This window comes from Diachasmimorpha longicaudata, chromosome 8 (genome assembly GCF_034640455.1).
Source record: "Diachasmimorpha longicaudata isolate KC_UGA_2023 chromosome 8, iyDiaLong2, whole genome shotgun sequence".
Taxonomy (NCBI): Eukaryota; Metazoa; Arthropoda; class Insecta; order Hymenoptera; family Braconidae; genus Diachasmimorpha; species Diachasmimorpha longicaudata.
In genome coordinates, this window is record NC_087232.1 from 8173010 (window position 1) to 8317188 (window position 144179).

The 144179-nt window shown below is 37.9% G+C and overlaps 7 protein-coding genes and 1 long non-coding RNA gene across 22 annotated transcripts in view; 4 read left to right on the forward strand and 4 right to left on the reverse strand.

The window, feature by feature from the left end:
• The first annotated feature begins 8208 nt into the window (after positions 1 to 8208).
• LOC135165511 (uncharacterized) lies at positions 8209 to 8870 on the forward strand. Its single transcript, XR_010299521.1, has 2 exons — positions 8209 to 8380; positions 8664 to 8870. It is a non-coding gene; the product is annotated as an uncharacterized LOC135165511 (long non-coding RNA).
• Positions 8871 to 9043: 173 nt separating this feature from the next.
• Polrmt (RNA polymerase mitochondrial) lies at positions 9044 to 14591 on the reverse strand. 3 transcript variants are annotated; one of them, XR_010299520.1, is made up of 7 exons: positions 14299 to 14591; positions 13878 to 13988; positions 12636 to 13702; positions 10382 to 12507; positions 9820 to 10086; positions 9337 to 9530; positions 9044 to 9171 (listed from the first exon to the last, which is right to left on the reverse strand). XR_010299520.1 is itself a non-coding variant. In XM_064126865.1 (7 exons), exons 1-6 carry the CDS (start codon positions 14426 to 14428, stop codon positions 9398 to 9400), a joined length of 3834 nt encoding a protein of 1277 aa, XP_063982935.1. In that variant the 5' UTR covers positions 14429 to 14591; the 3' UTR covers positions 9044 to 9171; positions 9357 to 9397. The 3 variants fall into 3 exon arrangements, 2 of the variants coding, with proteins under 2 accessions (XP_063982935.1, XP_063982936.1); XM_064126865.1 differs by having other exon boundaries at positions 9357 to 9530; XM_064126866.1 differs by lacking the exon at positions 14299 to 14591 and adding an exon at positions 14150 to 14285 and having other exon boundaries at positions 9357 to 9530.
• Positions 14592 to 14774: 183 nt separating this feature from the next.
• Positions 14775 to 20408, forward strand: LOC135165508 (hypoxia up-regulated protein 1). 2 transcript variants are annotated; one of them, XM_064126868.1, is made up of 5 exons: positions 14775 to 15228; positions 15649 to 16872; positions 17068 to 17201; positions 17291 to 17484; positions 17641 to 20408. In XM_064126868.1, the coding sequence occupies exons 1-5, from the start codon at positions 15100 to 15102 to the stop codon at positions 18726 to 18728; spliced, it is 2769 nt and encodes a 922-aa protein (XP_063982938.1). In that variant the 5' UTR covers positions 14775 to 15099; the 3' UTR covers positions 18729 to 20408. The 2 variants fall into 2 exon arrangements, with proteins under 2 accessions (XP_063982938.1, XP_063982937.1); XM_064126867.1 differs by having other exon boundaries at positions 14777 to 15228; positions 17291 to 17529.
• A 137-nt stretch (positions 20409 to 20545) lies between these two features.
• Ckiialpha (casein kinase IIalpha) lies at positions 20546 to 24823 on the reverse strand. 4 transcript variants are annotated; one of them, XM_064126872.1, is made up of 8 exons: positions 24683 to 24823; positions 22673 to 22910; positions 22314 to 22425; positions 22025 to 22237; positions 21750 to 21944; positions 21280 to 21631; positions 20776 to 20875; positions 20546 to 20684 (listed from the first exon to the last, which is right to left on the reverse strand). In XM_064126872.1, exons 2-7 carry the CDS (start codon positions 22843 to 22845, stop codon positions 20784 to 20786), a joined length of 1137 nt encoding a protein of 378 aa, XP_063982942.1. In that variant the 5' UTR covers positions 22846 to 22910; positions 24683 to 24823; the 3' UTR covers positions 20546 to 20684; positions 20776 to 20783. The 4 variants fall into 4 exon arrangements, with proteins under 4 accessions (XP_063982942.1, XP_063982941.1, XP_063982943.1 ...); XM_064126871.1 differs by lacking the exon at positions 24683 to 24823 and adding an exon at positions 23660 to 23821; XM_064126873.1 differs by lacking the exon at positions 24683 to 24823 and adding an exon at positions 23413 to 23557.
• Positions 24819 to 28784, forward strand: LOC135165509 (protein ENL). Its single transcript, XM_064126869.1, has 4 exons — positions 24819 to 24959; positions 25195 to 25339; positions 25567 to 25832; positions 25941 to 28784. The coding sequence occupies exons 2-4, from the start codon at positions 25201 to 25203 to the stop codon at positions 27645 to 27647; spliced, it is 2112 nt and encodes a 703-aa protein (XP_063982939.1). The 5' UTR covers positions 24819 to 24959; positions 25195 to 25200; the 3' UTR covers positions 27648 to 28784.
• Positions 28785 to 35975: 7191 nt separating this feature from the next.
• LOC135165463 (inactive dipeptidyl peptidase 10) lies at positions 35976 to 47791 on the forward strand. The gene is made up of 13 exons (XM_064126770.1): positions 35976 to 36273; positions 36492 to 36595; positions 37072 to 37270; positions 37441 to 37515; positions 37970 to 38022; positions 38102 to 38399; positions 38647 to 38900; positions 39119 to 39437; positions 40104 to 40282; positions 40504 to 40723; positions 41053 to 41497; positions 41641 to 41846; positions 41911 to 47791. Exons 1-13 carry the CDS (start codon positions 36175 to 36177, stop codon positions 42010 to 42012), a joined length of 2553 nt encoding a protein of 850 aa, XP_063982840.1. The 5' UTR covers positions 35976 to 36174; the 3' UTR covers positions 42013 to 47791.
• A 40-nt stretch (positions 47792 to 47831) lies between these two features.
• LOC135165465 (nucleolar protein 4-like) lies at positions 47832 to 86152 on the reverse strand. 5 transcript variants are annotated; one of them, XM_064126778.1, is made up of 9 exons: positions 85313 to 86150; positions 62296 to 62350; positions 60045 to 60254; positions 57132 to 57466; positions 56323 to 56526; positions 55782 to 55928; positions 52753 to 52970; positions 51734 to 51915; positions 47832 to 51486 (listed from the first exon to the last, which is right to left on the reverse strand). In XM_064126778.1, the coding sequence occupies exons 1-9, from the start codon at positions 85355 to 85357 to the stop codon at positions 51320 to 51322; spliced, it is 1563 nt and encodes a 520-aa protein (XP_063982848.1). In that variant the 5' UTR covers positions 85358 to 86150; the 3' UTR covers positions 47832 to 51319. The 5 variants fall into 5 exon arrangements, with proteins under 5 accessions (XP_063982848.1, XP_063982847.1, XP_063982851.1 ...); XM_064126777.1 differs by having other exon boundaries at positions 51725 to 51915; XM_064126781.1 differs by lacking the exon at positions 52753 to 52970 and having other exon boundaries at positions 85313 to 86152.
• A 35825-nt stretch (positions 86153 to 121977) lies between these two features.
• LOC135165464 (mucin-5AC-like) overlaps positions 121978 to 144179 on the reverse strand; it is a 30925-nt gene continuing 8723 nt past the window's right edge. For 3 of the 5 annotated variants that reach the window (XM_064126773.1, XM_064126774.1, XM_064126771.1), the window contains exons 2-4: positions 139803 to 141300; positions 125412 to 125564; positions 121978 to 124116 (exon numbers count right to left, since the gene is read on the reverse strand). In XM_064126773.1, coding sequence (XP_063982843.1) covers positions 123061 to 124116; positions 125412 to 125564; positions 139803 to 141017 — 2424 coding nt within the window. In that variant the 5' untranslated portion in view covers positions 141018 to 141300 and the 3' untranslated portion in view covers positions 121978 to 123060. Of the gene's footprint in view, positions 124117 to 125411; positions 125565 to 139802; positions 141301 to 143667 lie in introns of all 5 variants that reach the window. The other 2 variants (XM_064126775.1, XM_064126772.1) reach the window with 2 other exon arrangements.

Below are 144179 nucleotides of genomic sequence, written 5' to 3' on the forward strand. Positions count from 1 at the left end.
CGAAGGCGAGGGGCAATTTGTCCCGGTCATTTGGCCAGTCCGTCGGGACTCCCTGACTGTAATCCAATCACTAGCCACACTCCCACCTCACCCCCAGCTCTTTCTTTTGCCAATGACCGTGGAGAAAATTCCGGGGAACGTCTACTCGTACGAAGATCTCTACTACTTGTCAATATCCTCGACGAGAGCCTCATCGCTTCTTTACAATAATAGTCATTTACAATTGTTGTGTACAAGGATTCATTACCGATTAAAAAAATTCATACTCGAATGATGGTTTAACAATGAATTGGAAAAAAAAAAAATATTGGTAAACAAATTTGAGATTATTTTTTTTTCTACTTCAATTTGAATGTCATATTTGAACCAATGATAAATTTACACAAGCTTTCACTTCAATGTTAGAATAAATCTTCATAAATTAAATGAAAACCAGAATTTTTGCCAATTATAGGAGAAATTAAAAATTCAACGTTAAAAAGTATCCAAATGCAATTTTTATTGAATTGTTTTTATTATTCCCTAGTGTCATTTTTTATTTTTATTAGAATGATCATGTACTTACATCTGCTTCATCCCTCTGACTCCATCCGTTCTTTATCCATACGTGTAAAGGTATCGTAACCCCCAGTCCATATCCACACCATCTCTTTCTCATCGTCGCAATTTGTATTCGGTTCAGTCTTTCCTTTTGGGTGGTTCCCCCCCGTCGGTTACCAGCACCCACCGACTGTTTCTCTTCGCTCCGAAACCCCATCACACACTAGCGCATCAAACTCTCGTACACTCTCGTCATCGAGAGACTCGCATGTACCTCGTTCCGAGTAATCCCGGCCCAAGTGACAATCTGACAATTCCTGTTGACCGGGGTGATTGTCCCGCCCCGACGAATTATTTTTATTGAATGTCGTCCTTCGGTCTCTTCTACTTTGATTGGAGAAGAAGTAATTGGGGTAATTGAAAGTATGGCTTAGAATATTAATGAAATAATGGAGACAATATCTAATCGATATACCCAATTCTGGTATTTTATTGTTTTATGATACTTTTTCGTAGTAATCAATAAACTTGAAAATTTACCAATAAATAATTTTACTTTTCATTTAATCCTGTCTACAATGGCCTTAGTGACGAAATAGAAGGATAATAAAAAGTGTTATTCCATCCAATTTTTCAAAATACCATTTGAATTTTCATATAATACTTAAAAAATTGGGAGATGGATGATGGTGAAGGGTGCGAGGGATACGTGATCGTGAGACTCTGGGGCGTTTAAACTGGCTTTGTTTCTTCAAAAATCCCTTGTTACAACCACGTTTCTGCCTTTTTATTTTATCGTTTTTGCTCCTTAAAATGACCCAACTCAAATATTTCGCTATTTAAATTTAAGCAAGTGAATAATCGCAGTTTTTATACACGCATATAGCTGATGTAGCTAATAAATTATCAATTTATTTTAAAACAATATTTTTTTTCAATGTTTATGGATTTCCAAATTTAATATTTTCTTAATGAATTTTTCTGTGAGTATGTTCAGTAAATTTGTTTGTCTTGCTTAAACGCACAGAATGAGAGAGAGAGAGAGAGAGAGAGAGAGAGAACCCACTCATTGACACGTTATACAGATATTATAGTCCCTAATAATCCCCCCCTGAATTCATGCAGTTCCGGTACGTATAACACGTATCGTCGTTCTCGCACGGCCGAGAGAACGATGCCGCAATTAACGTTGGTGTGATTTAGAGCTCAGCCGTTATAGGGCAACGTTTTGGTTTGATTTACTGGGTACGTACGCGAAATTAATTTGAATTCGGTGATTTACGAGAAATTTGTTAACTCCGCTCGGCCAACTATGTATCACCATTTTAATATTATCATTTTTCCCGAGGAGAACAATACAATATTGAAATGATTTCCGAATTTCCAGAAATGAAAAAACAACAACTCTTTTTAAAAAGAGCATTAATCGGAAAATTATAAAAGTATTTCATTCTAATAAATTATTCCAAAATTTTCTCAAGTCGACGAGCAAAAAAATATAGACATTCGATTTAAAGTTTCAATTGAGAAGCTTTTCCTAAGTCAAATTGCTTATATCGAGTAGAAGTAAGATATCCCATTGAGATACACACCCAAAGCAGATTGCTGAAATTAATTTCAATTTCAAAATGCGGCAGCGGCTGTGCACGCCTGGTTGATTACGAATGGACCGATAAGACTCGAGTTTGACCGGTAGCTCCTTAAAAGCACAACTCACCTCCTTACTCCCCTTTCGCATGATAGGGAGTCCTTCGCAGTAAGTCTAAGGCTATAGGATACTGGAGAACAAGATTAAGAGAATGAAAAATTTTTGCAATCTCTTAGAAGCAATTTGAAATTTCAAATTCGAAAAAAACTCTCTCCTTGGAATTTAAATGCACATTCATCTCGCAAAGCACTCACCAGAAATATCAGATATCATTAATGAATTTGCTGGACCTGGTGGAGTAGCTGAAAAAAATATTCACGCGCTTTGAGGAGGGTGCGAATAAAGTGCAAATTTACCCATTATTATTATTATTATTATTATTATTATTGCATAAGGATAATCCGATGAAATGATGTTGGGAAAAATACTGAAAAACATTTTCCAAAGATATTGAAAAATCTTCACATTCATCACTTTTTCTGTATGAAAAAAATAAAAATAAAATAGTATAAATTAACTTAGTGACAGGCGTAAATTGCTTGCAAACTAGTACAATATGAGCCAGTACCTACTCCTGTTGTCTGTTTATTCAGAGTGACTTTTCTCTCGGCTTTTTCTCGTTCCTTTATCGGCGGTAGATTGAACGGAAAAGAAGATTGACGTCTTGGTGAGTTAGAAACATACGTCTGCCGGGGATGTAGTTGCACGTCTCTGTTATGGAGATTGGTTTTGCCGGACGAATACAGAAGTATGTGCGTTATAAAAGTGTAAATGTTATTATCGCAAAGATACTACGTACCGAAGAAAATGTAAAAATTAGTGTCGATGTGTAAGAAAATATTAAAAAAAAAACATTTTATTCACTGTAACTTGTCACTCTAAAAAGTGGGTAATTATCACTTTCAACATTTTTATGTGCGAAAGTAATGACTCAAAAATGCAAGAGATACGGTCACTGACCAAGGAATAATATAACTCCATTGAAAAACGGCTGACTCGACGCTAAATCCTTCGGTGTTGAACTCGTGTCTCTTGTAACGACTAAATAAAAGGCACATCTGCAGTAATATTATCAGAATTATGAATAATCAAGCATTCAAAGTACTGTCAAAAAATCACTCTTGAAATTTTTAATGAATAGAAATTTTTTTTTGTATTTTAAGTTGCTGTAAAAAAAAAATTGAAAATTGTTATTATTTTACCTAGTAAATTAGCAGGATACATTTGACCTCTCTCTCTCTCTCTCTCTCTCCATTCATTGATTATTTTAGAATTTAGCAACCTTTATTATACAATTATGTTACGCCAATATTCAATAATTTTCAAATAATTTTTTATTTTTATCTATCGCAAAACAACTTGTTTGTTAAAGATATGAAAACAAGAATGAGTGAAACTTTTACTTATATTCCCGTTATTTATTCGATAATTCAGGAATTTAATTGCGAGTTTGTGATATGAGAGAATTATTTTCCCTATGTGAAACGATATTTATTCATGATTCATAATTCGAGGGATTGAAAAAGCGCATGAGAATCAGTTGATACGACCGATTCATTGAGATGTGCTACACGAGAAGTGGAATAGACATAGGGGTTGGGTTCACGGGGGAGAAGTTTATGGGGGCATCGAATATATTTCCTGATTGAGCGGACTAATCCTCGCTAAGGAGTATTACAGTCAAGTATATTCGTATGTATGAAGCCAGCGAAGGACTCTCTTATTCCAAATACGATATTCCGTTTTATCGAATATTTTCATTACTATTTTTCCCTCTTCTGAAATGATTTCTCAATCCCGGCAATCATTCATGCGATATTTCATACTGTAAATATTCATTAAAAGTGTGTGTATGTATAATTTTTGATGGAGTGCAGATATTTTTCCGCATACCGAATACTTGTACTAGATTTTTTCAGAAAATTTTTTTCCGTGGATTAATTAATTAATTATTATTTTTCATTTAGGGGGGTACCCACGCTCTTCTTTTACAACAAAAATATTGTGACCCACGCAAGGACCTAAGGATTTTTCGTACACGGCATGGGCGGATCGACTCTCGATCTTTTAATCGTAACTTGCGGCAGGCAATCCGGCAATGCACGCCAAATCTATTTTTATTGTCCCCGAGATAGCATGGCTCCTTTCACCGTATTTATTGCTAGAGGGAAACGAACAAAAAAAAAAAGAAAAAGAGAGGGAATGGGGAGACGGTGATATCGACTCCCTTTGACTACATGTTTTATACACAGTTTTTTCATTTCACGGATTCGATTGTTTATAAGAATGAAAAATGATAAATTTACAAAATCACACCATTAATGTTTTATGATTATCAAATCACGAACTTGATGGCTAATCTTTTTTTCCCCACAGATTTTACACTAACTAGACGATTTTAGCTGAAGTCGATGAATAATATTTGCTTGCTTCATTTATCAGCGTACAATAGGAAAATAATTGATCACAGATTAACAACAAGCGTTAATACTCCATGATTTTCATCGCTACAATATAGAATATTCGATAAAGCATGTGCAGTGGAGTCTGGAGCATACACCGAAGAATGAATATTCAAGAGTAAACACTGGTTAATGCTTCTGTGAGTTACTGGGATCGTTTGGTAAAACTGAGAGAATGCACACAGATGAGGGGGATACGTAAAAGGGTTGCACACGAATTTTCATGGAGTGCCTCCAGTACGTTTCTAACGTTGTCGTCTACCCCAAGCACACGTACGCACACATATAAATATTAAGTACACAGCCGGTGAGCCAGCCCCCCCTCTACATATACCGCTAGCCCTTGCCTGGCCTGAATTTTCATAGTTCAGTTGTTTACGATATTACATCTGTAGTATCCGGTCAAAGTGACCAGCGTCCAGCCCGAGGGGCTCTTTTAACCCTACGTACTCTAATCTCATGTGCGCCGGCACGGTGACACCCTCGTTACCCAGATACAGCACGTTGAATGTCCCCTGTGATCATTATAATACGCTACTTGTTTGTCTTTCTGGGGGACGAGGTGTTGCACTTGGATTTTTTTCGGGGAAATGAGAATTAAAAATTCATTCTGAGAGTCGAGAGGAATTTTTTGTTTAAAAATCAACAATATTGACCTGGACAAGTGAAAAAGAAATTCCTCAATTCATTTCAATTTACAATGCCAACTATGAGTTATATTACGAATGTACTTACGAAAATTATCCCTTTTTATCTTCACTTCCCGGATCAAATGGAGAAGAAATTGTATAATTCCTTACTTTTCAATGGCGGTGGTCTAAAATTAAAGACAAATTTTTTAAACAGTTTACTATCAAGTTGAATTTTCAAATAGTGTTTGGGGTGAGACTGACACTTCATGTCCTCAGCTATTTATTTGATTTTTTTTCCAAAGATGTGAATATTCGAGGCACGCCGTGGATTTCACGGTTAATTTCGCGCCCATTCACCATTGAATATTCTTCGATTCTTCAGAGGAATATGCGGGTGGTGAATTGGTCGCGCTTGCAAGGAGGACGTGTGATAAAATTGGAAAAATTTTTCTTCCAACCTTACGAACGTTTGAAAACGTACGCTCGGATAGAGGATTGAGACCAATGGAATTAATAACTTCATTATCAAGTGAATTTCAAGAAATCCTAGGCCATATGTTTTCTCAGAGGACTCAACATTTCAATAATTATATGGTTTATCAGGGGAAGCTATAAATCCACAGTGTCCATCCATGTTCCATCCCCCTTGCAGCCACCCCTGAAAGTTCTGGCCAGCGTTGTACGCAATGGGGTGGACCTGGTGATATATGTCTTTCCTATAACAGCTAGAATCAAAACAGTATGTAAGTTGGAATCGAGGGGGACAAGAACGTTTTTGTTTCCCAAATCGTCTTATTCAAGGCATCGAGCGATAGTGGATAATATTGAGATTGAGCAAGTATATCTCTTCAGATTTTTCTCAGTTGCACTGATAATTAGCTCACATGCTAGATAACTTGACTTGAAAAATCCAGAAAATATTTCACAAATTACAAAATAAACCCATTATCCACTTGTTTTCATGATGAATATCAAAAAATATCACTCACACTTATCGTTCAAAGCGTGACGTTATTGTAAGACGAATCTCCTGCCGGGATCGGTGGCAATTTGCTCACCCCTATTCACCTCCACCCCCTAACCCAAATGGAAGACCAGCCATGAGGGTATTTTTGAGCGCTGAATTGTTCAAAAGCATAACCGTTCTTTTTTTTTTTTTTTTTCTCCGTTACCCAAGTTATATCGTCAGAAAAGACGGAGGTTATAGATATGAAGAGTTTCTTAGGGATTTGTATGAGCCCTATACGGCATCTGTATCATAGGGGTTAGAACAGCTTTTTTTTCCCAAGACTTTCGGGAATACACACCCGGATCTCTTCACTGGGCTCATTGGATTCCGAGAGGATGAGGAGGGGGGGGGGAAGGGGATGAGCAGTCTAACAGGACCTGATGCCGTCTGCTTGCCACATTTCGCGGCACATTGAACCCCCATGGACTTTAAAATACTTTACCCCAAAGTCAATCTGACCCTATCAATCGCACTTACAGATACTTTGACGTTGGTGGGTTATGGTCCCAGCGCTTTTCATTCATTGAGTTATGATTCAAGGAGGAAAGGGGCAAGTTTCTATTTTGATTCATGGGAAAATTTATGTGAAATAAATTAATTCGAGGGAGGATTTTCCATTGAACAGGCAGAAGGGAAGTCAATTGGTTTTATTTGGGATATTTAGAATCATGTCAATGATATTACCTTAAGGAAATCATCTTTTTTTACACCCTGGCAAAAATATTTATCTGTTTTCTCTCATTATATTGAGTTTATTTGACTCTTGACATTTAAAGTAAATTAAATAATACACAACACCGACTAAAGTCAATTTAATAGCAGTTAACAAATCGTTGGGGATGAACGGATGGATGTGGAAGGGTTAAAGGGATTTAGCGGTTTGCAGTAGGGGTTGTCAGATCGGCATATAATACATTGTTACGCCCTTCTACTGATTCGGTAACCGCGTGCGTGCCCCCCCATGCGACTCCTTCACCGACTCATGCTGATGAGAATCAGTGCACCAGTGAATTACCATGTAATTAAAATTAACCCAATAGAGATCGTTCAAATGCGCACAAACTAGCGTTCAAAATCCCGAAATAAATTTTCATCAAATTCATTTCAGAGTTGACAACTCGTCCGGAAAGATTTGTATTTTGAAAAATGTATAAAATATGTCCCATATACATTTAAAATTTTCATTATAAATTTTGGAGAAAATCTGAATTTTACTCCAAATCATAGATTATATATAATTATTGTAATTATTATGGATTATAGATATATTTTTTTGCATAAATTTTTGAAGAGAGATATCTTTCAATCTGAATGAAAGTGTCAAATGAAATTTCTGAGGAGAACATGACTCTCGACTTTTTTTCGGTGGTGAAGGGAGCGATTGAATATTAGGGCGATAGTGTACGATGTATATAATATACTTGAGTTGGGTGAATTGAGTGACGCGGTTATTCGGATATTAAACTTTGAAGATGCCGGCACTATGCGCGCTACTGACTCAGCAAGTGTCATTGAATAGCCTTTCAAGGATATTGATAGAGTCTTGAACGCAAATTAACCGACTTGTCTCGACATTCGACTATCATTTTTCCACATCTTTTTTACGTTTAATTGGTTTCGAACATTTCCTATTTGCCGCAACACTTGATTTTAAAAACGACGAATCAATTTAGTAGGAAATTTTTCATGAAAAACAATTGATAAGGTCACCGTCGGTCTGTTATAGGATTGGAAAATCCACTGACGATGTATTTTCACAAACATCCAACTACACCGCTCGGAAATTGCTATCTTAATTAGTTTCTTGAATTTAGGAATACAAAAAATGTGACAAGGTCTGACTTTTTAACGTATTATGAAGTTACTGTAGATATACATACATATAAGGGGTAACTACGTTGTTGCATATTCGAAATTTTGATAAGTAGTGCATAGATAATAGTGCTATGTATGTATTTAAGACCTAGTTGTAACGGTTTTTTTTACTTAGTACGTCTTCACAAATTGAGGAGAAAAAAACAATTGTTCCATAAAATGACTACATTTTATAGTTTTTTCTTACTTCTGGTAATGGTGGCTGCCACTTCAGGTATCTCAGGATATTTTTATGTGCCAATTGATGAATAGCTTCACATAAATAAAAATGTTCTAATCGTATTATTTAATTAAATAATTATTGGGAAACAAAGATGGAACTCGAAATGTCAAATAATTTAAAGTGCCGCCGACCATTTCCAATTCAATTCATCATGAATTATTCAAAATTTGGATTTTTCACACATCTCTAAGAGAACATTCAAATAATGATACTATCAATTTATTGGTCATTTAATGATCATATTTATTGGTGATAATCAATTTTTACATTCCAGCTACGAATTGTTTTCTCGGTAACTTCGGTTGTGCCGTTCACTGCATCTTTCGAGGATATTGGTATGGTGGGCAATGCTCCGGAGAGCTTTGTTATTGCAATTAATTATACCGGCTTGACAGATGATTATACAACTATTCGATGATTTTGTAAATTTATTAACATTATCATTTCATAATAATTAGCACAAAAAACATATTGTCTCCCATACGTGATTTTTATCATTTATTGAATACATATAACATACCTTTGTACCTATAAACGAGAATTGAAATGAGATATACAATAAGAACAAGAATTAATAAAATAATATAATATATGCCTACTAGAATCATGTCAAACAGCATAATCGTCAAATAAAGGTAAAAATAAATTGACAAGTTTTTAAAACATTACTTTAATAATAACAATGAATCGTGTTACATTATTAAATGATATAGTTCAGAATATGTACATTATTGATATAATACAGTTTTTCTGGATATCCAAGTAACCTTGTTCATTTTCACCTAAAATAGAAGACATTGAAATTAATTATCAATGAAAATATTTCATTAGTAATTATAACAAGGTGTCGTAAATCTTCAGGGAGACGTAATGAGAGGAATAAAGTAAGAAATTTAAACATGAGGTATATGAGACTAAAAATTATCACAAGGTTTAGGAAAAATTACCTAAAAATTATTACATTTACCATTATCACAAAATTCATTGATTGACACTATGCATTATTGATTAACTGAAGAAGAAAGTAGATTTGAGAACACTATTAAGGTCGAAGCAGCCCTTCGTCGGTAGAGAAGTCAGGGTATGCTTCAATTTTCTCATTGAAAGGTCGAATTCAAGGTCTTTCTTGTGTTCCAGATCACTGCAAATAAATAAAGTAATTTAAAAAATAGTAGATTATGTATTGAGGTGATAAAGGTATCATTCCACGAACGTGGCTTTATAATTCGAGCTGACGGTGAGAATTATAATTACACGAGTTGCATCATTTTTTACTTTTATTCCCATACACTATATATTATTTTATATTATTGGGCCCGAAAACCGCGATTTATCCGAGGGAGGCGAAATTAGAATCGCGGTTCATCAGGCCTAGTGATATAACATTACATTACTCATGCGTAGAAATAATGTGTAGTAATATGACGTACTCATGATGTGTCCCGATGTAATGTTTGACGAAGAAGTCGGACAGATTTTCGAGGATCGGCTGTGAATGGAGAGAGACAAATTGCTCTCGGCAGATTTTATTCATTATTTCCACAGTACATGGATGAGTCCAGTAACAATCGTGCACTGAGACGAATGTTATCCCTTCGTATTCGCAATGTAAACTCGTCAACATCATATGACAGGAATCCAAGGAGTGGACAAAGTTCGGTGCAAAGGCATTTTTTTGTTTTGTCGTGTTTGGTTTTCTAAAGAAAAACATAAATATTATCAATTATGTCGTTATTTCCAGTAAATTGTAAAGTAGAAAATTTCAAATTGCTTGAAATTCCTTAAAATTGACAAAAAACTTGTCGACTTTCTTCAAACCATGAAAAATTTTCTATGCTTTTAATAAATCATGCTGAATATCAAGACCGCTTCGAAAAATGCTTCCTTCCCTCGTATTGGATATTACGCAGAACCATATCAACATAAAAAACAATTCGCTAATGTTAAAGAGATAATAAATCTAAAACAAATAATCCAATAGGAGTGACTTACTCATAAACGTCCACAGCAATTTCCTTGAGACCATCCTTACTCGGATTGATCTTACTGTACGGCTGCACCACTGGAAGTCCCAGTGGGGTTACCCACTCAATATTCTTGCCCTTCATGGTCGATATGACTTTAGCGCAGTCAGTAAACCAGTCCTGAATCTGTCTAGCACTATCAAACATAGATCTCAAGCTCTCAAAAGTTTTTTGCGCAAGATACAAACTAGCGCTCCAGACGAATTCTTGAGGAAATCCTTCGAGATCCTTCAACTGTCTGGCAATTTGCAACCTCGCCCCAAACTTTGTCACCCCATAGACAGTAGTCATTACGGTCTGTTTAATGACCTTCCTCGTGACAAAGCCATCGAGCACTTGTGCCACTTCAACCCCATTACTGGCATCTGTCTTCCTGATGTCGTCCACCATCGCAGCAACACTGGAGTAAACATCTTGAGGAGCCCGACTTGGATGTAGATTAACACTCTCAGCTCCAGGCTTATCCCTTCCAAGAGCTGCATAATGCTGCAGACCATTACAGCTGCCGTCCTGATGAATTGGGAACCTGCAAATGTACTCCTCAGGGTTGGGAGACTTTAAAGCATTGGATATCTCTATGCAGGCAGCTAGGGTCTGCCAGGGCTCATCGGATGTCGTCCACCACATCTCCCCGTCCATGGGCCTCTCAGCGCTGTCCAAAATCTTATCGAGGATTTCATTGGCGTACTTTATCCTCTCGCTGATGGGCTCCCTCTTTTTGAACCCTGTGAGGTTAATGCAGTGAATCTTGAGCCAGTCAAGACCATTTGGACCCAGTGGCTTACCCAAAGCAAATACTAGCATAGATCTAGCAAGGTCAGAGCCCAGATGGTTTAAATGTGGAGGCACTGGGTAGACTCTCCCCCTGAAGTCCATATTATGTGGTAGCCAAAACGTTCTCTTCCTGAAATGATTGGCTAACGATAACCTGTACAGAGCATCGCACCAGAGGGAGTACATTTCCCCCTTTCTCCTCCTGATGTCCATCCTGGCCTTATAAATATTCTTTCTCTCGCTTTCACTACAGTCAGGCGTAAGTAAAGGTGCAGGAGCTAGAACTGACGGTGGCTGTGGTACATTAAGCCTCTCCGATCCTCCATTCCTGAAGATCTTGATGGCTAGATCTAGGATAGTAGTGTTTACTGTCCAGGGAATGGAACCTAGCTGATTGAGACAGTCTAATGACGGCCACAGTTGACGTTTCGGGATTGCTTCCAAACGCTTCCACTGTTCCATGGCATACATGGGAATTCTAACGACATCACTTCGCAGTAAGAGATATCCACCATTGTTCACTGATGACCAGGGTTTTGGAGGGCACTCCGAGGGTACGAGGGCTGTGTCAAATTTCAGTGTTTCTGGTTGGGACTCCCTGTAGATTTTCGAGAGGATTGGATGAGGTTTTATTTCCTCGACAAGATATTTCTGATTGTTGTTTCTGAATAATGTGTAGAAAGCCGGGAGGAAGTGCTTGGTTTTGCTGCATGGTCTCACCGTACTTACGTCCAGCTTGATATCCTTGAGAATTATTTGATACAGGAATTTTCCCACTGCGATTTGGAGGTTTACAGGCCATCCAATGCACGCCAGTTCCAGTTTTAAGTCTCTTGACACTTCTGATGTTATTCTTTGCCAAGCTGTTCTGCTGTTAACACCATCTACTCTTTCTACGTACCACTGACTATACTTGGAATAGACCTTGTTCATGCCCTCCAGGTAGCCGTTGTCCTTGCTCTCCCGGATTTCGTATTTATCGTTTATGTACTTTCCGAGATTCTTGCACAGATATGAGAAAGAGGGACTAAAGGTTTCGGAACCATCTGCTAGGCGCCAGATTTCTCGGAGGATGGCTTTCACGTATTCTTCCTTATCGAGAACACAGAGGCAGGGGTAGAGGACCATTGCGTTCGGTATTGGCTGATGCTCGCGACTTTTCAGTGCCTTTAGGTCGCGATCAAAGGCTGCTGATGCTGTTCTCTTCCATTCTTCTTCTAATTCCATTATCAAGGATTTGTAATAGGGAACTATTGATTTTGAATTGTCAAATTTTTCGATACTTTTTACCTCTACGGAACCGTCCATCTCGTTTTTTATCTATAATGATTGAGGTAATCAATGTCAATGGAATCTGAGTTAGATGGAAATTTTTTTTATTTAAAAAAAATATCGCAAATCTATCAATCAAAATTCAGAAATGTAATATTTGATAGAATATCACTAACCTGCTGTGCATATCTCTTTGTGAGATCATTCCTGGAGAGAACATTCTCAGCCGGACTTTCCCCTTTTCCCCCATCTGGCCTGATCCTGTTCAATAGCTGACAATCGTAAGACTCATCTTCCACCTCAGCTTTAGGTTGAAACACCGGGTTCAATATTTGAATTCCCTTTAGCACATTAAAGTACTGATCCTTCCTTAGCTGTGAGTGTTGCATGACGTCATCAAAGCTGATATTATCCTCTTTCATTTGCTCATGGGTGTCTATCAAAATTCTCAATGCCTCTTTTGTCTGATCAAGCCTCCCCACGCTCTCGAAGATAGCAGCATATGTCTTGGCGGTTGGCTTCAGCTGGTCCACTTTAATTATTTTGAGGAACTCCTGGATCTTTTTAAGATTCCCCGAGGATGCATAGGCTTGCAGTAGGATGTTACAGAGGCTAATGTCAGCCACCTTCGGACATTTAAATTTGTTGGTACGTTTGCGGTAATGCATTATAGTGTGATAGGCCCTCCCTATCATTCCAGTGCTCACGCAAACCCTCAGGTAAGCGTTAAGAGTCCTCACGAGACTCTCCCTCTTCGCCTGGTCATGAACTTCCTTTAGCCTAACAATTTCAGCAACATCTGGCTTTTTTTTCTTCATGGATTTTTTAGAGGATTGGATGAGCTTCGGGGGGTCTGGCTCCTCTTCCAACGCTTGCTGAGCCTGATCCTCTGGAATTGAATTCAGCAAGGATCGACTTTTTATTATCGAAGCTGTGTCTGACGTCCCGGAGATTTCGGAAGTTTCCAGATCGTCCAGCACTGTCATTCCTAGCTTGTGAGTGTCGGCGTGCATCCGCAGAGAATCCTCGATTAGAGAGGATCCCTGTAGGTCCAGCAGCTTCTGAGTAGCCTCGTTATTGCTGTCCGTTGTTATTTTTGCGTTTGAAATGTTCAGTAAATTTGTGCGTTTCATTCTGTGGAGTTTGTCTAGCGTTATGTCCGGCTGTCTTATCAATTGAGACAAATGGGACGCGTTTAATGTTCGGACGGCTGCTCGACGATTGCTTGTAAGGCTGTCGGTGACTAGAGGCACAATGATGAGGTAATTTTATAATGTTAATTAAAATAAAAATAAATAATTCCCAAAAACAAGATATTTAAAGCTGAGCTGTAGTGCAGAATATATAGCTAATTAAATTCCATTTAATTTAAATGTTAATTTTAATGGATGGGAGCGAATTGTGAAAATGATAATTACCTTCTAATAGCTCGGCATATCTCTTCGGCTTGCGCTTTAGTTTTTTTACCATTGGTAATATTGCTGTATTGATTGTTGTTGTCTGGTGTCGAACTTGGGAAAACTTCGGATCTATTTAGGTTTATAAAAATAAAGCTTGAATTTGTCATGAATTGCTTATGTTAAAATAAAAAAGTAGAAGTGTATAAGATGTAATGGCAGTATTTTGTTCCATATGAAAAATGGAATTGATAAACAAAACTGCCAATATAAAATATATCAACAATACTGACCATGATAAAAATAAACATTGATAACTGTATTGACACTGTCCGCCTATTTATTCCTTACATAACCACCCCACTGACATTTTTAAATCCGTAGTTATTCAGATTTACGTCAATATTAAATAATAGTCATGCAACAAAAAACAATAACTCACTCCTTGGGACTTTGCAGTGATGCACATGACAAAATGAGCACAGTTTCTCACCCGGCTCCGTGTAAATATGCAGAGGACCAGTGTAAGCATTTTTGATAGATACTCTCTGGGCTTTTATGAGACGATACATAATTATTCGATTTAATGACAAGTACTTGGAGAATTAAAAAACTTGGAGATTATTTAGAGACAATGGTTGAAGAGAGCCGCATGAAGTGGCCATTGCTCTATCATGATCATTCATTCGCATTGCACACATTTTTTTATTGGTTATCCGGATACTTTTGGAAGCTTCTCAACGGACGACGAGAAGTTGAGAGTTTCCGGTTCATAATCTTTGATATTATGGAAAGAATTTCTGATCCCTCATTGGACAACGCGGACCAATCAAGCATGAGCTAAAGCACTTCTTCAAGCCAACCAAAAGCTGCCACACGAGAGAACCAAATGCAATCAAAAGAGACAATCCATGTTGCCGGCACGTCGTTCGACAAGTTTATACTGTTTTTTTTTCCAATTTGTAATCCACGTTTAATATACGAATATGTCTAGTGGAAAAGTGCTCTGAGTGTGTGCATGCTATCCACGTGTTAATGATTAAAATCCGCGCTCGTTGTCAGGACAGTAACACGAAAATCAGACGTTTTCTACTGCGAATTCACCGGATTAACCAACAAATACAGGTTCCTCGCGTCCTGTTGAAGTTTGACAACTGATCATCTCTAGACACTTGCTCCATAATAAATTGTTCATTTTTTAAATTGAATTGTTGTACATACGAAGCTACTTATCGGCGGTAAAATGAATCGGAATTTATTGGTGCTGGGGATCAGCATATTGGTGGGATTTTTATGCCTCGGACGTATTAATGGGCTTGCCGTTATGAGTGTTGATATCGGCAGCGAATGGATGAAAGTTGCCATTGTTTCGGTAAATATGTTTAATTATAACAGTTTGTATCTTTAGGTTATCTATTCTGGGAGGAGAAATTGCTGTATGAACAGTAATCTATCATTTTTCTGGAGTGCTGTTCAATTGGAAAGCTTGGAATTTGACTTGGTTCAGTAGTATAATGACGCAATGATGGACTTTTGGGACATAGCAGAGTGGAATTTAAAATATTTGAACTTATGCCGTAGTTCTTTTATGAACGTTTACAAGGAATTAAAATTTCTTCAAATCGCTGCATTTGATGAAAAGATATTGAATAAACAAACTTTGCTTTCCTTTGGGTTCAATTCTTTATTTTGGAACAATATAAGGCTTTTTTCTCCTGATAAATGGAAGTAAGATGTAGGTGAGGCTGAGTACATTCTATTCCTCGATGTTACATTTACATTTAAATTTTAGCCTGGAGTGCCAATGGAAATAGCTCTAAACAAAGAATCAAAAAGAAAAACCCCAGCAGTGATAGCATTCCGAGAAGACGAGCGCCTCTTCGGTGAAGATGCCCAAGTAGTGGGTGTTCGCTTCCCAAAGAATAGTTTCTCCTATATTCTGGACCTCCTGGGGAAGTCCATAGACAATCCAATAGTTTCCCTCTATCAAAAGCGTTTCCCCTACCATGATATAATCGCCGACGAGGAGCGTAACACAATAGCCTTCAGGATTGATGACGGAACGATCTTCACTCCAGAAGAGCTTCTAGCTCAGCTGCTTCACAAAGCCAAAGAGATGGCTGAGAATTCCGCAGGGCAGAAGATCAAGGAGGCAGTGATAACAATTCCTGGTTTCTTCAACCAAGCAGAGAGGAGAGCCATGATTCAAGCAGCAGAGTTGGCAGACATAAAAGCTCTTCAGCTCATCAATGATTACACCGCAGTTGCTCTCAACTACGGAATCTTCCACAGGAATGAGTTCAATGATACGGCACAGTACATCATGTTCTACGATATGGGGGCGAGCTCAACAACGGCGACTGTTGTCAGCTATCAAAACGTCAAAACTAAGGACCGAGGATACGTCGAAACTCACCCACAAGTGAGCATCCTTGGGGTGGGGTATGACAGAACTCTTGGGGGTCTTGAGGTCCAAACGAGATTGCAACACTACCTGGCTGAGGAGTTCAATAAACTCAAAAAGACAAGGTCATCTGTTTTCGATAGCCCGAGGGCTATGGCGAAACTCTTCAAGGAAGCTGGAAGAGTTAAAAATGTTCTGAGTGCCAATGCTGATCATTACGCACAGATTGAGGGACTCCTCGATGAACAGGACTTCAAACTTCAGGTGACAAGAGATAAACTCGAGGAATTGGCTGCGGATGTTATGGAACGAGTCACTGTGCCAATTAAAATAGCTCTGGACACCTCACAGCTGGCGATGGATGTGATTAGCCAAGTTATTCTTGTTGGGGCTGCCACTAGGATGCCCAAGGTTCAAGAGATATTACACAAATATTTGAATATAGAACTTTCGAAGAATATTAATACTGATGAGGCTTCTGTACTTGGGGCTGTCTACAAAGCTGCTGATCTCAGTTCTGGCTTCAAAGTCAAGAAGTTTATTACTAAAGATGCAGTTCTCTTTCCGATTCATATTGTTTTTGATAAATCGGGGGAGGAGAAGTCTAAACAGGTGATTATTACCGAATTTTTGTTCATAATTTTCTTATTGTTGTTCTAGTGGTATTTAGTTTTTTTCTTGATTCAATAATGAAATTCCCCTAGCCATTATTACAGAAGGAATATTACTGGAGTTATATAAATTTATTGAAAGTAATGCCCCTGCGAGTATTGGTAGTATTAGTAGCTAAAATAATTTATTTTCCAGGTTCGAAGAACACTTTTCAGTAAAATGAATGCATATCCTCAGAAGAAAATCATCACATTCAACAAACATCTGGGTGATTTCAATTTCTCAGTGGGTTATGCTGACCTGGATCACATTCCCCCTCATGAAATTCCGTAAGTTAATTGGCATAAATAATTAACAAATTTCTTCAGTTTATCCCGTTGATTGGAGCTAATGAAAATGGTCAAATATGAATTTTCAGAGCTATTGGAATACTCAATCAATCGACAGTATCCTTGACCGGTGTGTCTGAGGCCTTTAAGAAACATCAGAAAGAGGGAGTAACCGAGAGTAAAGGGATAAAAGCTCATTTCGCCATGGATGACAGTGGGCTTCTACAACTCGTTAACGTTGAACTAGTCTCTGAAAAATCCATAGCGGTTGAAAAAGACGAGGGTACTTTCTCTAAACTTGGTTCTACAATAAGCAAATTATTCTCAGGTTTGATACTAACCATCGTAACAATAAAAAAAAAATCAAAAACCGAATTTTTCACTGTCTTTTTACTCCAATGGATCCCAATTATATCTGAATTAAAACATTTTTCTTCAGGGTCGGATGAACCAGAGGCTGAAAAGGTGGAGGAACCATCGAAAGAGGATATCAAGCCGGGGCATGAGGAGCCAGAGGCTCCACCAGTAGCAGAAACAGTTGCAAAACCGAACTCAACGAATGGAACAACACCGGAGGAGCCAAAACCCTCGAACCAAACTGAAAAATCCGAGAAGAAGGTGACACGGACGACCCTGAAGGAACCAATATCCTATTCAGAAACTAAATATGGTTCTCAACCGTTGATAGATATCAAGCTGACAGAGTCCATTGAAAAAATTAAGATGCTGGAGTTGAAGGATCTGGAGAAGGTACGAAGAGAGACAGCTCTGAATATGTTAGAGTCTTTCGTTATCGAAACACAACAGCATCTTCAGTCTGAGGAGCACAAATCCGCTGCTGCAATTGGAGAAATCGAGAAAATCAATGAGGCATGTAGCTCGACATTAGACTGGCTCTACGAGGATGGCTTTGGCCAGTCTGCTGACGTTTATGAGCTAAAATTGGATGAGCTCAAGAAGCTGACTTCAGAACTTTCCGAGAGAGTCTACGAACACCGGGAGAGGCCTGAAGTCCTCCTAGGGATGGAATCAATGTTAAATGGAAGCAAAATCTTCTTGAATAATATGAAAAACCTCAGTGGCGGGGAAACCAAAATTTTTACAGCCATCGAAATCGAGACATTGGAAAGAACTATCAACGACACTCAGGAGTTCCATCAGATAGTCATTAAGACTGTCACTGAGACAAAGCTTCACCAGCCAATTAAATATAAAGTGAGAGATATTGCTAATAAAATGGCCCTTCTCGACAGGGAGGTCAAGTATCTTGTGAACAAGGCAAAAATTTGGAAGCCAACAACGGTGGAAGAAAAAGTCCCTGAAGGGCCAATCAGTGATAACCAAACAGCCAGTACCTCCGAAAGCAATTCGACAAGCCATGTGGAGTCTGAGGAAGGTATCACGACTGATAACAAAGAGGATGCTATTACTGAGGAAGAGTCGCTCGGCTCTACGGCAAGTAAAAAGCTTGAACCAGCTAAAGAAGAGCAGGGAGGAGAAAAAAATGACGAACATCTCGAGCTATGAGAGCAGTGAAATTTAGGAAATGTGTTATAATATTTAATGGAGATATTTCTAGATAATTAAGCATGGGGACTTAATGAGTGGAATGAATATCTGGGTTTTAATAGCGATTTTCATTGTTTAATAAGGCTGTAATGTTTCTTACCAATTGAATTATTAATTTGTGACATTTTCGACAGGTATGGCATGTCAATTCAATGATCGACATCCATTTATTTATAAATAAAATGTAGATTCGATTCCCAAAATTCCACTATTGTCAACCTTGATAATTCCATTTGTAATTTAGTGATCTTTTTTAAGAACTTTTATTGCATTTTCAGAATGAGTGAAATTCATTGCGAAATAAATTATGCACAAATTCAGTGGTTTGATTGAATGATGTACAGTATTTAATTAATTTAGATAATTAATGAACCAAAGGTTCTGGTTTCGTTAGGTGGAAAAAACTATTATAAAAATAAACTAATCATTTCCCTCTGCAAAATTCAATCCCGGGAGCTGCAAATGAAAATCTCAAGTTTTCATGGTAGCTTGTAAATTTTTCAATTTTTTTTTTTTTTATCATTTACTCATTTGGATTTCCATTGTAGTGAGGGCATTTTTCTTCTTTATAAATAGAAAAGGTGATTACTGGCAATTTAATTGTTGGGCTCTGCCAAATATTTTTTCATTTTCTTTTTATTCAGTGAAATTTGTCGTTTTTTTTTTTGTTCCAGATAATAAGACCTTTTAGTTCGTATTTTAAATATGCTTAACAAAAAAATGAAGTCTCTCCTCTAATATTTTCTTATATTGTTTTTGTTATCTGTGCATACATGATGTAGATGACCAATCAATACGATTATTTCGTTTCATTCTTCGCACTTTTAGCGCAAATTTTATCTTACGGATTTTTGTTCATTTTTAATTCATTTTTTGCTTCATTATGTTTATCCCCCTTGGTCAGTTTTAATAGTGAAAACTGTATTATCGTTTATGATCGTACACAAAATAAAAACGGCGTTATTATCGATTGTACAATAACAAATACAGGAACATCGGTATCAAATTAATAATCTAGAATGATTTATAGTTACTTTTAATTCATTAAATAAAATGAGGAGATGAATGCTTTCATAATAAACTATTGTTTCGTGAAAAAAAAGTTACCTTTTCTAAGTAAATGAAAGATGCAAATGTGAGAAGGTATTATGTCTGATATGATCCTCATCAGTTATTCTCCAAAAAACATCTGAATATGTGAAAAAAATGTGTTCAACAGTAATTATCTCCTTATTACATTTAATAACCGATTTAATGTTTCAGTACTGATTTAATTTTTTTTTCATATACAAAGACGCACGACGATTATTTGAGAAAATGAACGAAACACATTATTCCTCCTAAATGAAAGAAAAAAAATGAACATAATTATTTTCAGATACGAATATTACGGATACGCCTAAGTACACTGTAATTAAATTATTCTCGATGCCCAAAAAAGTTGAAGTTAAATCATGAAAAAAAAAACCATGACCAAATATTATTTCAGTCTTCATTAAAAGAATTATTGCGGTCGGTAATTCATAACGCCGGAATGCTGTTTAGAGCAAATAAAATGTATGAAATTTACTTTTTAACGATTTTTTTTCCTCTCAGATGGTACAATGTATCTGCATTATAATAATGTACTGAAAATCATATTGGATGTTTTTGCTTTCTTTTTTTTCATTATGTTATTTATACGTTTTTTTTCCCTCTTGTTACTTTAAACCTTAAATTCATTATTTTCGACGTCAACATTTTTTTGCTTTTTTTTCTTCTCATCTTTGACTAATGTTGAACTTTTGAGAGTTGCGGTATCGGCTGAATCGAATAAAACTCATCTAAGAGGCCCATGCCGCAGGCTACTCCACTTGTATTTTCCTGCTCAGCCGATACAGGAGCTGGCAACGAGTTCAGTGTCTCGCTATACACCTGCAAAGTCGGCAATTTATATGTCATTGGAAATGCTTTTACAGCCAATGAGCGTAAATTTACGGGTTGGGGTAATTGATGGCGACATTACCTGAGACATTATTCACCTACAGGCATTGAGACTGCCAGGGGAGTAGGTGAAGACGAACCATGAGCCATATTTAATCGACCCTGTTCTTTCACTATGGGGTCTGAAAGAGAATTGTACCGTTTTCAATGGCGAAATTATTTCAGACAATTTATCTGAATTATCAATTTATTGAAAATTCAATTATTTGTGATGCTCCATTGCCTCGATTTCCGGTCATCCTTTTAACGCGAATGACTGTTTCTTTTTTTAGTTTATCATGATTTGTGTTTTTAATGACAAAAATATGTTGTAGCTCAAAAATGATAGATGTGCTCTGCATCATATTCTGATAAAATTAAAAAGATATCAACATAATTGAAGTTTAATCTGTGACCCTGAATAAAGCCTATTAACGACGATATCCATGGATAAATTCATAAAATCAAGTTCAGTTATAGTCATTTTAGAAAATGACAAAGCATCTACAGTAAAGCAATAAAAATATATGATGAAGATAATACTTACAAAAGTAAGGGTGATCCATTGCTTCTCGTGCTGTTAGTCTTTCATGGTGGTCGTAGCGCAGTAGCTTGTCAAGAAAATCAAGGCTCTCTGGTGATACGAGGTGCTGATTCTCTGAGTGAACAAAACGCTCCCAGCGTTTGCGTGAATGACGTCCAAGTATGTCATTGAATCTTGGATCAAGCTCAATGTGATACCTGTCGAGATATTCAAAGAGCTCCTCTGTCCCCAATACTTTAGCAATTCTCACCAATTGATCGTAATTATCGTGGCCATGAAAGAATGGTTCTTTCCTAAATATCATGCTGGCCAGCATGCAGCCGAGTGACCACATGTCTAGTGAGTAATCGTACATCTGGAGAAAGAAAGGTATCATTCCAAAGAGGTCATACGAATATAAATAATTCTTTTAGTGATATAAATCTAAAGTCTAATGAAAATGGCAAAATAGTATTTCAATTTGAATACATTACCTGATAATCAACAAGTAGCTCAGGCCCCTTGAAATACCGTGATGCAACACGAACATTGTATTCCTGTCCTGGATGATAAAATTCAGCTAATCCCCAGTCGATTAAACGAAGCTTACGATTCTCATGATCAATCATGACATTGTGCGGCTTAACATCTCTGTGCATAATTCCCATGCTGTGGCAGTAGTCCAATGCCTTCAGTAAACCATCAGAATCATAATAAATTTAACAATCCCATAATACACCCGCCCCAAAGATGAATAACCTTCACTTACTTTTAATAACTCATAGAGATAATATCTAATATCGTAATCTGTTAATGTCTGATAGAGTTGTTTAAAGTCTGTATTGTTGACGTGTTCGAATATTAGGGCTGGTGTTCGTGAGACTGGATCTTTGACAACAGCCTGAAGGGTAATGATATTGGTGCCACCCCTGAGGTTCTCCAGAATCTTAATCTCCCTTTTGATTTTCTTCTTCTTTACTGGCTGAAATATCATCCGAAAATACGTCAAAATAAAATCACATCAGACGCGAATTTGATAAATAAGAATGATTATTTACCTTCAGTATTTTAACAACACACTTTTCATTATTTGTCACATTAATAGCTTCAAATACTTCACTGTACTTTCCTCTTCCCAATTTTCTCACTAATTGATAATCGTCTTGTTGTCTGTATCATACACGAAGAATTAATTGATGGCCAGTAATGGTAAAAGACTTATCGTCTTTGCGTCAACAACCGGCATAATAATTTTTTTTCAACAATTTTACACAAGTACGTTTTTTTAAATTTTTTCACTAATAGTGTATTGATATGTTTTTTTACACATTAATTATATATTGTATAAATGTTAATGAAAATGATTTTTCTACCGATTGCTGACTTTGTTTAAATTAATTAAAAAATAGTTACTCACCCCCAGTCAACTACGTAAGCCTCGTAATCCCAATACTCTCTCGGTTTAAGTGAATTAACTTCTGAATAAACCCTTGCTCTACTTGGTATTGCCATTATTGCTGTACCGTGTTTCTTAATATCGTTAACACTATTGATTATTGGTCTATTATTTCGACAATTATCTTGGAACATGTGATTACCATCTAAACGAGCATATCCGTTTATCCAGTGTCTAACGTATGACTGGTAGATCAATCCTGAGAACATAAAAACAACATGGAGAAAACATTGTTATTAAGAATCACGATATTATTTTTTAATCTCAGGACTTGACTCTCAATACCAATATCTTTTCATAAGAAATGGCTATTCTCTCTGAGTATTCGAGCGAATTCATTGGCATGGGTTTTTCTCTTTCTCGTCGTCGAGGGAGGCAAATCAATTAATTAAATCTACATGACTGCCTTGACGTTTTTGTTTTTGATGACAAAATTATTTCATGGTTATGAGACAGAGTCGATGACTGCCCACTACAATCCATCCGCGTTATATTCGAAAAGAGCAAATGATTAAAATTAATGAAGCGTGCCTAGGCGACCTCGCCACGAAAAAAACCTGAGCGTTTGCAAAATTACATTCTCTCCGAGACCATCCTAACCTGATCAAAATCGAGATGAGAGGACTAAGCTAATGGACGGGTCTTGACGTGTATGGAGCAAAGGCGATAAAACCCTCAACAGTAAATCCAAGATTACGCACCAGGGTCTCACAATTCTGTCCTCCAAACTAACCAACAAATCATCCATAGTTAAAATTCTTTTAATCAGCGGTTAATCAGACATTTCAACGATATAGAAAACTGCTGGGCGCTAAATTAATAAATATGCTGAACTACGATCTAGTGGTATTAACATGATTTTCTTCGATCGAGGGTTTGGCTTCAGTAATCAAAAGAAAAAAATGTGAATCAAAAAAAAAAAAATTAAATACGAAATGGATCCCTTACCTGGAGCATAGCGTAATATTGGTGTATTAATTTTTACGATTAAATTAAAAATGCAATTTTTACAATTATTATTTTAAATTTGTGTTGAGGCTAGAGAGGATTATTGTAACGCACTGGAGAATAAACCACGTAACTCTTAATATTTAGCGAGCACCCGGCTTCCTCAAAACGAACATAATCCAAGATGGAAGCCGGCGAACCGCCACATGTTCGTGAAAACTAACCCTAGGTTTTCATGTGGATGACGATATTTGTGGATTACCTTCAGGGTAGCGGTGGTGGGGATGAGGGCCAATGGATTTTCAGTTCTATAAGAAAGACTACTCGAATTGGTTTCTCCAATAATATATCAATGTTCTCGGACATAGTAAATATTGCTGCAAAATAACTAAAACTTTGGAAAATCATCAAGCATTTTGTTCAAATAATTCCAATAATTCCAGGTATATGTGTGTATAAACGATAACAATTATTCTGTTCAGAGTAAACAAATTTTACTGTAACAAAAATGTGAGAAAAATATTCGTCAACAAATTCTAAAAATCAGTCATTGATAATGAAAAAGCGATAACAATTATAGAAAGTGTCTAGCCATCTATAGAACCGAATAAGTTCTCATGCAGTCACGAATGGGGTTTTGATTTCCTTATTTGACGAACAAATATGGCGAAGGGTAGGCTCAATCACCAAAGAGATGAATTTAGTCACAGATGGGAATGTAAAACCTCCTATTGGCCGGATTATTCTATCAAAAGACTCAGATTCATGAAGTTTTCCTCTTCCTTTTTTTTGGATATCATAAATATGTAGTCATATACATACATATGTACGTTGGACATTTCGTGTAAGGTAGCCATATCAACATACGTAGACAAATTAATAGGATTAAATGGAGGAAAACTGGTTACTTATTTACATGGAAATACCATGTTTTGTGACTTTATTTTTATGTGGTCGTTGACATTCATGTTGATAGAAATATAATGGAGTTTTGATGTTGAGTTATTTATTCGAAAGAGATACCTGGATCACTGGAATCAGTTGGAAGAGAAGAGTTCGAAGATGAAGATCTGTTAATGGTTTTTATTAAATTGGAGACAATTGATATTCGTTGAACTGTTCAATAGTCCAATCGACGGTGCACTTTTTCCTTTACTAAACCAACTAATTCTCAAAGATTGTTGAGATGACACGTGAAAACAGGGGACTATTTACATTAATTTTTGTCACACGGATAATCTATTATCGCTCTACAATCAATTGTTCGTGAACTCTGGCAGTCGTTATTGATAATCACTGTGTAAGTGTTTGTTTTTTTTATGCCCATTGGAAATAACACTTTTGTGGTTTTTATTGTATCAACTGTTTCTCTTGTCGTGGATTTATTCTAACATTGATTATATTATTTTGGTATATTTTCATTCATTAACTGAATTCTTTTTTGCTAGACAATGTATTTATCGATGATTTATAGATTCCGGAAATAAATTTTAGTATGAAATTCATCTTCACGCTTGTGTTGTTATTCGTTACAGGAAAGAATGGCCATTCGAATAACTCTAGAATGTGGCCATGTATCGATGTTGAGACCGAGAACAACTCTTGAAGGCTACACACACGATTGGGAAGTGTTTATTCGTGGCGTTGACAATGCTGACATAAGTCAATACGTTGAAAAAGGTATTTAACTAGATGTTGAAAAAGCTGTTTCAATGAGTAAAATCCATCAGTTGAATACTATAATAGTTCAGAAATATGTGCAGGCAAAAAGAAAATTCATTACTAAATATCTCCCCCCCCCCCTTCCTGGTAAGGGGAAAATTATCGCATACGTTGATTTTATACTTCGTATTTTATTATTTTTGACTTCGACAAAATGTCTAACAGTAGGGATTATGTCATTCCAGTGGTTTTTCAACTTCATGAGACCTTTCCCAAACCTAAGAGAACACTGAAAGACGCACCATATGTTCTGAAGGAATCTGGCTACGCTGGTTTTGTTCTGCCAATTTATATTTACCTTAAGAACAAGGATGAACCCAAGAAAATAGAGATATCGTATGATCTTACCTTGGCACCCAGTGGACCAGCTATTACTAATGTTATGAGACACTCAGAAATTATTACAAATCCACCTGATGAGTTCAGAAGAAAATTACTCAAAGGTGGTGGTGTAAGTATTTTCATTTTTCTTTGCAAATACTCCTTTTTGTTTTCAATTTCACTTTTTCAATACATTTCATTTATTTCATCTAATTTTCCTTTACAATTGTCCTTTCAGGTGTTAGTATCGACATCCAATGAACCCCACGACAAGAGTGAATCAAAGGTATCGCCCCAAATGTCAGGGAAACCAAAATTGAGTGGAGCGGAGGCAAGGAGGCACCGTCCAATGGAGCCTCGATCAACGAATCAATTCGCTGATCTATTCGGAGTTCCCATAAAAACTGGCAATAAAGTCTCTCCGGAGACAAAAAAAATCCAAGACAAAAGCAATCACCACAAACTTCCTCCAGAGAAATTGGAGAAAATCGAAAAATCAAGTAAATCAAAGTCCAGTCCTCACAAGGACCTTAAAAAAGACAAACCCGAGGATATAAAAAAAGACAAGAAAGACAAAGAACTGTCAAAAGATAAAGACAGATCAAAAGACAAAGTGAAGCGACCCCAGAGTCCCCCCAAATCTGATTATCAGAGTCCAGCCCCCAAGAGGCCGCAGTCACCAGTATCGAAGAAGCAACTGAGTCCCCACGACTCGAATATTCAAAAGTCCCTGTCTCCGAAAATTCGAGAAAAGGACCATAAAAAATTAGTTCTTGATCGTGAAAAGCATACGGAAAAGCCAAAGGAGCCAATGAAGCCCACAGAGGACGTGAAAGTTGACAAAAAGAAGAAGAAACATAAGGATGACAAGGAGTCAGACCGAAAGGAAAAAAATCGAGAGAAGAATAAGGAGAAATCAAAAGATGCAAAACCCTTGGAGAAAAAATCGGAGAAGCACGAGAAGCCAGAGAAACAGGAGAAAGAGAAGATTCAGGAGAATCGTACCCAGAAGGACATCAAAAAGTCTCCGAAGCCGTTGAAGGAGGGGGAACGTAGTTCCTCGAAGAGTCGTCCCGAAGTGGACAAGACTAAAGACCAAAAAGTGGATAAAGAACGCCAGAAGCACAAACACAGGAAGAAGGATAAGAAGGAGAGGAGCGACGACAGCAGGGAGAGAGAAAAACGAGAGAAGAAGGATAAACAAAAGTCCTACGACAAGGACGGGATTCCAACAGCACCAACGACCAATCCCCTTTCGGCTCTCCTTGCTGAAGTCCAGGACAGGGATAGTAGTGATTCAAATTCAGGTGACGAGGACGAAGATAAACAAGTTATAAGTATCAAGAATGATCCTGAGAGCAGCAGACTGGTTTCAGAGGTCAGGTTAACCAGGCCAGTCTCACCAAGTGCATCTTCTGGGAAGGTTAAAACAGAAAAGGTTAAGAAGGAGAAGTCCAAGCCGCGCTCCGATGACAAAGATAACCGGAAGCGAAAGAGGAGGAGTGACAGCAAGGGAGACGACGATGTTCCCACAAAGAGGGAAAAGGATCCAGCTTTCTCACCACCTTTGGAACCAGTCTCATCCAGTCAGTCGCCAGTTGCTGCTGAGATGGCTACTAATTATACCACCAATGTTAAGGAGCAAGAGAATTTACACAAGGAGGCCTTTGAGACTGAACAAATAGCACCGGACTCTACTAACAATATGCTGGTGGAGTCTGAGGGTGATGAACCCCTCGTCTTCTCCGAGGATTATGTTTCGCAGCTAAAGGACCTCCAGCAGAAGATCATGACGTTGCAGGATAATCAGGAGCTCCAAAGGGTTGTCCAGGTTATCGCTGCTACTGGACAGTATGAAATAACCAGGAAAACCTTTGACTTCGATCTTTGTGCACTCGATCGCAGGACTGTTCAACGACTACAAGAGTTCTTCTCAGCGTCCTGACGAGCCGATGAGTAATGGCTTGATTTGAGGTTTTTTTCAGGGAAACATTATTGTTTCGGTTTTTTTTTTTTATTGTTCCAATGGATCGTCTCTATTTATTGATGATGAGTAGTGATTCAGAGGGGAGTAAGAGGCCTGAATATTAGGGGGATGAGTGGGCAGAAGAAATTTCCGGTTCGAGGGAGAAATATTTTTCTTGGTTTATTGATTTTTAAGACCTTCAAAATTCTTTCGAGGGGCATCGTGATGAGGACAAATGCTCTACCAGAGATTTCGTGTCAATATTTTCATGGAATTTTCAACTCTAATATTTATGAGCGAGTAAAATGAGTTGAGTAAACCTCTTACTGCACTCAATCACTGGAATTCATAGAAAATAAGTAGATTCAAATGTTATGTAAATGTTAAAACAAAACTTGTACATTACGTTGCGCCAAACTGTGTAGTTTAGGAATGAATTTTCATTGATTCAACGCTGTCCAAGACATTGCCAAATAGTTTCTTTTCTTTTTTTTTTGTTTTATTATTACGAATATAATCATTTCTAGACATCATTGTAATGAAGAAAAAGTAGTGAATGAATATGTGGAAATTTTTTTCTCGAAGATATTTATTGGGACGAAATTCATTAAAAAAAAACAATTTTAAAATGTTTAGTGTATTTGTGAATTACAACTAAATACATACTCAGCCTCGTGACTTCAATAAATTATATATTTTCAATATAAATCGAATACATTTGTGTCGTTAAGGGCGTTAACGTTATCGTGAGAGAATGCATGAAATTTGAGGGAACAGATTGTTCATCATTAGTGCAGCATAATAGGGCATAATAAAATAATATAATTTATTAAACAGAATATTGAGAGAATTGTCTCTATAAGTAAGTATGATAATTAATTGTAATATTACGTTTGAAAAAATTGAGCTTAATGTTCTACAAGTTTAATTAAACAGGAATCTATCATGCAAACTCTTGATTAAACAGAGTTTTTTTTAAAGTTGTACGAGAGAAATTGTATTGATATAGGCGGAAAAAATTGACATTTTTAATATTTAATTTGTTTTCATTTTGAAACCTGTAACAGTATCCAAACGTTTTGTTATATAAAAATAAAAATAATATAAAAATTGAAATTGATTTGCTTTTCTTGGAAGACCAAAATAGAGTAAATATTGACAGAGGATGGGTTTGTGAGACTGTATTCATGAAGCACTGTATTCTACATGGTTACAGTCAAGATAAATTCAAAGATATATTGGAGAATCTCGAGGTTATAAATATTATGAAGACAGAATTATTTAATCTAGTGTTTGCGCAGAGAAAATGGAAGGAAAAATGTCTAATATGTAAATTCACCCAATGTGATTTGAAAACTAGAATTAAAAATCATGTAGACGTAACATTTCTATTAAAATTTTTATGATAATTAATCAATTTCAATAATTAATTCATTTTGTAATAGATTTCAATAATTGAAAAATATATTTAGATATTCGAAATATGGGAAATTTTGTACATTAAATTTGGATTAATTCATATTGATGAATTAATGAATGTTAATATTTTTAATGACATGCTGATTAAATAATTGTATGAAGCGAATTGTTTATAATTCTCCACTTGTTTCAACATATATCTAGAATTCAAGCCACTAATCAAGAAGCGTCTGAGAATTCCGAAGGATTTATTAGACACGAGATAGAAATAGACGTACGCAAAATGCAAGCAGTCTATTATCTTCATCAACTCATCGTAGCTACTGTAATTTCCATGCATAGAGAAAAGAAAGAAAAATACGCAAATAAAAGAGACAAATGGGGAAGAATCAGCCGTAAAAATCTTGATGATTTTTCATTTGCATACACAAACCGCTTATCTTCAATGTGAAAATACGAATATCATTTTTTTTCTCTCAGTCTCATTTGTTTTTTTTTCATAGTGAATGGAACAGCCAGAATGTGGAACAACCAGAGGCAGTACAAACTCTTCATCAATCGAGCTAGTAATGCAGTAGGAGTTTGTCTCTGTGTATTTCTGCAGTTCACGTTCTGTCGTCACGCAATTCGCTATTATCCCTTGTACAACTGATATTTCAAACTGCATTCGGACTCTGAATATTCAACTTTTCATTGTTAATCACTCCAACAGCTAATCACAGCCTAAACTTTCCGACTATTTATAAAATTTTTCAATACATTAAACATGGAATCTTCGATTTGATTGGTCAACCTTAGGTGAAACTATTTTTTATTAAGAAAGGGATGATGATAAAATACCGAATGGTCTTCTTTAGTTTCAATTTTTACCCCTAGAGAATTTTTTCACCTAAAAATAGTAATGTGGCATTATAAAATAAGCATCTAATGAAATTTAATAGAAAAAATCTAATGCTTTGGAAAGAACGAAAAATTTACTTTTACACTTGACTTGTAAATTGGAATAAAGCAAAGCTATTAATCTCAGTGGAAGGTGAAACCCACCTGCGACGACCCTGACCCCAGAAATCAAGAAGGAAGTGAAAAAATAAATAAAGAGAGAAAAATACCTGGGCTAAGGAAAATTCAAGGGTAACTGAGGGTACATGCGAATGCCACCCTTCTCCACATGCACACAAACACTGCAAATACTTTAATTCAAAATGTATTCGTGGCCAAAATGAGCGAAGGTTGAATAGCAATTTAGTCGGCTGCTAGAGCTTGAAAGTGATAAAGATCGAAATCATAAGGGAGAATGAGTCAGGCGAGAGCGTGACGTTGGATCTACTTTGCATAGATCACGACCATGAACTTTTCCCCCAGGTTCCCCCGGTGTTAAAGATCCGCAGAGTGATGGGTTTTGGGGGAGGTGAATTGTGCTGGTTAAATTTGCCCATTTCCAGTGCGCTCGATATCAGAAGGACTTGCACATTTAGAGATATAACGGGATAAGTTCACGATGAAGTTGACTGAGGAGTTTTGATTATTTGGGGAGGGTAGTAACTTTGCAAGGACATTTAGGGTGAGGGGAGATGCACAATATATCACTCTAAACTGATAGAATTTGGGGGCTATTGTGCAATTGCTCTGACCTCCAGTTGTTGTTTATACTTTTAGAACAGTAGAACAGTAAAATTCTCTTAAAGGTACTCTGTCAGTTTTAGTTTTCTTGAAATATAGGAATAATATTGGTTTTAATGTTTGTTTTTTTTTTTTTTTAATTCATTTTTGAATAAATGAATAATATCACACTAAAAGGAGTATTATTTATGAAAAATCCAAGTCAATAACCACAAAATTATTAAAAAATATTCAACATTTCATCTTCTATTTTAATTTGTTATCATTCTCACAATTCAACAATCGCTTTTGTGGAATATTTGCTTTTTTTTAATTTTATAAAAAAATTAAAAATTTCCCAACATCTAGAAACACTTTTTTAAACTTAATCCATTCTTTTCTCCACGACTATCTGTATCCATCCATTAATCAGTATATTCAAGGAGAATGGAATGGTGCTTTCAAAATTCTGATATTATCGATGATTTCCAGTCTGTATTCCGCACGGTGAAAGCGAAAGCTGATGAAAAACCAATAACGGTGACTTATTCTAACATCTCATGCACCTCATCTGAGTGTTTTTGTCCTCTTCTCGTCTTGTAGAAAATAAAAATATTGGAGAATATTGGTATTGATAAGGCGTTGTAGAAAAATGAAAAATAAAAAGTATTCATCACAAGAAGAGAGCGAAAAAGTGAGAGAGATATTCAACATATTATTTATCCTATTGGACATATAATATATCACTTTTCGAATATATATTTTTTCGAACTGTTCTTCTTCTTATTTTACTTAGAATCCCATACCGTCACTTTAATTCTCCACATCGCTTGCATAATCGGTAAGAATGACCTGTGATTTCTGCAATTTTTCCTGAATATTTGATAACTCTGGAATTTGTTATTTTATAAATTGCCAAGAAAAATAAAAATTTCACTTTCCCCCAAACTTTCTCCACTCGGTGCGAACGTTCCGATGTCTTTGACCCGACACAACTCCATCCTCCCGGCAAAGCACATGCACAAGTATCCCTCCCCCCTGGAAAACTTGAGATCTATGAAAAGCCAAACCCGTGCGAGATTTGCAAAAATTCCAAAATTTGAAATAACGGCTCTGAAAAAAAAACAAATCCAGGGCATAGCGAAAAAGATAGGCCTGTGCCTCTTTCCGTTCGTTCGACCCCTTTTTTCACTTCTCTGTATCCTAAATAAAAGAAGTGAGACACAAGAACGAGGAAATGCTGTCATCTCCGTCATCCCGAGTGCGTATGTACCCGGGAGCGAATGAAATTGGCACGAGTGAGAGAGAAAAAAAATAACTGGCATCCCTGTTGGGTCCCTCTCTTCCCCACGTTTCAACCCCTCCCACTGCGCTCGATTTTTTTTCCAACGGATGGCTGTACGTTTGGCAAAATGAGGAAGTGGGAGAGAGAAAATTCGACGTTTCTAGGGCTTCGACAAGGACAGTGGACCTCTTTCAAGAGGGTGGAAATTCACGAGTGGGGGTAGAAAGCAGCGCTGGGTGAGGGAGGGTGGAGGGGATGGGCACAGCAGCACCAGGAGGCCGAGGCTGCGGCGTACCCTCTCAGTGTCGGCGCAGTGGCCGGGCATTCGTGTCGTATGTCCGAGGATCCCGAATCATCGGGACTCTGAATTACATTTTTTTCCTCCACTCGTACACGATAATAATATAAAAAATTGTTTTTTATTTTATCCAAGGAGAGGGGATCAGGATGAGGGAAAAAATCGGAGGGACGCTCGGGGATAGGGGGTGATTTTTTTTAGATGTTTTTCTTTCGATTGCTTGAGGGAAAAGAAAATTGTCGCATTCTGACGGTTTTTTTCTGGGGGTGAGGACACTCGAGACTCTTTAGGGTTCAAGGAAAGTGATTAGTGTTGAGCGCGATGTATCAGAGGTAATTTTCGAGGAATTTAACGCTGTTAGACATGGTGCTGCTTATATTTTTAGTTTCGTTTGGATTTTTTTTCGGGAATTTTCAAGGCGTGAAAAACGTGAAATTTTATTTGAGTGAAATTACCGTGACATCACATCAGTGTGATTGATGATTATTTGATTGAGAGACCCTTGGTGTTTAAAATTCAGTGACAAATATTCAATAATGCTGAATAATCAGTGCTTCGCCGGGCCATAATGAGTATTTTATTTTCTGCTTGATTTAACGTGCAAATAACGAAAACCAAGAGGAATAAGTAAATAAAGTCAGTGTGTGGTCGGACATACACGAGGGCGGGTGGATATTGAAGAAGGAGGAAGTCATGCCGCCCGGGCGAGCTTGCCTCCATTCCCCCAGGACCACTGCGCTCCTTTCGAGCACTCGTTACAGAATAATTCAAAAGCGTTGTTTCGACTGAACGCAATTGAAAAAGAAAAAAAAAAGGTACAAATAATAGAGCAACAGCCCTCACCAACTCTTTCTTTGTTTCAGTATTTATTTTTATTACGCGGCATATCGCACATTATGTACACAATATTTTACCCTCGACACTTGAAATGTCCTTATGTTCATCTCCAACTGTACTGACACGCATATACATGCGGGATCATCCTCTCGTTAGCTGTGTACTTGTCTCATTCGTGGTTGTGTGCAGTGGAAGCGCGCGCATTTTTTTTTTCCTCACTCGTGGCTACCAAAGGTTTTTAGACCAGTAACTTTTTTTTCCTCTTGTTATCTACCTCCAAAAACTTGCCCTCATCATGAAATGTTCATATAATCATGTCATTTTTGTCTTATTTGAAGAGAGAAAAAAAATAATTGAATTGAATCGAAGTGAAATTTCAGTCCGAAAAATTTAATGTGTTTGGTATTTTTCTTTATTTGTTGGTTTACTAGTATTTTCTTTTTCTAAATATTGAAGAATGAAAAGCATGAAAAGACCTATTTAGACCTATTTTTCTTCCCTCAATCATCAATAATAATAATATTTTAATTATAATGTTTATGAATATTATTTTATCTCAGGGGGTCGAATAAATTGAAATGTCATTACGAGTAATTTACATATGTACTCATCAAAATGCATGGAATTATTCGCAAATATTTTATTTAATGTTCAATAAATTAAACTTATTTTAATAAATTTAGTATCAGATAATGAATTGCCGTAAAACTCTTTTTCACCTTTATATTATTATTTCTAAAAAATAAAGAATAACCGCGATTCCAATAAAAAAAAAGCCACCTCCAGTCTCTTTATTTCCACTTTAATGACTCGGCCTATATAACAAACTGAAATGTGAAAAGGGAGAATAGAGTGAGAGAAAGAGTAATGAAGCTGAGTTACCTCCTTTAAATAATAAATGATTATGACGGGATTGTAACAATGCAATCGGCGAATTTCTCAGTTTTGAAGAGTACAATGTGCGGAGGAACAAGGTACCTCGGTAAATGGTCGTTGAGGGGACGATAACACGTTTCGAGTTCGTTATCATCTGACAGTAGATGGAGAAACTGTGTTAAATCGAAGAAAGGTTACTCTAAAACAGAACTCGGAGACGAGTTTGCAGTGAATATCCACCCACTGGGTATTTTATCTATTGCCGTTTAGAGTCATCATAAAATGTTGGCAAACACTTTTTACCTTCCGTTTTTTTTCTCACTCGCGTTAACATTGACCGTTCCATTCTCGTCAATTACGATTAATCGAGAGAAATTTAAACATCCTATTTACTCTGAAATCATATTTTACAAATTGATTGTTGTTTGTCTGCGTTTATAGGTAGAAGATTATTTCTTTTAATTTTCATTTCGCAGAATTGTCCCGTATTTTTTTTTCCGAGTAGAGTGCAGTAAGAAATAATGTTGAAAAAATAACACGTGATGAAGCATCATAATGACTCCCAATTATCAAATAATTGATAGAATTTAAAATAGGTAATTGGACAAATCGTTGGAGGGATAGAGGCTCATGTTAATGTTTGTGTAAGCGGCGCTCCAAAATCCATTGGTAATTTCGAGTTATCCCCCACAGTAACAACTGCATCTCGCACCTGTTGTGGTCCATAGCGTCGACGATTTACGATCTGTCGTTTGTGTGCAATATATAGCAACAACAAAACGCACATACGTGAGATGATGGAAGTGGATATGAGACCCTATGTTATTCGGGTATACGAGGCACAATGCTATTTTCGTGTTAACGTCGCCAGTCATAGGATGATTCAGGGGGCTAATTATATTTCACTATTTGTTTTTCATTCGTTTTGGTGACGTTGGACAATTTTGAGGTGAGTGGATGGCTTTCAAGTGACTTTTCCTGGGTTATTGCCACCTTTTCATTCAGTTATGTAAGAACTTTATTATATGAGTAAATTAGCTCGTCTGTGCCTCTCTAAATCATCAAGTTGATAATAAATACTCTTTTATCTTCGTCTCGCCATAGAAGCACTAATTTCCAAAAAATCTTGATGGAAATCCCCTATTAATCCTCTTTATCAATTACGGAAAATTATTTTCACTCCTTCAAGATGGCTATTTTCTCTATTTAGCTCAATATGTCCATCACCATAGAAAAATCAAATTTCTCACTCACTTTGTTTACTTTTTCGACATATGTCGAGGTGCACTCGACCAAAACCGATTCATTGCCTGTGGTTCCCCCCGGATATTTCCTTGACTATCCAATGAACCCATTTTCATCGCCCCATACATTTACGGTACGCCGATAATCAATTCTCTTGAATTGGAAAAACGATTCTCTTTTTTTTTATTCTCCATTAAATAAAAATAATCATTATTCTCCCACAATAGGTCTAAACTATTAAAAAATTTATGGCGTTGGCTTAACAGATAAATTAAAATTTTTAGTATGAAGATATTAAATTCAATCTTCGTCTCGTTCCTTTTTATAATTACACGAATCCAAAAATTGTTTACAAGTTTAAAAAAGTGTAACGACTCATAAAAAAAAACTTTTCATTGAAAAAGTTTGTCGATTTTGTATTGATAGAAACGTTGGTGAGGGCAACTCTTGGCACAATGTAGTCAAAACTTTTCATGAAATTCTCGTTCTTTTGACGGTTTTCCTCTGTCTCAATTCCCAAGCAATTCATCTCTTTGTGCTCCACCGCTCATTGGTTTCTCCATCCCCAATTCCATCCCGCGACATTTACCTCCCCAGCATTCCTCCTCTCCTCTTTGCTCACCATTAAATGCTGCTCGTTTAATTGATTTACAGATAAAAAAAAGGGCCGCAAAAGGAAGTCTGGGGTGGGAGGGTGGTCGGCTTTTGGGGGGAGGGGTGGGTGGGTGGGTGGGTGGTTGTGTGGAGGGGTGCTTTCCAAGTTAGAGGAGAACAGAGGGAGATAGATAGGAACAGTACTTTGTGGTAATCGGAATTGCTCGGGTGTGACAGAAGAGGAAGTCAAGATAAAACCTGGAGGCAGTTAAGGGTGAGCAAATCAGCTGAAGTGGAGTCCTGGGTGGACTCGGTGGTGGTGGTGGGGGGTGTGAAACTGGCAGTGACTCGCTATGAACGCCAGCGTTAACGTCGAGAGGAATTCCTGGCGGTTACCTCCTGATGAGACCGTCCAGGTGGCTGATCCTCGATCAAAAGACGAAGTTAAAGATGTGAGTTTCATGTGAGAATCAATTATGAATGTAATTTATAAAATGATAAGATGAGGATGAAGAAGGAGCCAATTTAAATGAGACTTCTGATGATTTTTTTTAGAGATAATTGTTTTAATAAAGTACTGATGCACTAGAGCCCGCGAATGTTAATGCCACATTGTTTTTATCATCTTTATTTAGTAATTTAAATGAGATTCCTCTTTCACCGGTTTTAGGATCTCTATGGTGACGGTGGTCACAACTGGAGAAGTATTATATTTTCACTTCTCGTAATTGGATTTGTCATTGCTGGCATAGTTACCGCAATATATCTTCTCGGGTGAGTGCTATTATTATTCTCATTTCATCTGGTTTAAATCCATGAGGAAATGGAAATTTAATGAAATTACCAATTTTATGAGTTGAAAGCCTGAAAAATTGTTGTGGAGGGGGGAAATTATTATCTTTGTCAATGCCTAAACCTGATCCGCCATGTCTAAAATTACGTAATTTTTTTTCCATATAAAATGGACCATTCTAGAAATTTGCCTATAGTTTGGGGAGTTTTTAAAGAGTAAGAGACTATTCAATAAGTTTCTAGAAATGTCAACGGAATTGTGTTTTATTATTTCATTTAATACTGTTCTCCGTGCCGTTAATCTTTTGTTATAATTTTTCGGAAATGAAAAGATATTTCACGACAAAATAATCACGTAATTAAAGCCCATCAAGAATTATAAATAATTCAACAGAGCCAAATAGCCCACTCCACTTGTAACTAATGCAAAACGAGTTCAATGGACGAAATTAATTCAGGTATGTCGACGAACTTTTGTACTGGAGCGGTAGACGCCTCACACTTGAAGAGTGCCTTCGAGATGACCTTTCACCACAGCGGTTGCCACCCGCCTGGGTATCTCATGACAAATTCGTTTATCAAGCGGACGATGGTTCATTAGCCCTCCTTGATACACTCAACAACTCCGTAGCATTATTAGTATCAAATCATACCCTTGTAAGTACTAACAAATAACATGAATAATTTCCCGGTCTATTTGCGTGTGTCAGTTCGATGAAAAGGTGATAAAAACTAGCAATAGCTCGATCAATTCGCCTTTATTATTCATCCAGACGTGTCTGGAGTTGCTCATCAATAGTTGAATAATTAAATATGATTATTTTCAGAGACAGTTGAACGTTCAAGGTTATCAGTGCAGCACTAATCTTCGTTACGTACTCTTCAAACACGATGTCAAGCCGGTGAGTATTTATCATACTATTGGGAATACTGATATTATGGTCTATTGCACCTGTAAATTGATCTTACCAATTGCAATACACCTGCGCAAGCGCTATCATGTATTACATTGTAAGGAATTGAGGATTTAGGGCATCTTTAAAGCTCGAGACCATTCACATTGAGAAAAATTTTCTCTCATGGTGAAATTTTACTTTATTTGGTCTAATTAATATTTTCATATAAACGGTTGATGAAAAAATTCTTTGAATTTTATAAATTGTGCTTTTGAAAATCTACAAATGGTTTTTAAAAAAATTAATAAAAAAAAACAATTTAAAATTATTCATTAAAATGAGAAGGAATTTTAAATTGAAATATTATAAAAAATAGATATAGAATTTTTTCTAAACAGTTAATTATTATGATCCCTCCAAGGATAAATCTCATGAAAATTTTATTTAACAATTTTTCTAGGTATTTCGAAACACTTTCACCGCTCTTTATACAGTCTACGATGTTACCAATGAGTAAGTACTTGCTTTGGGTATAATTTTATAGCACAGAAGATACGTCATCGATGAATTTATGATAATTTTGATTCCTCAGTCATCACACACCCCTTCGTCTTCACGCACCTCCGCGAGTACAACAGACACGATTGCAGTATGTCGCATGGTTGGGCAATACAACAGCATTATTGATGATATCTGATAACAATATATTCTTAAGAATGTCGCCAACAGCGCCAGTAGACAAGAGACTGACTGACACTGGAGTGCCTGGAATTATTTACAACGGTGTACCAGACTGGTTATATCAGGAGGAAGTACTACCAAAAGCTGAGGCATTGTGGCCGAGTCCCGATGGACAGCGTCTTTTATATGCGACATTTAACGATACCAAAGTGAGTACTTATTGTTATTCATATTTCTCTGTTAAGATAAGCTTTATAATCTATATCTATATGTTTATTGTATATTTCCTTGATTCACAAGCAGCGATATTGAACCAACATGGATTCAATATTGTAATGAAAATATTTCAATCCTAATTACAAAAAGAAACATCAAATTTTCTCCCCGATGGGGCAATGATAAAAAAAAACTCCCTCAATCGCTGAGGATATCGTTAATGGGAAATTCATTCTATAGGTAACGACTTTACAATTTCCTTGGTTTGGTAATCCAACGGGGTCGGACGCCGTCAGTTCGAATCCATCTGGCATACCACATAGAATCACCTTTCCACCATCCAAGTCAGTGCGTTATCCCACTCCAGGCTCATCGAATCCCGAGGTCACTTTGTGGCTAGTGGATCTCAATAATTCTACCGACAACACTAATGAATCCTTGACATCGGAATTTTTTCATTCCCCTGTTAAACCACCGCCTGTATTTGACGGCCAGTAAGTTGCTTTGCCAATTTTTTTACCCTCTTATTATTTAAAACCAATAAATTAATTTTTTACATGGAAAACTATTTTTTTTTTCTTATAGTAAAAAAAATTTGGTCCGTTGGTACACAATAATCCATCTAATTAAATTATCTCATCAGCTGTTACGATAATTATTGACACGTTAACAAATTGATTGAGGTAATTAAAATTTATGAATTTATCTCCAGGGATTTTTATTTAATTTCCGCTGGCTGGATGGACGATGATGGGACGCAAATTGGGGTTGTGTGGATGACAAGATCGCAGAATCTCACTGTTGTATCTGCCTGTCGTATGCCAAAATGGCAGTGTGAGGAGATTCACTCAGAGCGTGCACCTGAGGGCCAATGGCTCGATGCTCAGCCGCATCCCCTATTCTCACCTGACGGTGACAGTTTTCTCCTGCTAGCTGGTGTGCAGGAGGGCGGACAGGAGCACTTTACTCATATCAAACACGTTACACTCACTCAGCAACGCATTGCTGTACTGTCGCACGGTCGATACGAGGTAATACGGTATTTCATTTACAGGATTTTTTGTACAGCAACGGGGGACAATTTTTTTTCACATCTCTTTCAAAATTCCAACTTTTTACAATTGTTTCTCTGGAAAATACTTTCAATAAATACCTTTCAATGGTATTAAATTAGTAAGTTTTTTTTTTATAATGAAAAATAGGTGTGGGAGAAGATATTAATAAATTAATTATCACTTTTTTCCATTTTAAATTGTGGAATAACAATTGAGGAAGTTGTTGCTGCACATTACAACTCCTACGGCAGGCTCTTATGACGATACATTTATTTTTATAATTCTGAAATGCTGTCACAACAGTATATTTGATCCAATTAATCTGATTATTTAGATTTCCTCTCCATGTTGCCTCACATATCCCTAATGATAAGCGGTTCATTGAGTATTATCGGAGCAATAAATCGGTGAAGCTGTAATTGATAGATCGAATCGCTTTACCGAAGAACCTGTGATTGTAGATTAATTGGATCTGTCCCATTTGTTTTCATTTCATACGATAAATTTCGGTCGCCAGAAAATATTGGAAGTTTTCACTCGAGTTATCGCATCTCGTAAAATAAACACGAAAATCGTAAAAGTTTGAGAGGCTGGCAAGTGATGCCATAATTTCCGCCGTATGATTTTTTAACTGCCTTTTAGGTCAGTGAAATACTCGCATGGGACACCAGAGCACACTTGGTTTATTACCTTGGAACGAGGGAACGTAATCCAGGACAGAAGCATTTGTACGTCGTGCGGGATCCAACGACGGACGACCCCCGACGATTGGAGCCACTCTGTATCACTTGTGATTTGGGGGATGTTCTCTGGAGTAGTAGGTAAGGGGGCAGTACTCAGCAAGTCTCAAAAAGAAAGGAATTAAACTTCCTCAGTAAAAATGAAGCCGTTTGGCAGATATTTATGAGAGAAATTTAGTTTTCTTACAACAAGTCACTGAAATCATTTTGCTCCATAGACATAATTGTCCTTCAGGGAGAATAACTGATAAAGTAAACCTGGGATAAACCTGGGAATAATTGCAATCAATGTCTTTATTTAGATTCTACTACACGAATTGTACGAGTTTTGGTGCCTCTGTGAGTGTCTCGAGCGAGGCAAGACAGGGATATTATGTACTGCATTGTGAGGGGCCTGGACTTCCACTCGCTGGAGTGCACTCGGTGACAACTCACAAAATGGTACGGGTGCTTTACGACACGAGAGTTCAACGCGCCGAAAGACTGTCACAGCTCGCCTTACCGAAGAGGAAAAGTTTTGAAGTAATTATGCTTATCAAAATGATAATTAATAATTAATAAATAGTGAAATGCGAATATTAGATAAATAATTTTTCACCATTTGGGAGATTATTATTTTTTCCAATATTTTTTTATCATGCTGATAAATTAATAGTAATTATTTTAATTATTCTGATAACAAAATTGGTAAATTTAAATTCTATTCTTCCTATTTTTATCAAAAAATCAATGTGGAAAAATCACGTGCTGTGAAATAACAGTGGCTCATCTCGTTTCAGCCCTCAACTCTGCCCTCAATTGCTCTCTAATTGACAAACAGATTAATTAAGGAGTGCATAAATTAATTACAGGTACCACTGCCACAGGGGTGGCGTGCCCAAGTGCAACTGCAATTACCACCCTCGTGGCGTGAAGAACTCAGGGATGCTGCTTTTCCAGTTTTAGTTGAAGTTAATGGCCGGCCAGGTAGTGAGGCAGTTAGTGACAAATTTTGTATTGACTGGGGTACATACATGTCGAGTCACAATGACGTTGTTTACGTTAGGCTCGATGTGAGGGGTGCACGGGGACAGGGTAAACGTGCGCTATTTCACAGAATTGGGGGCGTTGAAGTACAGGATCAATTGACTGTTCTCAGATATTTACTTGATGAATTCAAGTATCTCGACGAGACTAGGGTGGGAGTGTGGGGCTGGGGGTATGGAGGGTATGTCACTGCCATGCTACTCGGCAGCCAGCAGAATATATTCAAGTGTGGAATTTCGGTGAATCCAATCGCGGATTGGTTGTACTACAGTGAGTTGATTTTTTTTATTCAAAACGAGATATCACTCCCTTTTGACAATTAACAATTAATACTTCACTATTGAAAATTCATGAGAGAAAAACGTAATAAAACAGTTTTTCACTGATTATTATTATTAACTTATTTTATCTAGATTCGGCCTTTACGGAACGAATTTTAGGAGCACCAGTAGAAAATTACAAGGGCTACGTGGAGGCAGATTTGACACAGCGTGCACGATTGGTACCAAGCCACAGTCTCTACCTTATTCATGGCCTAGCTGATATGACAGCGCCTTATACCCATGGTATTGCTATCTCGAAAGCTCTATCTGATGCTGGTATTATCTTCAGGTATCAGGTGAGTTGATTGTCTAAATTTATTTGATAAAATAAATCGACGAGAAAATTGTTGTCATGTTTAGAGTTATGCGGATGAAGATCACGCCTTGACAGGCGTGATTGAGCACGCTTATCGTTCCATGGAGGACTTCTTTACTGAGTGCCTCACTCTGGATGCCTCCTAGTGCCTCAAGACGATTTCTTCTTCGTCAAACGTACCGAGTCTTCTGCTAGTAATTGATACACTTCGAATTATTCATTCGGAGATTCGGATTTTTTTTATCCAATTTAATTTCTCCGTTTGTGACAAAATTGTTCACTTATTTTAGTGAAAAATATAATAATTGGCTTATCCTCATCCAAGTTATTAAAATAATAGTAATAATAATAATAATAATAATAACAATACTGATAATAATAATAATGCATAAATATGATCATTATAAATAGGAGTTTCACAGTACTCAAAATATTATGCCCGTAATTCTCAAAATATCGGGCCATACGTGAAATATGCACTGAGAGAAAAATATTATTCATTCGTTAAAAAAATTGCCCTGAATTTTCATATTCGTACTTTTCGTTTAATTAGATAAAGAAATTACTCAGTGTGACGAAGGTTCTAGAGCTAAATTTCTCCTCTACAAATCACCTTCTAAAATTTTTCCCTCAAAATTTCAACTTAGCTGACCATCACACCAAATTAAAATTCGTCCTAATCAATTGACTTGTTAAATCATACTTATTCAGTCCTTCAGTTAATGAAACTTGAAAAAAATACATGTTGATTGTGATTATTATAGATTTTGGCTTACATATGTGTGTAAGCAGAATTTTTAAGTGGATGTTTTTTAAAAATTGAAAAAAATATATATCTATATTCAGTTATTTGATTTATTTTTTTTTTACATATTTTTTTGTTTAAATAAAGTTTTGAAACGAAATGGTGGGAGAAATTTATGAAAAAGAAATTTAACCCTGTTACCACTATGATTGCTCAATCGACTGATTTTCTTATTATAATTACACGAAAGTGAAAAATCAAGGGAGTTAAGAGCAAGATAATTAATAAGTTTTCCACGATGGTAGATGATGAAAAGTAAAGAATCTAGAAATGTTGAAAAAGAAATATTCAGAGTATTAAAGTATGGAAAAAATGATAAAAATCATTGAAAAAATCTCTCGTGTTATCGGCAATATCTTTATAAAGTACATAAAGTGGATTATTACAGTACATTATTAGCATAAAATAAGATGTTAATGAATTGATTGGCCTATTTCGTGGAAGCGTGAAGGTAATTGACATGAATGTGTTTAAAGGCGTGCGTAGGTATGACAAAAGTAGTAATAAAAATTACGTCACGATGATTAAGGACACATGTACATGATTGCTTGGAAATATTCTCAAGTATGATCGATATCCCGAAAACTCGCTCTAATCGTTAATAAACAGGGGTAGAGATAATTAATGAATTTATACGATTGTAAAATAATCGAAGGTCATTCTGTCATAAAACTTTTAATCCAATCCCGTCCCCAGCGTTTGAATAAAAAAAAATATAAACATCAAAAAACAGTAATTATTGATGTTGCACAGCTTGTGGCGCTTAGGTGTTTGTAAAAATTCATTAGTAGAATCATGAGTAGAAGAATATGGATGACTTAGGAAAATTAATTGACAGTTGCTGCAACCGAGAAGCAATTAGACGAATTTAATCCGTTTATTTTATTACTTATTGTTGATTTCTTCAACGCAGAATTAAAATTGTAAATAAATAATTAAAATATTGTCGTCGAGAAGTTACTTCGTTGAAATAAATCAGCGAGTCAAAATAATTATACATAAATGATGAAAACGAGCTTCGAGGCTGATAATTACGTAACTCCACATTTTTTAAATGTTCAACGTGATGTGCGAGTCGAAAATTCCAGCAGCTCGCGCATTCATAATGATAAATAAGAAGCAAATAAAAAAAGGACGAATAAATGGCTGTTTTTTAAAAGTGGCCGTTACTAGATAATATTTTTGTAAATTTGGGACTCCTCGATTATTATTACGGGACAAAAAACTTAAAATTTCATGTTATTAATAACATGCAATGTTGATCTCTTTTTACACAACTAAATCCAGTATTGAGTGAAGTGAAACACGATGATAGCAGGTAACTATTTCATTGTTGAATATTTTTAATTCGCCGATTTGAATTTGCACTTGTTCTTCATTATTCAAAAATGAAAAGAATACTTGACGAATTATTGATGATGATCATTGATATTTGCATTTAAGAGTTATCCTATTTAGTGTAAAACGAAAAGGAAAACAGTTGTTAAATGATATAATGAAATTTCCTCTGCTACCCCATGAATGTACTCCAAATGAATACAAAAACAAAATCATTTAAAAAAACAATTCCCTATTTATTCAAAAACTCTGTACTATTCCTACGTTTGAAAATTGGGATGGAGACTGAAAATTTTAGAATGATTTTGATTCTATTTGTTTGGAGTACAGTGAGGAAGCAGCAGAGGGAAGTTCGCTCAAGACGACACCATCGCAATGGTATATGTATATTGATAATTTATTCGAGGTAAAATTTAGTCAATATGTTGTCAGTCTGTTACTGGTAACTTGTCAGAGAAGAAGAAAATAATTATTGCGCAGAAATATTTTACAGTTAGGCCAGTGAAGAGTTTAATTAATCCGACGACAAATCACGTAGATAGGGGTCAATAATAATTATGCTTCAGTCAATTGTGATTTTTTAAAAATAATAAGTCACGTACTGTGAATTATTGTTAATTATCATTTTTTTTCCTTTTATTATTTATTCTGTCGATATCATTAGTCAAATATAATGATATTATTTTCAGGAATATCCAGTTCTAGCACGAGCTGCGGAAGAAGTTGTCACACAATTTGTAAATATAAATAAAGAGTTATAAGACCCTCGTTTAATTGAAAGTAAGAAATAAATTAGGGGGGAAGTGGAAGAGATAAATGGCGTAAATCAAAATGTTGTGAATTGTGAGTGAATGATTACTGTTAATAAGTAGTAATGGTAAATGCGGCCAATTAGAATACAATTGCATTCTTCACTGGAGATGTTTTCATTGAATTATTTAAATTGACATGATGGAAACGTGTGGCTGTCATTTAATCCTGTGGTTATCATTTAATCACCTATTTAAATTCTCAGGTAATAGTCATCTACTGATGATTAAATTACCCATTCGAATAAATTAATTGTCATTTCGTGGCGTCTCTCATAATTTTTTTTCACGCCAATTAACTGTAATTAATAATTGTTATTCAAGTTTTACTCACACAGCAGTCATATTGTCTCACTACTTCGAATGGTATTGTTAAGCTTCTCAGATAATCTCATAGATAATTAATTTTCCCCTCCAGGCTAATAAAACGAAAATCTTGCAAAGAAATTCTTGATAAAATCTTGGGAACGGGGTAAATCATACCTCTCCTCCATCTGCGCTATATTCTGCCCAATCACACTATGTTTCTATCGTAATTTAAGACTAAGTGCTTCTTCATACCAGAGTCAATTGCATAGCTTTAATAACAACATCAAAAAAATTTTTTAAATTAAAAATATTGACAAACAAATGCAACATAAAGACACGATAATGTTACACACTCGATAGTAATCGCATAAAATTAATAAAATTGCTAATAAGATCCTTTCGAATATAATGAGAAAACAAATGTCAAAAAAACGTTTGATGGGGTAATTTTACATATTTTATTGTAATCGTGCGATAAATAATTACATGATAATTATTTCATTAGGTCCTTGATTTATCGAATGAAATGATTGCCGTGTAATCATTGAAAAAGAAAAGATAAAACTAAAACGTACAATCAATTACTGAATTTTATAACTTTGAAATAAATTTTTTGTATTTCGAATAATAGTTGTAATTTTATGATAAAAATGTTAAATTATGGCCATTGAACAATTAAAACATGTGGAAAATCATAATTCACCTAATTTGCAGAAATGTTTGTTTTTTTCTCAATAAATATTCACAGGCTTCCACTTTTTCACACATTAACACAAGAGCTTTTTCATGTTTTCTATACTTGAATTGAAATAAACTATGGCTTTTCAAATAATTAATTCTATAGTATCCTATCAACTAAGTAACAAATAGAGCTTAATGAGGCTTCTGTAGAAATTGTTGAATAATTGATCTTAAATTTTAATTAAAACAATCTTTATCGAGTGAAAGGAGTGGAATCAGGCGAACGGAAGTATTGTAAGTGATTAAAAAATGTGAAAAATTAATATCCAATAAATGACAAATCCATATTGTTAACTAAGCATTAAGGCTGTTAAAGGGTCGGTTTAAATACGTTCAACAATCGTAGTTAAGGGTTAATGTATTCTCAAATAGTATATATATATATATATATATATAATATTTATTTATTATTATATTATATATATATACGCCAGGTACACGCCAGGTAGATCGATTCTTGCGAAGAAATTCCATTAGAATGTATAATATATCATAACATAGAAAAAAATTATTGTTGGTTTTTTTTTTCATTGTAACGATTAGTGAAACAATGACATACTCTTTAGGTTCTTTACTTCATCAATTTAATAGCCCACTTGGTTTTTATTTATGCACTCTAATGAGTAAAACCACAGAATGGTGGGAATTGTTACGTTCCATAAATTGATAAAATCCAGATGTACATGACGTAATTCAGGTAAATTCAACGTTACCAAGGCCTCAGCATTGTCCATCACATCACCAATTTTTCTCTGCGCGTACAGATTAGATAAAATAAATTTTTAATTTTCTCCCCAATTTTTTAAACAGATCTTTCAAGTAGGCAGGGTTTTTAAAGAGATTCCATTTACAAATCCTTCCTAAACTTTCTTTTAAAAAAGTATTCTGTTTAAAGGGTAAAGAAAAATGAACGGAAACAATTTAACGAAATCATTTTTTTTTATGTACTACCACAGAAAAAATTGACAATATTATCGATGATTGGAGATTTGAATGACATTGAGTTTATGTAGAATTCTCCAAATACCTTTTTCTCATTAACGATTGATAAATGCGTGTGTGTTTCGGAGTGTGAATGGAAAATTGATTGCATTAAAAGTAAAAAAATCTCTAGTAAATCCACTTCTTACTCCGCTAAAAGCAGCACGATATTTCTCAAACAAGTGAGCCTCATCTTTGTCAATAATAAAATGATAACAATGTTAAATGTACGCGGGTAAATGAATAAATTGGAGATATGTTTAATTAAGAGAGTGAAACTGTATGTTTTATCAAGCGATCAAACTTCTCAATGGCCTCAGGATATTTACGTTGTATACAATGTCAAGAGTAGTGCTTGAGAATTTATGAAAAAAATAAAAATCAGGAGGTTAAAATTCTTATAGTTATGTATTAGGGAAAATTGGCCGTATTATCAGCGAAAAGAAAGATGGAAATTAGACGTTTGATAGATTGAGTTTAGAAATCGCCTGGATGGAAAGAGGCGCGAAACGATAACGTTATCAACTCCTTATTTCAGTTGTTCCAGTATTATCAAATTTATGTATGTCTAAACGGATGGTGCCTCAAGGCAAGTCGACACGTGACAATAAAGTACCGAAGTACAGATGATAAACTCTAAGAGATACCATGAAACTCCACCCAAATACTTAATTTAATCTTTTGTAATGAATAATTCACGAATAATTGACGGTTTTTAGTAGTCCAATTGATTTTATTTCATCATCACGTTCATTGACAATCGCACAGCGAAAAATCAAAATCGATAGGTATATTAATATCTCCAAAGCTGGTAAGCGAAGCATAAAAACAATGATATAATTCAAAAAAACGTAATTTAAATTGACTAATTGTAACGATCGATGTACTTAGTGTAAGTTTTTCTGAATAAAAAAAAGGGGTTGTCCTTTGTTGTTGTTGGAAGGAATTTTTTGTGATTCAGTCATGCAATTAATTCTCCCAATTTTTGTAAGTTGAATGGTCGATTATATTTGGTAAAACATTTACAAGGTAATAAGATTGTTTTCTTTTTTTGTTATTTTTTTCCATTTTTTTTTTGTTCATTCAACGCGTGTTACATTTACAGGCAAGGCATCCTCAAAGACTGTAACAACTCTACAGTTAAATTTGTTTTTATGGTAATTCCATGTATTTTCACTTATAAGAAAATTATGTACCATCGAAAATTGTTTCATTTCATTCATCATTATCATCGTTAATTCATTAATTTTTATTACTAAATTATTCATATTATTAATATTATTATTTTCTTTTCAGGAACAAATACATGTTTTATCAATATACATCAATTCGCGATTAATATGAGCTGTGGATTCACTTTTTCTTCATTTTCTTTTTTATCGCCTTCCTTTAGATTCAACCCGTACGGATTAAGGAACAGACACTTTCTTGTTTCCCTTTATCGTTCACCTCATGTTGAGACGGTTTTTACTCCTGTTTAGATTCCAAAGAATTATTTATCGTTTTCTCACTTTCATAACTTTATTTATTTTACAATTACGCTGTAATGCTTTTTTTACTCCTGTCGTTCTCTTATTTATTCTAACTTTTTATGTCTCGTTTCTCCACTCTAGAGCGCGACTTATCTTTACAATTTCATCGGCTCATTACATTTATTTCACTGAATGAGTAATTGAGAATTTAAGTCTACTGAATTCTTCAACAATTGATGTATAAAAAAATGTAGTCATGGCACAATCGAACAAGAGTGTTTTTTTTTCTTCACACGAAAATGAACTTAAGCGGTCATAAATAAATTCTATTTCAGACTCTCTCCTACACATCTTTATAAAAAAAAACTTTGAACCAGAGGAAACATCGAGAAGTGAAGAGAAAGAATCAGAAAACAAGAGACTTGCTTAATGTTTAATTTATTACAGTTTATAAGAATTTCGGCGATAAGTCTCGATGAAAAAAGTTGTTGCTTCTTTAAATTTTACTTCGATTTTTTTTTCTATTATTTTATCACAGAGAAATTCTCCGAACATATCAACACTCAAGTCGCTTGAGAATCTTGTCCCTGGCTTTGTTAATGACTAAGGTACAAATTAAATAAATTTATTGAATTTCAAAAATTTAATTGTCGGAATTGCAATTATTTACAGGTGCGAAAAAAAAATTTAAACACAAACAGCGATGTTAAACAAAAGAATTGATTCAGATAATATTTTATGTATGAAGCACTTCTGCCACCGGTTATTAATGATTACGGAAATTTCTATTGTACCATTATTAATCTGTATTTAAACTAATTCGAACGCTGACACGACTCGTTAATAACGACTTAATTAGATTTTTCAATTTTTATTGTTAAATGGACTTGCAATAATCGTCGTAAAAATCAGCGTGGGATCTACATGTATTGGAAAATTCACTGACATATGTAGTTACATTGTGCATGTATCGATTATTCTGTAGTTTAATTATTTTCTTTATCTTTCTCTAGGGAAGTGATGACTTGGGAAAACTCAACATAAATATTTTTTAAAATTTTAATCGTTTGGCAAATAATACGGTACATGGGTTGCACAAAATTTACTTGTAGTTTAATTTCTTCAGAAGCTATCCAATGAACGTTGTTTTTGCGAGGCACAATAATGTTTCAAAATTATGAAGCATTACAGACTACATGGTTGTTTTTTTTTTTTTCATTTCACAAGGGATGTAATTTTATTCCCCAAGTTTGAATTAATAGAAAATAATTTCTTCGGGCATATAGGAGATAAAATTCAACTCAAGGTAGATTTTTATTCACCAATTTTCATTTCATTTTTTGGAGGAACAAATATTTTAGACTAGTTACATATTTAATTTCACAGTATGTATCGAATATCAATTTAATCTCCAATAATTTTACCTCCTATACATTTGTCACCATTAAGTCAGGAAAGAATTATATTATTGTTATTTTATCATTATTACTGCTATTATTTTTGTTTTCCATTAATTTCAAGAACAAAAACAATCTGATGTGAGTTTGAATTATGAATTATCTCAATTTATTCAACTTAACTATTCTATTATCATGACGTCAGGCGGAATGTTATCTCACTGTTGAAATTCGATAATAGTTTCATTAATAGTTAATATACATTGTAATATATTTCTCTTCTTTTTAAATATCATCAACTTCGCCTCGTGGTTTTGGTGCCTCATTAAGGAGCGAATGGGTTTGTTTTCTTCAATTAAAACGGTATGCCACTATATTTAGTATTATATATGCACTCTATCCGGCACATAAACTATGTACAAAACAACGATAGAATAAAAGCTAACGATTATAAGGACGAAACCAATTCCAATAGTTTAATTATATGTTCATTCGTCACCTGCTTTTGACTCTTGAAGTACCTTTTGTTCGCACAATTAAACTCTCAATAAAAATGACTAAAAAAATGTAATAAAATGTATTTTGAGGGAAAAAATAATAATAAAAACTAGTATCAGTATTTATCACTTAATTGATTATTACTATATTCCTTACTCATGTTATTACCATTTATGAATTGTTTGTGTTCTTTGGTAGCACGGTGATGTATTTATGGTGACCACAACTCCGTATATTGTCCGAACGTAACGAGATGGTCCCAATTGCCGGATTAATTTTCAGAGTTTTATCGATTTCAGCTGATTTATTAATTTTGTCTTTTTCTTGTCTGGTCATTGTAATCTCAGTAAATAATCACAAATGTCGCAATCGTCTACACATTTTTATTTCTTAATAATATAATTATAAATTTGTCCGGATAATATGTACATAAATTATTCATAAAGATACTGTCGACTTTTTTTTGTACGCTCAGCTGTTCTAATCAATTTGCTATCCGGTCATCAGTCAATGATGACTATGTATTTAACCAGGTTATTTTTATTCACTGAGGCTTATATTCTACCAGCAATGGGTGCGAAATTATTGACTGAAAAACTATTTTTTTTCCAATCCAGCTTCACTGTAGAAATTTTTTAAGGTCTTGTTGTAAATCGACGCACAATCAGCGCAAGCACGACTACTTGTGATCACGCTAATCCTTCAGCACATTTATTACACATATATCGTTCTCTCCCTTACGATTAATTAAGTAAATATTCATAATTCCTCTGTATATACACCCTGTTTATTTATTTTTTCATATTTTTTTTCAGTAAAAATAAAAAAAAGAATTATTTCAAAAAAGATTGCAGCTAAATTGGCAACAACACAATTCGAAAAAATAAATGAAATAGTTTAATTTTTTTCTGGATAAGTTTGGATTCAGTAAACTATTTCGTTGGTTGTAGGTACCTGGACTTGTATGGCTATCGGTAAAGAAGAAAAAGAACATTTCAGCGGAAGAGAAGGTACCCAAGAACAAATTCAAATAATAACTAACAATTCTCGTATTCATCTATGGAGAGTATTTAATAGTTAATTCATTCAACTCATACGTAATTCTAGGGCTGCTGCAGAAGTAATTGTTCGAGTTCGTCAGCTGATCTGAGGAGAAATGCTGCCGACTCCCGATAGCCAGTTATCAGTTGTCTGACGGCTGTCATTTCCGTTGCATTCAATTTGTGACTTAATAACGGCTTTGTATTTTTCATACTGAGATCTGTTGGTCCTGAAAAAATTCAAAATATTTACTTAATTTAATTTGTAAATGATTGAACATCATTATAGAAAGGGATACCGTTTAAATGCCATGAAATACTAAATTTTTCAATTGAGTATAATTTTTGCGTAAAATGAGTGTATTAAATTGACATGTTTTCACGAAAAGATACATAAATTCATTGATTGATTATTGAACGAAAAATAAAAATGAAAATAACAACGAAAAACACCAATAGTAATATTACTTTGTGTACCGTTGCTCAATAATCCCGACGTAAAACTTTGGGTTGGATACAATCCCGCTGAGAGTGTGGGTGGCACGGATGTAGGTCCAGCCCGCTGAAAAGCCTGACTGAAGTTGGGCCTGTACATGGCTGTTGGTGCACCACCGCTTGCAACACCATTCACCGACGAGGAGCTCACTATCGTCGCTTGACTGTAAAATTCCAATTGGCAAAACCATTTTGTGTGAGTGCTTTGCATGACTACCATTAGAAGCGCGTGCTGATGCTAATCATAAAACCGTGTCAATTTCCACATTTGCCATTTTATAATTATGATAGAATTCGTTATGAAAAATCGCGATACATCCGCTTTACGAGAATTCGTGCTTATTCAGATGATTATGTCTACCTGTCTTTCAACTATTGAAACAGGAATTTCAGTGTTCGTAAATGCATGGCAATTAGAGTCATCATGTAGAGCCAGGGCATTATGGGGTATCTGTGATAGGAGGGATAATTTCAGTTCATCTTTTATTGAACTACTTTTTTTTAATTTACATTTGGACCCTCAAATGATTAATTTTGGTTATTGACTAAAACTCTTTTTACAAGCAAAACTTCAGAGATTTGTTTTTCATCTATCCATGATTCCGCAAATAAGGTTAAAAAAGGGCACTAGAAATCTCATTTCATCCCCAATCAGTTATACCTCCTCCTCCTCCTCCCCCCCCCCAGCCCTCGATCTTATCGCTTAAAAAAGTCACTGATCAAATACCTCCCAGTAATTATTACCCCGTCTCTATCACAAAACACAGTGGCTAGTTAAATGGAATTCAATTAGCAGTAATAGTGTTACAAGTATCTTATGTAATTTCAAGGGAAACCCTCATCTACCCCTCTCGCCATTCCAAACCAAACAATTACACATAAGTTAAAGCTGCACGACTGCAGAACGACGAGAAACAAGGGTTATTGCGTGAGTATATGAAACGATGGGGGGGATATAATTTTGCCTGTGTAACAGTAGTTGGGCGCTCTGTGGAACTCACCTCATGAGACCCTTGTTATTATCAGTGGGCGTCAGTAGTTTGGATGCAGGTGCTAAGGAAAGAGGTGTCGATGCCAGTGTACTACTTGGTAAACTGGCCAAACTAGTCAGTGGGGCGAGGGATGTTAACGATGTCGGTGGTGTATCCTCTCTTTTACCAGGTAGTGATTTAACTGGAGTACTTGAGAAGTGATCGAGACTCGCTCGAACGTCCGTTTGCTGTGAAAATGCAAAGTAGGAATGATCAATTGCAATAACTGATGGCATTGAAATTTATTCATTGGGTTGAGTGCAAAGCGTCGGTTGGTCAAACTGTCTAAAAAACATTTTTTTTCCCGAATGAGTTGTGCTACCGAATGCTTTGCCACCGATACGGATATCGATCTGTGTCAATTATTGTTTCTATCACATTCACTGCGATTTCATTATCGCGCTATACATTCTTCTATCGCGCGTTTTTTTTTTACCGCTGCGCTCCAGTTTAATTCGATTACTTGTGTGTGAATGCGTTGATTCCGTTCATAAATTGAAAATCAATTCATCATGGCGGTGATAAATGTTTTTCCTGTATGATATCTAATATTTATGTCATTGTCACAGGCGATATTTGTTTGAGTTACATTTTGGCTGCAGTTTTTTTGCTATGATACTATGATCTAACCCTGAATAATGATGAAAACATTCAATTAAAGTGGAAATATGCATCTTAGTTGGAGAGAAATATTATTCAGTGCCATGAAATTAAATAAATTATGTGCCAAATAATCAATAAGAAGCGTATTGCAAAATTATTAAGGAAAGTGCTATCACGGGCAATGATTGAATTTATTTACTATTTTTTCGGGTCGATGAGGCGATTTTTACCTCATGCTCATCACTGTAATCATAAGCCTGTTGTTTATGGATAACCCGGAGGTTCTTTTTCCTCATGATGAAACTACCACACAGACAGTTGATTGTAAAGAGCCCGATGATTAAGCACACTGTACCGTTGGCCTATCGATCATTGACAGGTAGCTGCACCTCATCAACCGGTTGATAGACACATAGACAAAAAAAAGGCGCGTACCGATTTTTCCCCGATAGATAAAGGACTCGTCGCACGCTCAGTCTAGAGTCTCATCTCGTCCCATCTCGTTACCATTTTTCATCACTCGAGAAAGAAAAAAAAAAAAAAAGAAGAGAGAGAAAAAATGACGTGATGTTGTACGCGAAGAAACCTCCAATATTGTCTTTTTTATCAATACGTGGCACATGCATCATTCCTCATTCGTCGGGAAAACAGTTCAACAGGGGAAGGACACTAGACAGAAGTCATCGCACTTGAATTCACCATTTCGTGTGAATACTGTTTGCCCTATCACTTGCACGCGGGTTAGTTCAGTACTGAGAAGTTGAGACTACTCTAACTACTAGTCAGTCGGAGTGAGTCTCTGGGGGCTTGATTACAAACTATCCAAGTTGATGACGAGAAGAGTGCGACGGAGAAAGAAGGGAGAAGAGATTTCTGTAGGTGGCGTTGAGTACCAAAAAATATAGATTTAATAACGTTTAGAGGTTTTTGTCTCTGAATGAACGAAGCTGTGTCATCATTCACAATGAATTTTATCAATTTGCTTTGTATATATGCATATGGACTTCTATTCAATTTTGTTACTTACATTAAAATTGAATTACTCATATTTATTTAGTAAGAATATTGTTCTTTCCACTGAATATAGAGAGGATTTCTCCTTGATTGTCCATTCATTTGTAAAATATATTCTTCATTTTTCAAGCATATGAAGATATTTTAAATGATAGAGGTTAAAAGGAATTTAAAGAAAAAAAAAATCGCGTTTCATTAAATTATTGTTCTCTCTTTTAAGAGTTGCGATTTTGCAATTTTTTTTCATAATTTCAGCTGCTCTCAAGTGCAGACAGTTCCAACCAGATGTGGGTGAGTAAGTTAACGGAGAATTTAACAAAAAAGCCGTCAATAGGAGCAAAAAATCACCATGGAAAAAAGGAGCTCTCAGACGGAGCATCGAAGAGAGGAGCCACACGGTCAACCCAGTCACGATGGATTCACGGGACATGGGTAGGGAGAGGTATGAGATGATGTCTGGAGGGAGAGAGGAGGATGAAATCTTGGGGCGCCGGATGTAGGGAGGTGTTTTTATGAAAGCCGGGCAGTGTGCGTTGACGTCAATTATATAGGTGCAGGAGAGAGACGAATGGTAGATAGATATACAGAAATGAAGACGATTGGGGTCTATTCAAGTGGGTTACCGGTTGGGGTTATCGTAGAAAAAGTCGTGGGATTTTTAATGATAAAATCAACTATTGCGTTGTGAAGTATTACCGCTGTTCGAGCTTTCATTTGACTTGTATCGATTTCATCTAAAATTAGAAAAATTCAGCTAATCTTTATCTTCATGAAAGGACTACATAATTCTTCGAGATTTGAGGAATGAAAAAAATTAACTTGTTATCAAATGAAGGCCATTATTTTTCTCCTCAAATATCATATTATTCGTTTGAATCAAAGACTGAAAAGTTTTCCCTCCAATCTCCTCCTATACTTTATAAACTCAGAGTGTACGAATGATTTATAAAGCAAGAAAAATATCGGTGTGTGTGCGTTGGAGTAGAAGTGGGAGAGGTGAGCCACGACCCCGAAGGGGTTATCAGTTTATAATGTGCCTCTTACTCGGTATTACCTACAGACTCTAGTTCATTCTCACGTATCATACATTTCTTGTTATTCGATTTTCGTTATTCGCTTGTATTCCAATGAATAATGAGTGGATGACCGTTACACGATGAATTGCAATTTTTTTATTCATTTATTAAATATATTCAATCGTTGGAGACTATAAAATAATCTACAAGAAGCAACGAAAGCTCAATTTTTTCGCAGTACAAAAGTTGTAAAAAATACTCTCATTTATTATTGTTAAATTTTCTTTGATTTTGTATTGTGATTTATTTAGTAAGACTTGTGGAAGGAAGGGGGGTGAAATAAGGAGAATAAGTTTTAACACTCACCGTTGCTGCTGGCAATGTGGGCATAGGCTGTGAGACCGGTTCTAGACCGAGTCTCATGCGTTTTGCGTTGTCGCTCTCGTTTTCACAAGCCGTTGCCAAAATCTGCTCTGCCTGTACCGAGGTCAAGTGAGCCGGCGTCGGTCTCGCCTGCAATAAAATAAAAATATGGTGTAAAATGTAATGAACGACAGACGAAGCGCGAGAAAAAAAAAACAAAGAGGAGTAAGAAAAACTTTTGTCTCTAAAATGCACGGGTATTTGCAACAAAACCTTTTATGAGGGGGAAGGGAGAATGATCTTAATGATTGTATTAATTAAAGAAACATTAGGAATTTTGAGCAATAATGTTATTCCTTTTTTTCACGGGTTTTACCCGATGATTAAGGTAATAAGATATGGAACATGACTCTTCTGTTACATATACTATAAGTATTTGTAATAATTTCCTTCCATCAGGCATAATTCATTTTTTACGCAATTGTATGAAATTGAATAATATTTCATTCAACTAATTTCAGATAGAGGTGGTGAAAAAACTTACGGCATCCCACGGAGCTCCTTCCCTTCCCCGTTTATTCCTCCGACAGCTCTTCAGGTACGTTCTTATCCTCTTTCTAGCTCGTTCAGCAAATTCCGGGAATTGTCTTGTACAACTGTCAATTATAGCCTGTATTTTTTCCTTGGGCTGTTTTGATATTGGCACGATGCGATCCAAGTTCTCATCGACGAAGAGTCTAACAAACATCTGCGGAGTTTTGACAAACTAGTGACTGTCAGACACTGTACATTCAGGCGAAATGAGAGGAATACAAATGCCCAAGAAAAAAAAACCAAAGCCACTGGAATGGTGGGGGTTGGGGGACTTTTTGTCCGTGTACAGGGAGTATATGTGTATAGAGGTTTTATTTGTACTTGGGCTGGGGAGGAATTAAGAATTTAACCCGAGAGATGGGATAAGAGAAAAGGGGGAACACCGGCGTGGCTCGATTAAACTAATTGTAATTAATTAAGGAGCCAGCGCCGCACCGGGACGTTGTACACGTAGAGGGAAGAGTATCCCTAGTGGAAAAGATAGAGAACAAAGCGGCCCACCGGAGGATGAATAATTATGTCGGGAATTTAAAGCATTTTCCTTAAGGATGCAGTAGTAAAACAGCTGTTTTAGTCGTACATGTGAACCTATACTTATTATATATATGTTTAGGATTTTAATGCAATGTGTAGGGTTGTTCTTGAAATTCAGAAATATTCTAGTTTTCATTGTGAATATTTGGAAAAAATTTCGAGGAAATTTTTAACAATTGTCAAAATCTAAAAATGTTCCCGCAAATTCAAATTTTTTTCACTCACGTTAAACGCCTTGAGACGTTCAGGGTCATGATGTCTCGGGTCCAATCGTTCGTCAGAGTCCTCATCGTCGTCATCTTCATCCTCTTTATTACCACTGCTGCTTGTTTCGTCCTGTGCGCTGCCTGTCCCCTCACCACCGGTTGGGCTCGACTCTCTGTCTCTGTCTGAGCGCGATGGTGTCATTGATGATGCAGGCGGAGGTGTCTTTTTAAGACCCATTGTGTATGATGCCCATAATGACGCCATGTCCTCACTTCCCATACCGGCGACCGAACCCAAACTTGGAATTCCAGCTGAGGATAATTCGCCGAGTTCGGCACTACCATTCCTCGAATCTGAAATATCAAAAGGGTATGCTTAAGCTTATTTTTGACGTTCTGTTTAGTACACATTTACAGAATGTATATCATTTGGGGGAGAATTCATGCATCTCTTTGTGTTTGTTCTCTTGATTTGTGCCAATAGAAAACGGCGGATGATGACGGCATAACTGAAAAAAAAACTAGTCGCTCAATTTGAAGCGTTCAAAATGTCTCTGTTGCCTTTTTTAAAATGGAGATTAATCATTCTAAGATCAAAATGTGATAAATGTAAAAAAAATTTTCTCTTATGACAAACACTTATGGATAGAACGAAGATAACCTGAAGAATGGGGGATGGGGTTGCGTGACTGTCTGCCGCGATTCCCAATAAAGATGATTGAACCAAGAACTACCAGCTGAAGATATTATTTTACACAGACCATTAGCAACAATCACACAAAGTTGACTGTATCATGAACAAAGCGTTGAATCAATGTTGGCGGTGTTTTACTAATGTAGAGAAAATAATATCCTAAATATTGGGGAAAAAAATAGCCCAAAAATAGGGATTAACGTTGATAATGTGACGAGAATAATTTTTCTCCAATGAAGCATTAAGTATTGATCCACTCATAATCGCTCTACTGGAACTAGCATTTCCTTTTCCCAATGCTTGTGACGTTCACCGAGGAGAACGGACGAACGCGAGAAGTCCAGCGTAACCCCGATGCTAGGCAATCAAATACCAAATGCTTGGTGAGTGTCATTGAAGGTAACTCACCGTGAGAAAATACCTAATGTCGGCCATATTTGTGTAATAGGAGGAATATATCATACTCCATGTGATCGTGACCCGACAAAATTGTTGCTATCGCAATTAGAAACGTTAAATCAATGATTAGAGAATAATATTAACATCAATTCTCTTAATTGAGATCTTTTTGTTAGATGATATTCGGAGATATTCTGATTCTGATAATTGTGATTTTCCCAAAAATCGACATTATATCATAACGACAATTGCTGCTATCGCTTCCATCTTCGAGGATAATTTGCTTACTCAGAAGCATCCGCTAGACGTACATCCAACGGATTCAATAATCTCCAATTTTTTTTAAACAAAACCTCATTAAAACCCGGACCTCAAGCCTATCCCTCTGTGTCTCAGCTCAACTCGAATCGATTGCCCTAAGGTTGAGACGTGTCTCCCTGGAAAAGTGCAATGCAGTTATAAACCTCTCTGCCCCACCGGTCCAGACAACATACCTCGAAGGAACATCCTAGCAGGGTTACTCCATACCTTTTTTCCACAATTTTTTTACAAGAGAAGAAGAATTACGACCGCCTCACTAACCAGTCGGGCCATCGTGATCACCTCACTTGGTGGACGATGGTGTACCGAGATCTGTGCAAGCCGAAAGCTGGTTCGTTACGCAACTGGCTGGCGTACATGTATACGTGTGTGGATGTGCGAAATAAACGCGAAGGTGAAGAGAGTGCCCAGTTGTGGAACCAGTTTTACGATGACCGGTACCCAGTCAAGAAAGAGGATAAAGGAAAAGGACGGAAGAGGGAAGATAGGATAAAAGTACCTGCATATTTGTATATATGTGTGCGTGTACGTGTACGTGTGCGTGTTTGTGTGTCTGTGCGTGTAGGGAGAGGGAGGAGATGACCAAGGAAAAAGAAAAACGAGTGAATTATCCTTCCGCAACGTCGTTCAAGTTAACGGGCGGGCAGTTACCACGCTGGGATATAAACGCAGGAGGATGCAGTATAACGAATATCGGGTTACAGCACCCTCACTTTTTTATTTTAAAGTTTAGTTTTCCCTTCCCTTTGGGTGCACACGGGAAAACTCGGTATCTACTTATCGCTCCAATGTCACGAGCGATGATAACTGGGAGATTACCCGTAGATACTGAACTGCAGTGAGAGCCAACGATGCGACTCTATCTTGACCGGGAATGACTCATGCGTATGGGAGTTTTTGTCGTGGTTCTTGCCGAATGATGAATTGCCGGCTGCCTAGAGGCTGGATTTTTTGAATTTTTTAACGGTAAAGGTGAAGAGATTGACTTCCGGGAGAGCGAGAGTGAGAAAATTAGTAGTTACGACAAATAACTACAATCGAGGGAGAGGGGTTTTATAAATAAAAATGGTGGGGAGAAAGGGGGAATTATAAGCTCCGGGATTGAATGAGTCCACTGGAAAATTTCATCTTTGACATTTGGAAATTATTGACTTCTATTATTAGTCGAGAAATATATCATAATTAGTAGATTCAAACAAGTGTAAACATTAGGATGGTCCTGGGTAAAATTTCCCCTGCGGCCCTAAAAGGAAAACACGGTTTCTGGAAACGTTTTAAAACTTCAATAAAGACTCAGAATGGTTAGAGGATTTTTTTCATTTATTTCTATAGTAAAAACGAGAAAAATAATAGGTAAAATTTTATTTTCCTACTTATCTGATTTCTCATTACTTTTTCTAATGAAAAAAAAGCCTGATTTTGCCTCGGGGTCTCATTTTGCCTTGATCTCCCTTATCGGAAAAAATGGGAGCGAAACTGACAGAATTATTAGGAAGTAGTAAAACAATATAGTGTTACCTGTGAATGTGGAGTTGTTAATGGTGTTGTTTGCCATGGATATAGCCGATTGACTGGTGACAGGTGTGCCAATGGTTGTGGCGGTTGTTGTTGATGAGTTATTCGGTGATAATGCCGCTGTGGCGGCTTGCGCCTGTGCCTGCTGCTGAAGATTATAATTCCAAGCTATCAGCATCAGCTTCAGTTTTTGAGCGTCTTTCATTAGCGCGCCTGCCGGAATCAAAATTGTTTCCATTTTTTTTGTAAATTTCTTTGACAATTGAAGAACATTATTTACTGCGCGAAGAGAAATATTTAGTAAAATTACAAAACAATTTCCGTAATATGCAATAAGGAACCGCTTGGTAGTTGTTTTTATATGGAAATTGAAGGTAAGAAATAAAGCGTCACATAATTTTACTCGATATATTGTATCTATGAATGTTGAACAATTTTTATCCAGCTAGTGAGTTGATACGTTTCATTCTATAATAATTTCGCAATCGTTATTTCTACCAAACAAATTATTTTTTAAAACATGATTACTGAGTTTTTTTTGGTAAGTTTTTCTTGCATTTCTATTTCGGTGTGGACAAAAACTTTGTTCATAAGAATTCTCTTGACCCTTCCCATTGAAATGACCCGTCCTAGGCCCGTTGGAAATTAAACTCCGTAGACAAAGTGCCAAGGAATTCGATTAATGAAATTTAAAAGTGGAAGAAACGACCCGGAGACCACCGAGGCGAGTACGCGTTATGCATAAAACTACTAGGTATCAATCCTACTGAAAATTGTTGCTCCAATTCAAGGCGAATTAAATGTAAAATCACTATGAACGAGACGAGGAGTGAAAAAAAAACCATCTACCTGTGCATAATGAAGGACAACTTGTATATGAGCAAGGATTCATTGAAGTCTATCACTAAATAATCTCAGTAATAAACACCATTTTCATCTATTACGAATTTTTAATGTATTTCATGTTCTTCTTCAATTGGAATGGAACCCACAAAATACTTCAAAATTAATTTTCTCTGATGTAATTTAATAAATTTGTTCATGGATACAGACGCCACTCGGTCCTATTCAGTGCTATAAATTCAAGTTGAATTATTCATAGAATTTCTAAAATGTTGGTATTTTTCGAAAAATCTAATAAATATTATCAATATGAAACTGGCGAGAATGGAATGGAAGCCAGTAGCGGTAGGGTAAGGTGTTTGTGTGTGTGTGTGATTGCATCGATCGGTTGGAAGGGTGTGAGAAACGTACAATTGGGTTCTGGGTTGTCTGAGGGAAAAGGGTGGAAGGAAGGAAGGGTACTGCAGAGGGAGAGAAGCAGAGAGACGTGAATCTTCTTAATGATTCAAGCACACCCGATAGCACCGGTGACGAGACGCCTCCTGTTCCTGTCAGAATTTGGGTCACCTACCGAAAACGCCGGTGGCACGACCTGGCCCGATGCCGTCACACCAGGTAGAACAAGCGGATGGTAAGGGAAGTGGGTGGTGTTGGGTTTTGAGATGGGAACAAGGGAAACTAATTCTTGCCCGTCCATCCGTGTCTGTCCTCTCAGTTAACACCTACATACCTTATGTGTACGTATTTGTATGTATGTATTTTCATCCACATTTGTTTGATTATTATTTCACAGCGCGGCTATTTCAGTGGGTAATACTTTATAACGTCACTCACTTCAGTCGTTGGTCTTGATTATTATTTATTCAGTGGATACTTCAATGATTTTCGAGGGGCAAAACAAGACGCCGGGGCAATAATTGACTTTTTTTTCAACGTGAGTTAATAATCATACAAGTAATCTGGTTACATTAGCGTTTCAGTTTGATATAGTATTATTGATGCGTGAATAACACAGACTGTTATACGAAAATCAGCTGTTTGAGGTGAGAAAAAGAATAAAATTTACAAAAATTGGTAAAAACATAGAGAAAAATCTGAAATATCCAAAGTTTGAAATTCTCGTGAGGATCAAACAAAGAGAACAAGAGAAAAAGAGATAGGTCTCATTTTACCCCGCTCATCATTTTGCCCCCGAGTGTCATAATCCTCCGATATTCTCTGGTTTTGATAAGTTTTGTCAGTGAAAGAGACCATTTGGACAATTTTTAAAAGGTCGAAAGATAAAATAGTCACGTAAGATACTTATTTTCAGTGTGAACTCTTTGGCGTTTAGAAATTGAGAATATTCCAACAGTCCTGGAGTTAGGTGAATTCATCTTATGAAATAGATTATTTAAAAGTTTATGCTCACTTGAGTACTGGTCATCTTCGGTGATGTCTGCAGGCTCTGGGGTCGAAATATTTTCCTGCAACAAAATAAATACTTGCCCATTAGTTTGATTTATAATCACATAATTGTACATGGTAATTTTTTAACAGGCCTTTATACAGAGAGTAAAGATTGAAAAATGAAAAAAAAAAATACTAGTTGTAAAATTTTGCAGTAGTATAATTCACTATCGCAGGCTCGATGATAATTCGGTAATATTTACTGAATCTTTCCATTCATGACTTGAAAATAAAATAATGAAAACGTTTCGCTGAAGTATTATTCATATAAATAAGGCATCTCAATCGTGACATGGGCCATTGGCATGCAAATGCTATCGAGGGGTGTATTTGCCAGTGCCATTTGCGCTAGGCAGACCATGTCACGAAACATAAAATTCAAGCGTAGAGCCTGAATACAGTGGCTCTCTCGTTGCACGGGTAGATGTTCATTTTTATCATATGTAATAAATTCATTGATTGAATTTACTTGAGTTAAAGACTTGTCATTGACAGAAAGAAAGGTATTTTGTAATTTCAGGGAATAGAAGAATATGTGTATACGGTAATAATGCACTATCTGTGCTAGGTTCTTGGCAGTTGCAACATGAGAAGGTCGACCGGTATTGCACGCTCTCATGAAATACGCCGGGATAATTTATATTTACCTTGAAAGCCTGACGATGCTACTCAATGAAAATTGGGTAGAGCCTGATGTGATAAAGATTTACGAATTTTAGTTTGACTGAGTTCGTCAAGCCTAGAATTTTTTCAAACCCCATTATTCAATACATATCAGTCATTTATATGCTCATACAATGTTTCAATTTTCATATTTTGTCTGTTATTTGAAGAATCTTTCCATTATTGAACATAACCTGATTTTACCGCTAGACGTAACTCCATAAGATTTAGAGCCTGCAGATTTATATTGGCACTTTCCACTTGGAAAATCAACGAAATGGTTGGAAGGAGAAGTTCTGTACTACCAATGGCATGATAATTCTGGCACTCTCACTTTACCAAGTTGTCTCTCACCTACGCAGAAGCCGCCCCACGTCCGCCGGATGTGCCCTGATAAATGGTGAATTTCGAGCGTGGATAGACCCCCCTTACGATTAGTCGAATACACCTAACGTTTTTTTTTTATCGGCTGTCAAATGAAATTCTGAAAATAATATTTATTTAATGTAATTTCTCTGGATCAATTTAGAAGCACACTACCAATGGCATTGGTAGAAATGAAACTAAATGGAGGTGACAGTTTTTTTCTTATTCGTCTAAGAAACCATCACCTCTATTTTCGCCCTCATAATCGATTCAAACTGTGAAAAAAAAAAAAGAAAGTTGAGTTCTATAAAGTCTGCAGAGACAACTAGAGAGACTGGGGATATAATTCGCAAACCTGTTCAACAGGGAGTCATTTGTCGACCCTTGAATGTATCCCATGGTGATCAGCACGTTTTCGCTCGAATATATGGAGTTGCGTCGGTCCGTGTAGTTGAAAAAAAGCACACCAACATGGAAGCATATTTGTTTAGTTGACTGCAATTAAGCCACTTGGCGGCAATTGTTTGGCCGACAACTATCGCGTACCCAGAGAATTCCGCTCCCACCAAACAGTTGGTTGAAGCTGTTACACGACGTTTTATTATATATAAAATGAGCGGTGTAGTTGAGTGTACACATGAGCACAGCATGTTAACCGTCACACCAATCCCAGACGATAAAATGTGAACGAGTTGAGAACTGGGGTCATGGGTTCACGACGGGTCCAGGAGGACGGTACGGCGGCTCGCGGTATCCAACCAATGACCACAAGAGATGTGCCTCAGTGATTGCATGAACGTCTTCAGGATTACCAACGACCTGTTTCTTATTTTTCCTCATCATTTACTATTTGCCACTCCAGAGATGTTAATTATGTAGGAAATTACTGACGTGTATTAAATTGACATAGACCAAGTTATTTGATTGTTTTCACTGTCGTCAGTCACATTTGAATTTGAGAGAAAACAATTTTTGACGTTTTCTCTTTAAAAGAAATGTATCTGTGAATAATTGCATTGTGCACTATTGTATTTTTCATTGCACTATGAAAAATGGTAAATTTACAGGGAAGTCAAGACTAAAGGATCCCTTTCTCGCACATTGGAAACGTATTTTTTAACTTGTGGCATTCCCTAACTTCTAAGGACAATAATGTGCATAAAAATCAAGTCTAATGCGAAACTTAGCTGCAATATTTACAGATACAGTTTTATTTTTTTTCTATAAAAGAAGATGAAATTAAGCGTGTAATCACATTCAATGTTGGTCACGCGAGAGAGATACTCTGGGTGGCTAGCGACCGGGGAGCGGTTTATCGACCTCGAGATTTAGCGACGAGTGCGCCAGAGAATACACCCATGAGAAACGGTAGGAGAAATAGAGGGCTTACGAGTGACGAGGGAAAGGGAGATCGAATTTGTTAGGCAAACGAGCCCAAATTGGGCGACTCAACCTATTCGTACTAGCAGGATGCTATATAACCAGTAATGTCAACCAGAGCGATTTGGCTTTGTTGATAATCCCATTTATTTAATTGATCAGTTGTCATCTTAATTTAGATATTTACCCGATGATTAACTGAATGAGTCCCTCGAAAAGAAATTAATTATCCCGCGGAATTAATTTTCATGGTTGAGAAAGAAATAGTGGCATGTGGTCCATTAATTTATTGAGATATCCGACAGGATAAAGTGTAAAATTGTAAATGATCCGGAAAAATGATATTATCAGTAATGTCAGAAATCTATTTTTAAATTTATTTTGCAATTTTAAGATTATCAGAAAAAAAATATATCTACGAAGCGATTCCCAGTGCGAACGCGATCGGGCCAGGAGTAGAAGAGTATGTCGGAGTAGAATTGGTAGTTTAAAGGCAAGGGGGGAAGGGAGAGGAGGAATCGAATAAGAGAAGCAGAAGAATGATGATGGGGTCACCGTCGGAGGGATAACCTCACACGTGTGCAGGCAACCAGAAAGATAGAGAGAAAAAAAATCACAAATGGTGGAATGCGTTGGGAGTGAAAAAAAAATATTGAGAGTATAAGGGAGGCTCTATCCGACATTTTTTCCCCTAGGATAAAGTGTTTTTTTTTTCTCTTATTTCTAATCGGACATCTCCTTGGTGTTCGCCACACGCCTTGGCTTGAACCAAAGAAGCGCAGGGGGAGGGCCTGTTTGCAAATTGAATTCCTCCCCTCTTGTCTTGTCGACCACAAATTTATAGGGTCATTGTACAGAGGTACGTTAATGTGCATCATTCCTACGAAATTTACCTGATTCAAATACATCAAGTATTCGGGGATGGGGATGGAATTGTAAAAATCGTTGTTGAAGGCTTTTGAAGTTTTTTTTATCACCAATTTTTCAAGTTTTTTCTAAACAAGACAAAGAAAGAGCTCAATTGGCTGAATATTTACTGTACAGCTGGAATTACGGTGTCTACCTTACTTGACCCCAGTGCAATGAGAGACAATTGGGAGTAACAGTCACCCATGCGTCTGGCTCAATCGAAATTGTCTCCTCTTACTCACTACCACGAATGCCTATCGTGATTATCGACAGGGGAATTTTGGTAAATAACAAGCCAATTATGTAATAACATGATGAGATCTCGGATTTTAAATCGTGATCGATCGAAATCCAATTAAAGTTCAATCAATAACTAATAATGGACGAAGTAAACTGGCACTTTAAAAACGGAACACTTGATATTTTTATTTGAGAACACATAATTTTATTAATTTAATAAAGTGATAATTTGAAGAGCTGGATTCGCTTGTTAAGAGTCAGAATATGGCGAAGCGATTGTCATGATGTCTGCCTTCTTTTAACAGTAATTAAATTCTATGCCTTCATGATCCCATCGTACTTGAAATAAAAATATGGAATTCAAATTTAATATAATTGAGAAAATTTATTTGCAAATTAAACATGACTAATTGATAGAGTTATATATTGTAAAGATTTTAATTTCTTCCTTTATTGAATTTTGTTCTAACTAAATTTCTAGATACAATGTTTACTAGCTCTGCTATGAACTTTATAAAAATAAAAATTTTTTTATCATAAAAACACACAAAGGTATCTCTTGTACTTTTCTATTTCTTTTTAACCCACACTGAGCAAAGTTATTCGAACATTCCCGTCTGTCCACGGAGTACAATATTATACTTGGCGATGACGCGTTTCTCAGACCGTCGTGTTTGTAACCAGGCAATGGGTACCCGTGTCTCTCATTTCGATGGGAATATATACACGCGTATGTGAAGATAGTGCCTCCACCAGACTGCAAAAAAAAGAATAAAGAGTAGGGAGAATCAGCAGAGGAGTGTGTGTGAAAGAGAGAAGAGCAAATATGGGCGTTGAAATTTCTTTTTAATAATTTCATTTTCGATCTAAAAAATGTTGTAACACCATTTTTGAATTTAAATATTCATTTACATGATCCTGTTCTTCCCCTTCTTCCCTTGATTTATTAATATATGACATTCTCTCATTTGACTACTAGCGCTATGAAGAATTGATAATTAATAACTAGTTTCAAAGTCGATTAAAAACACCAGACCGATAAGTTCAAGTACTCATTATTCTTGTTGTTTATTGATGAAGAATTGGTATTTAATCTTGACACTGGGATAACTGATCACATTCTCCCGCTTGACTCCAACTGGAACTAATAAATCGCTTGATTTCACGGTGGAATGACTGCTCGGCGCTAGACCCCCTAGTGAACACAAATTACATAACTTCTTAAACTGACTATCGCATAATATCCTAAACGTGTTGGGAATCAAAACACTAGCTTTGCGGAATAGTTATGCGTCAAATCTGGGAAGTTTCGGTTTCACACTTGGACTTGTAGGATCCATCGCCTCAATTCTAGCTAACTCCGAGCTTTCTAATTACTTAATTATCTAATAAATGATAGGATTTACTTCGAATTTGTGAAATGAACATTTCATTAATAACCTACTCCATAAGAGGGAGTTTAAAAAAGGATGTTCGATTGTGTGAAAGAAATAAATAATAATGAACATTGTGATAATGATGTTTCAATTAAGTTGTAAATCTGAAACTGATTACGCTATACGCAATACAAGGGCCAATTAATACTTGTATTTTTTAAAAATATACATCGTAAAACTATTTCCCTCACCGGATGGACTCGAAAATCTCTTGCAAATGAATGTAATCGAAAGTGGTGATTTTCTATAGTTTTGTCGAAGGATGATGGTCGTTTGCGAGAGGACATAATGGTACTGAATCAGTAGAGGAGAATTTCCAATGTACCGAGGTGTGGAACCGAGCCAGTTATACGACTTGAGGCTTAAACTTTTACTGTAGCCTGATCGTCAGCGTTTCGGTTGGTTCTTGCCGTTTCGCCCAGCGTAACCCCTATTTTTACCCCTCTGTCATTCTTCTTATAACCCCCGTTCTAACCCCCCAGTGCCTCTCTAACGCCGCAGCAATCTCTTCTCTCCAGATAAACTGCCCTTTTGGTGGTTCTCATCCTCTCCTTTCTACGTGTATTTCTCTCTTTCTCTCTCTCTCTCTCGACCTCTACAATTCTCCACGATGCTCTCCGCCGTCCCTGTGGCGTCTAGCGTGTTATGTGCCAGAATAGACAAGGGGTTGGTGGGTTATATGAGCCAGAGAAACACACACTCACACCGAAATGTCGAAGGAAGAGAGAGAATGGAATGAGGTCCAAGAAAATGGAGGGTTTGAGAGCTGGATGGTGGTGTGGGGGGTTGAGGATGGAAGATCTTAAACCGGCAGTGAGATTTTATAGGAGTTCATCTTCCGGGCGGTGGGAATGCTGGACCGGGAGAGAATGGGGCCGTTCAAAACTGCTGGCCGTTATGTTGGCAAAATGGGATAGAAGAATAGATGAAGGGGGAAGTGGCATGGCCAAAGGGTTTGTCGACATTCCAAGTGCACGAAATACGATATTAGGAAGGATTTTAATTCCCTCCGGATGATTTTAAGGGTTTTTATATAGTTTTTCTATCCGTAAGATTTTTTTTTCATTAAAAAAATTTTCTTTCCAAAACTCCCTTCGAAAATTAAAGAAGTTGGATCAGTTTTTCTAATAGTATATTAAGTATTGCATGATTATTTCCGAAATTCAGGAAACTTTGTTCTAAAGCGAATACCCATTTTCTGCCAATGCGATGGCTTTAACAATAAAGACAACGCTTGAAAAAATATTACAAAAATATATGTTTTCTCCGAATCTTAAAATTCGCTTGAAAAAATCTCTCTAAAAATACCATAAGAATTCTTCTAGAGATGTAAAATTCAAGTTTGCACCGAATATACCCTCTTCTCTGTCATATACCTGATGTTATATTTAAACTGCGTCTCAAGCCAGAGGAGTCACGTTAGCTCTGTGGTGCCATTTCTCGTCTCTCTCTCTCTCTCTGTTTCTCTCATTCACTCACTCACGTCCATATGTTTATTCACACGCACCAACTTGTGCGCACCCATACGCGTATGCGTGTAAACCATTTCACGATACCCCACGGGACCTTGCTCTCTCTCCTTCATTTCTGAGAGGGTTTGCGGTGGTGGTTTTCATCGCTGACTTTATTTTTTGAGCTATTGGCCGGTAGGAAATTATCCGGAGATAAATTTGCGGTGTGAGTGAAGAAGAGGTAAAGGACTCATGAAAGAAAAAAGTTGAAAAATGGAAGAGGGAGAGAGGAAAAAATGGTAACATGTAAAAGCCAAAAACCCAATGAACTGTTATCGATTAACTGCTCATTTTATTCTGTGGCGTGTATTCTGCCATGCAACTACCGTTGTAGCAGTCCCTTGGTCATTCCAACTCTCTCACCCCTCTGCCGTCTGCTCTCTCGCTTGTGCGCATGGTTTCCCCTTCATTTTATATAGACCATCTTTTTCTTTCACTTTGTTTTTCAATATTCTCAACTCATTTTCCGGCACATGTTATTCGGGCTGTCTATTAATTTTTTTTCTCTCTTCCCCTTTTTTACTAATTTTATAAGGGGTGGTGGTATCAGTGATTAGGACAGTCGGTCGTATATTTATTAGAAAATGATATTTCCATCACTGACTACTAGAAATTTCTTGGAATTTCTGTCACTGATTGCGAAAAGAAAATTAATTATCCACGTTGCAGTCAATACATAGGAGATCGGTTGATACATGTGCGAAGTGTGAAGGATAGACGGAATAAAAAAAAGGAGAGTCAGGTGAAGAGGGGAAAAAGGCCGAAGACTGAGTAGAAGATCAGACTCCCTCGATGTTAGGGCGTTGAAGTTTGCAAGGCAGAGTACAGGCGCCGAAAGGTACGTTGTACTCAAACAAAGTGAGATATAATTAGATGCCAGAGGGGCTGGCTGCAACTGGCGCATTGGGAGAGGAAGAGGAACACTGAGGGGGTGCTCCACGTGTATTCAAATATTACCTTGAAAAAATACACCAAAATACACTGTCTCTCAGACGCATTTCGGATGTTGCGAGGACGACGGGAGGCTACAGTGACAAAAAAATCATAAAATCTGATGGCAATCGATAACAACCCAAAAGATAGAAGGGTAAAACAAGGAAATAATGCGTAAAAAAATTGTCGAAAGCCGTGTATTGCTTATTTTTTCTTTCTTCTTAAGATACATTTATTAGGATATGTGGATTTTAAATAACGGACTAAACTACAGAGGGACCATAAAATTGAGTTGTTACGCGCAGACAGTGGGATAAAATGGTCAATTTAAACGATTCAGGTCGCGACAACTATCCAAGGGCCAGAGTTAATCCTCATCAACAGGTAAATTTAACTCTGTTTCCATGAGATATACAAACACAAGCCCGCAACCTTCATACCGATCATAAATAATGGAAGATGGTCATAAAAAATGAGGATGCTGTGAGAAATAAAAAAGTCTCCGGTGGGGAGCGAATTATTCCCCCCGATGCTTGCCAACTCAACGATCGACAGTCTAATTCCTCCTGATTTCATTTTAACGCCGTTAGGAGACATAATCGACAACAATTTGGCACGACGTTAGCGTCTTATGGTGCCTCATGGTGCGCCACAATTGCTGCTCCCTATCACTGGAATGTGAGAGAAAAATATTGGCTTAAAAATTTATTAAGATACTTGAGGAAATTGATAACGCTCGTTTGGTCATCGAGAGTAGACGTTTCATGTTTTTTAGAGGTTTTTTCTTCATTTATTAATCGCGGAAAGTTGGATAAAGGAGTGTTATCTGAAAGACGACAGAGTGCAAGAGCATGCGATCGTATCACGAGGCACTTGCGTGCACGTCAACGCTTGAGCTCGAATAAGACGGATGGGCCAAGATTTTGAATAGAGCAAAGGGTTAGGGTAAGCTAAAGTACGACGGGATGACTAGAAATATTTATAAACTTTCAAGAATTTTTATTTAAGAGTAGTTTTAGAATTGAGGAATTATAATTGGAAGCCAATGTTTAGCTTTTCACATATTTGGAGCACTAGGAAGATCAAAATAATTGAGGAATAATTTGAAAAATCCGGAATTTTTTTTACTGAACATGCATTGTTTATTGAAAATCTGAATAAGATTTAAAATTTACGTCTACTTCCACCTACACGTTGTCTTTTCATAACTATAAAAAAAATCTAACGTTGTACATTATAAATTTGTATTATTTATAATAATTCATCATATGAAAAAAAAATTAAATTCCAGCTGCTGAACATTGTAGCTGATAGATATTGTAAATGCAGAGTAATTTGTTTAAAACACAAAATTGTCGAGGAGAAAGGGAAAACAAAACCTAGCAAATACTAACCGAATATTTTCTATCATTTTTTTCTACTTCAAAAATTAATATCGATGTACCAAACTTTAGTGGTTTTTGCATTTGCGATAGAACCCAATAGTCTGCACATATATACACCCACGTACGTCGACAAACAGAGACCAATGAGGGAGATAGAGAAAGAGAAAGGGAGAGGAGCAGGAAGAGAGAAAGAGAGAATGGTTCGTGATGTGAAAGCCGAGCGGTCCCATTCGCGGTGTGCGTTTCATACCCGTGCAATGACGCCGATGGCTTTGGCTCCGGTGGAGAGTCCGTCCACCGCTCTATATCGATCGTTGTATCCCCATGGAAGTTACACTCGTGGGATAAAAAAAAATAACAGAAGAAAAAACGAATAAAAAAACAACGAACGCGAGAGGAGAGAGGGAGGAGGAGGAGGAGGAGAGCATTGCTGGCCGATTGGAAAAAGAGAGCCCTTGGAAAACGCCGATGGGTAGAGGGGCGTCATTCCAGGGTCCCCGGTTACGTGTCCATCGGATCGTATATCGGCCAATCGTTTTTCGATGAGACCCCCATCGGCAGTTTGGAAAACTGGAAAATTTACGAGGTGCAATAAAACCAGAGAGAATATACATGTTATTTTAATTTGATACTTTCATTCGCTGGATGGTTGATCGATTTTTTTTGAAAATTTTCAATCGTATTTTCGGGTTCCATCTCTAAATATCATTTTCCAAAATATTACGCCAAAAAATTATAAACAAAATTAAAATAAATAAGATAAAATGTAATATGGAAAGAAATAAAAATAAAAGAATATAGGTTATTAAGAGGAGGAGATATAAAAAACGCGTACTCTTGTTTTCAGGAATTTACCTAACATTGAGAATAAACTGTATAGATCCCAAGTTTATCACTAACGAGAAATTTAACATAAAAGAAAAAACTCAAGTTTAATATATTCTTAATTGCACGTCTTAGGATACATTTGTATTTTAATAAATGCAAGAATATGTAGACTGAATACCATGTCTACGAATTGTTAAGAGTTGTGAAATAGAGAATTATGATTTTTTCGACTTTTTGAGTGAGATATCAGGGGGTAATTGGGCTAATGAGGTAGTAGGAAATGTCGTTGTATGTGTGACATTTTACAAAATTCAAATGGCCATTTTGCATCGTCCTAGCGCCCACACGCAATCGCACTACAGAGAAACTGTGAAGAATGAACGCTGAACGATGACTGGGGGCTGTATCCACCAACGGCCATGTTGTTGCACCCACTGACTGCCCACACATTTTTTGCGAGGGCTTTGAGTGTCTTTACCTATTGTTCATACTTGAAACAATGTCTGTGGATGCAGGATTTGACGGTTAATTGAAGATCAAGGGCTAAACGGCTGAGACATCTAATAACCAATCAAATGGAATAGTGAAATTGCTCCTCGATTGTATGTTGTTGTGCTCCTTTACATATTCCTCAGTCATGAATAATTCACCGTTTATACAATTTTATTAATGTAAATAATATTTCTGTGCAACTTGCAAGTTTGAAATTTCAAACATAAATGAATGTTATTATCATTACTATTACTCCCTTTCTTCTGTACGACCAAATATATCCTTCAAAAATTTGCCGAGCCAGCCTTTGAAAGAATCATTCAATGATTTTAAAGCCCTTTTTTTTAAAAGTGACACAGGAAAACTCATAAAGAAAAATTTAATTCAAATTTGAACGACGATCGAGCTTTCATCGAGCTTAGATTTCAATTAATCGCATCATCTATAATCGTTTGAATTTGACTGATTCGTGTAACTCGCAACTTTATGGTGATTTTCTTGTTATCTATGTATAGACACAATTAGAAGTCATGTTGTCGGAGAATACCTGTGAATTAGCAGTAGTAGTCCGGGCTTTTGATACCATTGATAAATCATTATTCAATACTGACCTGTAACAAACCAAGTAAAATATTCAATTAACAACAATTCAATTAATTCGACTTATTTATTCCTGTATTATTTTTTAATGAGACAAACTAGTGTACAAAATATTTTCAAACTGTCACTGTTAACCTGTTGCCCTCATACGACTTGAAATATCCAAATTATAACATATTTCACTCTAGTCATCACAGAAAAGTTAATTATTGACTCTGGCGTTTTGTACTCGGTTATTACAAAATGCAGGATTTCAATGTATAATTTAATAAAAAAATGTGGCATTCTGAATGAATCTTATCTGTTGTAGGCTATCATTGGCATTTACAAGTAACGTACAATATTCGTTTTGATCCTCTGTGTGCACCGCCTCTGAAAATGCGGCGAGAAAAGACGTAAACGGCCGCTTGAGTGTATAACACGCCGGCAGTCTATCAGAAAGTGTGTGTGTGTGTGTGTGTGTGTGTGTGTGTGTGTGTGTGAGAGAGAGAGAGAGAGAGAGAGAGAGAGAGAGAGAGAGAGAGAGAGAGAGAGAGAGAGAGAGAGAGAGAGAGAGAGAGAGAGAGAGAGAGAGAGAGAGAGAGAGAGAGAGAGAGAGAGAGAGAGAGAGAGAGAGAGAGAGAGAGAGAGAGAGAGAGAGAGAGAAAGAGATGGGTGCAGTGAGTGAGGTAAAGAAGAGGAGAAGAGTTCTTGAAGAAAAGAAAAATATATAATGCCCCTCTTGGTGAGACATGTAAAGAGGGGAAGAAGACGTGGTGCACATACAGGCGAGTAAGCACGCAGCAACGAGGCGAGTAAAGCCGGCCTCGATCAGAGAAGAAGGGTGCGGAAAAGCAAAAGCCTATAGAATGGGGTTATAATACACTCGTTTCATGTTTGCCGCTACTAACGTTTTTCCACTGAAATGAAGTATGGATTCCAGAGACTCGTGGTTAGATCTCTTCAAGTAGAATGAATGAGAGTAAAATAAGACTTGCGAATCGTAAGATTAAATTTAATTTTTCATTCTTATTTATTATATACTCGTTAAGGATTGTTATTAAAAAATTTTTATAGATTTTTCCTTGATAAATCATCAACTTGAGAATTGAAAATTCTTTTCAATTAATTAGAATGAAACAATTCACTTCTTTATCCCATATTTTATATAAAATTTATTGATTAGTGATAGGGAAAAATGATTGTCCGTTATCAAGACTTTCTGGTCTTTTCTACTTTGGAAATATTTTTAACTATTTCATCTCAATGCAGAAAATACTGAGCTTGTAATTAACAGTAAATATACTGTGGAATGCATTACACAAGATCGGATCGAATTCAAATCGCTTTGGGATGCAATGTGCCTTGCAAAATTTTGTCTTGGTAAGTGTATTCAACTGCCTTTGCCTGCGCGTCTAGCCAAGGCCTCCGTAGTCCCAACTTGGGAAAACTAAAACCCCCAGCCCTCTGTGCCACACCAGAGTGCCAGAAACTTTTCTCAAAGTCCCATTTGGAAGCTGACACCGCACCCTCTTTCTCTAGTGTACACGTTCCGAGAAGTGTTCTTTTTGTTGGTGGAAAAAAAATGGAGAAAATCTCGAGAGAAATATTGAAGGTACTTGAGCAGTAGAATTCAAAAGTTGCGTTTAATACCCACCGGAAGCGCTTTAAGAATTGGCAAAGGCCTCTGGCACTCGTGCTATGGTGCGAGGGTCTTTAACATTTTTTAATTTTAATATAATTTAATCATTTCGTTGTTAGATGCCTTTCCATACTCGATTAAATGATTTTTGATACAAATGGAGAAAATAAAGCCACAATATCATCTCCTAATATCAACCTTATAATCTACCCCCACCCCCCCCCCATTATGTCGACTTGTCAGCCAAAATGGAAAGAGTTGTGGAATGACACTAATTATAAAATATCTCATCGGAAAAATGTAAAACTGCATTGACCTCGCCATATTGTAAGATTCAGTTCAATTATCCCACCATTTGGAGCGATAACATTGGCTTGATTTGTCTACGTATAGATTTGGTATCAACCGGTGAGATATTCGACGACATTTAAAATCGATGCCGAATTAGTTGGTCGAATACGTGTTGAGAATGAGGGGGTGGAAGAGAGAGATGGATAATGAAAGGGTCGCTTCGGGAGGGGGGGGGCGGAAGTGGCGGGGAGGGTATATGTCTATAGAAACGAGTCGTTTCGTGGCTCGAGGCGAATCGTCCCGTTTAAAGCCACCACGGCAGCGTGGCCCGTAGATAAGTGTTAGGTATCAACTTGTTGCATTAATTACAAAAGGGGAAGGCTATTAGCCATCGATTCACGCGAATGCCTCAGTCTCCCTCCTACTTCTCTCGTTTCCCCATCCCCTTCTTCCAACTATCTTTTGTACCTCGTAACCATCCTACCGAACTTAAGATTCTTTTGCCATTATGCTAAAAAGTTGAAAAGGTTTTCCTTCGATTCCAACTTTTGTTTTTGCGATTCTGTAAAATAAACAGCAATTCTTTTAACACGTTGAATTATATTCAAGATTTTTTTTTTATATTTATCAAATGATCTTGACTTGAAAACTTTTTTGTTTCTATCAATTGATTAATCAATTAATTAATTAATAGAAACAATAATAGTTCTAGTCATTTTATTTAACAAACCTCAATGGAAAAATAAACTATTTTAAGTGAAGATTCATTCATTAATGGAGAATTTCATGAGTCTCAAATCAAAAGTTTCTTCACGAATTTTCATGTTAATTTTTTCCCGTTTCTTCATTCGTCAATAGTTATATCATTTATTTAATCCCCGGGGGCGAATCACATTATTATGATAAGGGTAATAAACAGCAAATGGTCGAAAGGTACAACTAATGAAAATACACGTTTCAGGGTTTTCAGCACGAACCTGTGCGGTTGGGCATACACGAATTAAAGTTTAACGAGTACTTATGTTTTCACTGGGTATAATTAGGATTTATCGTGCACGCGGTTTTAGCCCACACGATGCCCCTCGTGTGTCTCATTTGAGAAAATTATTGGATTATCATATTTATAAGTGTTTTTTTTTCGATGAATAATTATTTTCATTGCAATAAGAGAGATCGGAATAAAATGAGACCTTCCTATTTGTGTTTCCCAATTTCGTCCCTTAAGACGTCACGTAAATGATCTCGAATCAAATTTATCCAGTGTATGTAAAAGTAAATCACAAATTATTTATCATAAAAATTTTATCACATAATGATTATTTTCTTTGCTGATTTTTCAAAAATGTTTCTCAGATTTTAATTTTTTCCTATCCTAGAACAGCTGATTTTTTTATAATAGAGGAACTTTCTGTGTTATTTTGTGGTATTTATTCACTGATTATTATCACTGCTTCGGTTTAGAATTGTTTTAGATTGTAATTATCGATGTGTGGATTATTTTTATTTACTTTCGATATACAATTGATGTGCTATTTTCACATTAACTGCAGAAAAGTCAATTATGTGCGTAAAAAGTCTCATCTCCTTTGGATTTCAGTCATTTTAAGACATTTGGAAGATAAAGACGAATTTCACATAGGACTTAAGGTGTTCATATTCGGATAGGTCACATGGAAGTGGTTAAACACCACAGAAACAATCACAAGTTCTATCGTTTAAACGACTGTCCTCAATTTCTCTACTTTCCTCAATTAAGCTCACCGTTGAAAAGAAAAAAAATTATCGTATAAGTTTATTAAAAATTGCAGCGATTAAAATGAATTACACTTTTCTCAGATAGTTTTTACCCTCAATATTATTTATTTGTCCCTCTTTTCGTTTCATTTTCCACCATATGAAAATTCCAAGCGTTCGATATTTGAAAAACGAATGCGCGGGTGGGGTCTCGGTTTGACCAGGGGCTATTTTTGAGTGAGTGAGAGGCCCCCGCCCCCTCAGTTCACTGGGGCTTTTCACATGCAGCCCATATCCCTGGATCCTGTACACCGCACCAAACCCGTCAATAATCCGCTGAATAAACTATCGTTGACCCACCCACGTACATAACCGACCACCCATCCACTCCCCAGGCTGTTTTGTATTGCTGCCAGTTCAGCCACCGCACACTCCATACCAGAAGTAAAAAAAATCGGCACACGTCACACATTTGGACTCTTTTACGCGGATAAATCCCTTACATGAAGCACCTATTTTTGTAAATATCTGCTATTACAAGTAAATAATGGATAATTAATCAGTGAATTAACACTTTATGCATAAGGACTATAACTTTTTTGTAGGAAGAATTAACTGAGATATAAAATGTTATTTGTAATAAGTTGATAATGATATGTAATAGCAGGAATAAGAATAATTATTAGTAATAACTCCATCTTATCGGTTCCCCGAATATTACTATTGATTATTGTTCTATTAATGACTTCTAATTTACTTTTGCTTAAGTCGTCAATTAATTCCATAATATCGAGTAACTTGTTCAGTGACAGTTGCTAAATTTCTAAAAGAAAATCTCATGATAAAATATTGATCGGGTCGATCAAAGAAATTGAAAAATTCAGTCATAATGATCAGTTGAAAAGGCTTCTGATGAATTTTTAATGTTTACTGATGCGACTCGACACATTCAAGGCATCACAAAATACAAGCATGAAACAATTCACTTTTATTCGTACCAATATCAACGAGTTTAATAAGCAGGTGTATCGAGACCATTAAAGTATCAAAAATCCGAAATACATTCAGCCTTTTTGCTCAACAATAATCACCGAATCGATTCAAAATACCCGCATTTACTAGTGTTACATACTCCCAGTGTTTTTTTTATTGTTAATAAAATTGTGATAGCTATCATCGGTGTCTCAGCACCTAAAAGTGGTAGATGACCTCGAGTAACTTACCCCCTCCCTTGTTCCTTCAAGCCGACGTCCAACCTGCGTAATTAAGTTTCACGGTCTCGAATAATTACCCATCTACCGAGCGTGGCATCCGGTCTTTCAACCCCGACCATTCTCAATTTCGGTGCAATTCCCTTCCCTTTCCCAATTCCACAAAATCCTGATGGCTCGAAATGTCAGTGAAGCGCCTTCTCCCGCCAGTGAACTGGCGGAATGGTTAAGTTAGCTGAGTAAAATCAAATTCGATTAAGGGTTGAGATGCAGGAAATGTTTTCCTTCCGAGCGTCAATCTCCTCCAGATAAAGTAAAGACCGTCACGAATTCATTATCATTTTTTTTCTGCATTGTTGAAATTTTATCAAAATTTATATCAATTTTTAATCATTACAAGTTGAATTCAACTTCATAATATTACGTAATTCTTCCCAATTTTCAATGATTTTTATCCTTGTATGAATATGAGAACTCAAACCCTCTTGTATTTTTAAGAAATTCACTGACTCATCAATGATTAAACATCCACAAATTTGAATTTTTTCGTTGTTAAAAATTTCCAACATTTACGTTGACAATTTCTACCATAATTTTTAAAAAGTGGTTTTTTCCTAATCAGGCAGCATAGAAAATATGATCCCCCCTGTAAAATTGATACTCTCATAATTATCTCATAAAATATTTCGTGATTTTCAACGGGGGCATAGCGAAACGACTCGTCTCAACCGTCACCGATTACAAGATGTGGGTGAGGAGAGAGAACATAAAGGTAGTAGTCGTAGGTCGGGGACATATAGAAAATTCGAGAAGATTGGCGTGTAATTCGATCGCCATCATGTTACACCAGAAGGGATCGAAGCACCAGAGAAAGACACCTAAACGCACACTATTCAAATCTCAATTCCTACGTCCTCTACCCTCTCTCAGGTTAATCGTTGTCAATCTGTCTCTCTCGTATCAGTCGCTTTACCACTTCCTGCAGATTTGCCTACCGTCATCTCTGGCACTGTGACGATGGTGAATTTAACGGGATAAGGAATGTGACACGGAATTTCAGACGAGAACATGTCTCCTCGACTAATACTCCCCATACATTTAACCTGAGGTGATTGAGGCTTATTAAAAATTTCATAGAGCATTGTTAATGAGGAAGATTATTTGTGGGGGAAAATGGAAAATGGAAATGAGAGGCTATTCTGATATTTATAAAGAATCAAGGAAAAGAATGCTTATTTATTTGCAAAATATAGATTTTTGGCCAATTCCCCATATATTTTTCAAATTTATAAAGAATATAGACAATAGTATATTTCAATATAAGTGTATCCGAACTATTCGTTTTGTAAGTGATATCATTGTCAGCGAGGGGTATTTATTAATAAACGAAACGATACTTTTCCACACAGGCTGAATATAACAATAGTGACAAAAAATGGAAAATAAAAATACTATGGACTGATAAATAAACGCGAGAGGGCAAGAAATATTTAAAAAATCGCTCAAGTTAGTTTCATTCTGATATGGATCTTCTAGATTTATTTGTTGGGTTTTACCAGTTTCAAATTTAACTGAGTGAATAAATTGTTCACTCTACTACGAAAAAAAGAAACTCGGCCTTTCTGTCATCTATTCAATAGATTCATCATTTTTGACACTGCAGACCAAAATCTTGAGGCACGTCTGAATATATTCAACTCATCCAATTACATTCCACGATATTCAATTATAGGGCAGGGGAAGAATTGCGGTTTGAAGAATCAGTCGGGATATTACTTAAAATGATTCATAACGCTCTACTGTAGGTAACTCTATTTAAAGCTCCATCAAATGAACATTGAATTTTACACGTAATGTAATTTGTCTAGAAAAAGAAGGATGACATGAAATTCAATTCCAAGGGCCAGTACTTCATAACAATAAATCTCTAGATCTATGAACTGTCTTTTTGGTAATGAATTATCAATATATTTTCTCCTTTTGGGTAAAATTAATTAGTAATTCAATTGCACATTTTCAATTAGTCTTATTATTGAGCCTTTCTTTCTAAATTGAAAGGATTATAAGGCATTCATTCGGCATAAGGCATAATGTCTATCTCCTTTACCATATCGCCAGGTTTAAGTCAAAATTTTCCATCGTTATTTGTTTCTTCACCGCTCCCGGAGGGTTACTCCCTGCGTCCCTGTACCATACACACATCCGTACACCGCCATACACATGGGACCGCAGTTCATTCGCAAACGGCGTGACTGTTGCAAAAAAATACAGGGCGTTGCATGTGGACGCCGACGATGCGGTGTACCTTGACACGGATGGCTCCCTGAATCACCCAACTCCGTGTGGCTTAGCGAGAACGAGAGCGAGAGAGATACGACCGGGAGAGAGAGACAAAGAAAAAAAAAAGATGGACATTGGGGTGAGGCAGGAACGGGGAGGAAATACACACACACCGGGCCTCTCTGGTGCCAGCAACAAACATCGAAGCCGCATGCTATCAACACACGCCTACTGCTCACCAATTCCGGCCGGCAGATTTGCGACAGTGTGTGTCTCTGATACCACGGGACATTGCGAGAGGTAACTGGTTACACATACACGGCCACATGCATGATATTGTCGACCGTCGTCCAGTGTCGATAAACCTCCAATCGTTCCCAGGCTTGCGAGGCATAAACTCAAGGGAAAATTATTTCGCCTACATCGTTTTTTCTGCTGTGAGGTACATTGAATGATATATTATTGAAAGTACGAAATATGTGGGATATTCGATAAGGATAGGTGGATGTTGTAATGTTATAATCATTTGGGGCCGTGTAACCACCAGAGGAGGTAGTTAACTTATTAAATTAAAAATGAATTTTCTTAATATCGGAATCCACTCCTGAAATTCAATAAGAATAGGATAAGAAAAAATAAAATACGTCCAAAGACATTTCAGAAATAGGCTCGATGCATCAAACATTCGATATATATATATATAACACTCGGAATTGACAATGAGAGCTGTCCCGAGAGTGCTCCTGTGACAACGGTATTCATCATTCAATAAGGCACTCGGCCACTAAGCCAACCTCGAATACAATAGATCCAAATAATGGAAAATCAATCGATAAGTAAATTTAAGTAGTTTCACGACGGAAAAATGGTCGTGAAACAATTGACACTGATTGAATCATCGCAGAGAAAAAATATCAATTCTAGGGCAACGACAAGCGACTTTCAACTCATAAAAGTACTGTAATAAAATATTTTTCACAAAAGGAATTTTGATTACTCTTTCAACTTCAGCATAATTAATTGTACCAGTAATTGGAAAATGTATCGCCCATACTCTCTCGATAAATGAAATTGGAATTATTTCTGGTCGAAATATGATGCGATATGAGAAATGATGGACCAACTGATTTTAAACCGAAAAATGAAATGAAAAAAAAAAATGTATTTTCAACAGGAGTAGATTGCAGGCGTGGTCCTGTTACGTTGAAATCGTTGAGCTTCTGGAGTACACGCGGGTTCGTGGTTGGGAGGCGTGAGTGTAGCAAAAGCGCCATAGGGTGGTAAAACGAGGGAGCGAGAGACAACTCTCTCGAGTAAAGGGGGACAGACACACAGCTGGATAAAAGGGTGGGTTGGCCGAGCCGATAGCACACGCAAGGTATACCTGAAGGGGGTGAGTGGTAGTGTGCCAGTGCTCGTCCGGTTGGAAATGGAAGCGAGAATATATAGGGAGTTTGTGTGCACATGTATACATACACAGGATGGAAACGATTTAAACACAAGTTGGTGTGTGGGTAACCCGAATGGAGGGATAAGAGGGCGGCCAGGGCACATGGGTACCTAGAGGCGCACCCTTATTGTCGGCTCCAGGCACTGGCATACCCACGTCTTATGGGAAATCCATACTCTCTTGCCTCTCAGTTTTCTCTCCAAAATAGAAAATGAGAATGAAGAAAAAATCGATATGGTCGATTTTTTTGGGGTTCTTTGTAGTGTGAATGACCCTGTCATCGGTACGGTTTGCTGAGCGCTTGAATAACTATATTTTGGGCTAAGCGATGTTATTCACACTAAAGAGTTAATTCGCAATATTTTTTCCTCAGAATGCTCTGTAAAAGGAGAAATTATTGCACTTCTGTCATCAACGGCGGGAATTTTATTTAACTTAAAATTGTTAGAGCATATGAAACTTGGTTTAAATTTGGATCTTTTGCTTAAACTTATTGGAAAAAATTCTTCATAATATTCGCTGATGAAATTTGATTTTTATAAAAAAATATGGCTTCACCATTGATGGAATTTGAAAATCGATAAACTGCTTTACAACTCCTCTGATCATCATCATCGAGTTGTCTTGTTGGCGCACGACAAAATTTATACATCGCCCATGAATACAACCATCTTTAATTTTTTAAATAACTTTATTAAGGACACGCTGCGGAGTTTCAATTAGCCGCATTTATCAGTTATCTGGCCGAATTGCTGTAAGTATAGTTAGAACCTACTACAAATCCTGAAAAATCATAAATTGCAGCTGAATAATTTTAACAAAAGGAAACTGTTGCATTCGGTTGTCATACTACAGCCGATAGTGGATACAATTGTGACGTGACGAACGATGAGAAACCAGTTGAAACAAAGATGTGCACTGGGAGTATCAAAGAGGCCCCATATTGTTCAAGAATAATTTTTTTTCAATTAAAGACATTTTTTTAAAGTTTTAAGCGGTCGAGACACTCTTGATGGGTGGCATTCGAGTCAGATGTCAAGGTGTCATGAGACGGGTGAGGGGACGATTCTATTATCCACTTTGTACCGAAAGTCAGGAACGGGATGGGAGAAATAAAAATGCTTGGGTCCGTTGAACAATCGTCTGCGACGAAGTAAAGGAAGGAAAAAAGAAAAAAAAAAGACACGATCAGAAATGAAAATGAATAAAAATAGAATTGAGTGAAATAAGAAAGAAAAACGGAGAGGGAACGAGGGCAAAAAGGGAATTAAAAGAAAAGTACGGAAGGTGGATGGTTTGATAAAGAAAATAAAAAAATAAATTAAAAGAAAAAAAGAAGCAGAATACAGAGACTGAACAAGGAGCGGTGGGAAAGAGAGATGCTGAAAAAATATAACCTGTTGGACCGCCAAAGAGGAGTATACTCACACCGCCTTGGTTATACGCGAGTGCGACGGCGATTGAGTGGGTGCAACTGAGATAAAGTTATGTACGAATAGGGAGAGAAAGAAGAGAGGCGCAACTCAATACCAGTGCACGTATTGAATGGGTAAAGGAAAGACAAAGTACTGGACGAGGAAAATAGATGAGTTCGGTCTTTGAATAATGAAAGAAGATAGAGAATGTTACGTATCCCTTACCTACCACAACTTGAATTGTAAGTTTACGAAAAACTTTGGGGGGGATGTTGATTCGATTTCATTGGATTAAAATTATTGTTACTGGTCAATGATCTTATGTTTTTTCGTCCTCTTCCTGCCAGAAAACATTGTGTTCATCAAATATTCCTATCCTCGACTAAACAAAAAACTCCAATACATAGGGTCGAACGGCAAGTGATCAGCGAAATGAATTTCCAAAAATAAAAGCGAAAGAGAAAAAAAATCAAATTAGTGAGATTCACGGATATTTCAACCTATGGATGCTGGAAAATGGGCCGTATACACGGAGACACAAAAATAGAATAAAAACCAACTGCACAAAAAGAACGAAATTGAAACGAAAAAAATGGAGTTTGCACGTGGCAGCGATAACGCTGAAGCGCGGGGGCGGGGGGGGGGGGGGGTGAGAGTGGCTACCTCTCGGCGATCGATAAATTGACGAGGCACGCACGAAAAAAGAGATAAAGAGCGAGAGTAAAGGGGCGGGGGACAAACCGGAGGTTAATATTTTATAAATCGCTATCCCCTCTCATCTCTGACCATATCACTGCCCCTTTTTTTTTCACTGTTTTTTTTTATTTCATTTTCCATTTTTTTGTTCTTGTTTTTTTTTTACTTTTTGTTTTATAGCTCGTTGATTCGCCCCGAGGATTTGCCATGACATCAAACAATCAGCACAATCTCTCTACATTCAATTAATAAAAACATGTGAATAACGGTATATCATTGAAACATCAATTTGTTTAATTGTTTTTTTTTGCTCGATATTTATGGATGTATATTGCCCATACTTACAGAACTAGAAATTTCTGGAAATTTAAATAACAAATAAAATAGCTGATTTTTAATGACAATTTGAATGTCCCTACCTATAGTAAGAATTACCCATAGGTTAAGATATTAAGAGTTGAGAAGATAAATTGACCAATTTATCTAGAAGAAGATGACTGGAAATTTCATAAGAATTATTTTTTCTTTAGATATTTCGATTTTTTTTCACTTCAAATTTTAAAGATCGTTTTCTAGGAATGTTGTGGTTGTTTTTCCTCCACAAAAAGAAAACTTCATTACCACTGATTAATTGTAACATCAATGTCGACATATCAATGATTAAAAACAGTCGGTCTGCTACCATCCGACACTGACTATTTTGCTTTAGCGATCATCAGACTATCTAGAGCGGTTAAAATCACTGTCATTACATTGTCATTTTTTTACATCTCGCCAAAGTCACAACACTTTCTTAGATTAAACGTATATTGTAAAGACATATAATTGAATTGTTTGTATCACGAGAGCTGCACTACGGGAGTTGTAAGTTTGGTACGTGCTGCGGGCGTGTGTGTCACGCCATTTAAATCTATTTACGGGTGAATGAAACTCTCCAAGGTGACTTATAGTGCGGTATTTGGATAATTCGAGCAGTGAGATGAAACCTTCAAAGTGCATCGAACTCAAACAAAACAAAATTTTGTCTTTGCAAAATTATCAATGGAAGCTTCGTAAATTGTTTCGAGTTGAGTTTGATTCTTTTTTCGTGTTATAGCGATTTATTACGATGCAGAAAGTACTAATATGGAATTTTTGCATTATGTCTAAGGTTCTTCATCTACTCCTTTATTGTATTACTGTCTTTGGAGATTAACCAGGCTTACCGATATTTAAACAATAAATTATTGTTACTTTGCTAATTGATTATAAACCATAACTGGACTGTATGTAAGACAAGAGGAATTTTCCACTTTTTTCTATAAGCAGAAGTTGTTGAAAGTCCCATAGGAAGAATCAGACCAACGTCTAGATCACATGGGAGGCGTATGTCCTTAGAGCCGCTCGCCAACCGGCATCACACCCAAACTAAAAAAAAAAAGGAGAGAACCTCCCAAGACAGAAATACCGAAGAGGAAAATGAAGATAACAAGACGCGCAAACGGATTTGAAAAAGATGAAGAAAAAAAAATGATGGACAAAGAAACTCGTTGACTCACCTTGTGGTGCTGCATGATGGCAGTGGCCTTTCGCTTAGCTGACATATTCAGGCCCTGGCACACACCGCGTGGAAAATTGCACCGGCTCTTTTCCTTTTATTTTTCTTTCTGTCCTCCTCTCTCTTTCGGCTCCCTCGCTCTTTTCTATTCAAGCAGCAGTAACACGCGCTTCTCAAGCTCCCAAACGACAAGAAGCCGGACAGAAAAATCACGTACACTCACACAGCTACAAAAAAAATAGGAGGGAAAGAGGGGCGAAGCACTGAAACTATATCGATGAGGGGGAGAAAAACTACCAAGAGGTTAACGCATGACGCAGTAATGAGAATAACTGTCCAGGGTTCGGGAGAAAAAATGTCTTATCACAGAATTTTTTAATTTGTTAGATTCTCACGCACTTTTGCTGCAACCAGAGTGTTACCGGGTTGGGATTATTAAAACACTTTGGGATCGTTTAACTTTCTCTTCTTTTCCGCTAAACAATTCATGTAAAAATTGTTAATTGTCTCAAAAAATGACACTTTTAGCATGAAAATATTCTCCACAAAACTTGCTAATATTATTCAAGTTCACTTCAGTCTTTTCAACTTAATTTCTTGAAATGAGCGTCACAAAATCTCTCACAACTGCCAAATTCTCACGTCCCAACTGTTATTTGTCACTGAAATACTTCATAATATTTTCGAAAGTACGACAAAATATTTGACAAACTTTGATTACCCAATTTTCTGATTAAATTTTATTCAATCCAATGGATATAAGACTGAAATTGTCAAGTGCACGGAAAAGTATAGAATCATATAAACTTAGATCCTCTCGTAACGAGCGCTCACGGCGAACTAACGGCTGGCGACGCGGAGGCGACTGCTGCTCCCCCCCCCTCGCGCCGACACCAGCTAACTCACACCACGATGATTCGCCCTTCCGTCTCCCGCACACCCCTTTTCACGTTGCCAGTCGCTCTTTACCTTCCCCTCTCCAACAGTGCTCTATCCCCCCCTCGGTCCTCTCAGCCGCTTGCATCGCCCCTTTTAGCTCACCCCCCCCCCCGCCCCGCGCGAATGGCCTGGGTAGAGGCACACAACGGAGTGAGAAAAAAATTGTAGACCTTCCAGACATAATCAACGGCACTGGAAAAAAAATGAACAAATTATTATAATATAAAAAGTGAATAACCTGCACAAATCCCTTGCTTATAGATAAATGACTTTTAGGCTATTTGAATGAGATAAAATCATATGGTATTTTATTTGGTTGACAATGTTAACGAGTTAAGGGAATTCAAGTACGCGATACATTCCAATTGATTACAAAAAAAAGGGCAATTCAGAAGATAAGCTACTCGAATTGTCAATGGAAATTTCCTGCAAATTAGTGGCTCTTGAAAATTCCTCTAATGAATAATTTTTTTAACAGTACAAACAGTTTTAAGTTTCAATATGTCCAAAAGAAAAGACAATTTATATATTTCAATTATATCAAGACACTAGCAATACACGTGTTTATAATCATGTTATCACAGATGATCAATTTAAGTAGCAGGAAACACCATCAACTAATTCATTTCCCAGAGTCATCCCTTTTCATTGCATAATTCCAAGCAAACAAAGAAAGAATTAAATGAGCATTTTATAGAAAAATTTACCTGAAATCTTGATGATTATAAAATTGCTGATCTTCCATCAGATAGGAATGAACGATGTTTTAAAAAACATTGATTATCGAAAAACTATATTTCTATAAAGAAATTATATTATATTTTTCTTCTCATTTTTCTTAAACACTATTCTGTGAGAAATACCAAAAATCACTTCCCTTTTCGGTTGAATGACTGTCTTATTCATCACGCTGTGTGAAAATGTAACTTTTTACCCCGCGTCACGTCTTTAAAGCGCCTGAGAAGTTTCTTTTTCCAGTACCAATAAAATCTGTTGTTTGATGGGAGAAAATTGCAACTATCGTTATTTTGCCTACTGCAAACATTGGGAAAGATGAATGGATTATAGATTAATGGACTTTTAAAAATATCGATCTTTTGATGTAAAAAATCAATATCTTCGAGTAATCAGCAAACATTGCCCAACCCTCTCCGTGAAAAAACTCTGAATTTCCACACACCGCTCCCATTCATTGTCAGTGTTGGCGTCGCTATAAGGTATTATATAGGGTTTGTCACCATCAAAACGAGCCAGCAGGGAGGTGGGGGTGGGGGGGGGGGGTGCGTGAAGAACGAAGCGTAAAGGTGCAATAGCGTCAGAGGGGCAGGGGTGGATGGGTGCGATCCACCCGGCATAGTACAGAACAGGGAAAAGCGAGAAAGATAGTACGTTCGAACAGAGACAACCTGGGCTTGAGTATCTCTCACATACGGGAGCCAAAAAGGGAGAGGGATGCACGTGGTAGACGCTGACAAGGGGTACATAGAGGCTTCTCCGTATTTCTTGTGTATGTATACAGTGGAATAGAAACAGTCGAGTGTCAGAGAGAGCGACCACTGAAGAGGGAAAGGAGAAGGGCAGTGGTAGTGGGGGAGGCCACTCTAGAGGGTTATATGCGTTACAGACGTCCAACGTTTGGACGTGGGACGTGGACGAGCCATCGGGGGAAATTCAACTGTGGGCAGAGAGGGGCTCTGACTGTGGGTTTCACGTGCTGAAGACTCGTATTCCCTCCTCGCCTGTGGTCCCTCTGTTGCCCAGACCCCTTTTGCGCTAGTGCAGTAGTATGGGTGGTTTGGAGGAGACTAACGTGCTTGCGTGTACTGTAAATTACAATCACTCTGGTACGAAATGTACTGGCTGGGTTAGGCTGGGGTGTGTGCTCTTTGGGGAGAATTGGACTTTTGGCTCGAAATGTGGGGTAGTTATCATTTTTCCACTAAGCAATATTGCAATACTAGCGAGCCGATGTTACATTCATTGAAGTTACAACATTCAATGAAGAGATATTAGTACTCACCCTCCTCATTGTAGCACTCCAATCAGCATTATTATGGAACATAAATTGAATCAGAGTGAGAAAGTATTAATCGGTTATAAATCTGATTTTTTCTTCTTGTATATCAATGAGAATTTTTAATACATCTTCTCTTTCTACTCAACCCTCAATAACTTCTATTACATCAGGTCCAGTGAGGAAATGTACGTGGTGTAAGGAGATGAAGCGCCCGATTTACACTCAACGAAAGTGTAATGTAGGTTGAAGATAGTCTTATGCATCTATGTTAACTCAGTCAAATGGTCGTGCATTGTCTCTGTCGCTCTCTTTCCATCTTATCTGCCACCCAGACGTGCCTCCCTATCCTAAATATTAAATATTGTCGGAGCGAATTGACCATTTTTGGTTCCTATAATTGCCTGCATCTAGAAATATAAAAAAAAATCAAGGCAAGGGCATTTTCTAATTTGTCCAATAAAATACCGGAGAAATGAAAAAAAACTTATTGATTGTGCGTGGAACAAAGTCCATTGCTAGACAATCCCCAAGATCTTGGGAAGCCCTGGGGCGATCTTTCCCCTACCCTCATCTTTTTTCTTTTTTTTTGTATGCCATGGGCACCCTTATATGGATCTCTCCTCTCTGGCCAAGCCAACATCACCCTCCACCCGTCGCTGGCGCACCCTCCACCTCTACTTTATGCCTCCTCCCTTTACCCTCCCATTTCACCCTCTAGCTCCACACGTTCAGTTCAGTTCGTCTCTACGACCTTCCAATGTTTCTCGCTCCACCCAAGAGAAACCACCCCCCCCTCCCACTCCTCTTTCTCCTCCTCCTCCTCCTCCACCCGGCTCTGCAAACCACCTCAATTCCATCTCCTTTTCTTTGCAGTCGCGTCTTTTTCCTCCTACACTCTTGGCTCGTCGTCGTTCTCCTTCGTTTCACTTCGCCCCCTCGACGCCTCTTTTCCGCTTACACGGAGGAGAAAAAAAAAACGGAGAACGAAAAAATAGAGAAAAAAGAAAGGAGGAAAGATAAAAAAAAAGCGTTGCGTCCAGTAGGGGCCGTAGGGGGAGAGGGGGTGTCTTTTTCTCTCCTCCACCTCTGCCGGCAGCGTCGCCGTCTCCTCGCCGCTCTGCTCTTCACCGCTCGACCCCACAATCACCTCCACCTACTCTTCGTAGCTTTTACCTTTAACAGTGAAGCTCAACCACTTTTGCAATACTCAACTTGGTACGATTTATTTTTGCTCTAAATTCGATAATTCTATTTTCAAATATAGCATGGAAATTAAATTAGTCAGGGGCTGCGGCAGTCCCTAGGTCGATTCATTTATTTGGGGTTATTTCAGGAAGATTAAATTAAATGAATTACAGAGAGAGATTAATGAAATGTCGATGACACTTCATTGGCAAAAATTAAAAAATTATGATTACTTTTTCAATGTCTTGACATGAAACGATAAATTTAAAACAGAACAGGCTTAAAAACAGAAAATTCAATAATTGAGATGGAGAGGCATGACGAGAGATTTGAGACAGAGGCTTTAAATGACCCAAAAGCTACTGTAAATGGGTAAATCTGTAAGCGGTTGAATTAAACATTGTGAGGGAGTGAAGATTTCAGTTTTCATTTCCCATCTTCTTGGCATATTTTTATCTTCCTATGGTACATCGGATAAGGGGCATTCAAAAATCCCCTGAGAGTGTGGCCGAAAGTTGTTGAATCGTGGTAGACTTATACCATGAACCAAAAAATACTTTTCACCTGAGTATCGGCCGGTTTTCTTTATCGAAACACGTCGAAAAGAGATATTTTTGAGAAAACTTACCTAAAAAATTATTTCTTTACACCACCTTCTGGAACACTGTTTTTTTGTTGGATTATAATGGTTTGAAATATGATAGCCAAATCAGAAACTCAAATTTGAACAATTAGAAAGCTTCCACTAGCCGGCAAAAAATCGAACAGGAGAAATAGATGAGCCTTTCTCTTATTCTCGTACGACATTAGAACGTGTTACACGGCGGTGGTTGGTGTATATGGCTATACATATGTATAGTTGGAATATATACAAACCCAGAGACAAAAAATCAAGGAGCTGGGAGAGGATGAAGGAAAGAGGAGAAGAAATGATGGGGGAGAAAGGAAAAAAAGAGAAGGTACTTGAAGTTTTGCCTCGCATGCCCTTCGTTTGGTCTTTTCTCCTGATGGTTACACACATGGTGGCCACGTTGCCACCTCCTCCTGAGTGCAACTTTTCCTGGCACCTTTCCACCACTCATTGGATGCATTCCCTGAGCGCTGAAATACTCGTACAGTATTTGCGGAAAATAAAAAATAAAAAATGTGGGTATGGCGGTAATAGAAACTCTGTCAGGTATTCATCATTTTCAATCAACCATAAACTTCTGTTTGTCAATCTCAGGAATTTCTCTGGAGTCTAAATGTTGTATTTTCAAAAGTATCAATGATAGAATTGGTCTATTTCATTCCAACTGGAATAAACCCATTTTATGTAAACAAAATATTGAGCTTTAATGTTACCACAACTACCCCTACCCATAGTCCCATCATTTGTGAACTCGCCTCTGGCGTTTCTCTAAAGAACTTGACGTTGTGAACTAATGAATTGAAAGTCCAGTACGGTCTTTGAATAGTTTGACAATCGCCATCAAGTATAGTATACTCAGAACTGTTGTTGTAATTTCAATATAGGAAACAAGAATTGCCAAAAAAAATAATGAAAAATTACTTATTCACCGGCTCAAGCCATTATTTTTTCTTTCATACAAAACATAATCCCTATGAATTATTATTCCGATTGGCAGTAACAAATACCAGGTTTAGTGATTTCGAGATACCCGTTTAATTAACGAGCAAGCTCCCGATTTCACTCGAACGCTACCTGGGTATGTATACTGACGGGTAGATCGTTGACATGTACGTCCTTGGATGAACGACGAAGCCAACTCGAGTTGTAGCTCATCCTCCCTTTAAGTCCCCTCCACCCTTACTGTTTCAATCCCGAGAGATTCCAGTCAACTTTCCCGTTAGTATACATATATATATATATATATATATATATATATATCTATATGTATATATATATAGCAAACACCCATCGACCAATTTGATGCAACGATGGACCCTGTTGAGTACCGATAAACACCCCCTGAATTGTTCAGAGGATCATGTTGATGTATTTCAATGTGTGCTTGAGTTTTCATAGATGCTGCGAAGGCGTATGGTGTATTTACATTCCGCACTGTGGCTCCATCAGATTTCTCTATGAGGATTTCATTGATCTTATTTCATTTTATTATGTCTGTCATATTGTCATTTCCAACATTGTCATATGATGATATATTAAAGATACCAATGGGCTTTTTAGTTACATAAACTACTTCATTTTTTTGCATTTTATGTGAAAAAAAGGGGGATTAACTGTTTTTGAGCTTTTCAAAGTGATCAGTTGATCAATGAAAACATCTTGAGGGATTTTGGAAAAAATATTCTCTCAAGTAAATAACTATCAGGTAAAAAAATATTTTTCTCAGTCTTTTATTGCATATGTAACACGAATATGTGGTAAATTTTCATATCATATCCGTCAAAATCAAGACTTAAAGTTTTTGAAATCGACCAAGCTTGAGATAGTAGGAAGCGAAAATTCACGGAATTTCACGGTGGAGCTTTTGGGTGCTTGAAAGATAGAATAGAGAGTAAAGAGGACTAGAGGTATGGGGTAGGGATGGGGATAGTACGAGGGTTGGATAGCAGTCCTGCAGAAATTAATATCGCCCTGGGACGGAACTGAAGCTCTTGGCCACGTCCCTAGCTCTTTCTGTCTGCGTCCTTTTAGCTTCCAACAGTTCCCCTCCTCCTCTTCCACTGTATTCCTCTCACTCAGTTTCATATCTCCTCTTCTTCCTCTACCTACTTATATCACTCGGAGGCAACTCCCGGTGCACTGCACTGCCAAGCGTCTCTCTTATTCGCGTGCCCTCTTCCTCCCTTTGTCCACCACCATCCACAAGTTCTATACACTGATGCTATATACCTTATTCTATACTATGACGGTACCGACATTTTCTCTACCCCGAAGGACTACGACCAGTGGAACAGTAAAGATGGGCTCTTGGCCACGGAAAAGAGAGAAACTCAGACAAAGTCTCCGGAAAGTCCGAGAGACTTGAAAAGGAAGGGTAGTTTTGGAGAGGTTGAGCCTTGGCCATCCTTGTCGTGGGAAAACGAAAACTCTCGATATCGAATGCTTCCAGCTACATCTCCAACTATATATTTATACTGTTACTGTTCATGTTCAACGAGTATGAACATTTAAAAAGTGGCAATTCCTCTTGTACTGTATGTTCAATTTTATTAAATTAAATAATATTTGTTTCAACTAAGCTCTACATATTCAACCTGATTAAGTGTTATAATCATCATTATTAAGAAATTGTTTATTTTATACAATGCAACTAACACTTTCTCGCTTTCGAAAACAAACAAACTTCTTAAACCTCCGAATAAAGCTCATCTCATCTTTGTCCCAACCAAAATCACCGAAGATTCGACTGCTCTCTGACTAAAAGAAAAAAACCCAGTTTCTTTGAAAGTACCCTGAGGAAAAAATTTCATCGAGAGACCATCAATGCGTCACTGTGTGCTTGCTGTCCTCTATACAAAGAAGTGACAGAAAAAAAATGCCAAAAAAGAAAAAATCTTGAAAAAAATGTCCCCACTACGGCAGCTGAGTTAGAATCGTATCTTTCGGTGAGAGAGCCTTCATCACATTGGTGTGTCGACGTCAGGACTATTGGTCCTCTTTTCCCTTCCCCGGTCCCTTTGCTAACAAAAACGTGCGTGGAAAAAGAGGGTAAAAGTAGCGGAGAGAGGAGCATAAGAAAAGCTAGGGGGAGGTCGGTGTGGGTTGGTACGCGGGAGATTGAGAAGAAGAGGGTGGCAGAGTATGAGGAGACTTTGAACATAGAGCCAGAGTATCTACAGGGTGTCCCAAAATCACAATTCATACTCATAAATCTACAGAAGAAAAAAAATTGGATTACCTTTTCACTGTGATCATTTTCAAAAAAAGCCATTATTAACATTCAGTTTCATTAACAATAGAAATGTGGTTATGGTCACAAAGATTTTCTTCTTCTTTTATTTAATTTTACAAAAACACTCATACACTATGAAAATTCTCTAGTTATCTGGAGATATCTTAAATTATGTAGAATTTCCATAGATGACGCAGGGAATGCGGCCATGATTATCATGACGTTATTTCATTTTGGGACACCCTGTATATGTGTAGCCGGCCGCCTAGAGTGTGTAGAAAATCGAGGGAGATGGAACTAGAGACAGGAGGGATAGAAGTTTCACCACGGACCATCCTATATTACCAAGCCCCTGGTACCTCTCACCCTCAATTCCACGTGCAACCCTCACTTCTCCCATCTCTCTCGCCCATCCTTTTTCACCTTCTACCTCCCCTTTTCCTTTTACCATTTGCGAGAGCAGCAGCTTCACGAGATGAAACACAACTTCTCTCCAAGAGAGGAAACGAGAGAGAGAGAGAGAGAGAGAGAGAGAGGGGGGGGGGAGCGAAAGCTCTGAAACCCACCTTGCGTCGGGATCTGACGTTGTCGAGTCCTTTGGGGGCTGAATCGCAGCAAAGTAGAACGGAGGAAGAGGGTGGGGCGTTGGAGGGTGGAGGGGGGGGGAGGTGGGGGTTGCAAGAGGTGGTCGACACTGAAGAGAGGAATTGCGACCACAGGGCTAAGGCCTCGGGATCCTGTATACGAAACTACTGGAGAAAAGGAGAACGTGTCCGAGTGAAGCACGTACTATGCATCAGTATTACAGATACTCTCCGTGAGAAGAAAAGCATTTACTGTTTATTTTTCATATATGTGTTTAATTTGGAATGGCGGGTAATGAGGGGGCTGGGCGAGGGAGGGGGTAACAAATGGATGTGGATAGTTAAGAGACATGGATTGAGAAGAAAAAAAGTGAGGTATATATTGAAATTTCAGTTATTTATGGGATTGTTTTGCTTTAAGTGGAAATTAATAATTAGACCTGTATGTTATATCAATCCATCATGTTCCATTATATTCTAAGCTCAACACTTTAACAGTTCTAGGGCGATAAGCGGCTACTCACCGTTCTGGAACTGTTCAAGCTTTTTCATAGTTGGGTCCAGTGATATAAAGTAACAATACTTCGGTTTTCGGATACATTAATGCATAATTTACTCTTTTAAAGCCAAGGAGTGAATTAAAAACATCAGAAACTCTTGAACATCCACATTTTATGCAATTAAATATTCGTCTAAAAATATCTCAACGTAGAATATAAATCGATAGCTAATTACTGCAATCAATTTCAGGTTTCTTGCTCTTGCTTTTTGTTGTGAAATGCCAAAGTTTAAACAAGTGATCTTATCGTCTTCTTCAAACACTCTCTGCTTTTCTCCAACTTGTTTCCATTTTTTTTTACTTTGGCTCGCACGGTTTATGATAAAGATCTGGAGGGTGACTTAACTCGAGGATGAGCCGGGAGGGTTTTTTATTTGCATAAAAATAAATATCTTTAAAAAGATTCATCACATGTCACATCACATGTCTGTTAATTATAAATAATATGAAATAATTTCATGGTGCTCTAAGAATGCATCATTGGAAATTTAAGTTTACCTTCGGTCAGGAGAAAAAGAACGCATGAATGAATGAACTTTTCAAACCGCTGCATATTTTCTGGGACCGCACTATTCTTGATAATGTTATTGGAAAAAAATTTGTTGGCTGTCCTTGAAAAGGTGAAAAAGGGTGAGGAATGCCTGCAACCCTGGCGGACTGTTACCTCAATTCAAGGATAAATCAGAATAGAAGGGAAAGCCGGTATGGAGAGCTTCTCCGAGTGTATGGACATGACTGGGGGATTGAGAAAATACTGGAATCGCTTTCGCTCATTATTTTTTACCTTGGTTCGAAACGTTTATTTCAAGTTGCGAATTGAGGATTTTCTTGTTCCGGTGAAACGTAGATTGTTAATGTTTATTGGAGAAATATGATTCTACTTACAAACCACGTAAAAGAAAATGAAAAACCTGGATACAAAAGCTAAAACTTTTGAGATTTTCCAATCATAATGGGATGCCATTATACATGTATTAGAAAAACTAAAACATGAATTTGAATAATTATAGAGCTTCCATTCTGAGGTAATACATGCCAGTATCAAACAATACGACGTATAAATATGTACGGGGCTACAGTATGAAAAGTGAAGAAGTGGTATGACACAAAGAGGGTGAAATTACTGGTAGTAGTAGCAGTCTCTTCCCTAGCCTCCCTTGGATTACTTGTTTCTACTCCTTACTATCTTCACCTTTCTACATCTTCCAAACCACCTACACCATCCAGATCTTGAGCCAGCTAGCTTTTTCTCTCAGTTTCCCCTGCAGACTTTTACAGCACAGTCGCCCTTATTCTCCTCGAGCCTTTGCCCAAGCGTCTTGAGTCTCTTAGGTATAGCTTCGGTGTTTTTACTCTACTTCGTTCATTCGGTATTTGCTTTACCTCGAAGCTATATATATAGCCGTGAGTTTTCTTCCCTCGTTTGGTGCCTTACTGTTCTATTCTGCTCTATTCTTTCAGCCTTTCTTTGGCACCTTTTTCGACTCTAGACTGGAATCGGCCGCCACACTACCCGCAACGAAATTTCAAAGAAAATTTATGGTCCCAGCCTAGGAAAAAAAGTGTAAAATGGTAGTTAGGAAAAAAAATCCAGTCCTGGTACTGGAAATTTTATTGGTTAAATTCAAAGGATTTGCGGATGCAAGAGCAAATTAAATGGTTTTTAATGATCTTTAGAGGATATTCATTATTAATTTTGGAGTTGACATTAGAGAAAACCAATATCTAATTTGCCCACAATTTTCGTAGCCATTTTTCAGATATCAAAGTCAATTTAAATGTAAAAAATGACTTAACGAATAAAATTCATCTTTTTAGGGTGAATCAAATCCATAGTTTGTCGCATCGTTACGGTCATTTTGACTGACTACAACCGCCGATTGTTCCTTAAAAAGAGGTTTCATTGATAAATAGATGAAGGTGATGAAGCATTAATGAGACGTGAAAAAAATTCTTATTTTCAAGGGAATGTTCTATAGTTTCTCTCTCTCTCTCTCTCTCTCTCTCTCTCTCTCTCTCTCTCTCTCTCTCTCTCTCTCTCTTTCTATTTCCCTTTCTCGTTTATTTTCTTTAATATTTTTTTCTTGAGCACGATCGAGAAAAGCTGGAATTATAGGCGGCCACCCCTTACAGAGTCGAGTTCTGGGATGAAATGGGGGTGGGACGAGTGCTGGAGGATGGAAAAAAGGGGGATGTCAGGCGAATTCGAGCCGGCTTGAAGGAGGTGGGTTTTTCTGCAAGGGAGCTTTGAGAGTACCCGAGAAAAAGCATCGTGGGAGGATGAGGGCTGATATAAAAAGATAGTCTTAAGTCTTCTTCTTTTTCTCCTCCTCTTCCTCCTCCTCCTCCTCCTCCTCCTCCTCCTCCTCCTCCTCCTTTTCGTATTTCTCCTTCTCCTTGTGCCCTTGGCCATAATTGTAGTGGACCTAACCCCTGGTATATTTTCCTCAACTTTTTCCCTTAGTTTTTGTTGTATGGAAAAGTTTTCTATTTTAGGGGTTTTTATGAAAATGAATTTCAAGGATTGAGAAAAACTGCGTAGATATTTTTTGATGTATAGAGAAATGATAATTTCCAAAAGTTTAAAAGTTTTTTTTTATCTTGTCGGTACCAGAGGCTTGGGAGATTTTTGATGGAAATAAGTCACGAAACGGTGATTACAATTACTGTCGACGACGATGTTGTTGTAGAGCTGGGCTTTCACTTTATGTGAATTCATTTTTTTGTAATTTAAACAATATATAAAGATGAAAAAAAGATATAAATTTCAGAAAAACTTTCCACCCAAGGGCATTTATCTTGAAAAGTATTTTATCATTACTTAGCCAGAGACATTGACTTTTTTATTCTTAATTCTAGTGAATTTATGGGTGTTATTCATCTATCCAGGACATTTCCGTTGACTATACTCAGGATGTTCGTACACTCTGTAAGTTAAATAATAAACATTTTGGTTGGAAGTGTACTGCTGTATCCAGTATACAGGTATATGGCGTTGAGCTGACCAGCACTATACATAGCTAGTGGCCATCGTAACCGTAGTAGTCCCAGTTAGTGCCTGAGTGTTAGCACTATGCCCGGACTGAATTCAACCCCTTGACTGAAAATCCATCCTCTGTATTTTCAACCCCCTTTCACTATATATGTATTTGGAGATGTCTGTGCCCATCACCATTACCACCACCAGTCAGCTCAAGCTCACTGTGCTGTACCCAATCCCATACTACCTGCATATTGCACCAAAACTATATGGTACATCATAGAGCACAAACTCCACCATGTACATACCAAATGGTGTGCATTTGGTGCTCTGTGTGCATACATACGGATTTTTATCAATGAAAACTTAATTGGAATGGTTTTATTTGCATAACTTATGTTGGAACTTTTTAATTCAAAATTTAATGGTTGAAATTTGTATAAAATTTTCACTGCTTCAAATATACTAATTATCGGTTTTTTATTAGTAATTAAGGTAAAGTTAATTATTTGGATAAAATCTATTTGGCGCCGGTTTCTTCTATAAATTATTACAGCCATCTTAAGATATTGACTTGTCACCGAGTAACAGAAATGAGCTTACGAAAGCCAGCAGCAGCTTATGCAGTCGAATATGAATAACAAGAACGATAAATTCAGTGGTAAATGATTCTTCAAGTATGGGTCACGCGTAAATCGTCCTACCTCTGTACAAACACAAAACTTCAAGTTATTCTATCTGAATTATATCTTCTTCAGAGTAATTTTGTAATTCATTTGTTTACAATACTGACTGAAATATTAAAGTTGTAATGGAAGATCGATAGCTATACACGAAGAGAACCCGGTTACGGAAATAAGCAACATAATTTAAGTGGCGATATTGTAATCTTTCATCGAAATTTTGAGATACCAATTACGAAACGCTCAGCCAAAAATTCCATAACAATTCCTCAGAATTTCCTTTAACCACATTTTTATGGAGAAGATTTTGATTAGACATAATTTTCACGGAACTTTTCTCTCCATGCATATGGGGGTTAACTTTTCAACAGATGAGATAAATATTCAGTCAAAATGTGGCTTTAAGCTGGCAAGATTATTTCGTATAAATGGTGATTGAAGTATACAAGTGAGAATGAATAATTAATTGGTGTTGAAAGTACAAATATTTACCGGCTGACAAATACAGCTGTATCAGAAAACTCCGATAATTGTTTTTTTATTACAATTGTTTTACGGTTGTCCTCTTCACCTCATTTTTCACCACTGTCCCTCAACCTGCTCTTTATCCCATTCGATTGTATCGTCATTCTATATGTACAGTCGATGCATGTGGGACGAGAGAATATAGCCACTGCAGCGAATCCCGCTGGCGAAAATGGGGTAAATCGTTATATGGCGATGAGAGGGGCTAGTAAAATTAGTACGTGGAGAATTTTATTATGACGAAAGAGAATGAGAGAAGTAGCGATGGATAATCAAGATTTTATGAGTGACTAAAAATTATTTGCTATTAAATGGTTGATAGAAAAAAATGTGGCAAATTACGTTTGGGGTGACAACTAACGTAATACGGATTATTAAATAAGTGAAAAATTTTTGTTGGCACGCATCGAAATTTTGGGTAACAATCACGGAATTCATGTAATCCGTAATAGAGAAAAGTTTACCAGGGACTTCTATGATGATGAAAGAGAAAAAAATTTCAAATATTCAGAGATCTCTTAGGTAAACATTAAAATGTCATTTTATAGGGGACGAATTTATGAAATTTTCACGCAATTTTCTTTTTCTAATTGGTAAAATTTCATTTACAATTTGCAAGCTAGAACAAATAATGTAAGGCTATTTGATTGAATTGATTGTGGAGTACCTGAGAATAACGGGCCTGGAAAAATATGTTCCAAAAGAGATGTTTTTTTCTCCTAAAAATATCAAAAGATACTGTGAACTATACATGTATATATATTCTTGCAGAAAAAAAATTTTTCCTCAGCTTCAAAAAATGAGGGATGACGTGCATTGTCTAATAATTTCTCCTGAAAATTTCTTCCCCTCGTAGTTTGCTACTAGTGTATTAAGTCCAATGCTGGGCAGAGGGCAAAGCGAAATGGGATTGGTACCCCATGATACCAAGGATCTGTACCTTTGGGTCGACGATGGCAGCCATTTTGCCCGTACCCCCGTCTCTCACTCGCTTTCTCTCTCTCGCTTTCAACCCTGTGGGTTCTCTCTCTGTGCCTCTGCGACTCACCCTCGCTATACCTCCAGCCCTCTCCCGCTCCCCATTTGCCTCTCTCCCTCTGCAACCCCCGCGACTACAACGTTCCCTCACTGGCAAAGCTTCCCCCGCAAACCTCATAGAGGAATGGGGTTGAACGAGGGGGTAGAGAGGGCCTGCACACCATAGTACATATATATATCTATCTAGATACACCTGCCCTCTCTCCCCTTAAACCCAGCGCCGGAAACAGCCTGCGTTCCGAGCAAAAGCTCAACCGACCCATACTAGCCAACATGGCGAAGCCCTCCTCCCCTCTTATCACCCCCATTTTGCCCTTTTACCATCAGTGGTTCTCATACTTTGACAAAATTCAAGTTTATGTGGATAAACTATTCTCCACTGGCTTTTAACAATGACTTCATTTCAACCGGAAATTTGAACCTCCAACGAAACACTTCCTCCCTTCCATCTGTCCTTTTGCAATACTACTGTGCAACTGGTCTCGACGCTAGAGCTTTGTTAACTCAACTTCACATCTACCTACTTGTTTCCACTTCCGGTATCAATAATTGTACGATCACCGAGGGCCTTAAAGGTGAGAAAGAAAATTTACGTTTTTTTTATATTTTAGATGTGAAACTAAAAATTCAGCAATATTTAGCGGAACACGCGTAAAAATTACGCGTAAAATTAATTTTTTCTCTATGCGAAATACTCAATGTTTTTACCTTTTTTTCAGCTTCTGAGCCGATACAAATGATCTGAGAAGATTAGATCCCTCAGAGAATAGAACTGTGATCAGAAGGGCCCCGGTTTGTTTTTTTCCCTCGTAGAAAGGTATCCAAGATTCTGTGAAGAAAACGGTGGTAAAATCGAAGTGGGCTGTTGGCCCTTATCCCGATGTTGGATGATTGGGTGGTTATTGGGGAGAGCAGTGGGTGAGAGTCTTGGGGGAATTCGACCTGGTCGAATTTTCACCCACAAAGTATATATACCTATCCTTTATAGAGTAAGTCTACAGTATATGTTGCCGCACGTTGATGCTCAGCCATCTATATTATATGAATCACACAAACGTAGTAGTTAGTTTTGTCGGCGAACGGGGGGGGGGGAGGGGGGAATTGGGAAAAGGGATAGTGGAATGAGATTGCACGTTCCCTTATATGAGCGTTACCATAAACCTCATTCGATTCGCAATTCAACTAACTCATGCATTACGTCGATTAGTAATCCCAACGGGTTAACCATTTAGGGGATCATTTCGTGGAGAGATAGAATCATTTAAAGAGAGATTCAACAATTTTTCTAGCTTTCATCAATTAAATATGATTACTGGATTCATTTCTATTTAATAGGGGAGACCAAAGGAAAAAAAGACGTTTGTAATATTTGAAACATTACCCAAAACATTGACTTATCTACAATTACTAATAATCGATGTAGCTATAATCATGCAAAGCCCATAATTAGTAGATCTAACGTATTGTAAACATAATCCAGACTTTAACAATTATAAAATGAGAATATTTCAAACGGACATGACTCTGAGCAGAAGCATTCTGATTTAGGTGGATCTCACTTTCCAGTCTAGTATTATTGATAATAAGTAATTAATGCCAAACTAATACACTGTTATAAGAAAATCAAGTTATAAAAACAGATTCGAGAAAAAGGAAAATGGACAGATCTAACAATGGATTAGCTTGAGGACAAATACACATATTGTTTCATGTACTAAAAATCGAAAGGATGTAAAAAAAGGCAGTCTAATCATCCTCGCGTGTATCTAATGTATTAGAAATATTGCCTGAAAAATTCCTGTAAAATCCAATTAAACCTCAAATACCTTATTTCCATGAGCTCCTGACTTCCGTTATCATCGGGAATGCAAAGAGTTAGCCCTAGTTAGCCCTCCTTTAGCCGCTCAACTCGTTCCATGTGAGAACGGATAAAATGAATCGCAGTGTAATCGTATCGCAGTAGAATTATTTAGAACAGTGGAATCGCAGACAGTACTACAGTTATATAGGTGGGCTGCGGTGTCCAGGAGTACCTTGGGCATAGCCAACCCTCCCTAGTATACAGCCCAACCACCCACATTTCCATCTCTCTCATTCTCATCAAGGGTGCCCACTCGGTTGGGCTTCTATACTTGCCACAGCCACCAACGTGGCTAGGCACCCCATTCCATCCCTTTGCCCTTCACCAATCCCCCATTCCACTCCACCTCAGCCCATCCTACCGCACCCACTCCCCTTTCGGTATACCTCGGTATACTCTGCACTACTCTAGTCCCGGCTTAGTTCAAAGCAGCTCTCCCCCTTGCCCCGTCATCCTTCTCCTGTCCTCCTGCTTCTCTCTGGCCAACCTACTGCACATACCCATCCTACGGACTCCAACATAGCCTTGCGTGTCTGCCAACCTATCCAACCAACCCAACCTCATGCGCTCTCTCACCCGATCCCCCCACCCCTCGTTCCCTGCTCCCTGCCTGGTTTTACCACCCACCACCCTCTAAAACTCCTCCATCTCACCCCCTTCAGAGAGACCTGCGGCACCCAACGCCGCAACCAACCCTATACGAACAGAAAACACAGCTGAGCCAACGTGGCTCCCGGCTCTCTGCAATGCCTTCCCATCTCTCGGTAAAGCGAAAAAGGGGGAGGGGGTGGGAGGATGGCTGGATGGTTATAGCAGAAAAGGGTGTCTCACCCTTCTCCTCGCCTGTCACCCCTTTTACCTACCCTTCACGTCTCCTTTTTCTTCTATCACTCTGTCTCTTATTCCCCCGTTTCTCTTCGTTTTTTTTTTCACTCATCTACCACCCCCGCAGTTCTCTCTGTACATAAGGGAAAATACATAACTCGTGGTAAACTACGTTGAGATATTCCCATGTACATCATTGCCAGCGAAAAATGTCTCTTTACATCATTTCAGGGAACCCGACACGTTTTTCAAGCTGTTTTTTTTTACCTGCTACGTTTTTCGTTGTTTTTTTTAAATTTTATTTATCCTTTTGCAGAGAAGGGAGATGATCCTGATATTCTAAAAAGATGTACATCTTGACATATTCTTTGATGACAACAAAAAAGCGTACCCCTAAGTAGAAGAAATGGGATTAGACAAAAAGAGATAATGATCAATGTGTATGAAAAAAAAAAATTACAGTTTCCAATAGAACAAAGTCAATCACTCGACAACGACAATGTTCCGATATGCACAGTGTGCTCACCTGTTATCAGTTTAAACACTTTAATTTGGGGGTATTCTTCTGGGAACCAACTGCCCAGGAAAGTAGTAGATATTTACTCGGTATTTAGAACAGCGTCAGTTTTCCTCTCATTCTAGGCTCCAGGAACATTTACGTCACTGCATAGCCCAACGTGGTTAGTCAGGGTGAGAGGGAGAGCGAGAAAGAGAGAGAAGAGGGGGGGGGGGTAGTGTGCTACATATCCTCTTTTGGGTTTGTAACGGGTCTCGCAGGATACCTGTCTCTCTGTAAATCGTAAGCCATGTGCACCCAGCCCACTCTCCACTTTTGGGCTAAAATGTATTCCCCCTTTCCATTTACCAGTTTTCATAGAACAGAGAGAGAGAGAGAGAGAGAGAGAGAGAGAGAGAGAGAGAGAGAGAGAGAGAGGGTGCACAAGGTACACGCACACGCGATCAAAACCTTCCCACCCCTCAATCCCCCGAATGGTATATGGTGCGTGAAGTGAGGCACAATATTCCCCATGTACCTGGGTGAAAATACATAGGCTATCCTGATGGTACATAAAGGAGGGCCAAGTATATACATAACGGTGGGGGAGAACAGGAGGGAAAGTGGGTGAAAGGTGCGGCAGGATGTGCACGTACGTGCGGACGCCCACATTCGCTCACATGCCCAACTATCCAGAGAGTGAGTCACACATGTACGTCCTCAACTCCACCCGTTACCCCCTACATTACCGTGTAGGGTAGTTGAGTAGAGTTGAAATAGATGCAGAGGGTTACGACGAAACTGAGAGAGTGAGGGAGAAGGAGGTAGGATGGGTATGGAGGTCCCAACGCGGCTGACACACAAACAACTGTGCGCTGGGCTCTTCCTCACCCCCCTCTCCTTGAATAACCTACCTTCGTCACTCTCGTACCCAACCCATATTCCAACCCACGTCCACCGAGCAATCCGACCCTCTCGTCTCCACTTCGATCAAGCATCGCCCTCCCCCCTCTTCACCCCGTTGGTGAAGCACCAACCAACCACCCCAAATCCACCAAACGCTGCAGTCTCTCCCTTCAATCCACACTACACCCCTAGGCCATCTCCACCCAACTACCCACACATACCCTCTCGGTCACTCTCGCTCTCCTCCCATCCATCGCGCGTATGTGAATCCGGCAAAACGAAACTATGGACCTTTGGCCGCGTTAACGTGAATGCATCTGCGGAAAACAGATCGTGTCTATCGGTTTTGACATTTACGGGATTTTATAAGTGATTGTTTATAACTGATTTTGCACTGATTCATTTTGATGACATTCTCAGTAACTATTCTCTCCATATTCTTCTTGGAAAATAAGTTCACAGTTCATGGAACGGCAATGGGGTATATAAAGAAATATCTGAAATTGTAAGAATCCATTTTTTTTTCAATAATTTACAAATTGATTTTAAAACCTACGAAATGCTAAAAGGAAACACGATAACGATGCAATGTATGACATCAGTACTAGGATATACCATTTGTAGAGTTGCCCATAAGGGAGATTAAACCCACCCTAGTGCCACCTCCTGGTAGATTACGCATGGATTTCACGCGTTTCAATGGTACAAGGTTTATGCCCGATGTCAACCTACCTGTGTAACCGGGGTTCAACGCACCTCTAAAGGCAAACCACACTGTACTTCCATTCCCGTTCTCGAATGTTCAACAGAGGGCTCACCCATTACCACTAACCACTCACTATTCACCCAAGCTCTTCCTAGTCCTCCCCCTTCTCTTTCTCCTCTTCCTCCTTCTCTCACTGTGTAGCCATCCATTTACGTTTTCCCATTTACCAGTTAGACCATCACCAATATACCTAGATTCTGGGATATCATCCCAGACGATTGGTGAATATACTTCTGGTATCTGCACAAACTATCATTCATATCGAATTGAACATAATCTGTAGTTTGACATAACAGCACGGAGAGAAAAAAATCAATAAAAATTAGCAGTAAAAAAAGTGAAAAAATAAAAAATTATTCTATTTGTAAACGTGATGAAAGTAAATTTCAGACATTTCAGGGAGAATGCGAACTGAAATTCCTCATATGAGCATGTAAATTCTACAATTTGGCTGTTAACATTAACGACTCTAGTGGCGACACCAAATCTTTCATAACTCTTTCCTAACAATATCTTACGGAATAGAATGTGAAGGGAACTTCGGAACCTTCACCTATTGACTTTGAAGGGCCAAGAAGATTTTACTTCTCCGGGAAAAATGATCCAATTAAATTATTTAACAGAACTTTTTAGATTTTTTTTGCGCTTCCATTTCCATAAAAATTGCTGAAAATCAATTCAAGCTCAACATCTACTGACGAATATATTTTGAAATTACAGTAGAATATTCAGAATGACTTCAGTCATAGAGACTATTTAACTCGACATGATATGGTGCTAAATGGGTGGGATGAGAGATCCGTACAAAGATAATCACACGTGACGATGCATTGTCATGAAATTAGGACAGGGTGTTTGGTGGCGGCAGCTTCTGGTAAAGCGCATTGAAATACGACTGACTATGACGTTACCGTGGTGCTCCTAGCAATCCATACGAACGTGCCAGTAGCGGAAATCCCTCTGACCAATGGAAATACCTATAGATTATATCCAGTATCTACGATATATTTGAATATGTGTTCAGTTGAGAACAGGTTAGCTAGCTTGTACTCTATATGGACATGAGCATCGAGTATATCGTCTAAAGGGAAAGGCTAAATCTGTATAACGACAAATCGTCATGAATTTAGGCTTGGCTGTGGTGCGCCCAGCCCCAAGCACCAGGAATTGCGGGGCATCTTCCTAATGGGGATGAAATACTCCGTGGATATGTGAACATAGTGAGTCTTATAAATAACATTCTTTCAAATAGTAAATAAAGAATTTTTGCACAATAATATGGGGAAAAAAATTTCTTTACATAATAGAAATTGGGCTAATGCTACATTTTTCAAAAAAATATATTAATATTTTCCTAGGGAATATTAATCCCATTAACATCATGTGTGCTGAGTTTACATGGATTTGTAATCCCGGAATCATTTATTGATTTTGACTGAAAGATTTATGATAATTCACATTTGGATTTCGATTTTTTTCAAATCTTATTCGTTATGATCCAAGAGATCGAAAATAGAAATTTTTTTGCTTTAATTTTATCCAAAATGGGTCTTGAATTATTCCTTGATGGATAGACTAAATTGGAACACTTGTTTTCATTCAATTAAAATCTTTTCACTATTTTTTCATTCTTTCTTTCAGTCTGTTTATTGAAAATAAAACAATTGACAGCTTAAATTCAAACAATGTTTGAAGTAGTTCAGCAAGTGGATTGTAATTATTGGTAATTTGTGATAATAGTGCAGGGTCTCAAAGAAAGGCTTATTCAATGATACCATAATGAAATTCGTCTCCCCTTCTCCTTGGTCTCCTCATAGATACAATCTACCATAGTCGCAGTACAATGGAGAGAGAAATGAAAAAGTTTTTGTGCTTCATCTTTTTCTTTCTTGCACCAGTGGAAGATGCTTCTATACCCTGTCTCCTCATTTTCTTTCCTTCTCTATGGGGCCCAGTCGATGTGTTTGCCTCTCTTTCGTGCAAAAGTACCTTTATGCTATGTGAGTCGAAACAGTTCTCTTTTCTATGTTCAGAGAAGAGGGTACCTTTTCCGTTAATCTAGGGTTCCGTGAGACGTGAGACGCGAAAGGGAGAAATTCGTGCCAGTAGAAAAGCCATGCCAAGGCGAACGGAGGTGAGAGAGGGCTAGGAAGTGGATGGGTTGGTGTGAGAGAAAAGGTTAGGTAAGTAGCAAAGCTGTAGAAGAGGGTGGGTGATAAGGAGAAAGCTCCCTGGTAGAGTGAAAGGAGAGAATGGATGTCAAGGGATAGGATGGCCAGGGAGAGCGGCGGTAAGGGGGAGGTTTGATAAAGGTGGGGTCGGCGGACCCGTTGATGAAGGTTCAGGCCAGAGGGTTACTCTCACTGGCTCTTCTACTCTGATGGCTTTCGGGGGAGAGTGGGTAAGGGCCAAGTAGAAATGTAGGGTATAGAGGGAAAACCGGTAGGGGCTAGTGCGGTCCAAGAAGCACTGATTCATCCAAGAGTTATGCTTCTGACGCTCGTGGAAATCCATACACTGCCGAGCACCCTTATAGTGCCGTCTTCAACTCAAATATTTTTATTGATTTTTTTGCAGTTTCTCTAGTCTATAACTCTTTTGGGGAATAGGGAAGATGTTGGTTCTATTATTGACTTATTTAATGGAGAATTGACATTATAGATGAAGGCGGTAAAGTGTGAATTTGCTGTAGAAAGGATCGTACAGAATTAATGATCAAATGGCAGGTTGAATTTAAGCCAAAACATATTTAATTAAACAAAAGACTTTTATTAATCTGTACAATTTCTTCAACCTGGAAATTGAGAATTGACGACCTGTTGGATTAGTAGTATTATTTCATATCAATTTAAAACAATTATAACCCATGAAACAATGAAAATTAAATGCTCTTTTATGAGTTCATATGTCAAAATATTTCTCAACTTTTGGCTCTGAACAAATCTCACGACTAATTTCGCAATCCAATTAAAAAAATTATGCTGCTGATATTAAAATTTTGTCTGTCGAAAATCAGGCCTTGGAAATTCTCTGAGTTATCGGAAAAAATTATTAGTTGTATCAGCATGCAGGTGTCCTTCTAGATTCAAATCACCGTTTGAACGCCTATGCGTAACGGTTATATTTGTCACCTAGCCCGCAGCCCTGTCATTCGCCTAGGCTTCTATCCCCCTCCCCCACCCTTCTTGTTGAACCCTATCCACCTTCCTCTCCCTTAAGGACGGTTTGATATCTCAACGTCCTGTCCGTAATATCCCTGTAGTCCACCCCTTCCGCCTTGTGAGCTAGCGCCAGGCTCAATCCACCCGGGGCAAGAGTTAGGAGGGTGCTGCCACCCCCTCCCCTCCCTCCATCAACCTTCCTGCCTACTGCTGCACCCTCTACGGCTGCTCTCGTTCCTTTCTATACCTATACACTCATGTGAAAAGTCAGTTAGCGCGTATGGGTGGTATGAAAAAAGGGATAAGAGGAATGAGGGTGGATGGTTCATGGTAGAGGGGCGGCTTCAGTACTGTCCACTGGATAGCAACTTTTATCGGCGAAGAGAGAAAAAAGGGAAAAAATATTACCTTCGACTAAACGAGAATCTTGGGGCTTTTCGTACGAAGGGGCGTATATTGGAGAGACGCAATTTCAACAATTTTTTGTGTTGTTGAGGGAGAAAGGTCTGGTGATATGAGGGGAGTGGAGAATCGAATCATACATTGATATTCGAGAAGCTATTCAATGAAGAGGAAAAGTTTTGCGAGTTTTAATTATTTCGAGATTCTTTGATCGATTTTTTTTTTCATTGTTTCGATTTAATTTTTAACAAGTGCAGTTGTCAGTAGAAAAATTCAATTAATGAATATCTATATTTTGCTGGTAGCATGTTAATGAAATAGAAAAATGATCGACCTTCCATAACGGAATATAAAAATTAAATCCGAAATACATTACAAATTTCGTCAATATAAAGGAAAATTTTTGTTCTACTCAAGCCTGACCAATAGACAACTTTGATCACTATACGCAAAACCTTCCATAAAATATTTCTCCTTTTGGATTATATGGTGACCCTCATGGGGCATCAACAAATTGGTGAAATTCATAGACAAAATAGCATTACATCTACACAATTAGCGGAGGGTGAAATAAAATGGATCCACGAATAAAATAGATTACCAGAAAAACAATTATTCCAATCTCTAAAAATTTTATTGTTGATAGTAAGAAGGCATAATAAGTTGGAAAAAAAATCTTATGAAGTTTCCATTGGTAGGCGACTGAAAGATAAGAATTGTATTGAGAAGTAAAACGTGTATAATTTGTACAAGACATTACGCCGATTTTTCAATTAATTCCAAATTCATTGATATATTTTCAGATAATTTTTTTTTAGGATCAATTTTATTAGGACATTGGAAATGATGAAATCTTGCTCTCCCGCCGCAAGTCGCTCACTATCACCAACCCTAGCCACCTCCTTATTTATTTTATGAGTTTTTAAATTATAACATATTTATTTAATCGTTTTTCATATGGCTGATTTTACCCCCATCACCACTATTAATCATTAATAAAGTCGGATACAATGAAAATATACTCATCAGCTTGACACTGGCAGCGTCAATCAACACAAACATGCAAGAGACAATTCACAGCCCTTGTCTTCTATAACATACAGCGTCGGTGGTAGGACGTTCACGTCTGAGTTATAGGGGAAGGCTGGGTAACGAGAACAACGTCTCCCCCATCTTCCAGACTCAAGCATCCACCCCCTCCCCATTTTCATCGTCGTTCAGATCCATACGCAGCCCAATATCAGCCGCCCTCGAGCCGTGCAATCACAGCATACAACGAATGAGATGAGCCAGAATGCCGGAATGGGGATGGGTTTGTAGTGCTGGATATGGTCGAGGATTCGAAGAAAACTAGATAGAAAGAGAGACACACCACGCGGAATGAAATTGAGGGGGGATAAAGGAGACAGCGATTCACCTCAATATGGAGTGAGATGACACTGGACCCAACGCCAATTGTCTATACTTCAAACTGACAGGGCTTGTGCATCGGAGAAAACTTATTGTCCTGCTTGGAAAACCAAAGTGAATGCTCCAAACCTCACCCTCTCATATCCATCCCTCCATTTCCTTCTCCCCTTTTCGTTTGCTCCCTGTTTTTCTTGTTGGGGGGAGGGCGCCAACGGAATGGAAATTTCAAAGTTATACGGATTAAAAGCTCCAAGGGGATGGGGCTGCAGAGTGGAGTGTGCCCATTTTTGCACGCTTCCGGTGGACGTTAAAGTCTGAACACACATTTAGTTTATGTTTGGTGTGAACTTGGTATTTTCGTTATTCTTCTTTTTGATATTTCTTTTACTGTAATTTTTTGTTATAAAGCATGCACCCTCGGATACAGAAAGATTATTGTGACTATTTCGGGGGATGCGCACCAATAAATAAGACTTGTCGAAGGAATTATCTATATCAATTAGATTTAATATGAACTAACCTAATCTATTCACGATTATCGAAATGAGGTGAATTGTGTTGTGGACTGTAATAACGCTACAGTGCTTGGTCTCTCGACATATCGACCTGACCACGTGCAGGTTGGTTGCATGGGGTGCATGTCCAACTACCAGCGTACATCCAAGCATTAAACAATGAAAGAGAGCTGAAAGGGGACTCTCTCACTCTCGTAGAAACACGTTAAATTTCGAGAATCATTCCAGTAGTGGAGGAGAAATAATACGACTGTGTAGGTGGCATATAGCAGCTCATAGTTGGTTATTTGACATTTCAACACCAGTATTGGTGCATGCGTCATGCGTTCAATTCCCCGGACAAAGTTTTACCAGTGTTTAAAGGGAACTTTCCACGTCTTTCCCATTTTTGGTTTAACTCAGCTGGTTTTAAATTTTTCAATTGACAAAACCTCTTGATCATGCATATCAAGGCAATTGAAAATTTATTGTCAAAATCTTCCAACTTTTTTTCACCTGCAGTATACTCGAAATATTTATTCAACTCATAAATACATAAATTAACATTTTCAGAGTGAAATATTTGAAAAAAGACTGAATTAAATTTCAACTTATGTCCATTACTAAGCCTCACTTTTATGATATTTACATTATAATGGAACATTGTAATCGTTACAGATTATAACGTAAAATTATCAGATTATCCTTAATAAACAAAAATAGTGAACACTGATGTAAGAAAAAAAAAGAGGATTACCTGAAATTACCTGAGCGAGAGCGAGAGAGAGAAAGAGAGAGAATATAACATCGGGGATCTGTTATACCCGTAGGCAGGTACCTTGAAACAGAATAGAATGAATTGGGTGGGAGAGAACTTCTTCCCCCGTTCTACTGCCCCTGTCGAGTCGTCATTCGTTCTCTCCATCTTCTCAAACCAAAACTTATTTTAATTAAAATTAAAAGACGGCTCTCAGAGTGGGAAACGAGTGAGTTTCACCCCTTGCCAGTAATTTTCATCCCTCCAGATGGACTGGCGCCTTTTCTTAACCTTTATCTCTTCGTTCGTCCTGAAACTGACGACTTATACCCGTAATTACAGTGCCACTCGCTCTAGGATAAAGTATCATTTGGGTTCGTACGGTCTTCAATTCGCATTTTTTTCACGTATCCCCTCCAGTATAGATTTTCATTTGTAAATATTAATAATGTTTCCATGCAATTTAATCATTTGACTCATTCACAAAAAAAAGTCCATTGTCACATAAAATAAACTCCTACAATTAACTTGATCAATCGTGCTACTGAAAAATTTTGTTATCATTCAACCATTATTAAAAAAATGTTTGCAACTTTTTACTCAACTTTAAGATTAATTACGTTCTTTACCCTTAAAAAATGTACAAATATACTTGTATGGTAGCTGTGCCCCTTTGCTATGGGCACCGATTTAGTAAAGACGACAACGACGTCTTTTAATACAATGCTCATTAAAATCTCACCCCCCCCCCCTTCCACCCCAATAATTAATTGTACAATCACATCAATTACAACAACTGTCTCTCTTCTCCACACGTGGATTGTGTGCAAACAGATGGCTGATATTGGCATTTAATTGAATGGCTATCATAATTGGGTGTCTTTACACGACATATACCGCAAATACAAATTTAGGATATGTCACGGTGAATTGTCAGGAGGCATTCGAGATTGCGACAGCCAAGCGTCAAGGTAAATCAACCAGGCGTCGAATGTGGAACCATGCAAAAGCAATACTCCCCTCGCCCCTTCCGTCGCACCACTTACTCAACACCGTAACTGTATGTTTACGCACATATCCGGCTATCTCAAATGCATATCTCTAATACAGATGGTTGTACTTGAGAGCAGTACAGTGCAAGGGAGAATGGCTGTTATCAAACTTTACACGTAGAAATTGGCGGATGAGTGGGTGGAGAGCGATGGAAGAGATGGAGGGGAATCAGGGTGGGATAGAAACATTGACGATAGTATAGACTAATCCCCTAAACGTGACTATCTCCAACGACCGGAATCGTAATTGATTCAAATGACCTCAATGGCTGCGAGTGTGGTCGACTATGGCAATTTCAATGTGCTTGTAAAATTATGTTTTGAAGGATAATAGCGTGTCTAATTACACCTGTATCCCCGGTAGATCTCCTCTCGATCCCATGCACATGTAAAGCCAGCTGCGATACTTGGAAAAATACTAGGAAATTGGGGAAATCGTGATTTTTTTAACTAGTTTAAAATTATAAATAAAAAAAAAAAATTTCCACCATTCATGGGGTATTCTCTTGTGCTCCAAAATAAAGCACCATAACATATAGCACCATAACATATAGCCTCTCTCTTGATTCGAAACTCTTATTTTATATTATTTCAACAAAATTGGTGCTACTGATGATAATAATGGAGCTAAATTCGACTGCGTTAAAAAAAAAGAAGAACAAAGCAACATCATGTCAAACAAAGATAACCATTATGCGGAATAATTTACACATTTCAAATATGTTCACTTGAGGATTTAGGATTACAAGAAATAAATTCATATTTTAAAATTCATCAATAATTCCAAATAGATTAACCTAAATATTTATTTCAGTGTATAAGAAATTATTAGGCCGTTTGTGCTGAAAAGCCATAAAAAGCTCCAGTATTAGTTCGAGTGAATACATTACTTCACCATCCCCCAAAAAATAGAGAATCATCAGCTCCAAATGTATTAGTGACTAACAAGCGAATGCCACAAACATATCAGGAATATGTTGGGCAAACACAAGTGTACCCCAGAGCCATTGAAGAGTGACATCCTTCCACCCACTACTTGCCTACATGTATGATATATACAAGCACTCGAGAGCCATTCTAACCACCACCACCACCACGGGTGATCCACTCGCATACCCACATTGTCATTGGACTGCTCTCCCTCCACCGTCCCCTTTTCGCATCCATGTCATTTTGCCTCCCTTTATCGTCCTCACCCACCCTCTATAATGCACTCGTCCTGTGATGACTATTCAGGACCGGCAGAGAGGGGGGCGGCAGATAGGTTATAGGGGTTAGGTGAGGTGAGGGTGGATAACACGAACGCATGAGGCAAGAGGGGAAGGCCCCAACGCATGGGGGTGAGGGGCTGAGGATGGGTGTTCGACGCCGGTAGGCAACAGGGGGTGGTATAAATTATACCATTCGATCGATTTACTGTCAGAAGAGAGACCTCTCGCTATATTATAGATACGAACAAGGTGCGTTACTTACTATAACGAAAACAGAACGAGATATGTGGCCACAGGGTATTTTGACAAAGGACAAGGATGATTAGTAATTTTGGCATGCATTGACTCCAAAAACTTTTCATATAGAATTACAGTGCATGGCCATTTTATGACGTAGAGAAGGAGTACACCAATGGCAAAATTGGATGGGATATGGAATGAAAAATTGAAAACCGTCTATCGTTGAAATGCTTTTCAATGCCTCCATAAGATTTTTAAACTTCTGAATTTCTATGTGCCAATTTCTGAATTTGTACTTTTCATAACCTTCTTCATAATGGGACGAAAACCAGATACTGTTTTTGACAAAAATAAATTTTTAATTTTCATATGAAATCATTTCTATCGCATTTGCAAATATTTCACTGAAAGAAAAGTACTTCATTTTATTCTGGTGATTATCGATGATGGGAAATATTAACTAATAGATGAGAATATGGTTCATGGCATGTAATTACATTTAAAAAAACAGTAAAGATAATTTCCTGTGCAAAAAAAAAACAAAATTTTTTTTGTCCTAATGCGAAAGTATATCATGAATAATTGCATAAAAGTCAATCATTTGCGTAAGACATGAGATTTTATAGACTCCCCTATATAATTAGGTATTTCGAATCTGTTGTGAAGCCAATGGGTCGATTTATTCAAAATGTTATGTTAGTATACAAATAAAGAACCCACTCAAAACAATAGTTATCACGGGTTATCATTTTTAAGCCAAGGTCAAACATTGGTTGAATTACAGTCATAAATCTGTTTTACGTACACGATGCATAACTTGGAGACAGTGATAACCACGAGGGGGTGGCATCGGTGATGTAACTATATAGTTAAGGACTTTGTGGAACTGGTTTTGTTAGAGGAAGCGGCAGAGAGAAAGGGAGTAAAGGGAAGAAAGAGTTGGATGGTAGGCAGTCAAGCGGAGAGACTGACTCGGTTGGCAGGTTTGCACGTCAGCGTCGCCTTACGCTATCGTACCGCATAAACAGGGCAACCCCTTTTGCCCATCACTATCTCTCTCGGCTTTCGCAGTACTGCCAGTCAAGCATCCTGAGGCCACACTCTCCAGCTCTCTTCGTCTATTCACTCACCCTCTCAGCTATTCTCAATCCCAGCCCTCACCCTGAAACTCCTCGTCGGCAAGCAACCAAGAAGCGCGGAGTGAAGAAAACAGCGAAGGTGGAAGTCACTACTCTTACAAGCCCAACGTTCAAGCTTTCCGTGAGACATTCCAGCCATGTATACCCAGGTCTTCCGGTTCGGTGCATGTACGTGTTTACTTCGCGGATGTATCGAGGTGCGAGAAGTGATGAAGGAGAGGAAAGTCGCGTTTTGGGAGATATGTTACAGTGGAGAAGAGCTTTCTGTGAATAACAGATGACCAGATGAAAGCTCACATCTATATTGGTGTCAACAGACAATATGGTGACCCAGTGAGATCGATCCCTGATCCACAATACTGAAATATTAGATGCAATATAACCAATTAATGTGCAAATTTACTACCACATTTTTTGACTATAAATACTGGCGAGAATTACATGATTGTTCATAAGTGGAAATATACTCACTCTTGCAAAGTTTGTCTCCAAATGTTTGATTGTTAATAACAGAATTACACACCTATGCATGCTCCATATCTTTCTCTCTCTCTCTCTCTACTAACACTAACATCATCGAATTGCAATGGGTCTCACTTGCTAGTGGAATTAACCACCGCTCCTCCATATGAAAAAATGAAAAAGATGAACAAACAAAAACAAAAGATGGGCAAAACATTTGAAATAATTTGCATTACAAAGATTAAATCTAAAGGCCGATGTCATTCACTTAAAATTCCATGAGTTATGAGGCTTGACCTCGTTGATCTAACGCACATCGGAATGAAAAAAAAATGGAAAAAATAAAAGCGTGAAGAAACTTAAGCGAATCAAACAAAAGTTGAAAAATCAACAGACTATTCACGATCTGTCCACTGTCGAGCGTGCATTTTTATCTGAGTCAGCTAGCTCAGTATTTTCACTTTTTCTTCCAATTAGCTGAATAACAAATAAGAAAGAAACCGTTTCCACTCCCCTATTAAGCCCCTTTGATTTCTTTTTATGTAGCACCTTACTAAAACGAGGAAGCTCCTCTCCTCTCGCCCTGGATTCACAGTCGCACGCACAGGGTCACTCATTCATTTAATTTCTCAGTCATTGCCGGCAGTCGTCGGTAAAGAAGGCTCCCTTGTGGTGAGTCCCACAAAAAATAATTAGTAAAGCCTACGTCCCCCTAGGCATGTATCCCCCCTCTCTCTCTTTCCCGCACACACATACACACACAGACGCGCGCACGCGTGTGTGCACACGTCCTCAGTATTCTTGCTCTGCCCATTCCCTACACCCCTTGAACTCGTCGCTTGGTCTCCTCTACAACCCCTAGCCCCAATTCCAACTCCTAGCTTCCCTCCTCCTTCCCGCGGGTTTATACCTTGTGCTCGAATTTCCCCATTCCCTTTTGGCTTCGGTCCTCGTCATCCGGAGCTACTACTCCCCCCCCCCTCCCGCTCTCTTCCCCCAGCCCTATACAACCACTCTTCGTCCCTTCTCCCTTACCACCCGCCTACCCTTCATCGAGCCAAACCCCGTTACCCTGCCAACCGCTCTCTGTCGTTTACCTCCCTCACGACCATTCTCTCTTAGCCTCGACGCCATCTAGCCATCTCATTCCACCCCCTCACGCTACTACTCCAACCAAACCCCTTTTATAACTATATACAGAGGGTATGTGTTATATAGTGTGCGCTCATTCCACGGCCAAAACCCCCTAGTCAACCCAACCACCCCTTCGGCTCTCTCCGCTTACAGTATCCCTAGCTGCCTCGGGCGGGATGATTCAGGCGCCACTAGGGCGCAACCCACCTTCAAACCCAACGGGTCTAGGGACGGGGGGAGGAGGAGGAAGGGGATTATAGTTGGTAACGGCAGGCGTACTAAAAGGGGGAGGGAGATGGAAGAGGTCGGGTGAGAAGGGTACGGAATTGGGGAAACAGAGTGTGTCGGAGTCGAGACGCTGAGGGCTCTGTGTTGCACAGAGGAAATGAGAGAGGGAGATAGTGATAGCGGGTGCTCAGAGGATTGAGAATGAGAAGGGTGATACAGTAGTAGCCGTAACATCGGCTTGGTTGGTGGGTGGATCGGGTGGTACACAGAGAAATGAGGGTTACAGCTGTAAGAAGAGTTACAGGGCGGCAAAGTTGTAAGGAGGGAGATAGAGCGAGTGAGAGAGAGAGAGAGAGAGAGAGAAGGACAGAGACAGAGACAGAAACAAGGACAGAGACTGACTCTGAGACTGAAGCCCTATGACAGCGACAGAGAGAGGGGGTGCGGAGAACTGGTAACGAGGGTAGCTTTCCTCTGAGCGAGCTCTGTGGAAATAACTATGTGTTCTTAAATGAATGAAACACCGTACATTCTTTCCAGTTCTGCTATTTTCCAACAGGGATATGGGTTGGAGGTTGAGAGAGAGTATAAGCCTACGCCAGTGTATCAAACAGATTAGCAAGTGTGTCAGCGTTCTATAATACATGTGTAGCATGATTGAAGTTTTTACCAAACGAATTTGGAACAAAAGGCTTGGTATTGATTTCTTTTTCTTAATTTATATGATCTTGCTGGAATTAATTTGATATTGATTCGGAAAGCTCATTGTCATTTTGATTGTGGTTGATTGTGATTTTTGATCTTGTACGGTAATTAAGGTGAGATGATCTAACAACCAAAAACAATCTCTTGAGAAAAGTGCGTAATATACTGGATAGTGCAATATGGCCTTAGGTATATATATAAACCGAATAAATAGTCTTTCAGTGAGAGCTAAAGGTGAATAGTATTCATGTTATACACATAGAATACTTCACTCACATGAAAACACATAATCCAAGATACGATGAAATAAGTCGAGTCCTTCCTGCATCTGTGCGAGTGAGAAACATTCACAAGCGCTATGGTACGCTTCAATGAAAGTAGCGCTTCCAGAACGATAAGTAATACGAGGAAAAGTGCTCTCCGGAAGGTACCTCACTTCTTCCTTTGCCGTATTTTTTTCACTGTTACGCGTTTTCCTGCCATTTTCCACCACTGCGTTTCCAATTCCATTGAATTTTACTGCGATAAAACTTTACAAATAAAAAATAACAGATTGGACATGCTTCACAGCGTTTCGCTGGAAGAGAAATCTGGGAAAATTGTAGTTTTTAGATATGATAGGCCCATGATTTTCTGGTATCCAAAGGAGGACCTCTATACCCTAGTCTTTTACACAGAGAAAAAGCAGATTACATGAAAAATTTCCGATAAAAATTAGCCGTTCAGTGGAGAACTTTTGTGATAAACCTTCGTCCCAAGTTTCATTCTCTGGAGTTGTAATTTTGATCAAAAATCTTTATTCATGCAATGCACAAGGGGTTACCGAATGCAAGATTGAGCTTTTTTTGTCGTTGATATGTTGTCGAGTGCTCAAACGTAGGCATTTTTCTAAATACCTTATCATGGGCCAAGTTCGCTTATTAATTTTTCACACACATGGTTCTATATTATTCATCATTATTAAGCCTGATAATATCTTGGAAAAATGGGCAAATGATTTACCCCCCAAGAAACATTTTTGTTTCATAGTATGATCCATTCGTAGAAACTAGAGGGGTTCTAAAAGTTAGAGGAGAGTACTGACGAAACTAGAGTGAGGAAAAAGCTCGGAAGGATGAAAGCTAGAGTAGTGTGAGGGTGAGTTGAAGAGGGTAACGGGTAAAAGGCTGGGAGTACGAAGAAGTGGATGGGGGTGGGTCGGCTAAAAAGAGAGAGAGGAAAAACGCGCACAGAGAGAAAACCAGTTTGTGTGAAGAGAGTTGGGCAGAGGCAGAGGAGGAGTAGAAGGTTGGAGGCGAGGCACAGTAGGGAATGGAGCTATAGCCTAGCTGTGGAGAAAGACCGACACCTCGGCGCCAAACTCACCCTCCTGAGACTCTGCAGACTCACCTCCATCGCATCGTTCGCCTCCACCTCCTATTCCCCTTTCTCCACCTCTCCTCACCCTCTTTCAGTACCACCCTCTATTCCACCCAGTGCTTCACCCCCCAGAGTCTCTACCTCTAAACCAACCCCAACCTCTCTCTGGCTCCCGTTTCGCAAACCCAGCCACCCACGTTTACCCCCATTCCATTCTATACCGTCACTATCCTATAACCCAACCCTAGGGCCTTCAACTTGCCCTGTGTCTCTTCTATCTCTCTTTCTCCCTTTTATCCGCCCTTGCAATAAGAGAACCCACAGCTTTTACGCCGCAGCAGCAGGAGCAGCAACAGCAGCAGTAGCAACAGCAGTGGCAACAGTAAGCGAGCGACCCTCAAGCGATCTCCAAAATCATCCCTTACCTTTTGGGTTAGAAAGCTCTCTCTGTTCACTAGACTCCCTGATACCCTTGGGCCTTACACCCTATCCTCTACTGCTAGGCTTTCGCCTTTTATATTGACTCCCTACTACACTGAGAAGACAAAGGTTTTTTCAAATGTTACGAAGATTCAATATAAAATATCTATGTATAGATAACAGATATTCTATATATTTCTTTCATATAAAATGGATGAATATAATTTTTTTTCCATGTCATCAGCTTCTGAATCAATAATCCTGGCGCCCATATGTGAGTAAATATAGGTACAAGCTTGACAGATTTCAGGGATATTTTCGAAAGAACAATAGATTCTGAAGTACCGTGTCGGGAAATAGAGATCCTGTGGGTGCTCACAAGAGGGGTGAAAATGCGGAATACTATTCAATGGAGTTATACCACTTAAGCCCACAATAACGTGGTCAGTACGCGAACATCGCATATCATGTAGATTGTGACCGAGGGAGATAGTTAATAGTTAATAGTTTCCGTCAATAGGAGCAGAAAACAATAAAAAACAATAAATAAGTGGCAATGTAAAACCAAACGAACTCCGAAAAGATAGTGCTTTCTTTTTCCTTCCGAAAATCATTCGCGATTTTTTTTCACGAGCTCTATGGATATCATAGTCACCGAATCAATGTACTTATATGCGCCATAGAATGTGGAAAATATTTTCATCTTTTTTCAGAAAAACATTATAAATGAAAATGTCACAATCGAACAAACCGTGATAAATATAAGTTTAACATTTTCCATCATTATACATAACTAGTAATGATCTCCAAACCAATTGTAAATCTCGATTTATCAGAACCAAATTTATGCGATTTATTTTTCAGAATCGATTTGACCTAATAGCTTTCGGTCCATGTACTCGACCGCAGTTTTTAATTGGCTGGTGGTTTAATTGGTTTATCTTCATCGTCCATTGCTTTTATTATACGCATCCTTCGTACAAGTCATTTTTTTTGCTATTTTTTCTATTATGATTTTCAGCTTACAAAAACGCATTTCATAGCAACGATTGGGATTTGTCAATAAAGTTAGGAAGCGTCACCTGTTAGTGTCTCATATTTTTTATACACAGAGGAATTTATTTTGATAAAATTCCTTGAGCTCCGCATAGAGATTTCCATTGTGATAACGAATAAGCAGCGAAGTGGTAGAACCAGATAAGTAGATCTAATTTCTAGTCGAGTTTTTAAGCAATATCTCCGAATCCAAGAAAAATGACGGAATATTTGTAATAACATGTATTATAAATATTCCGAACTGAATTCACCACAGAAAAAAAGATTTTATAAAAATGTTGGTATCTGGAAAATAGAAACGAGAAGGCATAAAAAGACACACGTTCGATAATCCTATTGGGTAACGACTCAACATCGATAAAAGTGTGAGAACAACGGCATTCAATATAGTGATAGGGACGTAGCAAGAGGTCCATGAGTGTTCTTCTTGTTATTTGAGCGAGTATCGTACATATATGCACTCTGTCCCCAACCTCTCAATGTATTCCATCCAAGTTGTGTCGTTGGATTTATCGGGAAAGGCCACGAATATATCCAAGAAAAAATACATGAGCGAGGGTCGAATCGATAACAACAATGCCGGTGGCTAAAAAAGCAGGCCCTCCTGGCATGTTTCCGGTGGAGCTATAGGAAGAGGAGGAGGAGGAGAAGGGGGTGGGGGTGGATGAAGAGAGAATGAGCAGGAAGAAAAGAGGGGAGGGGTTTGGGTGAGGATTTTTTGAAGTAGTGGATGGAAGTTGGTATTGCCAGTGAGTAGAAAAAAGAAGTGTTGTTAGGTTTGAGGGAGTAAAGAAAAAAAGGGGAGTTGTATAGGGAGAGGAAAGAAGTGAGGATGGCAACCTTATATTGGAATTGAGGGGGATGAGGATGATTTTTCCTAAGGGCCAAGAAAAGGGAGCAGAAAGAAAAGAAAAGCTGCGAATGCAGGGGGATGAGTAGAGAGTTTGGATGAGTAGGAAAACCTTAAAGCAAGCGTAGAACGACTCGAGAATAAAGACTAGAATTAGACGGGGAACAGAAAATTTTTAAAATGTCCAATATATCCAATAAATCAGGCATTGACAAGGCAAGCATTTAGGTTTTAAGTACATATTTTTGGAGGCCACTTCAAATTCAAAACTAAAAAACTGTTCAATGAATTTATCAAATTTTACGTGATTTAAGAAATCGATATTTTGTCATCCAAAGTTTTGGTCACTCCCTAACCAAAGTTTTCTTTTTCAAGCCCAAAGTTTCTTGAGATAAGTACAGGCTTACTTCTGAGAAAATTTTGTTCCACTCAGTGTGTGGAGTAAAAGTCAATTTTTTCTGATAAATCATTCACATGGTTTAAAAATGAAGATTGTTGGTATGTGGCGTGTAAATATTATTTATCCCCATAAATTGTCATGTTGAAAATTTTTACGCAATTTTTGATAACTCTTATTCTATTGAACAAACTATTCTATTTATCCACAAACAACCTTCGACGACTTAAAGCAATAGTGCTAATTGACTTTATATAATTTCTAAGTTAAAGATTGTCTGCCTGTTTGAACAGGTCACCAAAATAACAGTAAGTGGTGCCATTCATATCTCAAGTGAGATTAATTGCATAGTGGAAATAGTAGAGCAACGGTCAGCCATAAATCAGATAGTCAAGGTCTCAGGTGAATATAGTTGCATTTGATTGATTTACGATAGCCACTATAATAACATGGCATAGTCAAACAATATTTCAACAATATCCCTATTAATTTTTCCTTATATTTCGATTTTTCAAGAGGTTTCCATTTTTATTTTATCTTTCTCTTTCTGAAATATATTAACATTATTTATGGAATAATATTTGACAATAATGAATATACAGCAGTAATCAATTATATTATAACGTCGTTTTAAATAATGAAAAGAAATCAATTTCATTTGTTTCGTCACATAATTGAGTCATAATGGTTTATCGATTTTTTGAAAAAATATTAAATTTATATTTAAAATACTTATGTCAACGCAAAAACAAAACAAAACTAGACATTCGAAGGCCTATTTTTGTCCATACAATACGCTACTTTGGCATATTTACAATTTGTTGACTCTACACAAGAAAGTTAGAGTACGGAAAGATCTTTCATATAATGATACAGAAAACTTAGTACAATCCACGCTTGGACAAGAAGAGCGAGAGAGAGAGAGAGAGAGAGAGAGAGAGAGAGAGAGAGAGAGAGAGAGAGAGAGAGAGAGAGAGAGAGAGAGAGAGACGAAAAACCAACGAAAAAGAAACGTCGGCGTTGAATGAAAGGGTAAAGTGGGCTACTCTCAGTAAATCCCTGTATAATCATGCATTTTTTGATCATATCTGACGGATGATGTCGTCGTGAGAAAAAAACATTGAAATACATCTATTTACGGGAACAAAGGAAAAGTTTATAATGTTCTTCCACATGCATGTTAAAGTACCCCTCATTTTTAAGTTATTTTCAATTTAAATATACATCTTGTGGAATAACTTTTTTTTTTATATAAAAATAATCAATTTTTACAAATTCAAATGATTCTCTATATCTATATATCGCTCGTGGTGGAACAAATACGAAAGAAAAAATCTACAAATGCTATTCAACAGTAATCGCAATATGCTCGGTACTAAAGGGCAACTGCGCATCATTCACTTCACTTGACGATGGGAAATCACTGAATATGGTGGACGATTACCCTCATGAAGCACTAGCATTATTAACGCTGGATCAAAAAGGGTACAATTGATCACATTTATATTAAAGATCTGAATCGATTTTAGAACAATCGTTGGAATACTGGGAAAAAAAAATTCTTTGAATGTTTAACTTGAATCGCATGATAATTTTGATGATCTCTTGTTATCTGCTCCGATGGATGCCGGAGGAAACGATTAACATTAATAAAAGATTGATTCGATATTTTTCCATTGACATTAAGAGAAAATATTTTTGAAGAAGGAAACATAGGTGATGAAGATTTATATCACTTGGAGTTATATTTTTTACGCTGTTGATATTAGAATTGCGAATAATCACTAATCGAACATCATTTCGACCAATATGATAATGCAAGATTCAAAAAGACAATTGGATATTTTGACGACTAGTTTATTCAGCATTCGATAATGGCATGGAACGTATTTAATAGAGTTCATGAATGATAGATTGGATGTACAAATGGAACATATCATCAAGGCAATGTATAAAGATTAGCCAAGAAAATAGAAGGTACAAATTGAGATAACCTCAGCAACTTGTAATTAACTTCGTAAATCTGCTTGCATAGATTGGCATCTTCACGAATGATTGTGTGTTAGTGGCGTAGATATCGATCTATCTGAGCCAATGGAGAGGATCGGCAGTATGCCAGCGGTTGATGGTAAGATCAAAGGGGATGCTCCTGCAGAGGGCCTGAGTCTCTCGGTCAAAGCTACCATGACCTGACAATGCAATTGCTGGATAGTAGCAAGTAAATTGAGGTTTGTATCGATTAATCCAGTTGCTGGTGAGAATCTCTCTCTCTCGGCATCGCCTTGATCTATCACCAAAGGTGATGGTCTCGTTTCTTCCTCGATTTGTCGTTGGTGCGAAGCACCAGCGGTAACTGTTGCCACGACCGCCACTACTTGTGCTGCCACTGCTTCCTCGACTGCTTTCGCCTTCTCAGCTTTAATCCTTTGCTGATGCTTTAGATATGTCGTCGTAATGGGAAGACTATAATCAACTGGAATCTCTTTAGGATCTAATCCTGGACTCCAGGGCCTGGCAAGAGGTGTGCTAGGTGGTGGCGATGGTGTACGACCTTTTGGAAGCATTCTCCTTCGTTTTGATGATATAGAACTTCCTGAACTTCCTCTGTCTGATTCAGGTGTACGTCTTAAGTCGTTCCGACTTTCCGTATTAGTAGTCGTGAGTGTAGGTGGCTCCTTCTTTAACAAGTTGGTGATACTCAGGGGATTATATTTTTCCTCCTTTGTTCTTTCCCCCTCCCTCCTCTCATCCTCTTTATTTTTATGAATTCTTTCAATAACGGTAGCTGTACCTCTCTGTTGTTTAGTATGCCTGTAATTGAATAAAGTTTTATTGTCCGGTGGATGACTTGCTTCCCGGGGCCTCAGGCCACTTTGTAATGGGGATGCTGAGACTGATGTTGCTGCTGTTGGACTCAAAGGTGTAACAGCAGTTGAATGATTAGTGGATGCTGGGGGTATCGATGGCGTTGTTGTTGCATTTTGCGATTGAGCCGCAATATTTGTTGGACTCGGTGTTCGTGGACGTCGCTGACACTCTGTACAACCGAGAAGAAACCTTGTGACAGCTTCACGAGGTAGGAAAGCATATGTCTCAGTAATCTAGAGTAAAAGGCAAATTTAAGTAAATATATTTAATGTCACCGTTGTCAAATCAAGTGTTGAGATGTGTACTGTCCTTTTCTATTTCCAAAAGTTATTTCGCTAATGTATAAAAAGGTTTTTTTAATGGGAGAAAAACGAGAGAGAGAGAGAGAATGAGTAAAACTCACGGGAAAAATATTCATATTTTCCAAGTCATATATGCTCTGAGGAGAAGGTATCTCTCTTCCTCTCTCAATAAGGAATGTTTAAGGAATATATAGAACAAAAAATCAAAAGGGCTGGCATACTTGAGGAAAAGAGAAGGATAAGGGCTTTAAATCCGAGACAGGCAAAGATTACTCATATATCTATCACGGTGCCAAGGAAACCGAGTGAATAATCTAATAATATATGATTTACAGGGCTCTTGTTTGTCATACCGAACGGACTCCTGATGTAGATAACTGAGGAATTTTAATAGTGGTGAAAAAGGGTTGATTTTTTTATTGATTTCTTTTCTTATTCCGTGTATATATTATTTCATTTTATTATTTCATTGAATTATTCTATGAAGGATAGCACTGCCTATTCATAGTTAAATGGATGTCTGTGATGATGAGCATAAAGCGCGTATATAGTCAACGTGATGCAAAATAATTTAAACGCTATGAGAACATTTGGTGAACGTATATTTGCATAAGTACTACAGGTTATATGGACAGAAGTGAGACAGAGACAAACGGGAAGTTGTGTGTAAGCAGGCAATGCAACAAGTGTCCTGAGGTTTTGAATCACAAGCAGATCGTAGACAGTATATAGAAGTGAAGTGAGTGCGCGAGAATATAAGAATGATGGAGAAAATGAAAAAATAAAAGAAGTGAAGATAGAGCGCGGGGAGGGGGGGGGGGTTGTGTAAGGGAACGGTGGAGAGGGTAACGTGACGGATGAGAACACCAAACCGGAAGACATGCTGATGGAGATGGGTTTGAGTGAGAGGGATGATTCGAAATAAAAAGCGAACAATGTCAGGGAAAGAGAGTTACAAAAAAACAATGCCTAGTCGTTTTCTGGCACCAATATTGTGAAGATGAAACTGTTGTTGCCATCGGGGTAGGTAATTAATACCCTAATTTATTTACAGCGTACGCGAAAATGCACGAACCTGCATATATATATCTTAATATTCATCTTCCAAATTCACACATTCTTTTTTACTGTAACGGAGATCGCCGAGGTTTCCAATAAATATGTTTATGTTATAAACTAAAACCTAATACTTGAATATGATTATATTTATTGTCGAGTATACTTACCGTCCTGTAAGTACGTTTCTGGCCAGCGTGCTTTCCTGGCCGACCCTCCAGATCAACGTGAACAGCGTGGATAATGTCGAAGAAATTCTCAACAATGGCAACCTTCTTGTAAACTCTTCCTGGAGATACTGAGCCATCGGAATTGCTCAATGCCTATAATCATCAAAAAGCACTCGCATTTTGCCTGCATTTCCTTGCGATAGATTTAAGATTTAGTTCAATATGTGTAATTAAATGTCAGAAATTTTAGAAGAATGAGACAAGTATATGAATTAGATTATGTGTCTAGATGCTCCTAATGAAATAAAGAGGAGGAGAGGGTTGTATAAATGTGAATACTTTTGTAACGCAAAAACAAATAAATTAACGTACATTAAGATTGAACGGGGTATGAATCTTAGAATATGGAATAATGATAATCTACTTTCATGATGGTTCCCTCTATCAGGGGGAGGTTTAAAATACTCGGGGTAAACTGGCACTGCACTCCGTGTTCCTTTTATACAGCGATCTATTTTATCCTCTGCTGTTTCTCTACCTTCTACCGACTATTTTCAAAGGAAGATATTGAAGCGTAGAAGACGTCGATAATACAGAACTTGGTGTCCATTGATTATATATGAAGGGATCATTCGCAGCAATATCTTAAATATTACTGTTTATGTTTTATATTGCGAACCAAAATTTTCCATAAAAGTCTCCAAATGAAACATAAAATAATAACAACGGGAATTCATAATCAAAACGATTGAATTGATTTAATGGTAAACATACAATTAAAAAATACTGAAACTATTTTAAAAAAATGCAAAAAAATAACAACGCTTATTATCACTAGCCCAGGTGTATTATAAGATACGGTAGGCAGATTATACCGGTTCAAGAGAGAGAGAGAGAGAGAGAGAGAGAGAGAGAGAGAGAGAGAGAGAGAGAGAGAGAGAGAGAGAGAGAAAAAGAGAGAGAGACGTGTAACTACATGTCCTCACACAAGAATAGACAATGAGGAGCCGAGAGTGGGTACTTGTTCAAAGTGGTAGCTACTGACCGCCTCTTCTATATCTCCGTACATGGAACTTTATGACTGAAGAAAACTTGTGTACGCTTGCGCAACATTATTGTATTTTCCTAAACACCTGTTGAAGGGGTTGCAAGTTAAAGCTCGTGGAGGCTTACAAGGGTGGGGTTGGGCGATTGAGGGGTTGTGGTCTGACCGTGTAACAATCCTCCGATATTTGGGGTGGCTGTTGGCCCGGGTCCATTCAAGTGAACACGATCACATCGATTCACCTTGATTGAATGTACATTATTTTTTCGCCCATGGAAAAAAGAAAGGAACATTTAATGCTGTGGGCTTGAAATTATTTTTTTCATTGAAATAGCTTAATTACGGATTGCTATGTTAATTCTATATTTACTTCCATGAAATTTAAGCAGTTGTAATTGTATAATTCATATCTATTATGGCCTGAATTGTCACATAATAGATTGTTTACGATTTAGATTTTATGTGATTTACAGTGAACATTCGGAAAAAATATAATCGATGAAAATAGTAATTATTTTAAATATGATGTGATGTGACAAATAATTGGTGATCACTGGGGGCAATTTTTCATTTTGACGTTGTTGACATCGTTGGTTAGATCAAGAGACAAATAAAATCAGTTCGCGCTATTTTATGATAACGGTACGGGAATGATTAAATGGAATATCGACCTTTGCTTAGTCAAGTTTCACGGTAGTACGGGCTTCACTGCTACCGTTTCGTGTACAATCCTGAATCCCATTTTCCCTCCAAGGGTATTACCTCATACCCCATTTGTTGCTGAAGCGATATCTCCCTATTGTTGATAGATAGGTTTATATCCATGTCCAGCGGACTCATCGGTCGCTGTGACCAAAATGGTTAGCGTGCCGATAAGCTGTGACACCGGACTTCATGTCGAAATAGTTTTATTGGAGAGGTTATCGGAGAACGGAGGTATGTGTGTACTGGGACACGAGTTTACCCAGGTCCGTCCACTGGGGAATCATTCGGCTGCACCACAAAGAGTTTCCGAAACATTTTCACGGAAGCCGTTTCGCGATTTGCCGCACACTCTCTCCGGATTCACACACATACCCATCCCATGAGAATAATCCGAGTCTTCTCTTTTACTCCAGATAACAGGGAATGGGAGCATATTTTGCTATTGTGCGGCGTACATCAATGGTTTTTAATAATCTAATAATACATAACATTTCCACATTCAAGAGAGAAGGAAGTAAATTGACATTGCGAATATTACTCAATTATAATTGAAATTGTCCTTCGTGCGACGATAAATGAAGTGTTAAACAAATACAATTCGTACTCAGTGGTAGCCGGCGCATGAAAGGCCCTCATTTCATCGTAAATGTCCAAATTCCGTTTTTTACTCATAGTTAGACCCACATTAAAGATGCGAAAATTAGAAAAGCAGTGTATCCCGCCTCTGATATGTTTACTAGGTATCTTGTGGCCTAGCTATCTTGTCATGCTCGTTTACCATAATCATATATAATTTTTTTTTCCTCTCAAATTGAAAACGTGGTAGCTGTACATCAAATAGAACCAAATCATTTGTAGAAATGTAAAAAGAAAAATTATACTTCCAACCCTCGAGTTTTTCATGAATGAATAGTATCGTCTTCAATGTAAAATGATAACAAAAAATTGCAAATCCAAGCGGGCACAGGTATAATATGAATTTAGCTGGGTACACGTTGAGCGTTCATACATCGCGTTGGCACGAAAATCGGTTGAAATAAAAAACGTGGCGATGGCACGTATGCGTGTTGTGAGCAAATCGTGGGGATGGGTTGGATTTGTACATGTGAAAGGAGGACCAAGGGTAGGAGGATGAGTTCATGTGCACTGTTGAACTCACCTCACACGCAACTCCCCCAACCCAATCCCAAACGGGGATTTTGTCTCGTGCAATGATATAAATTCATTTGACTCCCAAAGCGCTTAGTCAGTCTATTATTTCTTTATTTTTTTATTTCCACCGTAGCGTAGTTGTGGTTATATTTTATTTGACCAAAAAATTACGAATTATCGAAAATATTCTATAATATAGGGAGAGAAAAAATAAATTGTTCTCAAGTAACTGCAAGTAAAGTCATAAAGTGAAAGCAAAACTAATCGAAATCAAAATTTCCAACTTGGCTTATTTCATTAATTTGGAAAAAAAGTTTCATGAATTTTCACCATCTTCAGTGATTTTCATTGTCGCATAAATCTAAAAAATAAAATTTCCTTGAATATTCACGAAAATATGGATTGATTTATATACAAGTTTAGTGAATTATCCATTTAAGTAATATACTGTTAGAAATTGAAAGAATAGTTATTCGATAATATATGAAATGCCTTAATAACTCCGCAATTTACCAATAATAAACAATGTATATAATACGACAACTTTTCACTCGCCATATATTTACACAAATTAGCATTTCCACTCTCCTTCAAAAATTCCTGATCGACTCCTAACAATACAATACAAGTGGAGATTTAAAATATAAAGTTCATTGTATTAATTGGCCGTTGTAATTAAGCTTTAATAGGCCAAAAGAGAGAGAATTTGGCCACCCAGTAGCCATTTAGATAAGCGACTGGGGTGGTGTTGAGCAGGGAGGATGCTCCCAATATACGAAGAAAACGGTAGGAATACTCACAGTAAGACTCTGCCTAAAGCGAAAGTAAGGAAGAATAAGAGTGACTGAAAATAAGAAAAAATAGGCGGACGGGGATAGCTTTCCCCTATCCAGCCAAATGAGCCGTATCGAGAGACAGAGTATAAAGAGAGAAATCTCTGGACTTTGACGAGATAAAAAGGGTTTGCGACGACGCGGTGACAGAACAAAGAGGACTCCAGAATCACTCTCTTTATCGATGTATTGTATTTCAAAGGGTTTTCAAGGGCTGCACAGTTGAGCCACCTCCTCTGCGTTTATACCACGAACACTCTATCATAAATATATTCCTATATGTACTGATATTCATCGGATCTTCATCATCAATAGATGAAAACACCAGTGCAAGGACCGTTTCAAAGAATTTATTCAATTATTATTGTGCAAGTTATTCATATTAATAATTGATTGAATTATTAATTAATATTGACATGATATAAACTTGTAATTTTCCAATGTTGTTCTCATTCGGTGAAACCAGTATAATTCCAGATTGTTATTTCTATTTTACGGAAATTAATTGTTTTTCTTGCGGATTTCAAACTCTTTAACCGAAAGCATAAAAAATCAAGTTGACATCTCACTTCTCTCTCATCACTATACCTTTTTACTCGCAGCAATGCAGAAATGCAATCGCAGGATTTTCATGGGCGCGCGCGCGTTGCTTTTTCTCACTCTTTTGCCGCCAAAGTGCCGAGCGCGCATTCCTCAACCATCGAGTATAGGAATCCTCCTCCCACTCACCCCCTTGTTCATCGCGTCGCGCGCCTCTGGGTTCCCAACGTCGAATCGATAACACCGTCGACGTCTGGGAATCGTCGAGTAGAGTGGCCAATATATATATGTATATATATATCACACTAAATATTTCTCTTCGTTTTTTATGTGATTTTTTTTCAGTGACACAATACTATTGGAAATTGAAGGGTGGGGGCAGAGAAGAATGAGTAACTTTTGACTCGAGTAATAAGGGGATCCATCCTGGATCACTAAAACATGAAAATCCTTTCTGCTTATATATTGTTTCAGTAGGAGTCACTGGCTTACCGACACTTTCTGGGGTCTGGTTCTACTGCCGGATTTAAGCTTCCTCCTACCCCTATTGACCTACCACACACTGCTTGAGCAGTTCTTTTTGCTTCATAATATTGGCCTCAATAATTTTAAATATAAATTTCATCAAGTAAAGAAGCTTTCGAAGAGATTCAAAATAATGCCCCATCGATTTAATTAATTTTATTCTATTAACCCCCATGAAACAATTAACGAAAAAATAAAGTTTGGTTCAATTTTGTACATTATTCCGATTCATAAACAAAGTTAAAGAGTATTAAATTCTGATGATATATTGGCGGATATTCATTCCGAGTATGCGACATAATTCTCTTCACCCCCACAACAACAAAAAATGCAAAATAAATCGCTTTACCTACTCTCTGAAATGCATCCTCTCCGACGTTTCCTCACACCGAGACAAATCAGCTCCCGCGCAAAACGACGTACGGTACACTATAACCCCTTGCAAAAAAAGGAAAAGAAAAAAAGATAGAAAAAAAAACGACACGAGCGAGACCGGAGCCCCAGCAGAACAAAAGACACATAAAAATAAGAAAAAACACAGCAAAATAAGAGGAGAAAAAGTAAAGAGTCAGAGCGAGAGTACAAAGATTCATATCAGTCTCCTGGCTAGAGAGAACTTCGAACGGGACCCCTGTATATGCCTCAAGCGGGACGAGTATCTCTTCACGTCAATAGTTATCCTGCCTTTGCGAAAAAGGCAAGTTGGTGAGGGATTTTGCGGAGCACATCCAACGTGGACGATACTTCGGCATCTGCGGGTAAGTATGGGTGTGTGATGAAGAGGAAAGGGGGGAGAACGGAGAGCTTAACTGTGGTGTTCAGCCGTCGCCGACAACGATGGGCCGCCTACTGTACAGCGATAGTGGCACGAGAGTAGAATTGAGAGGGAGCCTGACGGCTCTGGATGCAGAGAGTGGGCGTCCCGTCACCAAGAGTGGGAGTACAGAGTGGGAAGCAAGAGAGAGAGAGAGAGAGAGAGAGTGGGATATGGCGCTTGGGAGCACCCGCGCATTTGGCCTCTGAATCTGGTACTCACCCCCAGCGTCGGACAGAATGAGTGAGCGGAAAAGGGATAGAAACTATTGAACAAGGGGGTAAAGGAAGGGAGCGAGGAAGAGAAAATCTCTGGAGATTCCACGCATGAAGTGCCGTAGAAAACGGGTGAGACCAAAACGCCGGGCTTGTTGGTTCCGTGGAAAGCAGCTGCCAGTCGGCTTACCGCTCCTGCCGCTTCTCGTATTATATACCCCAACTGAGACGACGTTAAGGGAACTAGGGAATGCCGTTCGCGCCGTGTACCAACTGCACGGCAGTCAGTATGAAACGTCGAGTGCAGTGACCAAACACGGAAATGAGGAGAAAAAACGGTCAATTGGTAAATGGAGATGAGAAGAGAGGTGAATGCATGACCAATGTCGACTGTCCCATAGAGATTCTACGTTACCGGTGGTGAATAATTTTTAGGTAAATCATCGAAGAGCATTGGAAATCCTTGTTGGGCGTAATTTGATGATGCTTCTTTGTTCATTGTTTTAGATAAAGAACTATTATCTGAGTGATTCGTTCTGATCAGTAATATGATTTTTCTAATTGTTCCTATTAATTGGTAACAGATTATACGAACATCAATCTCATCAATGTAATTTTCAAAATATCATGAATCAATAAAAAAGATAAGTTGATAAAGTTGATCACTTTCTGGCGGGCTGCAGAAGCACTCCAATAATGCTAAACGATTGGTGGAGGTCTAAAGAGGTTACGGTATCGTTTAATTCACACGCTAAGCTTGAGGAACAATACCCATAGGGGGGACTAACTAGCTTTCTACTCCCTTGTCTTCCCTGCTCTCTCTACACTTCTCTTTTTCTCCCTTCTTTGTGATGGGTGCTATGTATGCTGCATATATAGTTCGAATGTATTGCGAAGGACGGAAACTCCACTGAACGCGAAAAGGCTTCTATTGTGGAAACGGCTCGGATTTCCACCAGCCTAGACGAGCGAATAGGGGGATGACAGTGGAAGCCAGAGGAGGACCAAAGAGAAAGAGCCGGTTGTTAAAGACAGAGAGAAAGAGATCGAGAGAGAGAGAGAGAGAAATAGGTGAGCGTAGAGCACACCGAGTCAATGCGTGGAGTACCCCGACATTTTCTCGGCCTATCTATCCAATCTCGACATATATTCCTCTTGTGTCACCTTTGTTATATGCGCGTACTCGATGTAGTCCTCTTCTGTGCTCTCTCTCTCTCTCTCTCTCTCTCTCTCTCTCTCTCTCTCTCTCTCTCTCTCTCTCTCTCACTCACACACACGCGCGCGCACGCCTGCAAACACTCTATTTCTCTCTTTATCCTCTTTTTCTATTCTTGCCCAAGTCATATTTTCGTCAGCTGTATTGTTCCAGGTATTTGGAATGTTGAATTTTTGTTTCCTTTCCTATGTGGTATATGGTCGAATATGGTATCATTTCATTCAACAAGAAAAAGCTTCAGCGGGATAATGGATTTTGAGGGGGCAGGATGACTGGATGGGTCCGAAAGTCGATCAGCCCTGCTGGTGACCGGCCACTCCGACGATCGCAAGGTCGCCGACCGCCTTTCGACAGTAATAAACTCCATAAATATTGGAAAAAATACAATTTCGCATGGCAACTCTTACTATCGTATATAGTAAAGGTATGGGGTCCTTTGGCTGGTAGAATTGACCATAGGCGCATGGGACAGATTATTATACAAGATCTGATAGCATATATTCAAATCAAATCTTTCCATTGGTTAGAATTCCATAATGATTTATCATGATTGCTGTGCCTAATAGTCATCTTCATTTTAATGGCATGGTATTAGTTATAGAACAATGGAAAATCTACTACTCTACATGTTAAAAATTGTCATGAAAGGTAAGCGAAAAATAATTTGCCATGTTTCTATGAGAAATCTTCTATATCGTAGTAATCTTTACCGTTATTCACTTTTCTCTGTATAGGGTAAAACAAACAACGGTAGCAGATGGGAGAAAGAGAGTTTTTACGTATCTAGTTTTTATAAAAAGAAAGATAGGATAAAAGAGAGAACACAAAACTGAGAGGGAAGAAGAACTGGCGACCCTGTCGGTTGCAATAACGGCCGGATGGATTTTTCCTGGGCATTAAACATTCAAGTCTGAAATGGATCGGCTTGACGTGTCAGCGCACACTGGAAATATATTCCCTTTTCCTGATATCGCTGAAGTTCACACCTACTTGTACTTTTCTACATGGTGCTGTTATTACTGAAACTAGAAACTAGCAAAAAGAAGTAGACGGCCGTTGGCTCCTCCAGAACAGACCTTGAATGATACGGTCTCTGTTGTTTTTTGTCTTCTATCATGGTATCTCATGGTTTGTACGACTTCAACTCGCAAAAACGCTTTTAGACTCGATCGACATTCTATACAATACGCAGGGCGTGTGGGTCATTAAGGTGTATTGTATCGTAAATATGGTCAGCGTGTACTTGAAAAGACGTATTAAAAGGGATATGAACCATCAGTGGCGATGCATGCACTGAATCCATCGAGGCGTACGTGTAAGGAGAAAAGGTACTTATGTGACTAGACGCGTCTGCTTGGCGAAATGCGCGGTACACATACATATACATATGTATGTGGCAAAGTCAGAAGTCAATAAGCTCAATGGATACTTAGCGTTTTAACTTCTCAATCCAGGAGATAAGGTTTATCTATTATATTTTGAAATTTCAATGTACATATAGACAGTTTTGATTCCCGGCAAACCGTGGGAATTTACATTATTATATGCAGATATATTTGTTAAAATAATAATTACTGTCGAATAAGGAAATATAATATAAGAGTAAATTTGTCAGTCTACGCCGAGAGAAATATTCAGTAAAAATTGCGGAACAATTCATGTAATTGATAATAGAGAATTGTTGGCCGCAAATTTTTATGATATTGAAAGAGATGAATTCTGGTTCATGACTAAACAAAGTACAAATTTGTCACCTAATTTCGCCTGAAGAAGCGAAATCTTACGGGGAATTCTCAACTTCTTGTGCTTCCAAAACAAAATAAGATTTTCCAACAGGTAAAGAGAATCGATTCTTTTCGTTGTCATGAAAATGAAATTAATTGAGTGTGAAAGATTGACACGAACGCAGGTTTAACCGTGCGTTGACTTTACGGTCAGATAATGCGCCCTCCTCGAGGCACAGCGAACGGAAATCTACCCACCAGCTACGGCTGTAAGAACAACGAAGGGAGGAGATGAAGGACAAGGATGAAAACAAAGGATGGCTGGGGATTACTTCCAACCTCGTGAAACTTTTACGAAACCCATGAATGGGAGGGGTGCGTTAACCAATGTATGTGGTACAGGTTCTCAAGTGTACAACGAATGGAAAAGAGACAGAAGATGAGTCCCTTCAGAGCTTGGTGAATGTCAGGATGTTGGGAAGGAAATGTTATTTATGTAGGTTTTCGTGCGTGTGGAAATGTAAGTGTTGAAGACTGGAAAAGTAACCTCGGACAAACATAGATTAGAAGTCCAACACAAGTTACCCCTTTCACTAATCTAAGTTTTTTTTTGGTTTTCCGTTGTACCCGATTAAAAGCACGGCATGACGTATACACACGCATAATCATTCAACTACTTTCTTTATCGTTCTTCCCTGGAGCAATTGACAGACAAATTTTTGTTTGCCATTATACCAATCCTCTCTTTCACCAGAGGGTTGAAATGCCCCGAGCTTCCTGGATTAGGCAGGCATAATAATCGAACGTTTCCAACTCGAAGGAGAAGAACGGAGGAGTGAGAGGAAGTTTGGAGACTTATCGCTTTAGTATGAAGCCTAGCGCTATCAAAAGGGGTCGATAGGTATGGCGATTTACCACCCAGTTACGCTATCATTGGAGCCAATCTAGTCCTGGTCTCGGGGTAACATGGGGGACGATCACCTTCTCTTTCTCCTCCTACTCACAAACTACCACTACACGCAAAACAACATAATGTATAGAGGAAAATTTCATCAGATTTTAAACTCGAACCCACTGCAGACTAGATCGTTTCGGCGGATGCAATTCCAACGAAACAGAAGAAAATATGAAAATATTTCGACAATTTTCTAGAACAAATTTATTCTTGCAACTTCTAGGAGAGAAAAAAAATAACAAAAGTAACTCCTTCATTAGTACGATTAACTTATAATGATGTGTGCGTGGTTTTTCACTTATTTGGCACGACGAGAATTGAGAAGTATGAGAATACGTATAGTAGTAGTAGTTATAGTAGTAGGTTTATTTTGGTTGGACAGCCAGTGTGGTGGGACAAAGAGCGTGCAGCTTCCACTCTTCTTTTTCTCCTCTGCCCCTTCCTCTTTGTCTTATGAACCGAACACGTACGCTTCAACAGTGTGGCCCACAGATTCCCATACACACAATCATATTTTTCGTTCCTTTTTTTTCGCCTTTTTTGAATCGCGGTCAACTTTTTTACGCTATACCAATGATGAATGGCCGCTGTTCGTTTTATCTCACTCTTGGTCGTGTGATTCTGCGCCTCAGTTTGAACTCATTGTCAGCGCGCAGACAATATTGCGCACATAAATGCAGGCAAGAATAAGCGATAAAAAAAGAGGTACGCTAGGAAGAAGAGGTGAACAATAATGATAGAAAACAAATACCCAGTCAAATACGGTAGAACAAAAGGAGATCAAGCATTACGTTGGAGGGCAAGTAGAAGAAGCTTTGGAGGAGGTGTTTGGTGGGTTATAAATGAGTATACATATACATGGAGGAAAGAGCAAACAGAGAAAGATGGTTAAAATACAAGCGTTTTAGGTGGTAGATCGGTTAGGTAGAGCTTCCTCCCTGCTAATTGCCACCGACCGCTCCTGACCACGGGCCGATGAGCATCGGCCACGCACCCACTATTCAGCTCAATCCGCGCACCCGAGGGGTTACAGCCCCATGCGTGTCAAAGACCATCACGTCACACTCCCTTGACCAAACTCTGACTCCATGTAATCCCTGCTGTGTAGTTATAAACCAGCACCGTTCAAAACCTCCTGTCTCATGTAAGTAAAAAAAAACACGATCCTTGGAAAAATCAAATAATTTAATTTAATGCTATCCTATCTGTATTTTATTGATTATTCTACTTAAGGAGTTTTAACAAGCCTAACCTAACCTAATATAATAGTAATGTATACATGCGAGTTTGCTCTATGTACGTGCGTTGTCCAATGGAATTCGATGCTCCACCGCACACTGGATATATGTATAGTGCCCCCCATGCCGAGTTAATTAGCTACGGCGTGAGTTAGTGTTGACCGAAACGCATTGTGGAGGGTAAATAGTTATCGATGTTTATCGAATAGTTCTGAATGGAGACACACCCAAAGCTGATCTTCCTAGCTCCAAAACATTGTCATATCATCATAGGAAATGATAACAGACTGAGCTAATTGAATTGTATTTCATATGAATGACAGATCCACTGATGAATCTTATATAAAAAAGTGAGTATAGTTGAAATATTGGTTAATGAAATATTTATCAACTGATGGACTTTTCGGTTTAAAATAACCATTAGTATGGAAGAGGGAAAAGAGGAAGGAAAACGACAAATGTTACAATGACATTGTTGAATATAAAATGATTTGCCAACTTGTGATACATTATTTAGTTATGGAACAAAAAAGAAAAATACTTCAAGGGCCAAGTTCTTACCCATGTATTTTCTCGATAACATATTCCACATTCTATCCCCTTTCTTCATCCCTTTTTTTTTATTACATACATACAGTGCCGCAGTGTACTTTAAGCTGCAGAATATATGTGTATACATATAACTGCACAGAGTCACTCTCTTGTTGTAGTGCGTGACTCAACCCCGGATTTGGAGAGTGACTGAGCGAGAGAACGAGAGAGAAAAGGACACAGCGTATGTGACTAAAGCGAAATACCACCCTCGTTGTGTCCTCTGTGTTGTGTAGTGTCTGCTCCCGAGTTCGTCTCTTCACCTCGTGTAATACGTGACGCCACTGGCCCCAATAGGTTTCTCCCCTTTCCGCCCTCACCCTTCCTAACATCATCCCATGCCTGGTAACACGTATACGATTCCATGCGTGCAAGGTATATGTACGTTTGTGTATAGGTACACTAGGCTAGCTATATGAAGTTTAATAATCGACAGAGGACATGTGATAATCATCTAGCGTTTGCCTGTGACTACTAGAGCAGGGGATCTAAAGGGGTGCGGTATGAGCTCGGGGTTACCAAATCATTAGCGTCTTTCATTGGCTGCTATTTCTTTTTTTCCTTCTTTGAGCTCCAATGGTAACAATTGTCAAGGGACAAGCCATAGTTTGCATTCAAAATTCATCAATTGCAATTGAAAAATTAATTTTCCACATATGAGAGCGATGAAATTGATAATGGTGAGTAGTATCAGATGGAATCCGATGGGACAGGAACATCAAATTGCTCGACTACGAGACAGATTATTTGCGTACGATTCTCGCTGAGAAAGTCCACCAGGATTGAGCGGAAAAAAATCCACCAGGATTTAGTGACGTCGGAATTTTCATAATGCTGTATTTTTTTCACCGAGATGTTATATTTTATCGGTTGAAGCGGAGACCGACATAGTGTTTAGTTGATTGGAAAAACGAAAGAGAGAGTAATTGACAGGTCTGTTGATGGCGACTGAGTCTATAGTTCTTTGTAAAGTCCTCGAATATTCACTTACAAGATGTACTCTGTTTTTTTTTTTTCATCTCGAATTTATACATCCAAAATCAACTCTGCCTCGTCCTAGCTGATGAAAATTAATAGAAAATCATGCAGCCAATTTTCTGCCTTATGAAAGACCCTTATAAGGCACACCACAAATCATAGAAGAAAAAAAAATGTTCAAGTGCATCCACAATATATAATTATGTTACATCATAGTTTCCAGACGACCCGCTATACGGAACCATATGTATGATACAATAACGTATGAATATTCTTTAATCCAATACGCGTAGATTACGCATGTTATGGAGAGTGGCGCCTATGTATATTTAATTTCGAATAGAATATTTGGTGTAAGTATGAAATAGGCGCTAACGATGTTGGTTACGTTCATTCCCTACAGTATATGTAGGTAAATAAAATAAACCATGTACACTTGGTACGGGACCTTTAGCGCGCTAACCGGGGCGTTGTATACCGATGAGACAGACGGGATTCCTAAATGAGTGTGGGACTAAAAGAAAATACGCGATACGAGGCAAAAAGAGTGAGAGAGTTGAGAAAGATCAATGACAAGCACGCGACATCTCTGTCGGTGGTATACTGTACTACACCATGTGGCACTGAACCTCATATTATTCTGTCTCACTTGAGCATTCATCCCCTTCTGCATCTCCATCCTCTTTGCTCCTTCTGCGTGTTACTTTATCCTCTCACCCTCAACTTATTTCGCTTTCTGCTGTGGTTCACGCGCGCGCACACCCGTTGAAGCTCTCCTTCTCAATCAAGATAGACGCGCGAGAGACTTAACACCACCGTAGAGTTGAACACGAGCGGCTAAAGCACTACCGCGCAGATGGGTATTGCAGTGCACAAAAGCGAGAAAGAGAGAGAGAGAGAAAATCAGGAGTAAAGGAAAAAACGATTCGCAATGAGTGAGATGGAGTCATTGTTGGGGTGAGAGACGTGGACGGAATATGGGAGGTGAAGCGAAACGACTGGCAAATACTTCTCTGTTAGCATGGGGTCGGGTGGAGAAGGATGCGCAGCACGATTGCCCCCAGAAAGAGAGAAAGAGAAAATGAGTGGAACGAAAATAGCGGCACCAGCCGGTCCGTGCCGCTGCTTCGGAAAGTGACTAATGACTAGCCGACTGGACTTTTCTCTCGGGTCCCGCGAGGGGCTGGAGAGGGGCTTCTCTGATGGTCGCGAAATGAGGAGGAATACTTTATTATCAACCAATGTTTTCCCCACCAACGCTTTATCTTATTCATTTGTATTGACCTTGTCTAGAAGTGAAATATTATAAATTCAGCCAAAAAATATTTATTTACATTTGTGATTAGAAGATGGATAGTGAATTTCATTATGTTAACTATACGCACTACTGTATGAATTGAAGCTCTTATTTCGTTCTCTCTCTCTCGTGAACGCTTCCTTTAAAAGAAACAGAAGCTCTTTTACGCTTTGCTGTGGCACACAAACGCCACAGTTCCTATACGAATAATTAGACGTAATTAAGCAGTGGCCTTGTTCACCGAGGTGAGCATTACAACCGCGTGAGATATCATGCGCTCTGCCTTCAACTCCTCGAAAACGGCGAGTTCCTTTGCGGGAGAAACTTCAGGGTTAATCGGCAATAGCCCAAATATGGTTCTTCTATCCTTATCCTCACTTGTGTTTTTTACTTTTTCACTATTTTCATTTCGTTTTTCTCATTGCAAAGCAAATGTTCATCCAGCGAAAAAATCTAACGAATGGATAGATTCGCCATATAAAATGAAAATATTGACATGAAAAAAAGATAGAATAATAGAAGTAAACAAGAATAAATTTGACAATTATCATGTGAGGACTCACCTTATTGTGGGGTAATTGAGTTGGTACGTAGAGAGATGGATCTAATCCAGGACCCGTGACAGCATGACGTCCCATTATCCTGTCCGCCGGTTTAGCATCATATCCTTCCGGTTGGCCAATATGGAAACCCTTGCTCTTAACCCAAAATCTGAATTTACTATTCTCAGCGCTATTAATCTCCTCACCCCGCAATGTTCGCAATATTCTTGCATATTTTTTTATGGTAATGGTCTTTGTTTTAGCAAGATCACCATAAGTCTTAATAACCCACGGCTGATATGTATTGAACATCGTCTCATTTTGAAATTTGGTTGACGAAACCTTAAGATCTACATTTGTTTGCGATGTTTTACTACTGCTGTATGGTAGAGAGGTTGGCACAAGACCGGAAAATGGAAGTGAAACAGGTGTCTTGCTATCAGGCGTTGAATTTTTATTATTACCATACGTAGCACTGATAGCGGTGTTAGTAGAAGTAGTACCAAGTGAGCCACTTGTCATATTCGATATATCTAGATACGACACTGACGAGTTTTTGTTGAGATTGGTTGCTGTACCAACGAATGTTGCCATAGATGTTGCCATGTAGGGAATTGGCGTTTGTATTGCAAGACTCGGGGTGCATAAACTGGCCTGTGATGTCGGAACTAGACCCGATATTGTTCCATATGTAACGGATGAGTCTGCCATGGTACTCGTCACTGACCATGGTGCTGATGTTAGAGCATTGAAGCTATTAATTTCCTGCTCTGAACACTCATCTGGTCCATTGGTATTTGTTGATAGCGTGTGTGCTACTGACGATGATGATGACGGTGGTGATGATAATGACGGTGATGACGATGATGATGATGATGACGATGATGATGATGATGATGATGATGATGATGATGATGATGATGATGATGATGATGGTAGTGGTGGTGGTGCATTTATGGAACTTTTTATCCGATACTTTGATGATCCACGACTCCTTGACACTTGTGTTGTTTCTACACCCCCACCTGCATTGTTTCTAATACTGTTTGAGGCATTGCGTGATTTCTTAACTGGTATTTGTGCTGACGCTGGCTCATCCCGATTATTCAACGAATTTAAATTACCATGTGACGGATTGTTATTATTTTCTAATCTTGATCTTTTGGAAGACACAGGTGGTAATACAGATGGTGTATTCACTGGAACGCGACGTCGCAGACCCATGACACTTGCCATTTCGTTGTCTTTATTACTAAGGGTAATCACACTATTCAGAACACAATTAACTGTTGAATATACGTCAATCCTATTAAAATTAATCTCTCTAATAATTTACACGTTCACCCCTTTATCACTGATTATTCATAGCTGAAATGGTACTTGTGGCAATCCAACTTAATCCATTGAATAGTCTCCCTGGAGGAATTTGACGTTCTAGCAGATCATCTCCAATCTGAGCAGGTATTGGACTGATAATTTTGGATAATACCGTCTAATGTGTTTTCCAACTATCAAAAGGCTGAAACAATAATAATAAAATTTATGAAGAGCTTAATAATTAATTTATTGTCTTTCTATTAAAGTAGACATTTATCGGATCGCCTTTAGACAGAAAATTTTCACCATATGATTATACAAACCGGAAACATTTAACAAGGGAGAGAAAAGGGAGATAAAAGGGTGACCGTGGCTAATGGACGGCCTCGTCCAACTGCGCGTTAGAAGTGTGCGGAGGGTTCTGATGATTTTATAGAAAACAAGATAGGGGAGTACGAGTGGTCCCGCATGAAGCTGTATATATGCCTACATCCAAGCGGGATATATAAACTCAAGGGGCGTTGATTATAAATCCGTGAGGGATATAATGTGGAGAATTAAACTCTGCAAATTGGCTTTAATTCTATTGGATGAATAAAGGGATGCTGAGCGGTATGTATATCTAAAAAATGTTATTTACTGCAATCTATTATACAGGTGGATATTTTCTCAAGCCAAATAACTGTATAAAGACACTTTCTTTTTTCTTTGCCGTTTTTCACTTGGGCTACTGTTCGAACGGGCTTCAAGGTAAAACGACGGAATATTTCTCGGTCGTTATTCTGGAATGACACTCATTCCACAAGTCTCTAATGTAAAGCAAAGGACGGATTGAAGTCAAAGTTTAACGAGTGCCCTGCGGCGGTTAAAAATTTTGCTTCGTTAAAAACCCTTACCCCCTCTGAGCTGGGTATCGAGGTGAGAAAGAGACCACCTCTTATCCCGTGGAAAAAGAATTTCCCTGCATATATTTGCTAAATTGGAAAACCGGTTCCTTGACATTGTCACTGTAAAACCTATACGCGGTAGGCGTCACGCCTAAATTCATTTATTTATTATTATTATTAGTATTATTATTATTATTTTATATGCCGATGAAGGAACAAAGTATCCTCGTCAAAGAGGGAAATAAAATTTTCCAAGTACAGTTTTTCTATCGTTCACGACATTCCTTGTGTTTGTAACTACAGTGCTGTCATTTACATCATATATGATATATGACGAGTGACGCAATACTACGTGCTTCCTGCTTCCATTCCATTTGGCCTAATGACGAAAGGCCCTATCTCCGTTACCAAATGTTCGTCTCACGCCGCTCCTTTCGCTCACTTTACGTGAAGCATTCATGATCGCCATGTGCAATCAAGCTCGTATCAACCACTACTGTATTACCATGTACCATTGCCCATCCAAGCTTCAACCATTTCCCCTTCCCCTCGGCCCTTGCTATCCTCGGCTGAAATGTCACCGCACATCTTTCCACTTGGATTTTCTCTATTGCAGCCTGTCATCAGGGGATAAAGTGTTTGCAATTTGCATTCTAATTTACTTCCAATATCAAATTGAAAAATAAAAAGTACTGTTATAGTGTTGATTGAACATTCATGGTGTTCATTCAACCAATCTGTAAGGAAATTATCGAGAAAAAAACAAATAAAATAAAGAGTCATTACTTAGTTATAGATATTAAGGTAAAAGAGTATTAAGAAGGATAAATCATAGGATGCGCAATATATAGCGTTTGCATTGAAAAAAATTCAACGAAAAAAGAGGGAAAACATAACCCAGGAACCCACGGACTGGCAGTAAATTGAATTCCCAAACGGGCGGGTGGTATAAGAGAGTGAGAAGCGTCCCGTGGCGGGCAACCAGGATCGTCGAGCTTGTATGCCCCACTCACGTCGCACTATTTCGTCTGCTCATCCACTGCGTTTTCCATGTATTGCCAAATATCCAAATGTGTTATATACGTACTCATCTCCCTCCCCATGTAATTCCGCCCGCCGATTACCAATCCCCAACAAAATGATTCGCGATTGGCTTACGTGCGCAACACCCACTCACGAATACATTCTGATGAATACGAACTCATTCCCCACCACTGGACCTATTTTTTTTACTCATAAAAAGAATTGATTCCCCACCCCTAAACTCTTGGCTGTCCAATGTCATATTTATTATTGTTATTGTATGACAATAAACGACCGATGGGGAATCCTATGATAAAATTCCAATTTACTGAGTTCATAATATTCATGATTTTTTAATAGCTACAAAAAGGGATAGATTTGCAAACGGTTGGATTATCATGTATTTCTCTTATACTTGCAAACTTGTGATTCATTACCAAAACGTCAACCAGATTACTTAATGTTCACTACATATGGTTTTATAGGAGTTTGATAGATCAATCATCAGTCTCTTGTAAAGAAAGTTCAATTATTTTTAACGTATAAGCCATAATATTAAAGCCGAGATTTCTATTTCCCAAAGAGCCCTGATAAAATTCATTGAATATGAAATAAAATAAACGAATCAATTGTGGATACTAATTAAAATAAACACAAACCTAACATAATAGGGGAATCTATCAGCTGACATGTCTAGCAGATTCAACACACTTGGAATTATTAACCAGCCTACAGCACTCATGAAAATTAGTCTTTCTCGACGAATTAATAAAAAATAAATGTATTCACGAACTATCATAATGGTAATTCAACACTAAAACGGTAGCCAATGAGCAGTTACAAGTCACTAATAAAACATTGTCAACTACTAATTTATAATAGCCAGGAAGTAGTAGCACTCGTTGCACTCTCGCGGTGGTCGAGCAATGTTCACCCGCAAAAAGTGTCCCGCGATCAGATGATGAAGACAGAAAAATTTCCCCTTCCCGAGTGTTTGTATCACAGATACACTGAAACGGGAGAGAAAATATGGATTGAAACGGTGATACTGTGGGGCCGAGAGCTAATGGATGGGTTTGGTGATAGTTTTTTGTATGATGGGTAGAAGTTGTATGTGCGAGCGTACACGGGAACAACGAGTGAGCGAGAGGGTTGAATTTGGGTAGGAGAG

Excerpts from the sequence above, each read along its gene's own strand:
- LOC135165509 (XM_064126869.1), top strand. The coding sequence starts at position 25,201 with ATGGCCATTCGAATAACTCTAGAATGTGGCCATGTATCGATGTTGAGA. Across the intron at positions 25,340-25,566 it reads AAGTCAATACGTTGAAAAAG|TGGTTTTTCAACTTCATGAG; the intron begins GTATTTAACTAG and ends ATGTCATTCCAG. Across the intron at positions 25,833-25,940 it reads AATTACTCAAAGGTGGTGGT|GTGTTAGTATCGACATCCAA; the intron begins GTAAGTATTTTC and ends TTGTCCTTTCAG.
- LOC135165508 (XM_064126867.1), top strand. The coding sequence starts at position 15,100 with ATGAATCGGAATTTATTGGTGCTGGGGATCAGCATATTGGTGGGATTT. Across the intron at positions 15,229-15,648 it reads TGAAAGTTGCCATTGTTTCG|CCTGGAGTGCCAATGGAAAT; the intron begins GTAAATATGTTT and ends TTTAAATTTTAG. Across the intron at positions 17,530-17,640 it reads AATAAGCAAATTATTCTCAG|GGTCGGATGAACCAGAGGCT; the intron begins GTTTGATACTAA and ends ATTTTTCTTCAG.
- Polrmt (XM_064126865.1), bottom strand. The coding sequence starts at position 14,428 with ATGTATCGTCTCATAAAAGCCCAGAGAGTATCTATCAAAAATGCTTAC. Across the intron at positions 13,989-14,298 it reads TCACTGCAAAGTCCCAAGGA|ATCCGAAGTTTTCCCAAGTT; the intron begins GTGAGTTATTGT and ends AAACCTAAATAG. Across the intron at positions 9,531-9,819 it reads TACATCGGGACACATCATGA|TGATCTGGAACACAAGAAAG; the intron begins GTACGTCATATT and ends ATTTATTTGCAG.
- Ckiialpha (XM_064126872.1), bottom strand. The coding sequence starts at position 22,845 with ATGTTCCAAGATAATTGTCGAAATAATAGACCAATAATCAATAGTGTT. Across the intron at positions 22,238-22,313 it reads GTGTTGTTAAAATACTGAAG|CCAGTAAAGAAGAAGAAAAT; the intron begins GTAAATAATCAT and ends ATGATATTTCAG. Across the intron at positions 20,876-21,279 it reads AATGGATCACCCTTACTTTT|ACCCCATAGTGAAAGAACAG; the intron begins GTAAGTATTATC and ends ATTCTCTTTCAG.
- LOC135165465 (XM_064126777.1), bottom strand. The coding sequence starts at position 85,357 with ATGTCAGCTAAGCGAAAGGCCACTGCCATCATGCAGCACCACAAG. Across the intron at positions 56,527-57,131 it reads AACGTCTCAAGGCGTTTAAC|ATGTTTGTTAGACTCTTCGT; the intron begins GTGAGTGAAAAA and ends AAAACTCCGCAG. Across the intron at positions 55,929-56,322 it reads AAGGAGCTCCGTGGGATGCC|GCGAGACCGACGCCGGCTCA; the intron begins GTAAGTTTTTTC and ends ATTTTATTGCAG.
- LOC135165463 (XM_064126770.1), top strand. The coding sequence starts at position 36,175 with ATGAACGCCAGCGTTAACGTCGAGAGGAATTCCTGGCGGTTACCTCCT. Across the intron at positions 36,274-36,491 it reads CAAAAGACGAAGTTAAAGAT|GATCTCTATGGTGACGGTGG; the intron begins GTGAGTTTCATG and ends CACCGGTTTTAG. Across the intron at positions 38,023-38,101 it reads GTCTACGATGTTACCAATGA|TCATCACACACCCCTTCGTC; the intron begins GTAAGTACTTGC and ends TTGATTCCTCAG.